Source organism: Muntiacus reevesi, chromosome X, assembly GCF_963930625.1.
Source record: "Muntiacus reevesi chromosome X, mMunRee1.1, whole genome shotgun sequence".
NCBI classification, from domain to species: Eukaryota; Metazoa; Chordata; class Mammalia; order Artiodactyla; family Cervidae; genus Muntiacus; species Muntiacus reevesi.
This window is the reverse complement of record NC_089271.1, coordinates 33,560,541-33,704,719: the sequence shown is the minus strand read 5'-3', so window position 1 is coordinate 33,704,719 and position 144,179 is coordinate 33,560,541. Positions and strand designations below refer to the sequence as shown.

Here is a 144,179-nt window from a genome sequence, read left to right as displayed (position 1 = left end):
GATAGGGACTCTGTAAATATTACCTTTTTGCATTCTCACTGCATCTCTTCAGCTTCTGCCTCCAGTTCTGATTGATAAATTATTTTCTGACTCTCTGTGTTCAAATTATTGACAAAGAAAATCAGGTTGCCATAACTCTCCTATCAAACCACACAGCTACAAGACTGTTCATGGATTAATGACTCTTCAGTCAGATGCCCTCTCCTGACAACTTCACCATGGCCTGGACATGAGTTTAGGTTACAAAATCTGCCTATCTAAGAAGCAGAGACTAAGAGGAAAGCAGTTTCCTGATGGAGAATCAGGGCTGATTGGTATTGATCAGCATCATGGAAAGAAAATATAAATTCAGGGTTTCACAGTATTGAACCAATGTTTCTTTGCATTAGAAATGATCATGGTAAATGCTTGCTATTGGCTTTGATGAGTTTGGTTGGTAGGGTACATCTGTCCACTTAAGCCTATTTACTTTGAGAATTTTTTTGTAATACATCAATATAATAATAACAATTAATTCAAAGGCAATTCTAGAAATACAAAATAGAATTGCTTCCATGAAACTGTCTCATAGCAATCAGCCTCTGACCTGGCAGTAGATAAAATTAATGTGAACTCTATCTGTCATTGCCTGTGTGGTGAACATCTTCCTGAAGGTAAATTGGCTTCACACCACAGATAGGCATGCCAAAAAATATCCACATACACCTCTTAGAAAGGGGCATGGGAGCTCAAATTCAAATGAAACCATCTGTGCAGAGAGGTCTGTGAAGCTGATGGGTACATTATTTACAGGCCAATTCTGTGAGGCTTGCTGGCTGAGTAATTAGGACAATTGCTACTCTGGCCTTTAGCCCCTACTCTGACTTAGCTCACACAATTTATCTACCCAAATAGACAAGGTCTCCACCATTCTTCTGATCGCGTGCAATGCAGTCTATTCTAGGGCATAACTTTATTGCCAAATTGTCTACTTTGATTTATTTCTTTGTAGTTCATTTTAAAACTCTGATATTAGTAGATAACTTTTGAAACTCAATTGTTAAAGGCAGCAAGACACTAGGGTGAATTCATTCATTCACCCATTCATTTAACCAATGTTTCCAAAGATCTACTTATGGTAGATCTTGTTTCAAATGCTTGAGATACATCAATAAACAAAACAAAACAAAACAAAACAAAAATCCTAGAGCTTACCTTCTATGCAGACCAAAAATAAACAAGATACAGACTTTCCTGGTAGTCCAGTGGTTAGGATTCTGTGCTTCCATTATAGGGGGCACAGGTTCAATCCCTGGTCAGGGAATTGAGATCTCACGTGCCTTGTGGCCAAAAATAAAATAAAATAGAATGAAATAGATAAACAAGTAAAATATAAGGTATGATAGATAGTGATTGAGATTGAGGGAGGATGTCTAGGGCAATAACAAAGAGGAGGTCTGGGGGCTTAGGGAAGTGGTTGATAATCAGCTGGTACTCTAACACCTCAATATATTGATATAGTTTGCCCATCTTTTGGGTACTCTAAATCCGAGGTCCTCGAGGAAGAGTTTTGATGACACAAAGTACTTTGTCCAGTCAGAGCAATTTTGGTCCACGTAAAGAGTGCAGCGAAGGACTTCTCTGGTAGTACAGTGGATAAACAATTCGCCTGCCAAGGCAGAAGACATGGGTTTGATTCCAGGTCCAGGAAGATCCCACATGCTGTGGAGCAGTTGCGCCCCTTTGCCGCAACTGCTGAAGCCCACGTGCCTAGAGCCTGTGCTCTGCAACAAGAGAAGCCACCGCCTTGACAAGCCCGCCTACTGCAGCAAAGAGTAACTCCCACTCACTGCAACTAGAAGTCTGTGCACAGAAAGGAAGAGCCACAAAGCCAAAACTAAATAGAAAAATAAAATCTCGCCTTTCGCTAGAAAAAAAAAGAGAGAGAGAGAGAGTGCAGTGTGGTCATTAGAATACACAGTTCTGGCCAAGCCACTTGCAGGCTGTGTCTCTGGCACGTTCCTTATTCTCTGCAAGCCCTTGCCTTCCAGTCATGAAATGGGGTGGTGACAACTACTTCATGGGGTGTTGTGAAGATCAAAGGGATGGGAAAATGCCCAGCCTAGTGACTTCTACATAGAAACTGAGCAGTCATTCCTGGAATAGTGTTGCCATGGAAGGGACCTGGATTAGATCTCCGCCAGCTCCCTGGGACATAGGAGAAAGCTGAGGTTGTGGGACGTTGTCACTTCCTTGTGGTCAGCCAGGAGTTTAATCACAAGCTCCAAAGAGGAACACAGGTTTCCTGGCTCCCAGTGGAATGCTTTGCATTCTATGTAACACTGTCTCTTTTATCCTTTTACAAATAATGTACCGTAGCTTTGCCCCATGGTATGTTAATGTGTTCATATTAGTAACTTTTAGCTGTAGAACAGGTAGTAAGGAAGAGGGAAAAACAGACATAAAATGAGATTTTACGCATAAAGGATAAAACCTATAGAGGAATGCTTAATGAAGGGCTTGGGCGTGTGGTGTGGGGCTTCGATGAAAATAGCACACATATAGGCCATGAACTCATTCTTTCCAGAATGATTAGTCAGCGTGACGCTCGCTGTCTATTGCCCTCACAAAGACTTCCCGGTTATTCTCTAAGCTGACTGTCCAGAAGTTCAGGTAGGAGCTATGTTCTGACAGAACACAGATGGTCCTCCCCTGGGAACCCTTGCCCGGAAGTCTGCCGAGAATCTGCATTTCTGTCTCTCTGGCAACTTCACGCTGATGTTTAGAAGCAGCGATGTGAAGTGAATAGCCACAGAGTGGAGAGTTCTCCCATCAAGTTACCATGACCCCTGACAGCTGGGGACAGCAAACTTGCACTTAAAGAAAACTGTCAAAGGGTCACCCTGCTCCAACTTTTCTTTAGTTACCCAACACCCGCACATGGGTTCGTGTGTGGAGACAGCAAAGGCAATAAGCCCCAGGCCCTGCCTTTAGCCGCCTTCCCTTGCCCTGCCTCCTCCCCAGCCTGCAGATCTGTAAGCAAGCAGCTCCGCCGAGGGAAGTTGAGATGTGGTTCCGTGGTTCACTGGGGTTTGTGTGTGTGTGCGTGATTTTTCCAGAGACACAAACTCTTCGTAGTCACTAAGGCAGCAGAACATGTTCTACCTTCCAAGGTGCAGAAGAAGCAGTCACAATCTGTCAGAAAACAACTGTTTGCCAAAGAACTCTCCCAGAAGCACTAACCTCAGTTTAATATGTTATTGATTTTCTAAACTGTTAAGTATGGTTTATAATGGCAATAACCTACATGATACCACTCATTACATCAGTTAATACCTAGTTTATTAGAACATTAACTTTCAGCACAGGCAATTAACTGGCAAACTGATTGTGTGTGTGTGTGTGTGTGTAAGAGAAAGTCTTACAATGAGAGATTTCCAAGTGTACATTAGTTATTTTTAAATGGCTATGGGAGCTTGGCAATGTAGACCAAATTCTTCTTTTCTTCCTAGAAGCAACAGTCCAGTACTATGAAAGTATGAAACGCCCCTGACATTAGTGAAGTAATTCACAATTAGCCATTGGAAAATCATGTACATTATTGATTAACTATCACTACTAATGGGAACATGTGCTTGTGTATACATACACATGTGGAGAACTTGGGAATAACATAAGGAAGAGTTCTAAACTATGCCAAAACATTAAATGCTGCTAGATCACTGGTGCAAGGTAAGATTCATGTTTATTCCTTTATAGGGAGGTAGTATGACATACGGGAAGTTCTTATATTTTATTGTATTCTCAACTAGCATATTTTTGAATAATGTTTTCTACTTATCTATACTCATATAATAATTTTTTCTAATGCAGTTTATGAAAAATGCTTTTCTCAGTAAACTGTATATATATTTATATATATTTTATATATAATCTATATGAAAACACACATGTGCCTGAAGAAGGTGCCTTGATATCTTTGTATTTTTTAAGTATTTGGAGGAGACAAGACATCCAGAATGGTAGAGTGACAAGATTGGCAGATCCTCTACTTAACATACAATAATACAGTTGGACAGATTGTCAAAATAGTCATTTTAATATTATTTGGAAATTTATCAAAGTGAAAGTTGCTCAGTTGGGTCCAACTCTTTGTGACCCCATGGACTGCAGCCAGCCAGGTTCCTCTGTCCATGGGATTCTCCAGGCAAGAATACTGGAGTGGGTTACCATTCCCTCCTCCAGGGGATCTTCCAGACCCAGAGATCGAACCTGCATCTCTTATGTCTCTCCTGCATTGGCAGGAAGGTTCTTTACCACTAGCACCACCTGGAAAGCCCCAAAGTCAAGGCACACAGGTCTGAAGTGGTAGGCCCAGGATTTGAACCCAAGCCACCTCACTCCACGTCCCCTGCCCTAACCACTACGCCATACAGCCTCTAAATTGACATAAGGCATACAACAACCTGCAAAGCATTTGATTATGCTTAAACAAAACTGCTGAAATTCAGGCCTCGGGTACAAACAATGTCAGCCCATGATTTTTTCACCTGTACCTGCTCCCTGCCTTCTTCTGCCTCTCACTACACTTATCCTGGATGGCAGCCTCTACTAAGGTAGACAAGCCATAAAAATCAGGTACTTCACTGCCAGGTGAGGCTAATCTAACTTGATAACCCACATACAGGGACTTTTTCTGAAATAATAGCTATCTTGGTGATAAACAATCAGGGAAGGGCAACATCACAGCTGTCTAATTTGTGATACTTGATGAAGCAATTTACCATACAACCCAACAATTTCACTCCTAAGAGTCTACCCAAAAGAGATGAACATAGAGGTCCACACACAAACTTGTACACAAATGTTCATAGCAGTATTATATATAACAGTCAAAAAAACTAAAAATAACCCATATGTTCATCAGTTGATGAATAGATAAACAAAATGTGGTATATACATAAAACAGAATATAATTCAAGAATATAAAAGAAGGAACTACTGCTACATGTTACAACACAGAAGAATCTTTTTAAAAATAGTTAAGTGAAAGAAGCCAGTTAAAAGACCACATGTTACATTATTTTACTTATGTGGAATGTCCAGAAAGACAAATCTATAGAAACAGAAAACAGATTAATCATCGCAAAGGGGGAGGACTGTAGAGTGTATTTAAATGAGCAAATGGGATCATTTTAGATTGTGATTATGGTTGTGCAACTCTATAATTACCAAAAAACATTTAATTGTACACTTAAAAAGAGTGAATTGTATATAAGTGTACCTGAATAAAGCTGCTAAAATTGGTATATTATGGTGTGTGAAAATATGAGTAAAAATACTAGCTCTGACACAGAATAATCATTAGTTCTATTGTAATAATCTAACTTTTCTTGAAGTATGAAGTATCTTGAAAAAGCATTGTAAGATTCTAAGTAAGTTTTATAAAGCAAGTCTCTTATTGCTTCATAATATACTAAAATAGAAAATTCTGAGAGCTCCATTATTTCCCTTGGTATATCTTCTTAAGAAATTCTCCCATTCAGAAATGGTCTCATAAATCATGATAATAATAACTTCAAATAGTTATAGGAGAATCTATTCTGAAATTACAAGATGTGTAATTATATAAACTACATACAGGATGTAGGAAAAATACAGGATTTGTTCCACATTTCAGCTATTGAAAGAGAGAAAAATAATTGCTAATAATTTATTTTGGCATTAACTTGGCATTAGACAATGCACTGAACAAAAGAATGAATACTATTTCAGAGAGTATCTACCAAGTTCTCCTGAGATTAATGTAATTGCCAATCTTTAAACAAATTGAGGATCCTGAGACCAGTTTCCTTAAGTTCCTTTTAAAGAGCTTCTTCACTAGAGACTGATCAGACGCTCAGTTTATATGCTGTCAGAACAACAGCAACTAAATGAAACAGTCATTTTGTGTTGAAAAGATTTTTCCTAAAAAGTAGAAGATAAAATTATGGCCAATATGCTTTCTATTTAAATTTAAAATTTTGAAAGAACTATTTCTACCTATGAAAGTTAAAACATAGAGGTATTCACACATATATGTGTATATTTAAGTGAATAGTATTACCTAATGTTAATGGAAATATGGGAAATTTGATCATACCCTATGGCGCTGGTGACATTGTCAAATGGAAAACGATTTGTCAGTGTGAATCTTGAAACATAAAAATCCTCATGTCTGTACCTAGTAACTCTCTTTCAGAGAATCTATCCAAATAAGCTGCTCCTTGGGCACTGCTTCAATAGGTGCAGGCTTTTGGGGGTTTAGGGTACGTGTGGATAGGAGAAAGAACAATCTAACTCAAAGAATCTTAAATATTTGCTAATTTCAAAGTGCCTGACTGCATCGTGATTAAAGAATTGAAAAAGACTAATGTAGGTTAAATCTCTTTCGCCTCTGACATATTTTCCACAAAGCCCTCCCAGTTGAGCTTCATTGCTGTGTCAGTCATACCTCACGTGAATTAAAAAGATATTACCAAAAGATCTGGGCAGAATGAGTCTGGAATTGTGGCCCTTAAAGTTAATGCAGAAACAATTGTCATTTCATTCTCGTTTTTAAGGTTTTAGTCTTTTTAAAGCTTTTGGAACCTTGTGACTTACAATACCTGCCATTGAGCATATGCAGAGTCCTCATTTGTGTCCCCAAGCTTCTGATAGCTTGTATCAGGCATACCATTTTTGTAACAGGATGATAAATGCAATTCTTCCTGTAGGCTCAGAAAGAGACCACAAAAGCTGAGAAGAGAACAATAGTTGCCTGGTAACTGCAGGATCTAAGCCAAGGACCTGGCTCATCTATGTAGGACTTACAAAGGGGGTGGCCCAATGCTAGATCTTCCAGCATTAATAGATCACCCACCTCCAGATCAGATTAGAACATGAGATTAAAAAGTCAAGATATTTAATTTTGCTTTTATTGTTCTGTTTTGCTTTTGTTTTATACTTCTTAATGAATTATTGTAGCCAAAAGAGAAGTGCATATATTATAAATATATAATAAAATCTTATAAACTAAATTTACCCATAATGCTAGAATCAGATTAGGAAACAGAACATTACCAACTTCACAGACTCCTCCTTCAAACTTCTTCCAGCTGATCATGCCACTATTTTTGAACTCTAACATATAACATGGAATAACCTGGCCTATGTTAAGAATTTTATATTAATGGTGTCATACAGTATACTCTTGTACTTGGCATATCTGTTCAATATTGTGTTTTTGATATACTGGTGTGTACAGTTGTAGAATGATCATTCTCAAAGCTAAATTCTATTGTGTGAGTATATATACCACAACTTATTTTTTCCTTCTATTATTGATGATGGGTAATTAAGCAATTTTCAATTTGGAAATATTACAAATAGGACTTCTACAAACATACTTTTGTTGAACATATATGTGCATGTCTGTTAGATATATGCCTAAAGAGTAGAACGGCTAAATCAAAGAGAATAGATATGTTTAGCTATAGTATTAGAGAACTGTGCAGAGTTCTATAGTATATAGAACTGTGGTGTTGGAGAAGGCTCTTGAGAGTCCCTTGGACTGCAACGAGATCAAACCAATCAATCCTAAAGGAAATCAATCCTGAATATTAATCAGAAGGACTGATGCTAAAGCTGAAACTCCAATACGTTGGCCACCTGACTCATTGGAAAAGACCCTGATGCTGGGAAAGATTGAAGGTGAGAGGAGAAGGGGATAACAGAAGATGTTTGAATGGCATCACCGACTTGATGGACATGAATTTGAGCAAGCTCCCGGAGTTGGTGATGGGCAGGGAAGCCTGAAGTGCTGCAGTCCATGGGGTCACAAAGAGTCGGACACGACTGAGTGACTGAACTGAACAGAACTGAGCTGAGCTGTAGTATATGATAGCAAAGCATTTTATAGCTATATCAATGTATACTCTGACCTGTAGTATATGAGAGTTCCAGTTGCTCCACATCCTTAAAACACTTAGTATTTTCTTTTTCATTTTAGCTACTCAGCAGGGCTTCCCTGGTGACTCAGACAGTAAAGAAGCTGCCTGCAATGCAGGAGACCCAGGTTCAATCCCCGGGTTGGGAAGATCCCCTGCATGGTAACCCACTCTGGTATTCTTGCCTGGAGAATTCCATGGTCAGAGGAGCCTGCCGGGCTACAGTCCATGGGGTTGCAGAGTCGGACATGACTGAGTGACTAACACTTTCACTTTGACTAGGTGATGTAGAAGTATAGAGTAGTGAGAATTTATTTCAAGAAAATTTTAATTGTACTGAGACTTACTTCCCCTCAACTCAAGTGAGAGGAGGTTTGGAATCTACTAAAAACTCTTTATAGTTTCCAAAACTTGAGGAACAAAAGAACAAGCATCTGACTTCTCCTTATGAATTTCAAAAGCAAGATCTACGGCTTGTACCACCTCTTGTTCTTGGCAGAATTGAGAGGGCTGCCCAGGGAGCCAGCTTCTCTTTCAAAAAAGTGGGGAAGAGGTGCAGTTTTCCTTGAGACTAAATATGGCCTTGAAAAAGGGATCCAATTTGGGTTTTCTTAATATTTACTCCAACTCAGAGCGACTGAACTCAATTGAACTGAGAGGACTAGTTGGAATACATAGGAAGCCCAATTACAAGCAGATGATAGCCAAGAGGCCAAAGATAAAGTTGTGTATAGTCAGCCAAACAAAAGGCAGCCCCCTAATCAAGGAGTTAAAATGTGAGGTCTTCAACTGGAAAATTACTGAAGATCCTAGAAATGCTCTCTGTGGGAAGGAAAGGGGTATCTTTGGAAAAGTACTATTACCAGAGTTCCCCAACAGAATTCCGAATGAACCAACCACTTAAACTTGGGTCTTTTCCACCATCGCCCTGGGGTGAGCCATACAGTAATTAGCAAACAACTAAGAGAAGAAGCTAGCTCCTATTTTTGTCCTTCTGCAGGCTTCCAGTACTGGAGGAGGTCTACACTTAGGAAGGAGAAAAGGGTGATTCTGAATAAGTTTGGCATTTGAAATAACACTAGATTAGACTGGAGTTAAGTCATTATGTGATGAACTTGTACATGCTTTAAAGAGATTAAAATACTTTTTTATTAGTTAAGAGGGACTGAAAAAACTAGGAGGCACGTGAAGGATTTCAACCGGGGGAAGAGAGAAAACTGACTCACAGTAGAATTAAAAGGAGGGGGATGAGAAGTATAAGGAAGAATTTCACATAATCCAAGTGATTTTTAAATCTAATGTTTAAAAAAACCAAAAAACTCTAATAAGCTCATTGTTGATCCTCCTGATGGTATTCATTTTTTTTTTTTTTTGTAGATACAGTTTATAGGCAAGCGATAAGCAGAAAGACATTTGAAACTCATGTGGAAAGAGATACAGTGCATGTAAAACCAAATCAACCTCAACTACTACCTAATCACGTGCTTCAGAAAAAAAGGCAAAATCATTCAATCGATGGTGTTAAAGTGACATCTTTGAGTGACAACAACTTCTACTTATCAATGAACAGTGATAACTGTCAGCCCGTGTCTTAACTTGAAGACTGGTCCATTGAACTGTTCTGACAACTCTTGGGACAGAAACAGTTCTACTCCAGTTAGAACAGCAGTATGTGTGACCAACATACAGGCTACTGAAGTTTCTGAGTCACAGATAAATTTCAGTGAAAATTCAAAGGGTCGCATAGAGTGTAAGGATTCCTATTCTTATTTCACCACCACCAAAGCCAACAGTCTTTAGAGTCTCTTTTTCAACAAGTCTGGTAAAGCAACCACATAGACCTTCAGGGAAAATAGCCAAAAAAATCTACCTAATCCTGTAATAGGAGTGAAGAGGATATCCTCACTTCATAAAGAAGAGCATCTCAAGGAAACCAAAACAGAAGAGAATAAAACAAGTGAAGACCTAATGGTCTTCTTTTGAGTGGGCATGGGCAAACAGAAATAAAGGAACAACTGTATATTTAAAAAATACAATTTAACTGGAAACTAAGAGACTTCTTTTTTGACTTCTCAGAAAACATCAAGTACAGACTCCTCCAATATCCCTGGTCTCCTAGCAAATTCTATTCTAGTTACTAAGCAGTCAATAAATCTGAAATTTAACTGGTCAAAATACAGCTAACTTCAGGGGTCCATAAACAATGTCTGCCAACTTAATATGTTATCTTTACAAGCTAAAAAAGGAGAATAGAATGTACAAGATTAGAAATGACTAAAACAGGATTTAGGTTTTTTGCTGACCTCCCTGACTAGGCTAATCAGCATTTATTAGGAAGTCCTAATTTGCAAATGCAGAGCCAGGAATGCTATTATTAATTTGTTATCAACAGTATGAAGGATGGCAGAACTTGATAAACCTATTCTTTCTTAATCTTAACAAAGAAAACTAACAGATTTTTCCAAATAACATATGGTATGAATTTTCCATTGTTTACCATTCTAACATATGTGTATTTTTCATGATAAATTGCAGTTATTCAATCTCTCCCTCTGTCTTTCTAATTAACTTTTCAAAGTTGGAGTATAGTCTTTATGCCCTTCTGAAATGCATTAATTGAGGCTTTCTTTTCACCATTACTTTATATTGTCAAATATAGGTACACTATTTCTTCTTCCTACATTTTTGTTCTCTGTAGTTACCTTGCCTTTCCTCCTACTATCTGAGAAAATATGGTATATTAACAAGTGAAATGCATAATGTCTGGTGTTTTGTGTAGCTATGAATTTAGATTGAAATTGCCAGGCACAGATTTAGTCTTATCATTTTGTTTACACAATGGGAAAAATTCAGTTTATTAAATCTTTTATAGAACTGCACCCAAGCTTTGCCAAGTAAGAAAGCTGGACATTTTCTGGGTAGTGACTTTTTAATTCTAATTTTCATAACCTAGAGATCAGGCTGTTGCTTTCACATGATGTTTATTGTATCTCATGACTGGAGTTTGTTCTACCTCATAATTCTAAACTCCTTTTGTTTTTCAAGAGCTATATTGTAAACAGATGATATAGTTCCTCACTGAAAATGCACTTTAAACACCTCCACACAAACTTGCAAATAAATAAATAAATAACCCAGTAACAACCAACACCAAAGTTAAGGAGGAAAATCAGAATCGAAATAAACTAAATGTTTAGCATTAAAGGAGTTGGGATTGTGAATATTTTTAACTGTGCTCAATATTTCTAATTTTCTGTGACACAAGTGTATAACATTTGTAATGTTAAGAATATAAAAATAAAAGCTTGGAGCTGTTAGTTTAAAACTAACATTGGAGAGCTAAGGATTTAGATTTTACTTTGAATGGTTTGATTAATGATAGTTTGGATTGTCTATATATTTAGAAGTTTTGGTGGGAAATAATTTATAACATTTCTATTAAGTGTATTATATATATGTATAGATATTTGTATGTCTCTATATATTGTGTATATCTGCATGTCTGTATGTAAAGTTCAAAAGTATTTTATTGCCTATCTCATTGTATATAGTATATTTTAAGTTAGAGTTGGAAAACTTTTTAATAGATACCTCACCCTGCCTTGTTATAGTCTAGAAAAACCCCAAATTATTTTTAATAGATGTTTTCATGTGGTTTTAATGAGATTATGGGTTATTTTATGGCAGAATGCCACAGTGATAGTTGAACCATCAAATAATTCCTAGACTACTTCTAATATTAATGCCTGGAGATTATTTCTAAGTCATACTTGTAACCCTGGGTCAACTTTATGATGCCCTTAGCTTAACAATCCTAAATTCTTTGAAACTCTTTGTTAAGGACATAGTCTAGAGCCTTTAAAAAAGATCTAGATAATATTGGTCTCAATATCTTGCAGATAGACCAATGTTTCAAAAAAGATGCTTTCAAATTCCTGGTAAAGGCACTAAAGTAGAAAGAGAAACTCCAGCTCTGATTGTCTAGCTTCAATTTAAAAAAATTTTTTTTAATTTGTTTTTCTAATTAAGGAAAATTGCTTTACAATTTTGTGTTAGTTTCTGCCATACAACAACACGAATCAGTCATAATTGCATATATATCCCTTGACTCCCTCCCCTCCCCTCATCTCACCCCTCTAGTTCATCACAGAGCACCAGGCTAAGCTCCCTATACTATCTAGAAACTTCCCAGTATCTATTTCACACATGATAGTGTATATATGTTAATGACACTTTCTCAATTCGTCCCACCCTCACCTTCCCCCATTGTGTCCATAAGTCCATTCTCTATGTCGAGTAAAAAAATATGTGCAACTTGAGAGTTGCGAGTTAAGTTTTAATTGGGGCCAAGTGAGGACTGCAGTTCGGGAGGCAGTATCTCAGATAGCTCTGAGAGACTGCTCCAAAGCGTCAGTGGGGGAAAGTCAATATATAAAGTTTTCATGAAAGGGGAATTCAATACCATGAAGGACACATTTTACAAAAAGTTTTTTGTTAGTCATGAGGATCTGATGTCATCATGAAGGGATTAGTGCTTCTCTATATATGAGGAGATGCAAGGATTGAGATCATAAATCTGTTCCTAAAAACATCCAACTATCTAAAGACCTGGAGTACAGAGTGCCTCATTCCACCCTGAACTCTGTCCAGGGTTGTTGAAGTCAACAGTTATAGCAGCATGGGGTTCAATCTCCATAGAGGCAGATGGCAAATGTCTTTGTTGTTCAGTCATTGGCAATGCTCTTGGTAAGTGCCAATTTGTAGTTGACATCTACTAGGTTCATCAGTACCATTCTTCTAGATTCCATATATATGTTTTATATACAATATTTGGGTTTTCTTTTTTGGTAACATTCTTCACTCTGTATAAGAGGCTCTAGGTTCATCCACCTCACTACAACTGACTCAAATTGGTTCCTTTTATGGCTAAGTAATATTCCATTGTATAAATGTACAACTTCTTTATCCATTCTTCTGTTGATGGACATCTAGGTTGCTTCCATGTCCTGGCTATTGTAAATATTGCTGCACTGAACACTAGGGTTCATGAGTCTTTTAGAATTGTGGTTTTCTCAGGGTATGTGCCCAGTAGTGTGATTGCTGGGTCATAAACATGGAACATCCGCTGGATTATCAAAAAAGGAAGAGAGTTCCAGAGAAACATCTATTTCTGCTTTATTGACTATGCCAAAGCCTTTGACTGTGTGGATAACAATACGCTGTGGAAAATTCTGAAAACTAAGATCATGGCATCTGTTCCCATCACTTCATGGCAAATAGATGGAGAAATAGTGGAAACAGTGGCAGACATTATTTTTCTGGGCTCCAAAATCACTGCAGATGGTGATTGCAGCCATGAAATTAAAAGACACTTACTCTTTGGAAGGAAAGTTATGACCAACCTAGACAGCATATTAAAAAGCAGAGACGTTACTTTGTCAACAAAGGTCCGTCTAGTCAAAGCTATGGTTTTTCCAGTGGTCATGTATGGGTGTGAGAGTTGGACTATAAAGAAAGCTGAGCACTGAAGAATTGATGCTTTTGAACTGTGGTGTTGGAGAAGTCTCTTGAGCATCCCTTGGACTGCAAGGAGATCCAACCAGTCCATCCTAAAGGAGATTAGTCCTGGGTGTTCATTGGTAGGACTGATTTTGAAGCTGAAACTCCAATACTTTGGCCACCTGATGCGAAGAGCTGACTCATTTGAAAAGACCTTGATGCTTGGAGGGATTGAGGGCAGGAGGAGAAGGGGATGACAGAGGATGAGATGGTTGGATGGCATCACCAACTCAATGGACATGGGTTTGGGTAGACTCCAGGAGTTGGTGATGGACAGGGAGGCCTGATGTGCTGTGGTTCGTGGGATTGCAAAGAGTTGGACATGACTGAGCAACTGAACTGAACTGAAACATGGAACAAGATAGAAAGTCCAGAGACAAACCCACATACTTATGGGCACCTTTGACAAAGGAGGCAAGAATATACAATGGAGAAAAGACAGTCTCTTAATAACTGTTGCTGGGAAAACTGGACAGCTATGTGTAAAAGAGTGAAATTAGAACACTTCCTAACACCATACTCAAAAATAAACTCAAAATGGATTAAAGACTTAAATCAAAGGCCAGAAACTATAAAGCTCTTAGAGGAAAACACAGGTAGCACACCCTTTGACATTAATTTCATCAAGATTCTCTATGACCCACCTCTTAGATTAATGAAAATAAAAATAAAAGTAAACAAACGGGACCTAATAAAATTTAAAAGCTTTTGTACAGCAAAGGAAACTATAAACAAAATGAAAAGACAATCCTCAGAATGGGAGAAAATAATTGAAAGCAAAGCAATTGACAAAGGGTTAATCTCCAAAAATATATAAGCAGCACATATAGCTCAATATCAGAACAAACAACCCAATCAAAAAATGGACAGAAGACCTAAACAGACATTTCTCCAAAGAAGACATACCAACAGCCAATAAACACATGAAAAGATGCTCAACGTTGCTCATTATTAGAGAAATACAAGTCAAAACTACAATGAGGTATCACTTCACAGCAGTCAGAATCGCCATCATCAAAAATCTACAAACAACAAATGCTGGAGAGGATGTGGAGAAAAGGAAACACTCCTACACTGTTGATGGGAATGTAAGCTGATACAGCCATTATGGAAAACAGTATGTATATTCCTTTAAAAACTGGGAATAAATATACCATGTGACACAGCAATTCCATTACTGAGCATGTACACTGCCTTCAATACTTATCCTCTACTCTGTGTCTCAGGATTGTTCCTTTCATTCCACCCTAAGGGGATAAGCTGAGACACATACTCTACTCCTTGAGGCCTGAAGCTAAAAGCAAACAGGATATTATCTTTAAAATAATTCTATTGAATAATACATGAACATGATATATCAAAGTAAATTTAAATTGTATGTTAGATATGCTTATCCTTCAAATCCACTGATTATCTAGATACAGGACTTTTCTTCCCAAATCCACTGCCTTAAATAGCACTTTGGCCTCCTGACATTGTCCAAATCCCTCTACTCATCAGTTGAACCATAAAAATTAGAACACTAATTTTTATTCTATTATAGAAAACAATTTAGAGTTTATTAATATTTATTTCTATAGCCACCACTTATAACTGGAACAGGAGGGAAGGGGGCAGGGCACAACTTTTGAAAGAATGACATAGCCCAAGGATACAACATAAACCAATTAGAATCAAATGGGTCCAAGATGGCAAACAAGTCAAATTCAACTAGACCTTGATCTTCAATCAGCAAGCTAAACAACATACCCAAAGTTGCTATCACAGTTCTAAGGCACCACCAAAAGACCAAAAGGTGGGTGGTGGCCAACTCCTGGAAATCTCCACCCCTTCCCCAAAATAGTTGGAATAATCCTGCTACTCATTAGCCTATGAATTTACCCAGCCCATAAAAGCTAACCATGCCTCATTTTGAGGCTGCCAGACTCGCCCTCTGTGATGGCCCACACTCTATCTGTGGAGTGTTTCTAAATAAATAAATTCACTTCTAACCTGTCATTTTGTCTGTCACTGAATTCTTTCTGAAATGAGACATCAAAAACTTGAGCTTCATTTGGTCCTGATACCAGGTACTATGGGTTTTGGCTGGGTTTGAGTCCCAGCCAGGTGGGTTAGAGTCCCAAAGTGGGTTTTGGCTGGATTTGAGTCCCAACCATGTGAGTTAGAGTCCCAGCCAGGGTTTTGGCTAGGTTTGAGTCCCAGCCAGGTGGGTTCAAGTCCCAATCTAAGGTAACCAGCTTCATAACTACTGAACAAGAAAAATATCATAACAAAACCCATATGGAAAGGAGATCCCTTAAGTGGGGGGGGGGGGGAGTTTATATTTATTTTTTTACAGATCCACTGACTGAATTTGTCCAGTCCATTTAAAAGAGAGGTGAGACAGCATTAATTCATCCATGTCAAGAAATATCAGTACTGTGCTAGACTCTAAGAATACTGCATCGAGTGAAATAGATAAAACCCATGCACTTACATATTTACTCGTCTGGGGGAGACAGACAGATTATCCTATAAACAGACACAGTTAGCAGCTGTGATGAGTGTTATATAGAGTGTAAGTTCAGTTTTGTTAAAATGTACAGGGAACCTAATTTCAGTTGAAAACACAAGGAAGGCCTCTCTTAGATGTAATCATGCACACTATGTCTTCAAGGATGAGAAGTCGGGCATGGGAATGGCAGGGGTGGGGGAAGATGGACAAAGGGCCTGAGTTAAGAACTCTGGGTACCTGAGGGAATGAAAGAAGGTCAGGAGTGAGAAGCACAAATAGGATGTTAGCAGGGCAATGCAGGACAAGGAGTTTGTAGAGGAAGACATAGGTCAGCTCCAAAAGGATGTGAGAGATTGTTTTCAGTCTAAAGGGAAATTCTTGAAGAGTTTTGAGGAGGAGGTGACATGATCCAGTTGACATCTTAAGGAGGTCATGCTGTAGTTTAGGGAGAATAGATCAAAGAACAGCAATGTATGAGCATTTATCTTCACAAATCTAGAAAAGGTTATGAAATTGGGGACATATTACACATACTAGATGTAAGAAAATGGGCCACTAATTCACCTAATGGAAAGAATTAGATATCAGGAAATAGATTCAATTTCCCTAATGAGAGAAGTGTTTGTTAGGAGCATGAGAATTCAAGAAAAAAATTCCTAGTAGACAATACATACATCAACTTTCTCATGTTGTTACAGAAACCAGTACTCGAGAAACCAAGCACCACACTCAGAGAGTTGGAGAACTCAGGTTTATTGCACCGGTGGGCCCAGAGGAGTTAACTCTCCAAGCTCTGAGCCCCGAACAAAGGGGTTACAGAGTTTTTATACATGGGCAGGCATGATTAAGAGGGTTTGCAGGGGCTGGGGAATTGCAAAGAGCAGGACAAGGGTGAGTGAAATAAGCTCCAGTTCCTAGTATATCTGAGACTGTGTGACCTATGTGATCCAGACGTTGCAAGGAGCAAGCTGAGTTACAGAGGCAGAAGGAGCAGGAGGTTATGTAAAGTTTTAACTCTTCTCTTCATCACCCTCCCCCTTGATGCTTCTATCACTCACTGTAGAAAGCATTATCTCATGCTTTGGTAGGACATTCAGAGCTTCCCGTCATTTAGGGGGCTATATTGAACTATTACCATTTGTAACTTTATGGACTCAGTTTGAGAGGTTATGAACTGGGTAATAGCATTGAGAATACAAGGGCCAAACAAGAGCGCTGCAAAGAACATGAAGAGAGGACGGATTGAAGGGAGAAGCCATGATGCCCAGCTCCAGATATCGTTCCAATTACCCCAGGAATTTGCTAGTTCCTCTCTCCTTTTCATGATTTGTTCCCTTAGCTGTTCGGCCATGTCCCTGACTATTCCTGATTAGTTTACATAAAAGCAGCATTCTTTGTTCAAGAAGAGGCTGAATCCTCCCTTTTCAGCTGTCAGTAGGTCTGAAAGTGAAAGTGAAAGTGAAGTCGCTCAGTCAGGTCTGACTCTTTGCGACCCCATGGACTGTAGCCCACCAGGCTCCTCTGTCCATGGGATTCTCCAGGCAAGAATACTGGAGTGGGTTGCCATTTCCTTCTCCAGGGAATCTTCCCAACCCAGGGATTGAACCCAGGTCTCCCCCATTGTAGGCAGGCGCTTTAATCTCTGAGCCAGTTGGTCTAGTCCTCTCCTATTCTGTAAAACCACCTCAGCCAGGGAATCTAGTTGGTCTGTGATTTCGTTTGTCTGTATTATTGTCCCTGTCCAGTAGGTTTTCCCATTTATTTGGCAGACAGACACCTGTTCTAGGTTGTAACATCTGCCTGGCATTTGGGAGTAGACGGAGGCACAGGGGCATGATGGCAATGCCATGGTGTCGGGATACTGCCCGGGGTTTGGAAAGGTAGTGGCAGCAGGGGGGCATAACTGGAAAACATTTTTGGCACCCAGACCCCTGGATATACACCGCATGGTTATTAAGGATGTAGGTGATCGGCCTATAGGATTGACTATCTCTACGTTGTTCTAGCTGATGGTTAAGTAAACGATTTTCCAACGGTTGACTGTAATGTTGACAGGTGCATGATGGATAAAGAAGAGCACCATCTGTTACAGCAAGGGACAACAAAAGGCTGCAAAGCGGCCGGCACATAACAGGTAACTGAACACGAGCAAAGGTTTTCTCCCCATCTTTGGGTTGTCACGGCTATAGCAACTGAGCCTATCATGAAGGGGGGTCAGCTATACTGTGAGCGATTTAGTTAGTAGGGAGAATCGATCCTAAGAGACATAAGAATGAGGCTGCCTACTACAGTGAGATAACAGATAGCTAACCACAGCTTTTGACCCAAATCCCAGTCCTGGGGTGCGGCTGAAGCTAGTCCTGTAGCGAGCAGCACAGCAATAATACCAACCAGGGGTAGAGGCCAGGGTTGACAATGAAAACCCATTGACATTTTGATAGCCAGATCCTCAAGATTCTGCCCTGCATTGATTAGTCAGCTTCCGGAGTGACTAGAGCAGGGCTCAGTGGCTTTCATGGGTGAGGGTCATTGTTTTTGGAACCAGAACTTGAGGGGATTTTTGGGGTCCCGAACTGCTTTCCAGTTGTCCTCATTACAGGAAGTCCCTGCCTTTTTGACTCTGGTGTGGTGGATCCAAGGGGTGATGCCTGTAACTAACAGCAGTAGGGGCTGCCAGGACGACTGTGTGAGGGCTTGTCCAAATGGGCTGAAGTGGTTCCTTTTTCCAATCTTTAACCCCTACATCATCTCCTGGCTGATAGGGATGAACCTAATTGCCCAGTGGAATGGGTGTCCTTTCTCAGGTTTCTCGGGTGATATGGCAGAAGACTTTTCCCAGGGCCCGGAGGTGTTGGGACATCTCCAGATCAGCTAGTTGTTGGTGGTCTCCCTTGAGATTTTTATCACTGGGGGTGGTCTCCCATATAAGATCTCAAAGACAGACTAGCCTGAGGACCTCAGGGTGCATTTACAGAGGAAGGTGAGAGTCCACAGAATGATAAGCAGCTTGTTCCTGCACTGTCTGGGTGTTGGCCGGGGGATATTCTTGTTGTACTACTACCTGGAGAAACAAACTTAACAAGAAAATTGTATGGCCCAAAGATTAACAGAAGTAGGAAAGTTGCTGAGGCACTAGTCAGGAGAACCAGGTCCATTAGTGTTTCTCTAGGTATGAGAAGATGCAAAAATTTGGACTGATAAAAAACTTTACCTGAAAACATCTAACTATCTGAAGGCCTGTTTTTCTGGGTTTTTCCCAAAGCACAGAGTACCTTATTTTTTGTCTCCACTCTGAACTCCTTTCAAGGGAATGTTGAAGGTCAGCATCTTGTAGTGGTCATGATTTAACCTTTGCAGAGGCAGCTGGCAAGGGCCAACTTCTAGTGAGCAGTGACCCTTCACAGTCACATATGTGACCATGTTTTGGGGGCATCATGGCCATTGTGTCCCATGGTGCTGGAAAGGCTCATTCCCAAGTCTAACAAAGATTCCATTGATAGGCCACTCAATGTGCTGTCACTAGACCAGACCTTGTAAGTAGTAAAAGTCTCTAAACCATACCTGTATTACTAGCCTCTTGGTTCAGGAAACTATTTCCTCTTATTGTTTCTTCCCATATCTAGAGTTACATCATTACAATTATTGATCTCATATGAAACTGCATATCAGCATTTTATCACAGCCTCAGTCACATATTTGGTAATGTAAGAAACAATCTTCTGAAACAAGTTACATAGAAAATAATATAGCTAGCAGTTATTAGTAAGGTCACAAGCAAGAATTTAAGTTAAGAACTTTTATTGGGTATAGCCCAGTATACCGCAGGTCCTCTGTCTCAGTAAAATGATTATAGCCAATTGTTAATCTCCTGGTTGTACATCATGGAGCATCTGGCCTTTATCCAAAGATTGGTTACTGAGATAAGCTTTAGAAACAATCTTAGAGTGCCTTTTGTAATAACTTAATAAACCTTTTTGGGCTTCCTTTGTAGCTCAGTCTGTAAAGAATCTGCCTGCAGTGCAGGAGACCAGAGTTCGATCCCTGGGTTGGGAAGATGCTCTGGAGAAGGAAATGGCAACCCACCCCAGTATCCTTGCCTGGAAAAACTCACGGACAGAGGAGCCTGGTGGGTTGCAGTCCATGGGGTCATAAAGAGTCGGGCATGACTGAACGACTAACACTGAATGGTGCAGTCAAATAAATAGGGGCTTCCCTGGTGGCTCAGAGGTTAAAGTGTCTGCCTGCGATAAGGGAGACCTGGGTTCGATCTCTGGGTTGGGAAGATACCCTGGAGAAGGAAATGGCAACCCACTCCAGTATTCTTGCCTGGAGAATCCCATGGACAGAGGAGCCTGGTGGGCTACAGTCCATGGTGTCGTAAAGAGTTGGACATGACTAAGCAACTTCACACTTAATAAACCTTTTAGCAATATAACAGAACAAGGACCTATCTCAGAAGTGGGTCTTAGTAAGCACAGACCTTAATTAACAAAACTAGAACTTAATATTTGGTGAAATATAATTTTTTTTCTTTTGGAGAACTCATTGTGAGGGCATTAACACTGTAGCCAGGGAAGACTTTAACCCATCAAATAAAAATGAGGTCTGTCAGGAAGCCAGGAAAAGTCAAGTGGCCATCTTGGATTTCCCATAGCCCTGACTCTTTGATTTTTAGCTGTTGTTTATCCATTTTCAATTTCCTGATTTAGGAGTAGACTATTGCCAGGTTTTAAGGCTATCAGGATAGCAAAAGTCTAATCATGAGGTGTTATTTTTTGTAGAAGCAGAATGAGCTTTGTTTACATGTACCATAATTTTAATAATGTTTACTCTACCAAAGTAACAAAAAGATTTTAAAAACAAATATAAATCACTTAAAGGCAAAAAATTAATAATCTACTGTCAAAAGCTGCATTCTAAGAAAACTTTGTTCTCTAAACAGAAGACCAAATTTTAGTCCAGCTTACTGTTAATAACAAAATTTGTTTATCTGCTTAATCTAAAAAGTTTTTTCCATAAATCTTGAAGAACTAGCAGTATTCTTCTGAAGGCATAAGAGTAAAACCATGGAAGTCATGTTTAAAATCTGATTCTATTGCAACTGGCAAAGAAACCTGGTCATTGTTGTTATATGTAACACTTTAATATGATAACTAGAATTATAATTGACCATACTTTATCAAGGCATATCAGATCTATATGAATTTTGCACAATTTTAGGATATCTATATTAGTTACTTCAACCATACAGTGTAACCTGAAAAGATTTTTTACCCCTTCAACAGTACTTCCCACGTAATTTAACATGTCCAATGAACCCAAGTAGTTTAGCTTTTGGGGATGTCTCAGGGGCCCTTTGAGGCATCCCAAAGTTAGTTAGAAGTCAAGTTATTTAGGAAGCTTTGCCAATAAATATCAAAAGGGTTTATAACAGTCAGGTAGGATCATATAAGTCACTGTAAAATAATTGTTATTCACTTAGCCAAAGTTAAAATATTTCAAAGGTAAATATAGAAGAGATCAACTAAGAGGTAAAGAAACTTAAATCTATAATTAAAGGCAGTCCAACATCTGAAGAAAGTATGTCTTCTTAACCAAGAGAAAGGCTGAATTTAAGTTTTTACACCAGCTTACTTTAAACTCATTTAGGTAAACTTAATTAAATTTATTTTAAACTTAGTTAGACCTAACCGTGCACAGAACTTTTTTTCAGGGTCCACTTTCCACAAACCTTCTAATCACTTTTTGTAACAGTCACCTGTAAGTCAGACCTACTTTCTTTTCCCTTCATAAAATGTAATTTTTATTTTGTATACCTTCTTTATTAAAAACATACATACTACTTTCCTTATTAGATTAGCAAACAAACATTAATACTAGATATTTAATATTGAATATTTCCCAGTTCACATGAATCTGAAATTTATTTAGGTTAATTTTTTTTGTATTTAGAATTGTTTGATGCGTAAGTGCTTACTTTTCTTTAGGCCAATTAAATTAGAACTCATTTACAACTTCAACAATATTATCAGAAAAAAGCAAAAGACATACCCTGAGACATACATAGATTCAGACAAACAGACTGACAGAGATCTTATAGTCTTCTGTTTGAGATTTAAAATATCTCTTTGGCCTCCTTTTTTCCCCTTTGCTTAAAGTTCTAATTTGCCCAAGTCTCAGGTCTCAGGCAAAGCTGGCTGTGTATTTCAAGGACATGGAAAGGGTTAACTTCAAGCTTTTCCCTAGGCAGGCCTTTCAACAAGCTAGCTGTCTTTAATTGCATATGCAAAAAGAATTGGATTTGCAGTTTCCAAAAAGAAAAATTTCTCTTGGTCTGTTCAACCAGAAATCACGCACTCACAATCATTCAGAGGCTATCACAATCCCTCCCTTCTCCTGAGTCCTCAGGTTTCCTTAACTGTTGCTCCCTTCCTGGGAGCTCCAAGGAGGTCAGCAGTCAAGATACCTCCCTTCTCCTGAGTTCCCAGTTCTCCTTATTTGATGCTCCCTTCCTGGGAGCTCCAAGGAGGTGATCAGTCTCCTCTTCTACCCGTTGGGGTAGGACCTGGCTGGGGACTGGCCCCAGGGCCTTACCTGATCCTGTGGCCATTCCTGGTGAGTTGGTCCATCCCTCCAATGAGTCCAGTCAGGGCTTGGCCGTCTGGAGAGTCGGAACACTGGTCCAAAAGAGAACCCGGAATACCATCAGGTGGCGTGCCTTCTCATTGATCTCAGGGTTCCTTCGCTCCAGCCAGGCTGAGCCACCAGTCCGGCGGCTCAAGGGGCCAGCGTGGTTGGAATCTTGCTGGGGCCTCCAGAAATGCTGCTGAAACAAGTACTCGAGAAATCAAGCACCGCACTCGGAAAGGTGGAGAATGCAAGTTTATTATGCCGGCAGGCCCAGAGGAGTTAACACTCCAAGTTCTGAGCCCTGAACAAAGGGGTTACAGATTTTTTATACACGGACAGGCATGATTAAGTGGGTTTGCAAGGAAGGGCTGGGCAATTGCCAAGAGTAGGATGAGGGTAAGTGAGATAAGCTCCAGTTCCTAGTATTGTGAGTCCCCACTTTCTGAGACTACGTGACCTACGTGATCCAGACTTTGCAAGGAGCAAGCTGAGTTACAGAGACAGAAGGAGCAAGAGGTTATGTAAAATTTTAACTTTTCCTCTTCAATGGAAGTATAGGCATCACTACCTATAATACCTTTTCTCATTTGATTGTCAAATGGAACATCTGCTTCTAATATTCCCATGTATCAAAGCCATGTAAGGTCACTCAGATGCAAGTTCATGGGGGCAAAGCCCAAAACTGCAGGTCTAATCTCTACCGCCTTTGCCTTCACACATTGCCACACGGCTGATTGTGCTACTGCCATGGTGAAGAATGGGGCTCCTAAAATAGAAACTGAATCACCCAGAACATTTTATCATTAACAAGTGTCCTAGTCACTCTACGAATCATATAAATCTTTTGTGCAAGGGTCACAGGGATGGTGGACAGACAATATGTGCAACATTACTGGCCATGGACTATAGTCCACGGGGCCGCAAAGAGCCGGACACAACTGAGTGACGTTCACTTTTACTTTCACTACTGGTGTGTAAAACACTATCAGTACCAACCACTTGGTGAATATGATTAACTATATTATAGATTCAATAGATACTTTCTAATCAAATTTACACATTTTAAGAAATAATTGAATTGGTTGCACAGATATTATGATAAGGAGGCAATAATAGAGGATCTTATATGCTAAATTTAATTTTACACATTTCAGCAAAAATATACCACATTAACCTCATGCCATAATAATATTCAGAAAATTTTCTACAGCTCTTGTTTGCCTTTTGGTGCAGATCTGCATTTTCCTAACAGCTGGGAGTGTATAAGTTTAAATCTGGTGTAAATTCCCCAGTATATTTCCTTCCTTGCAGAACTATTGTGGAGCTTTTACAATTTGAATTATCATAGTAATTCAGAGGAAGTTATGTAGCAGTCACTGGCTTATTCACATGTGATGACACATGAAGTAGGCTTTATTTTGTATTTCAGGAAATTGAGTGGTCCGTTGTACCTTTCTTTTCTGGAGGTTGAAAATGTTAGCTAGAATAAAAGAGATGAAGATAAAGCACAATTGGTCAGACTCCCTACAGGTTTTCATAACATTCATTCCTAATCTTTCAGGAAAAAAAATCTTCAACTTAGCTTCCTAGGAAATAAAAAATTCTGAATGGGTGATTGATTATCTTGGGCTCCAAAATCACTGCAGATGGTGACCGCAGCCATGAAATTAAGACGCTGGCTCTTTGAAAGGAAAGCTATAACCAGCCTAGACAGCATATTGGAAAGCAGAGACATCACTTTGCCAACAAAGGTCCATCTAGTCAAAACTATGGTTTTTCCGGTAGTCACATATGGATGTAAGAGTTGGACCATAAAGAAGGCTGAGTGCAAAAGAATTGATGCTTTTTAATTGTGGTGCTGGAGAAGACTCTTGAGAGTCCGTCCCTTGGACAGCAAGGTGATCAAACCAGTCAATCCTAAAGGAAATCAACCCTGGATATTCATTGGAAGTACTAATGCTGAAGCTGAAGCTCCAATACTTTGGCTACCTGATGCGAAGAGCTGACTCATCGGAAAAGACCCATATGCAGGGAAACATTGACGACAAAAGGAGAAGGGGACAGCAGAGGATGAAATGGTTAGATAGCATCATTGACACAAAGTACATGAATTTGAACAAACTCTGGGAGATAGTGGAGGACAGAGGAGCCTGGCACACTGCAGTCCATGGGGTGGCAAAGAGTTGGACAGGACTTAGCAACTGAAAAACAACAACAGTGTACTGAATAACAGAAAATAAAGAAATTGTCCTCTCTGAATTTGATAGCTGGAGGGGATAATGATGGGAGTAGGGGAGGTAGGGAAGCACAGTTAACTAAACAGTATTCATAGCTGCTCCCCTATCCAACTCCTTGCCTGCTTGCTTTGGGGTCTTTAGTTGGGCAGATTTGGAGAAATAGCACAGTAAATGATGATAGGGGATGGATAGATTTGTTCTACATGGTTAACAGCAGAGGAAGTGGTGAAGACAAAGAATGTATTGGATTGTATTTGAGGAAAAAGAAGATAGGGGCTGGAAGAGACTAGGTTTGGAAGTTTGGTAGAGGGAGGGGAAAGAGATTGGTTCTGCCGCCAAGCATGTGATACTGTAATAGAAAGAAATGGAGAAAGGGGGTTTTAACTTGTGTTGATTGTTAAAAGGTATAGCCATGTGTAGCCATTTCTTTAGCAACTCAAGTCTACATATCTACATAAATAAATAGATAGGAAGAGAAATAGATTGAAGGTAGATAGAGATACAGATATAAGTAAGAAAATAGCTATCATTTACTGAGAACCCACTGTGAGTTCAGCTTTTTGATACGATATCTCTAATCTTGACAAAGTAAAATATTGTGGTCATTTTACAGATGAGAGAACAGAGGTTTGGAAATGTTGAAAGGCACACAGCTATTAAATGGACCTACTGAAGATTTTCACCCTTATGGCAGAAAGCGAAGAGGAACTAAAAAGCCTCTTGATGAAAGTGAAAGAGGAGAGTGAAAAAGTTGGCTTAAAGCTCAACATTCAGAAAACTAAGATCATGGGAACTGGTCCCATCACTTCATGGCAAATAGATGGGGAAACAGTGGAAGCAGTGTCAGACTTTATTTTCGGGGCTCCAAAATCACTGCAGATGGTGATTACAGCCATGAAATTAAAAGACACCTACTCCTTGGAAGGAAAGTTATGACCAACCTAGACAGCATATTAAAAAACAGAGACATTACTTTGCCAACAAAGGTCCGTCTGGTCAAGGCTATGGGTTTTCCAGTGGTCATGTATGGATGTGAGAGCTGGACTGTGAAGAAAGCTGAGTGCCGAAAAATTGATGCTTTTGAACCATGGTGTTGGAGAAGACTCTTGAGAGTCCCTTGGACTGCAAGGAGATCCAACCAGTCCATCCTGAAGGAGATAAGTCCTGGGTGTTCATTGGAAAGACTGATGCTGAAGCTGAAACTCCAATACTTTGGCCACCTCATGTGAAGAGTTGACTCATTGGAAAAGACCCTGATGCTGGGAGGGATTGGGGGCAGGAGGGGAAGGGGACGACAGAGGATGAGGTGGCTGGATGGCATCACTGACTCAATGGACACGAGTCTGAGTAAAGTCCGGGAGTTGGTGATGGACAGGGATGCCTGGCGTGCTGTGATTCATGGGGTCGCAGTCGGACACAACTGAGCAACTGAACTGAACTGAACTGAACAGAAGTGAAGATTTTAACCTTCTATGTGTGAACCCAAAATCTACGAACTTTTCCCCTCCATCAGGCTGTTTGCCCAGGCATTCTTCTTTCTAAGCAAAGTATTGCAAGCTTTAGGAGAGAAGAATTATTGCGCTTCTTCTTTCATCTTTCTTCTACCAACATAAATATTTCCTTCCTAAATTTATTTTAAATTGAAGCTGGAGAGCTAATATTTATTACATAATAGGACATAATTTAAAGGAACAAACAGATGATTATCTGGTTCAGTTGAATTTTATTTGACTTATTTCTTCAGATAGACAGTACGTCTAGTGGGGGTGACAGAACACACATAGAAATATAGATTCATTGGTTTGTGATACTGATCTATAATAGGCATTCTCCCTCTCTCCACACACATCGCAAGCAAATTTGCATTCTCCTCAAAAACCCAAAGATTCATACAAAAATGAGAAAAACAAAAACCAATACTGAAGGCCCAGTTCTCCAAATAAAACATGAATATCATAGAAACACAAGGCAGAACGGCTTCATTGATCATTTGCCTACCTGGAATACTGTCAGCAATATTCAGGTTCAGCCCTCTTTTTCTTATCAGAATGTTTGTCTGGCAATGTTCTTACAGATTATCTATTTCTGCTGAATAACTTGCAGCAGGGCTGCTAATCAAGAGAGAAAAGAAGCTGCCTTTGGTGATGAAAATTGCTTTCTAGTGACTGATTGTGCTAATCAATCTTCTACAAGGGAAATCAGGAGTAAAAGATGGCCAATAATTGCAAAATACTGCACACATGAAGAAAAATAACTGATGAACAAAGCACAGAAAAGCAACTCTTGAGAAAATGTTGCAGAGTTGGCTATTTAAATTACATATATACGTTGGAAAGCGGTTTTTCGCACTTTAACACTTAAATGTTATTTTTAATATGTAGGTAAGGACTATGTCTACTTTACTCTTGCATTGTAATATTTGATGATACTTCATTATTTGAGAGCTATCTGGGATTTCTCATTAGAAATCTGAAAACACTGAAAGGTATAACAATTATCAGATTGTTGATGCACAGATTACACTTAGGTTCTGATCATAACTTTCTGTATATGATAATCACAAATGAATTAATAGCAGAAAATATTTCTAATGATCCTCAGCTGTCAATGTGCCTCAAGTAATGATCCATAGTGCTTCAGTCTTTTTGTTTAGAGTTTGCTTACAAGTTCATTGTGATCTTGACAACTGTGAAATTCAATGTAATGTTGACTCTGTAGCAAGTTTTGTGCAGACATTGTAAAGTAGAAAATAAAACTAATACTCTTTCCATTTTAAAAAGTATGAATGCTTTTTCAATCTTTTCTGCATCTAAACCAATTTTTCAGGACTTTATGTAACTTAGAAGCCAGCTACATTAGAGATCTGGAACCATATACGTGAGTAAAATATGTGAGATAATGCATAAAATTTCAGAAATCAATTTTGACTTCTTAGAAGTACATACCATGTTTCTTCAATCCTGAGAGAGCATCAGTATTTGTAAGATTCACTGAAACAATTAAGGAATAAATATGTCACAAATTAAATTATGATATATTGCATTAATGAAAGTCCTACATGACACCTGATCTGGTCACACTAGCTTCTTTTCACTTTGAAATTTTCTTCTATTTCCAAGTGATTTGGAATTTTCTCCTGCTTGAAGTATCAGGCAATTTCAAAACAAAGTAACAAAACCTAAAACAGTAAAATCTCTATAATGGGAATCTCTCTATGGTATCATGAAACCATTTTTGTATTTCTTTGCATGAAATCATGAAACTATAACCACTCCTCTGATGATTTCCCTGATGGGTCATATGGTAAAGAATCTGCCTGAAATACAAGAGACCAGGGTTCAATCCCTAGGTCTGGAAGATTCCCTAGAGAAGGAAGTGGCAACTTACTCCAGTATTTTTGCCTGGAGAATTCCATGGACAGAGAAGCCTGGTGGCCTACAGTCCACGGGGTCACAAAGAGTCAGACATAACTGAGTGACTAACATTTTAACTTTCACTTTGATGATAAATATCTGCTTTAATAGCATCAAATTTGTGCCCTACTGCTGTATTTTTAAGGCCAAATAATTCTATATTTCAAACCAAATGATACTGATAATTTTGTAATGTAATGAAACTCAACATGTTTAGTAACATAACTCAACTGAAATGATGTTAAAAGCTACAAACAAGAGTGGATATGTACAGGCAATGATAAGTAGACATAACTGCTAGCTGGACACTGGCAGTTGTAAGAATCCAGACACATCCTGATTTCAGAGAAGTTAAATGTAAAAAAAAATATGTATCTTAGAATTGATATGATACAGTAATATACTGCAAGGTGAAACTTTAGAGATGAAGATGTTCAATTCCTTCATTTTTCATAGTAGCTCTGTTGCACTGCAGCCTGCAGACCTACAAGGCCTGTATTTGCCCAGCTTCAAGACCAAACAGTCTGGAGTCCCTGACAGAGACATCAATAGTTTAATGCATGGGTGAGCTTACATGTCTGAAGCAAGGTCCTAGAGCAACACCCCACCATATGTGGCAGATGGCAGGCAGGACATGGTTGCTGTCTTTCCTCCTGGGGTTGGGGGTTGGGAGGTGGCCAGTTATAGGGAGAATTGATATCACATTGTCTCATCAGTTACCAGGGAAACCTGTAGAGGGGCATGCTCCTCACTGTCCCTTTGATAAGAACAATCACTAACTGGGGTAGGGAGGTCAGTCCTGTGGGTGGACTATAGATGAAGCAGGCACTGGTTGGGCAGGAGATGTACAGAGAGCAAGACAACAGCCGTCTTGAGTGGCCTGGCCGTATAAGCTCCATGATGCTCAATGAATTAAGAAAAGCTGTCCCAGATGGTGGTAAAATCTAGACAAGAATCCTAATTTTTAGGACAACAACTTATCCAATTTTGGTGATCTATAGCTTTTGAATGATTTATTACTGTATGATTTTCTCATTAACTTGTGTTTAAAGCTGTTATTTGATTGAGGACAGATTTAACTCATCATTCTCTTAACTACTGGTTATTGAACAAGATGCATAGGTTGCTTCTACAGATTACTAAGTCAATCTACTGACAATATAAACTGTTAATCCATTATGTAATTTCAATATCTTATTTAGTTTCTAGTAACTAAAAGATAAAATCATTATAATTGATTAATCTTCCTAAAGTAATACTTTCAATCTGTGAAATTAAACAACTTCCTTTTGTTTGCTGCATCATTTCTAGATTTCTCCATCCAGTTTTTAAGACCTTTCATAATTTAGCCTCATCTCAACTACTCAATTTGATTTCTCTCCTCTTAAAATAACCATTTATCCTGCTTTTCACTTGCCATTTTTACTACTAATAAAATGCCTGGAAAATTATCATTTAATCTCAGTTTTAATTACTGACCATAGAATCATCTGAAAGTTAAGTAATTTATTGTATTAATTGGCTTTGGCTACTAGCACACAGTGTACCCCATATCTGGGCTTGACTGTTAACTCACTTTTCAATACATTTCACAGAACCAGAAAAGTAGGATCTGGAGTCAACATACCATTGGCTATGAGTTGTCAATTTTGACTTCTTTATCTGGCTTTAACAGTCCTTCTTAAAACTGACTTTAGTGGTCTGCGGTAAACCTTGTCACACATCAGGTATATGAGAAGGCATTCGCAAGAAGAATATCACCTTTTCTATTCTTTTCTCATGACAATATATCTCTGTCAGTAATGAAGCTTCTTCCTAAATCAAGAAACCAAATTTAAAAATGATTAAATCAGCCATCACTGAATACATTAAAATTATTACCATATAACAGATGGTTGATACTGACTTCTGGTTTTTATGTCTCTCACATATCTAATCTGTCAAAAAAAAAAGTGCTCAAAATACGGAAGGACTAACTTTATATGAAAATAAGAAACTAAACAAACTTACCAGTACCTAAGTATGTTTGTCATCATTCAGAAAGTATTCTGAATCAGTATAAGTATGTTTAGCTATGGATCAAAGGACTAAGAAAGAATTACATGTTGTTTGAGTTGGTTTATGATAGGTGGTAATTTCGTTTCAACTTTTCTCTTCTTCTCTAACTTAACAGACTGAAGTTCTAAGAACATCTTTAACCTGAAAGCCATGATCATTCTACCATAAAGATTAGTCAACAAACATCAGCGTCAAACTTTTGAAACCCAAATTCAATGAAATATTCTAGAAAACTGTCAGAGAGAAATGATATGTTACTTATAGGGGAAAACAATTTAACTCACAGCATACTTTTCCTCATAAATGGTAGAGGCCAGAAAGAAGTGGCACAACATCTTTCAGGCATAGAAAGAAAAGAATTGCCAACTCAAAATTCATTATCCCATGACAACATCCTTCAGGAAGGAAAGGGAAATAAAGACATTCTCTGATGAAAGAAAATCAAGAGAAAATTTTGCTAGCACACCTATCCTAAAGGAATGGCTAAAGAAAGCTCTCTAAAAATAAAGGGAATTTTAAAAAAAGAATCTGGAACATCAGGAAGGAAGAAGAAGTAACAAACAAAAGAGATAAGGCATGGGTAAATATAATAGATTTTACCTCTTTTCTTGAGTTTCTAAATTATGTGTGGGGGCCATAGCAAAAATTATGACTATCTTTTATGGTACTCAGCATATAATGGAAATGCATACATTATACAAGATGTGAGTAAAAAAATGTTCAGAGAGAGGCAACATTTCTATATCTGACTCTAACTGGTAAACGTCAGCACCAATAGGCTGATGTTATTTCTATATAATGTTATACATAGAGTAACTACAACAGAAAGCTGTAAAAAGAGAAAGACTCAAAACACTATAGACTAGGGAAAATAGAGTTCTAAAAATGTTCAAGCATACAAGAGGAAGGCAAGCAAGCGAAGCTAATGAAAACAGAAAGAAACAAACAGAAAACAAGAAAGAAAATGTCAGTCTTAAGCCTTAACATTTCAGTAATTGTATTAAATATAAATTGTCTAATTATATTACTTAAAAGAGATAGAAAAAAGGATTAGTCAACAACACATATATGAACTGTTGATCACATTTCTATTTCAAATAAAATTATGCCATCCTACTTAATGAAAGATATTGCAATTCAATCATCACATTTTACATAGTAAACATATATACCTTATATATATGTAGTGCCATATAGATATGAGATTTCAGATTTATTGTGAAGATAAGCTTTACAAATTCAGGTTTAATAAATTAAATATCAGAAAATAAATTAGATATTCAAAAACAGATCTCTTAATTAACATGGTGGAATAAAAATGACCACTAGAAATTGTGGTTCAAGCAATTTCTCAGCATACATCAAAAATAAACCATATATTAACTTTTTTAAAGTTTTAGTTACATATTTTTATTAGAGCTATACCAAGTTTTATGATACAACTAATGTGGCCCTAATTAAAATCTGTACATATTACATGTAGCTATTAATATATATTTATTCATCTATATATTAATATTTAGAAGGTATACCTCCAAATATAAAATGAGAACAGTGACTGGTATAAGCCATGGCATTATGAAATACTATTCTGATACATTAAAATGGGATTACTTTGGTGTTTTAGTATGTTCATTGTATATTATTGTTCTTTTTTTCTAACACAGAGCATTCATATTTTCTGGAAGATTTTTTCATAATACAATATGAAAATATTCCATTATGCCTACTGATTTAAAAAAAACTATCTACTAATAGGCCAGGATATTTGCTAATTGCATGACAGTTGTCAAATATGTATTCTTTGATCACTTTGGTTACCATCAAAAAATCTATGGTCATATCTATAGAACCAATAGATCCTTATTCTGACAAAGCTATGTAACTTATGCCTGCAGTAGGTATAATAATTGATAATAGGATTGTTTTTAGAATGAAATGCAATAATGTATTAAAGTACCTAGTGTACTGAGTAGAAATTAGTAAGCATTCAATAATAATAGCTAAATCTGTCATAATAAAAACATATTATTTTGTATGTTTTTACCGACATATCAGCAAATATATGCATCTTAAAACTTATGACAAAATTAGTTAAATAATGTTAAACCAAGAATTGAGGACTATTACATCTAATTGGAAGCATGCAGACCTTATGCTTACAGATACATCAAAATTCCATGCATATTTCACCAATCAATTGGTTCTGTGCCCATCTGAAAGCAGGCAAATTCTTTGCCAACTGAGATATCAGGGAAGCCCATTTCAAATAATAGCTTTTCCAATTCACAGATTTCTATTCAAGGAACTAAATTTACAGTTTTGTTAATCCAGAATTAATGTATTATAAATCCCACTTCACCTCTCCATACTTCCAACTTATTTTTCCAGCCATGTCTGCAATTCTTAGGAAAAAAACAATTAGGTTAGGGAAGAAAACTTTGATCTTCTTGTTAAAATGAAACTTCCAATAATACTAAAGTAAGAATTTCTTAGAGGACAATCATCACTGTATATCAAAGCTCCAAAATACTTCCTGAAATTTATTTTCTCTTTGTGTTTCTTGCTAGTTACTATGCATGTGTGTATGCTAAGTCGCTTCAGTCGGGTCCGACTCTTTGTGACCCTATAGGCTGTAGTAGCCCCCCAGGCTCCTATGTCCATGGAATTCTCCAGGCAAGAATACTGGAGTGGGTTGCCATGCCCTCCTCCAGGGGATCTTCCCAAGTCAGGGATCAAATTCATGTCTCTTACATCTCTTATATCTCCTGCACTGGCAGCCGGGTTCTTTACCACTTGCATCACCTGGGAAGCCCCGCTAGATACTTATAGAGACTACCATATCGGCCAGGGGTGGAAATGGAGATTGGAAGGGAGACAAACAGAAACTCCCTAAGAGCCACACTACTCATCTCTGAATATCTTACAGCATTGTTGTCTTTATTAAAGGTTAATATAATGGCTTCAATTTGTCATAGCTTGTTCATGAAGCAAAATCTCTCATGTCTTTCATGAAAAAGAGTTTATACATGATTCTAGACTTTTGGAGGTCTAAATTCAACAAAGCAAAGTCCAAAATGAGGTTCTTTTCTGGCCCAAATTTGACTTTGCTTCTGGGTTCTACTTTCTTATCTAGAGATTTAACTCTTCCCAAGCATTAACACAAGAAAAGCCCACTTTCTGAAAGAAGACTGCAGGAAAACTTTACCTGACTTTGTCAAACTTGAAACTTTGTCATACTCGAAAATGTACAATAGATTCACACCTACCATATCAGGTATGGTTTCATAACACAGTATTCTCCATCCCCTCAAAAATCAAAGTCCTGATTTTATTTGCCAGCCATTCTGGTGTATTAGGACTAGCAGACTAAAAGAATGGTCAAATTACTGTAATTATGTCAAATTATTTTAAATCCATTTACTAAGGAGAACCACTATTGTGACTCCTTTTCAGTTTTGCAGGACTCCCTTTGGCCACCTGATGCAAAGAGTGGACTCATTGGAAAACACCCTGATTCTGGAAAAGATTGAGGGCAAGAGAAGGGGGCAACAGAGGATGAGATGGTTGGATGGCATCACTGAGTCGGTGGATGTGAGTTTGAGCAAACTCGGGGAGATAGTGAAGGACAGGGAAGCCTGGCATGCTGTAGTTCATGGGTTCGCAAAGAGTCGGATACAACTTAGCAACTGAACAACAACAATACAATCTAAAGAATGTTTGGAAATATCAAATTATTTTGATGCTATCAGGACTTATTAATTTGAATATTTCCAACTTAACTGATCATCACCAGAAGATGGCATAAATATACTAAATAAGAACATGAATATTTAGAGACACTTTCCTTACTGAGGGACACAAATAATGTTCTAAAATTATACTGCACAATCCAATTTTAATTTGTTTCCTTATATTCTCACACAGTTCTTATTTACTGTAGAGACTGGGTGTCTTATAAAAATGCAAACATATTCTTTTCATCTACATTAATATCGATAACCAGAATTTTTAAAAGGCAGAAATCTGTTTCAGTCTAGAGTCATATCTGGAAAAAATAAAATCTTTACTTCAGTTGATATTTTTCAATATGAAATACCTATTTTTCTTGTCACTTTAAAGGAAATAAACATTGATAAATGTTATTAACATTTAATGAATGATTAATAGCATTGCCTTTTCCATAATAATTTATTATAAGAAGTGTTTTATCACGATCAAGAGACATGTAAATAATTCTATGCATTGCCATTTATAAATGCTTTATAACAGTTTGATAGAACATTATTTAGAACCTGTTTCAAATATGAAAATGGTAAAAAAACAAGCCTTCTAATGCCTGAATCTTTAAAGTCTGTGTTCTCATTAATCAAGTTTCTTAAATCATTCCTAAATGTTACCTCAATTCAAAATGCAACTTCCATTTCTTATTCAGATTTACCCTCAAGTAGGAATAGAACAAATCTACAGCACTCAAGCCAGAGTGAGCAGTAGGCCAAGGTGTAGTGGTAACAAAAGCCCTGGAGCATTACCTGCCATTGAAGCTTAGGATGTTCTGGTACTAATTTTAGATAGATTTTTAAGAGATATAGTAGGAAGGAGTTTATAACAGATTTGTACATAAACCTTTCAAGCTAATTTACTGACATTAAACCTAACCTAGAAAGGAATGTCACCTTTCATTGGAAAATGGGACATTTCCAACCATATGTGGCATTTTTCTCCTCTCTGGCCTCTTAATAGAAATTTAGTCTTAATTCTGCCATTGAAGATCCATTGTACATATAAGCCTTTCAGAAACTGGATGAGAAGGAAACTTTTCCCTGGCCTCTCCTGAGGGTAAGAAGTAAAGCAGTCACAGATCACTTTGGGGGGTTGGAGGTGGAGGTTGGTGTGAGGGGATTGCTTAGAGGTTTATTACTCCTTAGCCATGGTCAGAAATGAGTTTTAAGGAATTTAAGAATACTTTGATAGTACCTCTTCTCCTTCATGCCTTTCATCTGCTTCTTTCAGGGACTAAGTCATTGGTTAAATTCTTGAGCATGTGTAATCAGCAATACCACACTCAGGTTAAAAATATATATATATATATATATATATATATATATATATATATATATAATATATATTCAAGTAAAATAAACCAAAGAAAGGAAATTAATAAGGAAACTCCTACAGCATTATGTGTGTCTGTGTCTGTGTATGTATATGTATTAGTCGCTCAGTCGTGTCAGACTCTTTGCAACCCCATGGACTGTAGCTGGCCAGGCTCCTCTGTCCATGGAATTCTGCAGGCGAGAGTACTGGAGTGGGTTACCATCCCCTTCTCCAGGGGATCTTCCCAACCCAGGGATTGAACCCAGGTCTCCTGCATTGCGGGGCTCCAGGGGATCTTCCCAACCCAGGGATCGAACCCACGTCTCCTGCATTGCAGGCAGACTCTTTACCGTCTGAGCCACCAGGGAAGTCCCTACCATACTATACAGAACACTAATCCAAAATTTGACAAAAGGAATTCCACATGTAAAAGGATATATTTAATTCTGTAGTTAATATTTTGTAAATAGGAGAAAGCTGTCTACCGTCTCTACTTCTTGTGCCTTCTCCCTTGGTTTTCCCTTTAGCATTAATCTTTCTCTCTTTACCACCCTCCTCTCTACTCAGATCTACCCTTCCTGCCTCCAGCTCCTCTCCTCACCTTTGTATCTACAGAATCTTTTTCCTAAATATAACTTTGATCATAACACTCCTTCAAGGACCTGTCCTTCCTTTCATTAGCATATCTGACCCAAGACTCACAGAACACATTTGTCTGTGGACATGTCACATGCTGTTTGATGAAAAGAGGAATCTTTGATCAAATACACTTGAGAAATTCAGGGTAAACAGAGTAAAGTCCATTTCTCTACTTATCATAATCTTGGATACCCCCAAAACTTACTGTGAATTTTTAAGTTAGAACTAAGATATGAAAAGGGAAAGTGTTAGTCACTCAGTCATGTCCAATTCTTTGCGGCCCCATGGACTGTAGCCCATCAGGCTCCTCTGTCTATGGAAATCTCCAGGCAGGAATTCTGGAGTGGGTTGCCATTTCCATCTCCAGGCGATCTCCCTGACCCAGGGATTGAATCGCTTCTCTTGCATTGCAGGCAGGTTCTTTACCATCTGAGCCACCAGGAAAGCCCAAGATATGAAATATTTCCTAAACTTATTGGTCCATCAGAATCCATTTTCACAGAACATCATCTTCCAACATCTCAAAGGAGACTTAAGAATCCTTTTGAGATACTGGTCGACAGTATAATGAATCAATTATAAACGTGATGTTCCATGAACTTCACAATAGGGCCTTGTGCTAGTTTACCAGAGCTGCCATAACAAAGTGTGATAAATTGGGTGGCTTAAAACAACAGCTCTTAATGCTTGAAGTTCAAAATCAAGGTGTCAGCAGGGCTGTGCTTTCTCTGAAGTCTCTAGAGGAGGACTCTTTCTATACTTCTTCTTGATTGCTGGCGGTTGCCAGAATTTCTTGACATTTCTCACCTTGTAGCTGCATAACTGCAATCATAGTTGTATTATATGACTCACAGACATAACATACTTAAGAGAAAGCATGACTTCTTATATTTCCTTCCACTTCATAGCATAAAATAACTGAAAATATTTTATCAAGCATGTCCACTGTGTTATTAAATTTGTGATTTGTAGCTATCTGTAAAGGTGCTGTCTAATATTGTCTACTCAAACAGTTCTTTTTCCTGAATCTTCTGCTATATTCATCACACTGTGCTGTTGACATCCTCCTGCATAATGAACCTGGAGGCAAATATTTCCAATATTTTCTAATACAGAAGAATAAGTCTATAAATTGATTTCTTTGAGAGAAGAAATATTTTAAAAATAAAGTGTCTGGTACTCAAAGGGTCAGTTCAGAGTTTGTTGTTTTTTGTCCAAACCATAATTTCTCTCTGCTCTTGGAACTTGACTCTTGGCAGAAAAATAGGTCTAAAAGGGCTGATGCTGATGTTTGCAACAAACTTTGAAGAATTTGGTAAATGTTCCATTTATCCTAAGCTAACCTTTTGACAATCTTGGTGGAGAATCCCTTTATAATAATGGATTCTGAAGGTATATATATTTGTCTAGGCCTGGCCCCACAACATGGACAAAAGCGAAGCCTCTACTTAGTCACTTTGCTACACGCACACACACATTCATAAATATATACACATATCACACACACATTTTAATAAATATGCACATATAGACACACAGACATTCATAAATACATGCACATTCATAAATACACACATACAGACATGCATGCACACACTAAAATGATGCACCAATCCTTATATATCTTGAATATTCCTAATTTTACAGGTAAAGTGGAGAAAGAAATGTCCGGAATGGTTTCAGCATGAAATTTATAATGAGTTTCTACTGTCTCACCAATGAGATAAGGAACAGGATGAAATAATGGCAGCTAATTTGTTTATCAGGAGTAAAGCTAGTAGCTCAGTCAGTAAAGAATCTGCCTGCAAGGCAGGACACCCAGGTTTGATTCCTGGGTCGGAAAGATCCCCTGGAAAAGGAAATGGGAACTTACTCCAATATTCTTGCCTAGAGAGTTGCATGGACATAGGAGCCTGGCAGGCTACAGTCAACGGGGTTGCAAGAGTCCGACCTGATTTAGCGACTGAACCACCAATTTGTTTATAAATAGCCTGAGGGAAGCTCCAGACCTCAGCTCCGGCAACAAGTATTGTTTTAAAAAGAATGCATGCCTTAGCCTCTCCCCACTTAATCTATGTGAACCACACCTGGCATTCATTTAGTTTCTTAAATGCTGCACCTTCTTTCTTTGAGATTCAAAACTTGGTCACAGATGTTTCTTTCGGTCACCTAGTTAACTGGTACTCTTCTTCCAAATTCCAGGGTAAATAGCCCTTTCTTAGGGAAACTTAGACTAGAATGAGTGCTAGGTCAGCTCCTCCTTTTCTAGTCTTTTATAACCTTGAGCATAGTTCTTTTATGGGCTACCCTGATGGCGCAGGGGTAAAGAATCCTCCTGCCAATGAAAGAGATGCAGGTTTGATTCCTGGTTTGGGATGATTCCCTGGAGTAGGAAATGGCAACCCACTCCAATATTCTTGCCTGAGAAATTCCATGGACAGAGGAGCCTAGTGACCTACAGTCCATGGGGTCAGACACGACTTAGCAACAACAGCAAATATTTCTTTTATTATGCTATTCAAAGTTACAATTATACATTTATTTGTGTGATTATTTAATGAAAGTTTGTGTCTCAAGAAAGCAAAGGTTATCTAATTTGTATAACATTTTCTCCCCTATACCTAACAGAGTGACTGGCACACATACAGCAGATGAACAATAAATACTTGTTGATTTGACAGGAGGTCATCTCTGTAAGGGAGAAGGAAATGGCAACCCACTCCAGTGTTCTTGCCTGGAGAATCCCAGGGACAGGGGAGCCTGCCTGGTGGACTGCCATCTATGGGGTCGCACAGAGTTGGACACAACTGAAGTGACTTAGTATCTCTGTAAGATCAGAAAGCACAAAGCATCACTGCCTTGTATCAAAAAAGATGAGCTAAATATGGCTCAAACTGTAAAGGAAACGTATTGGTTTACAAGCTGGAAGGTCCTGATGCGGAATGAATTTCAAGGATGGTTTGACTCAGTAGATCAATGTGTTCTTCAAGAGCCCTGATCGTTTTCATCTGTCTCCTTCTGCAGCATCATCTTAGACCTGGTTTCCATCTGCACCAGTGGCTGTGGCCAAATAGGATGGAGTATGTTGACTGAACTAAGTTGATGCAGGCTTACCTCTTGGTACCAATGATTTCATAAACAGGTTGATATGTGAAGGAATATCTCAGTAGTCTGAAGAAAAGTAAGAGATGAATGGATATTGAATAGGCATTGCGTAGGATAAAATGTGCCATACTGTTGCTATGTAACTATGCAGTACATACTGGATACAGCTTATTAAGAGTATTATAGAAAAGTGATAATGAATCTCACGGAGAGTTATGGATTCAATTGTGTCTCCCTCCTCCAAAATTATATGTTGAAGCCTTAACCCTCCAGTAACTCAGAATGTGATTGTGTTTGGAGATAAGGTCTTTAAAAAGGTGATTAAGTGAGGCCATTAGGGCAGGTTCTGATCCAATATGACCAATGTCCTTATAAGAAGAGATTAGGACACAAACAACACAGATGGAGGGATAACGATGTGAATTCACAGGAAGAAGGTGTCCATCTGCAAACCAAGGAGTGAGGGCTCAGAATAAACAAATCCACTGACACCATGAGCTAGCCTCCAGAATTGTGAGAAAATATATTTCTGTCATTTCAGCCACTCAGTTTGTGGATTTTGTTACAGCAGCCCTAGAAAACTAAAGCATGAAGATAACATAATTTCCAAATTAATTAGACAACTATGTAGAACTTAACAGAAGTACAGTGATGGCATAGGTAACACAGAGCTCATTTAAGGCTCATTTACATGGCTTTTCACTGAATTCAACTTTCTTCCATCACATACAGCTTTCTATGATACTCTCATGCAAGTAAATTCCTGTCAGGGTTTAAAAACCCTCAAATTCTGGCTTTTTTATACTCAGGCTTTTATATTACTGCTCTTTTATAATCACACTTACATCATCTTCCTAGAAGACTTAATGTAAGAGTCTATGTATTTCTATTTAAAAAGTGGTTATAAATACTAGATATTTTGTCCCTTGAACATAACTGAACAAGAGCATGTTCACATTACTTATTCAGCAAGAGAAACTAAGGTCTGCCTAAAGAGGTCGCCCTAAAGAATACCCATGACTCAGCATCCCAGAGTTCTGGAAAGCCATTAGTCCCACTGTCTAACTCCAAAGATTGTTGTCATAAATCCTTCTCCTCAGCAGATGTTCACACTTCAACAATGTGACTGTTAGTAAATGTGAAGTGAGTATTGACATTTTGCAACAGTTGGAGAATGACAGACAAATTCAGGGCCCAGCAAAATTCAAGGCCCTGCATCTACATAGACACCATAAGGGTTAATACAGAGACCTTTAGATCAGAAGAGAAAACAATTACAACATAAACCTACTAGCCCTTGAAAAAGTTGAAACTCAAATCCTCTGCTTTCCTTCTCTTAATTTAGGATTGCTATACCAGACATGAACATTGGGTCATAAACTCAGCTGTGCTAGAACTACAGATTTATGTATCTCTTTAGAGTTCATTTTAATTCCTGTAATGATCTTCCATTCCAGGGCCATGCTGGTTATACTCCATCTGCCCCATATCCAATCTCACCTCTTCCTCTGCTTGGTTCTGTGCCCCAGGATGCTGACCTCTACAAGGTGCATATCACATACTCCCTTGTTCTTGGGGCTTCCAGGTAGGTTTGACCAATGGAATGAGAAAGCAGGTGATAGCCAATTCCCCACCCTCACTTCTTTGCTGTTGGGCAAAGCCCTCAGCAGGATACAGGAACCTTTTGCGATATAGGGCAGAAATCTATGCTTTCTGCCTTACTGGTTTGTGGAGAAATCTGTGAATTCCTAGGTAAAATGATGTCAGGCAGGCTGGAGCAAGGCATGTAGGAGAGAAATCTTTCCAAATGTTAACAGTCATTTGAGGGGACTTCCCCAGTGGACTTCAACAAAAACTGAAGATGATACATATCCCATTGGGCAACTCTAAAGGTAAATGAACTCAGCCTGTCATGGTTCAGTGGCTGACTCTGCCTTCCAATGCAAGGGGTGCAAATTCAACCCCTGCTTGGGGAAGTAAGATCTCATATCCCACAAGCTTTGGGGTGTAGCCAAAAAATTAAACAAAAAACTCAGTCATTTTAGCTCAATTAGTTCTTACTGGCTGAACATCAACCTTCATTCTTCTCTGATCCACGACCCTCCCTGTGGGAGTGAGTGAGTGTGAGGCTTCTGCTAGACGATCCTGTGGCCTAAATGAGGCACACTGACCTCACAGAATTACAACCCAATATTTTCAAAAAGAGAATGAAACTTTGATTCCATAGTATCAATAAACATCTTAACTACTATGAGCCTCAACTTCTTCAACCAAAAGTGAAGATGATACATATCCCATTGGATAACTCTAAAGGTAAATTAGCTTAGCATGTGTAATATTCTCAGTAAAGTGAATGACACCTAGTTTAAAGATGGTACTGGAACAACCAGTACCAGTCTATGATTTAAATAAGGCAAAGTGAAATACACACATACACGTATGCTTTGAATTTGTAATCAATATAAGCAAGTATATATACTTGATAAAGCAATACAAAAATCATTACTTTTCAAAATAATATGAAATACTTTCTTTTATTTTATTGTTTGGATTTACTTTTTCAACGGAAAAATCAGGATGGATCAACCCTCTGTTTGTTACAAGATAAAATTCTGTGACATTGTAATATCAATCTTATCCCAGCACAGTCCTGCCCACTCTCAACAGTTGCACTTTTGCTGTGGTTTTCCCTCCTAAATCAGAAGAAAGTACTTTCTTTTCGATTCTGAAAAGTCTTAAAATAAGCAAGTATAGTATTTTTACATTGAAATGAAACATCTGGTCATTTTATCCCATGCTAAAACTAACACTCAGAGTTACTGTAATGTTTATTTAACGGATTCTTTATTCATGAAAATAATATTACAACTAATAAATTGCCATGAGTAGTCAGGGACTGCTTTCAACAATTTCTTTTCCTTTTTTATGCAATAAAAACTATCTTTATGAATTAAAAAATGTCTATGAAAATTTGAACATTAGGAAATCTAGATACAAACTTTAATTCTGCCACCAGTAATTTCATAATCGCCAACAATTTACTCAATTCCCTCACCAGCTAAATAAGGGATTGTGATAGGTGATCCTTAAGGTACACTTCAAATAGAATATTATATCTTGGTATTCCTAAAGTACTTTTAGCATAAAATAGCACCTAACATACTTTCAGCATATGCATATACTTGCTAGGGCTTCCCTGGTAGCTCAGCTGGTAAAGAATCTGCCTGCCATGCAGGATTTGATTGATTTGGTTTGATTCCTGGGTTGGGAAGATCCTTTGGAGAAGGGATAGGCTACCTACTCGGGTATTCTTGGGCTTTCCTGGTGGGCTTTCCTAGGCATCCCTAGTAGTCCAGTGCATAGAAATAGAAAGTTGGTAAAGAATCTGCCTGCAATGCAGAAAACCTGGGTTCGATCGCTGGGTTGGAAAGATCCCCTGGAGAAGGGAATGGCTACCTACTCCAGGGTTTGGAAGATCCCCTGGAGAAGGGGACGGCTACCTACTCCAGTAGAATTGCCTGGAGAATTCCATGGACAGAGGAATCTGGCAGCCTATTGTCCATGGGGTTACAAAGAGTCGGACACCACTGAGCCACTTTCACTTTCATACATTCAGCAATTATATCTTGAGCCATATGTGTTTAATAATCACAGCAACCCTACTTTGCAGATAAGAAATATTTTGAATTCAAATCCTATTGTCCTGTAAATATTGCCTTCTTTTTATTTTGATTTTCCAAGATAAACTGAAAGCTTAAATGACTGAAAATAAAGTTTCACAAGTAATCAGTCAGCCAGTAAGTAGATAAGCAGCAATTTTAGTAAATTTGAAAGACTGATAGGTATTCAAAATGTGTCAGTTAAGAAATGTAGAGATATTCTTAATCCATTTATAAATAAACTGTAGATATAATTCTGCATTTCTAGAGAACAGAAAAATAACACCTTCAAGAAAAAACACCCTCTTTCTGCCTCAATGGAGCCAGATTGTTTTACTCTAAGCAAATACCAGGGGTGTGGCACCTGCTGCCTATTTTCCTGCTGTGCTTCTCAGGCAGGTGTTTCTTTGTTGACTGCTTGTGGAATTCAATGGATGGTTGGCTCATAATCTGCAAATCGTTGCTTACATATTTATTTTTGTAGTCAGTAGATTGTTTTCTGGATAGATTATACCAGTTTCCTAAAATTTACATGAAAACAGTGACTCCGTTTTCTACTGGTGGAACTTTCAAAAAGACTCACAAGCTAGGAATGTTTGTAACTATTCTATAAGTAGAAAAGTCTAGGAAATATAAAATAAGCTCAAATGAATACTTAAAAATTTAACATACTTTAATTTAGTAAAGGGGAGTGACAATGGCCATTTATATGACTGTGTTGTGAGGATTAAAAGAATGCTATCGACAAAACATTTTTTTCTTAAATGTGAGATGATACTGCTCTTGGCTAAACATTAGTCTCATTTATAAAGTCTTAAAAAATATCTTTCTGAAGCAGTGATGACATTTTCTTTCATACTATGCAATGTTTTTCTACACAGAGTGCTGTAAAAAATAATCCTTGGGGATACAGAACTTGAACTTCACTTCTATTTATTGATGCAAAAACATCAGTAAATAGAAATGTCAGTAATTAGAATCAGTAAATAGAAATGACACATCATTTCTATTTGGATACAATCTGATGTCAGTTCTTCTGAGTCACTGAAATTAAATCTCAAAGTACTTATTTCCCTGGATAGAGCAATAGAAAAAAAACAACTATCAATTGATCGATAAATTTTTACAGCCAATGCTATGGTATCAGGACCCCAGACAATTAGACATTTCAGACTCAGTATATCTACTATTTGCTGATGACATGGTCTTTTATGTATAAAGCCCTTGAGATTCCACAAAAAAACTTAGAATAAATGAATTCAGCAAAGTAGCAAGATACAAAATCAACACAAACAACTGAGTTTCACTTCTATATACTATAAATAATAATTTGAAAAGGAAATAAAGAAAACAATTTCATTTACAATACCATCAAAAGGAATAAAATATTTAAAAATAAACCTAAACAGGGATATGAAAGATTTGTACATTGAAAATTATAAAACACTGCTGAAAGGAATTAAAGAAGACACAAATAAATGAAAGACACTCTGTGTTCATGGACTGGAAGATTTAATATTGTTAAGATGTCCATAAAATCTGAAGTGATTTTCCTATTCAATGCAATTTCTATACAAATCTCAACAGTATTTATTTCACAGAAATAGAAAAATATCCTAAAATTCTTATGGAATCTCAATGGACCCTAAATAACCAAACAACTTTAAGAAAGAACAAATTTGTAGGCATTAATCTTCCTAATTTCCAGACATATTACAAATCTATAGTAATAAAATCAGCAGCATGATACTGTCATAAAGACAGACAAATAAACCAATAGGCTAGAACAAAGATCCCAGTATCAACCTTCACATATATTATCAAATGATCTTCAGCCAGGGTGCTAAGACCCCATTGAGGGGAAAAGACAGTCTCTTCAACAAACGGTGCTGGGTAAACTGGATATCCACATTCAAGAATGGAAAATGGACCTTTTTCTTACACTATATATAAAAGTTGAATCAAAATAGATTACAGAACTAAACATAAGACTTATAACTATAAAACTAGAAGAAAACATTGGGAAGCTTTATGACATTAGACTTGGCAATGTGTTCTTGAATATGACACAAAAGGCATAAACGAGCAAAAATAGATATTAAACTAAAACTATTTTGCATCAAAGGAAACAATCAACAGAGTAAATAAGAAACATCTAATGGGAGAAAATATTTACAAATCATATATCTGATAAAGGATTGATATCCAGAATATATATAGAACTACAACTCGACAACAAAACATAACCCAATTAAAAATGGAACAGGACATTAATAGATATTTCTCAAAAGAGGATATTTTGTTGTTGTTGTTCAGTAGCTAAGTTGTGTCTGACCATTTGCAACCCCATGGAATGCACCAGGCCAGGCTTCCTTGTTCTTCACTATCTCCTAGAGTTTGCTCAGATTCATGTCCATTGAATCAGTGATGCTATCTAACTATGTCATCCTCTGCCACTCTATTCTCCTGCCCTCAATCTTTCCCAGCATCAGGGTCTTTTCCAATGAGTTGGCTCTTCACATGAGGTGGTGAAAGTATTGGAGCTTCAACTTCAGCATCAGTCCTTCAAATGAGTATTCAGGATTGACTTATTTTAGAATTGACTGGTTTGATCTCCTGGTGGTTCAAAGGACTCTCAAGAGTCTTCTCCAGCACCATAATTCAAAAGCATCAGTTCTTCAGTGCTCAACCTTCTTTATGGTCCAGCTCTCATATCTGTACATGACTACTGGAAAAGTCCATACCTTTGACTATACGGACTTTTGTCAGCAGAGTGGTGTATTTTGTCAGCAGAGTGTATTCTGCTTTTGAATACACTACCTAGGTTTGTCATAGTTTTCCTTCCAAGGAGCAAATGTCTTTTAATTTCATGCCTGCAGTCACTGTCAGCAGCGATTTTGGAGCCCAAGAAAATAAAATATGTCTCTGCTTCCACTTTTTCCCCTTCAATTAATATTTACCATGAAATGATGGGACTGGATGCCATGATATTTGTTTCTTGAATGTTGAGTTTCAAGCCAGTTTTTTCACTCTCCTCTTTCACCTCCATCAAGAAACTCTTTAGTTCCTCCTCACTTTCTTCCATTAGAATGGTATCATCTTCATGCCTGAGGTTGTTGATATTTCTCCCGGCAATTTTGATTCCAGCTTGTAATTCACCCAGCCTGGCATTTCACATGATGTACTCTGCATAAAAGTTAAATAAACAGCATGACAACATATAGCCTTGTTGTACTCCTTTCCCAATTTTGAATCAGTCTGTTGTTCCATTTCTGGTTCTAACTGTTGCATCTTGACCTACATACAGGCTTCTCAGGAGACAGGAAGGTGGTCTGGTATTCCCATCTCTTTCAGAATTTTCCACAGTTTGTTGTGATCCATACAGTCAAAGGCTTTCGTGAAGTCAATGAAGAAGTAGATGTTTTTCTGGAATTTCTTTGCTTTCTCTATGATTCAACAAATGATGGCAATTTGATCTCTGGTTCCTCTGCCTTTTCTAAACCCAGCTTGTACATCCAGAAGTTCTCAGTTCACGTACTGCTGAAGCCTAGTTTGAAAGATTTTGAGCATAACCTTGATAACACTGAAATGAGTACAACCGGAAAGTAGTTTTAACATTTTTTGGCACTGCCCTTCTGTGGGACTGGAATGAAAAGTGACCTTTTTCAGTCCTGTGGTCACTGTTGAGTTTTCCAAATTTGCTGATATATTGAGTGCAGCACTTTAATAGTGTCATCTTCTAGGATTTGAAATAGCTCAGCAGGAATTTCATCACCTCCACTAGCTTTGTTTGTAGTAATGTTTCCTAAGGCCCACTTGACTTCACACTATAGGATGTCTTGCTCTAGGTGAGTGATCACATCACTGTGGTTATCCTGTTTATTAGGACCTTATTGTATAGTTTTTCTGTGTGTTCTTAATCTCTTCTACTTCTATTAGGTCCTGACTGTTTCTGTCCTTTATCATGCCCATTCTTGCATGAAATGGTCCCTTGATAACTCCAATTTTCTTAAAAAGATCTCTGGTCCTTCTCATTCTATTGTTTTCTTCTATTTCTTTGCACTGTTCATTTAAGACGGCCTTTTTATCTCCCCTTGCTATTCTCTGAAACTCTGCATTCAGTTGGGTATATCTTTCCATTTCTCCCTTGCCTTTCACTTCTCTTCTTTCCTCAGCTACTTGTAAAGCCTCCTCAGACAACCACTTTGCCTGCTTGCATTTATTTTTCTCTGGGATGATTTACTGCCTCCTTTATGTTACAAACCTCTGTCTGCAGTTCTTCAGGCACTCTTTCTATCAGATCTAATCCCTTGAATCTATTTGTCACCTTCACTGTATAATCATATGGGATTTGATTTAGGTCATGCCTAAATCGCCTAGTGGTTTTCCCTTCTTTCTTCAGTTTAGCCCTGAATTTTGCAATAAGGAGCTCATAATCAGCTTCAGGTCTTGTTTTGTCTGACTGTATAGAATAGAGCTTGTCCATCTTTGGATGCAAAGGTGCCTATATAAATGACCAAGTATGAAAAGATGATAAACATCACTAATCATTCAGGAAATAGAAATTAAAACCACAAAGAGATTACTCCATACTTCTTTACTATCAAAAAGGTAGAAATAACATGTGTTGGAGAGGATGTGGAGAAAATGGAACCCTTGTGGATTGTTGTGGGATTGCAAAATGGTGGAATTACCATAAAAAACAGAATGGGGGTTTCTCAAAATATTAAAAATATAACTACCATATGATCCAGAAATCTCACTTCTGGGTATATAGCCAAAAGACTTGATAGCAGGGTATTCAAAAGATATTTGCACCCAAATATTCATTGCAACATGATTTACAGGAGCCCAGAGATGGAAGAAACCTAATGTTTGTTGAAAAATACATAGATAAATAAAATGTAGTATATACACACACTGGAATATTATTGAGTCTTAGAAAGAAGGAAATTCTGTCACATGCTACAACATGGATGAACTTTGAGGATACAATGCTAAGTGAATTAATCCAGTCACAAAAACATGTGTACTATATATTTAACTTAAATGAAACATCTAAGTAGTCAAATTAATAGAAACAGAAAATAACAGTGGTTGCCAGGGGCCGGGGGAAAGCAGGAAAGGGGAGCTGCTGTTTAATGGGCATAGAGTTTGAGATTTGCAAGATGAAAAAGTTCTGGAGATCTGTTTCACAATAAAGTGAATATACTTCATGCTAGTGAGCTGTGTCTTAAAAATGGCTAGGATGGTAAATTTATGTTATGTGTTTTTTTATCACAGTTAAAATAATTATAGCTAGATTAGTTCAACAAGAATATTGTCAATTTTATATGTCCTCTTGAAAGAGAATATACAGTTGACTCAAACAACATGGGAGTTAGGGGTTCTGAGCCTTGCAGTCCAAAGTCCATGTAAACCTTTACACTTGGCCCTCTATATTCATGGTTCCGTATCCTTGGCTTCAACCAACCATGGATTATGTAGCGCTTTAGTGTGCACTTAGTAAAAAAATTCCATGTATAAGTGGACCCTGACTGTTCAAATTTGTGTAGTTCAAGGGTTAACTATAGTTCCTAGTAACATTTAACAAGTTTCTCCTACAGCACTCACCTAGCCTGTGAAATATATATTTTAGAGCACTGATCTGAGGAAGTGTACTATCAAATGAAGACTGAATGGCTATTACCTTCAGTCTACACAGCAGAACCACAACAATACTCACAGCCATTATTTGGCTGTCAGTACCACCAAAAGTAATATTTAAGATCAAATTCCATATAATTTCAGCCATCTTAGAGAAAGAATATTGAAGTGTGGCACATCTTTGTCTTTATGAAATATACTGAAAATTTTAAAGCTGTGGGGAATGATCATTACAAATAAGGTTACTAATCTTAATCGTGTTAGGTGTGTTTTTCACATCATGACAAAAAATAAACCCCTCCTGCATACAGGACCATTTTCCTAGGTCAGCAGACTCTACCTGCCAAACTGCCAGTAAACAAAATACTATTCTCTCTGTTATTGAACTATTTCATACTTTAGCTCTTTGGCTCCAAATTAGTGTACCAGTTTCTTGGAAGAAATTAGTGTAGTTCAGGGATTCATGTCTTTTATTACAACCAGAGGGATAAAATAAACTCCAGAAGCGTTTTGTTTCTGTTGTTAAATGTCTCTTAGCAACATTTTATGCAATGGAGAGTTTTCTCTTTTAAAAATACTGCTTATAAATGTGCATCTAACCTTTTACCTATGGTAGAAATGTTACAGTCATCCTTCACATTTTCCTTTTCCTTAGAAAAAAATCACCATGATTTGCTTATTTTATCAAATAATGTAAACAAATCTATTCTTTTTTTTTTATCAACAGCCAGTGTGGAGCTTATTAAGAATGTAAACTCTGGAACAACATAATCCTGGGTTTATGTCCAAGCTCTTCTAACTCTTACCTCTGATCTTCAACAAAGTACTTAAGTTTTCTCCATTGTACTTTCCTAAAAATGCACATAATAATAATTTCCATTCATATGATTTTTGTATTAAATGACTTATTACACTAAAAATTATATATTTGGCACATTTGTTGTTGTTGTTTAGTTGCTAAAGTGTGTCCGACTCTTTTGCCACCCTATGGACCTGTCAGGCAAGAATAATGGAGTTGGTTGCTATTTCCTCCTCCAGGGGATCTTCCCGACACAGGAATCAAACTTACATCTCCTGCTCGGCAGGCAGATTCTTTACCACTGCACCACCAGGCTGACAGCTAAATAATGTTAACTTTTATCAGTATTATCTCTGTTACCACTGTCATAGTTTCAACTCCTGTGGTCTCATCACTGGAGAGCTATAACAATCACTGAATTGGTCCACTCCAATTCCATTCTCCAAATACCATCTAGAGTGACCAGTCGATAGCACAAATCTGACCACATCACTTCTACACTTATAATCCATCCACAGTTTTCTACCACTGACAAGACTGAAAGACAAAAGGTCCTCATATGGCAAAGAAGAGCCTCCATGATTGGATGCCGTGTTATCTCTTCAGCTTTATATGATGCCTTACAGCCTCTCACATTACACTTCCTAGGATATGTCATGTTATACTGTGCCTTCATACAAGTGAAACCATGCCGTGCCCACCTGCCTTTCCTTGACTGAGAGCTTTCTCTGACCATCAAAGCCCATTTTCTCACCTGTATGTCAGGCAGAAAGTGTTGGGAAATCAACATCTCCCAGGAGAAAACTTTAATCAATGACTAGTAGAAGCTGGTGCATAAAAACTCACACTCCCATCATCTCCTAGTAATCACTTAGGAATAACTCTGAAATGCATAGTCCATACTGTCCTTCAGAGTTCTCCAGCAGGGTGAAACTCAGGTTACCCATAGCAACTGCTGCTGCTGCTGCTGCTAAGTCGCTTCAGTCGTGTCCGACTCTGTGCGACCCCAGAGACGGCAGCCCACCAGGCAGGTTCTCCTGTCCCTGGGATTCTCCAGGCAAGAACACTGGAGTGGGTTGCCGTTTCCTTCTCCAATGCATGAAAGTGAAAAGTGAAAGTGAAGCCGCTCAGTCATGTCTGACTCTTCGCAACCCCATGGACTCCAGTCTACCAGGCTCCTCCGTCCATGGGATTTTCCAGGCAAGAGTACTGCAGTGGGGTGCCATTGCCTTCTCCACCCATAGCAACTACTTGAGAGCAAACTTTTTATTAAGATCATGTCCTCACCATCTTGGGGTTTCCCTTGTAGCTCAGTCAGTAAAGAATCTGCCTGCAATGCAGAAGACCCAGGTTCGATCCCTGGGTTGGGAAGATCCCCTGGAGAAGGAAATGGCAACTGTTCCGGCATTCTTGCCTGGAGAATCCCATGGACAGAGAATCTTGGTGGGCTTCAGTCCATGGGGTTGCAAGAGTTGGACACGACTGAGTGACTAAACCACCACCACTACCACCACCTCACCATCTTACTTCCTCACTGGTGTGTCCTGGTGTCACCTGCCAAATAAACCACTCATTCTCAAATCCCACTGTTGGGATCTGATTTGGTGGATCCCAAACTATGACCTTGGTAATTAACATTACCTGCAGCTAGAGCCAGATAGCTTATAACTAAACACATTTTTCTTTTCACTTTTGTGAAGTCTAATAAAGACTGGTCAGCTCTTCTCCATATTGTTGCCACACCATCTGGACCATACAGGCTAGGTCAGCAGGGAAAGCAGGATGAAAGAGGCACCCCCACTCTTGACTGCCTTAGCTAAGTAGAGACTTACACTACTTTCACACATAGTCCATTTACCAGAACCTGTCATATAGCCTAACTTAATTACAAAGCAGATTATAAATTATAGATGGGATAATTGGTGAGCTCTCACCATTTCTCCCCTACTCAATTTCCCATTGTTCTACAAAGTACATCATGGTTCAACACTTCAGTCCTCTGATATTAGATCAGAGATGTTTCCCATGTGATATCTTAATGCTTTTTATAAAAGTCTATTCATTATACCAATATAATTTATGTTTATGTTGGTTAGGCTGAACTACCATCCAGTGAGATCCTTGAATACAGAGATAATACTTTGCTTTTCTTTTATTCCAACCTCTTAATAGAAAATAAGCTTCTCTTTGTCAAGGAGCTTATCGTCAGTATTTTAAAAGCTTCCAATTTTTGATAATCAAATTCCATAAACTTTTAAGTATAAAAAGTTCCATAAGCTTTTAAGTATTCCATAGTTGTTGAAATGGAAATGAATGACTAGGGAGAAATCAGAAAGTTCAGGATAGTGTATTCTCCATGTCTCTGTCACATTACTTGTCAATTTCCTGGTATATTCAGAGAAAGTGAGAAGAAATGTAACATTAAAACAGAATAAACTGAGTGGTTTTAACCTCTAGTTTTCAGACTACCAATTTGAAAAATGGTTGTCCACATTTTATACTAATAACTATGTTAATATTTTGCTGATTTCTAGTAGACACAGGTGAAAGTATAATTGGATATTTTCCTGTGACATACTAAAATATTGTTTATCTCTAATTTTTACTAAGAACTATCAGGTTAAACTTATTACTACAGTTACATCTTTCTTTGTAGGATATGATCTTTTGGCAGGGGATCAAAATGAAACTATATATTTCATATTTTCAAATGAAATACATAAAAGAGAAAAACAATATACATATAAGGAAGGAGAGCATGTGTGAAGTGACTTTTATTTGAAGCAGTATGGCAGACTCGAGACCTTGAACATTCCTTCTAAGTAAAATAAGAAAAAATAACATAGGATATAAACATCTTTTTTAAATGTTACCACTGATCTAGCAAGAAATAAAGAATAGACAAAAGACAAAAAAATAAAATGAAAACAGAAATCCCAAGATGTAAGAGAAATAAAGGTAAGCTTTATCCTCAGGGCATCTGTAAACCTTGGTGACCTTGAACAGAGCATTCTCTGCTGCTATGAAAGTCACAGGGACAGAAGCAGAGCCTAAGGCTTGCCCAAGGCGGGAGTCTAATACAACTCTCAGGTTAAAGCTAGGATCCAGGAAGGACAGTTGTTCCACATAATGGTAATGAGAAACAAGCCTGGCACACCGAAAGGACAACAAGTAAAGTTGCCTGTCTTGACATTCACCTTGTATGGAGGGGGAATACAATCTGCCCCGAGAATATTTAACAAAAGCAGTCCTCACATATGTCTGTAGCCCAAATTCACATAACCAGAAACTTCAAGAGAAGCCTTTAAGATAAGCTCTGGACCTCTAGATGACCGGCAGAATCAAAAAAATCCTTCTTGGGAGAAACAACTATAACCCAGTCTTCAAATAATTACCAAAAATAACAATCTAAGGGACATGAGATCACAGAAAAAAAATACAAAAGCCATAGAAACTAGTTACCATAATTAAGAGGCAGAACCCAATGTGTGAAGAATTCCAATACTGGAATTCTTACAACCAGAATGTAAAATAACTATGGTTATATATTTCAAAATTGGGCTTCCCTGTGGCTCAGATGGTAAAGAATCTGCCTCCAATGCAAGAGACCTGAGTTAGATCCCTGGGTCAGGAAGATCCCCTAGAGAAGGGAATAGCAACCCACTCCAATATTCTTGCCTGGAGAATTCCATGGACAGAGGAGCCTGGGAGGCTACAGTTCATGGGATAGCAAAGAACTGGATACGACTGAGTGATTAACACTTTCATACATTTCAAAACATGAAATAGAGGTTTAAAAATTTAAATAAGAAATAAAGAAAAATTAAAAAATAAGAATGCAGGCCTAAAATAGAATCAAGAAATTTGTAGAAATGAAAACTAAAATAATTAAAATCAAAATTTTGATGGTGAGTTAAACAACAAATTAAACAGCTTAAGAGAAAAGAAGAAATGCAAGATGGATCCATAAGAACTCTCCTGAAAGCAGCTCAGAGAGACAAAGAGTTGGAAAATGTGAAAGAGACTAAATAAAGTATGCATGTATAAATAGCTAGAATAAATACCAAAAGAAACAGGGTATTATTACTAAAATAGTGAGTGAAATTTGCTCAGTCATGTCCGACTCTTTGCGACTCCATGGATTATACAGTTCACAGAATTCTCCAGTCCAATAATGGAGTGGGTAGCCTTTCTGTTCTCCAGGGGATCTTCCCAACTCAGGGATCAAACTCAGGTCTCCCGCATTGCAAGCAGATTCTTTACCAGCTGAGCCACAGGGGAAGCCCAAGAATACTGGAGTAGGTAGCCTATCCCTTCTCCAGGGGATGTTCCTGACCCAGGAATTGAATCGGGGTCTCCTGCATTGCAGGTGGATTCTTTATCAACTGAGCTATCACGGAAGCCCCTGATATTTTAGATATTAGATATTTGTTATATCAAAATAACTTAATGGAAAATTATAATAAAAACAAGAAAAATTAACAATGGCAGTGAAACGGATAAACAGTACAAAATGAGTATCTGAAGATACCAGAAATTAATTCTAATATATCATTAATCCTATAACAATGTATAACTGACTCCAAATTGGGAAAGGAGTATGTCAAGGCTGTGTATTGTCACCCTGCTTATTTAACTTCTATGCAGAGCACATCATGAGAAATGCCGGGCTGGATGAAGCACAGGCTGGAATCAAGATTGCCGGGAGAAATACCAATAACCTCAGATATGCAGATGACACCACCCTTATGGCAGAAAGTGAAGAGGAACTGAAGAGCCTCTTGATGAATGTAAAAGAGGAGAGTGAAAAAGCTGGCTTAAAACTCAACATTCAAGAAACAAAGATCACTGCATCCAATCCATCACTTCATGGTAAATAGATGGGGAAACAATGGAAACAGTGACAGAATTTATTTTCTTGGGCTCCAAAATCACTGAAGATAGTGACTGCAGCCATGAAATTAAAAGATGCTTGGTCCTTGGAAGAAAAGCTATGACCAACGTAGACAGCATATTAAAAAGCAGAGACATTACTTTGCCAAAAAAAGTCCATGTAATCAAAGGTATGGTTTTTCCAGTAGTCATGTATGAATGTGAGAGTTGGACTTATAAAGAAAGCTGAGCACCAAAGAACTGATATTTTTGAACTTTGGTGTTGGAGAAGACTCTTGAGAGTCCCTTGGAGTGCAAGGAGATCCAACCAGTCCATCCTAAAGGAAATCAGTCCTGAATATTCATTGGAAGGACTGATGTTGAAGCTGAATCTCCAATCCTTTGGCCACCTGATGTGAAATACTGAGTCGTTAGAAAAGACCCTGGTGCTGGGAAAGATTGAAGGCAGGAGGAGCAGGGGACAAAAGAGGATGAGATGGTTGGATGGCATCACAGACCTGAAGGACATGACTTTGAGCAAACTCTGATGGGCAGGGAAGCCTGGCATGCTGCAGTCCATGGGGTACGACCAAAGGGTCGGACACAACTGAGCGACTGAACTGAACTGATAACAATATAAATAGAGTAAACTCTATATTTGAAAGACAAATTTGAGTTTCCAGACTGTATACAAAATAAAGTAAAATCTAGTCTTACATTGTTTGCATGAAGCCTACCTAAATTACCAAAATTCAGAAAGATTGAATGTCAAATGATAGAAAAGACACACCAGGCAAACACTAATCAAAACAAAGGTTGTCTCAATATATTTGAAAGCAAACCAAGTAGATTTTAAGATCAATGCATTATTGAAGATAAAGAGAGCACTACATACTGATCAAAAGTTTCAATTTGCCAGAAGATAATGATTCTTAACTCATGGGCTTAATACTATATAAACTGTAAGTTTATATATTTAACTATATATTTAAGCCTTAAACTATAAAAAGTACAAATTGACAGAATTAAATGCAAAACTACAGAAATTCTATCACATTGGAATACTAACACATCTGTAGTAACTAATGGGTTAAGCAGATAAAAATTTAGTGAGGATACAGAAGAGTTGAACATCACGATAAACAAGTTTGATCTAAAGAATGTATAATGCAGCATTGTATATATAGTGACTGAAAAATGCATGTTTTCTACAAGAACTTGAGGAACATTATGAAAATTGACCATATTCTAATCTATAAAGTGAATGGCAATCCATTTTTTTGGTCTTCTTGCTTCCCTTTGGTTTCTATTCAGTCTATTCTCAACTCTACCCCAAAGATCCTGGGAGAACCTAACCTGGATGAGTCATACTTTTGTTCAAATTTCTCCAATGAATTCACATCATGCTATAAATGAAATCTGAAATCCATGGTCAGTACAGTAGATCACAAGGCCAACATACCTACCCTTCCAAGCTGGCTTTATTTCTCCAATGTCATCTCCTCCCCTCTTCCTCACTCACTGTGTTCCAGGTACACAGGCTGTTCCATTAATATAGTAAGTCTAATTCAATCTCTGAACTGTACACTGGTTTCTTCTGTAAGGTTCCTTCCTGCAGATATTTTAACACTTGCTCCATCTCCCTAAAGTCACCTTACAAATGTTACTTTTTTCACTGAGGCCTTCAACACCCTATCCATAACTCATTCTTTAACCCTTTTCCCTACTTTATTTTTTTCTAAATCATTTCATGCTATCTAAAGCATTATTTATTTTATAATCTCTCTTACTTCACTAGAATGTAAACTCCTAGAGCATGTAACTTTTACTCTGCTTTATTTATTGTCATATGGTTAGTGACTAGAGCAGTTCCTGGTGTTTTGTGACAAATAATGGTTGAATGAGTAAAGAATGAAGGAATCTGGAGATTTAAAAGTACTTTTTAAAATAATCTTTAAGTCAGAAAAAAATCATAATAAAATTATAAAGTATTTCAACCTATATGACAAAATCACACATATCTAATTTGTAGAATATAGCTGAAGTGGTACTTAGAGGAACTTTATAGCCTTCGGTATGTTTATTCAAAAAGATGAATCATTTAAAAATAATTAACCAGGCATCCAACCTAAGAATAAAAAAAGAATGACATAATAAACCTCTCCAAAACAGTGAGGAATACATAATAAAGATTATAAATAAATAAAATAGGAAAAGAGAGGCCAACAAATCCCCACAAAACAATTATTTGAAAAGACTAATTACTTTTACAGATCTCTGATCATATTAATAAATAAAACACAATAGAGGAAACAATATTAGGAGTGAAAGAGATGACACAATTAGAGATATGACAGTAATTAAAAAGATAAAACCATGTTCTGAATAATTCTGTTAACAAATTTAAAATATTAGGTGAAATGGGAAAAAAAATTTTTAGAAAAACATAACCTATCTAAACTTGTTCAATTAGACAAACAGAAACCCATGAAATACAAAATCAATAGTTTAAGTTATCCTATCAGAAAACACACTAGAACCAGATGGCTTTGCAGGGAAGTTGCAGAAAATGTGAAATAACAAAGAATTCCAATAATAAAATTTTCCAGTAGAGGAAAAGAAGGAATCCAGATCATTTGGTGATGACATAATAACCTTAATATCAACTTTTAAATAGTGTATTAAAAAGTTATGAAACTGGGCTTCTTGGAGAAATAGCTGATTCTAGGACTGGGGTTGAAAATGTACACAATAAACCATTTAATGCCAGAAAGAAAGTGTTTGAAAAAAGAATGAAACAAAGCAAAATAGTTCAATGGTTTGGGTATGCCAAAGCAACACAGAAGCCAGAATTTGAGTAGCAAAATAAATAACATAGTATTGAATTATAACTCAAAATATAAAATAAGTATACACGAGTCCACAGTCACATTAATAAATAAACAATTAGTGAATTCCTTGATGGTCCAGTAGTTAGGACTTGGCACTTAAAATGTTGTGGGCCCACGTTCAATCCCTTGTTGGGGAACTAAAATCCTGCAAGCTGCAGGGCGTGGCCAAAAAAAAAAGTTAAGGGAGAAGAAAAAATCTCTTGTACAGAAGAATTCCAAATAATTTATGTAAGTCCTCCTCCTTTAAGGAGGGAGAGTATAAGTCTCCACTCCTTAATTGTGGGCTGTGCATAACTTCCTTCCAAAGAGAACTCTATAAACAGTTATAGGAACAATTTTTGAATGAACATGGATGCACTACTCATCAACAAACTAACAACAATCTAAATATAGTCTTGTTAAAAAATAGTCATCATTACCAAATTGGTATTAACCCAAGAGTTATTTTAATATTACTAAAACTGCTAATAAAGTTTACTACATTAAGAGACTATAGGAGAGAAAAATGATCATATAAATAGGTCAATAAAACACATTTGATAGAATTCAACATCCTTTCCTAATAAGAATTTTTAGAGAACTAGAAATAAAAGGAAATCTTTAACCTCTTCCCTGGTAGCTCAGTCGGTAAAGAATCTGCCTGCAGTGCAAAAGACACAGGTTCAATCCCTGGGTCAGGAAGATCCCTTGGAGAGGGAAACAGCAACGCAACCCAGCATTCTTGCTTGGAGAATTTCATGGACAGAGGAGCCTGGTGCGCTACAGTCCATGGGATCCCAAGAGTCAGACATGACTTATTAACTATGGAAGGCAGATCAGCAATTGCTAAGGCCTAGGTGACAGGGGTAGGGGTGGGGTTGGGGTGAGGAGGGATTGGCTGCAAAAGGAACACGAAGGAACATATTGGAGTGATGGAAGTGTTTTATATCATGATAATGGTAGAGGTTACACAAATATATCCATTAGTCAAAAATCAGATCAGTGTTTTCATGTTCTTTGGATAAATACAAGTGGGATAGTTGGAGATAGGTGCATGTCTATGTTCATTGCAGCATTGTTTACAAGAGCCAAGATATGGAAACAACTTAAGTGTCCATCAACAGATGAATGCATAAAGAAGATGTGTATACACAATGGAATACTTCTCAGCAATAAAAAAGATAAAACATTGCCATTTGCAACAATGTGAATGGACCGTGAAGGCATTATGCTATATGAAATGTCAGATGGAGAAAGACAAATAGTGTGATTTTACTCATATGTGAAATATAAAACAACAACAACAACAACAAAATGAACAAAGCAAATATATAGCTACAGAGAACACAGGAGTAACCAGAGGGGAAGAGGGAGAGTATAAAATGGGTAAAGTGGGTCAACTTTGGTGAAGAAGGGAAACTAAATTTTTGGTGGTGAGCACATCATAGTTTATATAGAAGTAGAAATATAATGTGGTACACATGAAATATATAATGTTATAAACCAATGTTACTTCAATAAAAACAAATTTTAAAAATCATTAAATTGCACATTTAAAATTGGTGAATTTTACTTTGTGCATATTTTACTTCAATAAAGCTGACAAAACTAGAAAAGGAACTATCAACTTGATAAATGGCATCTACAAGAACAACTTACAAAAATTAGAAATTTCTTGTGTGTTAACTCTTATTTTATCTCCTGCTGCAGCAACCACTTCCATGCTGCTTCTAATAAGTTTGTCCACAGTTACTTTCAGGAGTTACCTCTCCTGGGGCTGCATCCACTACCTGTCCCTTTCTGCAAGGGGCTGGCCAGGGTTACCTGCATGAGCCCACTTGCACTTATGCATGTGAAACGTAAAAATACAGAGTAACTAACACTAAAGGGTAGAGTTCATCTTGGCCAATAGTGCAAAAAAAGAAAAAAAAAGTATCAATCAGTGCTTTCTTCCTTCTTCCCACAGCTGAACAGTTTTGATGTGTTTTTCCAAGGTTGCCTCAGAAATTTTAAGTATTCATGAAGAGATGGAGCAGGAGAAAATATATTTCATTTTTAGTTTGCAAATGGGACCCTGTTCACAAAGGGCAAGGAGAGACTGAAGGAGCTGACCAATCCATACTGGTAGGCGGCTGCAAGATGAGCAGATCTCTGCATTCAATCACCAGAATCTTAAAAGTCTATACAGAAGCTTTAACAGGGTTTAGTCACATATACCATCCAAATGATCTCAACAACACATTACACTCTCAAGGCTGTGTCCTTGAGACAGCTCCTAGCATGGGAACAGTGGGTGTAAGTCCAAGGACACCAGGGGTGGGTGAGGAGTGTTTCATTGAACCGGGTCCAGCTTGCAGGTCAACCAGTGATCATGTCTGGGTTTTAAGGCAGATATTAATGCACTGCTGGTAGAAGTATAAATCCAATAAAAGTAAACAAGCGCATACTCAACCCACAATTTCACTCCTTAGCACATTACACTTGCACACAAGACTTAAGCAGTGCTTCCAGAATGTTCTTAGCAGCACTATTCTTAAAGGCAAAATATGAATCAGTCCAAATGGTATTCCACAGGAAGAACAAATATTCATTCATTGTATAAATATGCAATGGAATATTATGCCAGAAAAAAAAAATGAAAGAATAGCAGCTGCATGTACTGGCATTCACGAAGTTCAAAAAAAAGTCACAGAAATAGACATGTTCTAGAATTTCATTCATATAGCACTAAATGTGATAAAGCTAAATACTAGATTATTTATGTGGTAAAAATATAAAGTAAAAGAAAGAGGATAATATAAATTTTTGGACCAAGGTACTTAGGCTGAAGAAAGGAAGGGGAGATCAGTGAGGAGCATACATGGGGCTCTGAGTTGCTACTATTCAATTCTAAATATTTGTTGTTGTTGTTCATTCTCTAAGTCGTGTCCAGCTCTTTGCGACTTCATGGATGGCAGCAAGCCAGGGTTCCCTGTCCTTCACTATCTCCTGGAGTTTGCTCAGACTGATGTCCATTGAGTTGGTGATGCTATCTAACCAAGAAGAAGTCATCTTCTTCTCCTCTTTCCTTCAATCTTTCCCAGCATCAGGATCTTTTCCAGTGAGTCGGTTCTTCACATCAGGTGGCCAAAGTACTGGAGCTTCAGCATCAGTCCTTTCAATGAGTATTCAGGGCTGATTTCCTTTAGGATTGACTGGTTTATTTATTTACTCTAAATATGGTGTCAGGTAATTTGCTACTGGTTAAATTGATATACCTCCCTTTTGCAAATATGCTATATTTCATAATAAAAAATGTGACTATGAAGAAAAATAGTTTTACAGTTGGTACTTTGCTCAGAGGTAGACTGTAAGATGTAGACCTGCTTCTCTAGAGTAGAGGAAATAGTTTACAATATTTATGGTCATTTGGACAAAACCACTCCTAGGGACGTAGTTAAACTGAGCTCCAATATCTATCCTCACCTCACCCATGCTCAGTAGTGTCTCCACAAAGTTAGAATAATGTACACAAACTCAATGGAAACTGAAAAATATGTTTTTAGTTGAGAAATAATCCATGATCTTTAGGCCACGGGAGAGCCTGTGAAAGCTCCCTCCTAAACAATGAGTGGCCTTAGTTGGTTATCCATTTTACATATAGCAGTGTGTACATGTCAACCCCACACTCCCTAATTATCCCTTCCCCTTAACCTTCCTCCTCTGGCAACCATAAGTTCATGTTCTCAAAGTCCGTGAGTCTGTTAATGTTTTATAACTAAGTTCATGTGTATCATTGCTTTTTAGATTCTGCATATAAGTATATAAGCGGTATCATAATATATTTGTTGCTCTCTAACTTACTTCACTCAGTATGACAATCTCTAGGTCCATCCATGTTGCTGAAAATGGCGTTCTTTCTTTCTTTTTAAAGGGAACCCTTCTACGCTGTGTGTGGGAATGTAAATTGGTGCAGCCACTAAGGAGAGCAGTATAGGGGCTTCTTTTAAAAAAATTAAAACAGGGCTACCATATGATTCTGCAATCTCACTCCTGGGCATATATCTGAAGAAATACATGGTCTGAAAGGATTCATAGACCCAATATTCATTGCAGCACTGTTTACAACAGTCAACACATGGAAGCAACCCAAGTGTCCATCAGTAGAGGAATGGATAAAGAAGATGTGGCACATAAGTACAACGGAATGTTCCTTAGCTTAGCTTTTTAACTGCATATCCTCATTATTTTTGTGATGCAAAAAACAAGTAACCTGGATGGAACTGAGCGTAAATGTTGGTCCAACTGCAATATCAGAACAATAAAGTTAATATTACAACTATAAAGAATTTTTCAGGAGGAGCCAAGATGGCGGAGGAGTAGGACGGGGAGACCACTTTCTCTCCTACAAATTCATCAAAAGAATAACTGAACGCAGAGCAAATGTCACAAAACAACTTCTGATCGCTAGCTGAGGTCATCAGGCTCCCAGAAAAGCAGCCCATTGTTTTCAAAAGGAGGTAGGACAAAATATAAAAGATAAAAAGTGAGACAAAAGAGCTAAGGACAGAGATCCGTCCCGGGAAGGGTCTTTATAAATAGAGGACGTCTCCAGACACCGGGAAACCCTGGCCCTGGCGGGCCTGGGAGAAGTGTCTGAATCTCGGAGGGCAACCTGACTGGGAGGGAAACAATAAATAAAACCCACAGATTACGAGCCTAAAAGCAACTCCCAGCAGAAAAGTACCCCAGACGCCCGCATCCGCAACCAGCAAGTGGGGGCAGAACGGAGAGGAGCGGGAGGCATTGCTTGGGGCAGGGTCCGGGCCTGAGCGCCCTGAGGACAATCAGAGGGAGCTTTTGTGAGTTCCCAGCTTGAACTGTGGGAGAGCAAGAGAGAGAAAATTAACCGGCCCGAACACACTGCCGGCCGCTCGCAGAACAAAGGGACCGAGAAAGTCCTGAGAAGAGCTCGCAGGCTGTGGATCGGCCCAGCCTCGACGGAGGCAGGAGGCAGGGGGGAGGGGAAGGGGCAGGCTCGGCCCCAAGGACCGCATCCCCTACCGCACTGCAAACGGGCCAACACCTTCTAATAAAAGACTTCCCGAGATTCTGGATGGTCGACATCTGCCGGGAGGGTCGCGGCTAGGCACGGTACACGCGCCCGGCCGGAGCGGGCGGGGACTGGGGCTGGGGACGTGGAGGGCAGAGGGCGCACGCACCCGACTGGCGCGGGCGGAAACTGAGGCTGGGATCGCGCAGGGCAGAAGACGCGCTGCACCCGGGGAGAGAGCGCCCGACAAGCGCCTGGCTGCCTGAGCCACTCGGGCGGCGTAGGGACAAAATGCAGGCGCAGCTTTGTGTTCCGCACTTTTGTGGATCACCAGAGGGCTGGAACCGCGCACAGCGTGGGGCGCGCTCCATACAGAGCAGCCGGGAGTCTGAGCAGCGCAGACGGAGAAAATAGCGCCGGCCCCTCCCCGGAGCGCGACGGAACTAGCTACCTGAATAAGAATCCACCTCAGCCCGCCTGTGTCAGGGCGGAAATTAGGCGCGGAAGAAACCGGCAACAGAAGTCAAATAAACAAAGAGAACCGCTTCAGAAGGGACCAGTGCAACAGATTAAAATCCCCATAGAAAACACTGACTACACCGGAAGGGCCTGTAGATATCGAGAAGTGTAAGCTGGAACCAGGAGCTATCTGAAACTGAGCCGAACCCACACTGACCGCAACAGTTCCAGAGAAACTCCTAGATATATTTTTACTTTTTTTTTTTCTACGTGAGAAAAAAAAATTTTTTTTCTTTTTTCTCTTTTATTTTCCTTTAAAATTCCCTATTACTCCCCCATTACTCCTTAACTTTCATTTTCATAGATTTTTACGATTTTTTTAATTAGGAAAAACAATTTTTCTTCTTTTTTTTTTCTTTTTCTTCATTTGCTTCTTCTCTTCTATTTTCTATTTTTCTTTTTCTCTTATTTCTTTTAAAGTCCTCTAGTACTCCTCTACTACTCCTTAATTTTCATTTTTAATACACTATAACCTTATAGAAAAAAAAAAAGAAGAGAAGCCCTATTTTTAAACTGAACTTCATATATATATCTAAACTTTTTTGTGTGTGTTTTGGTTTTTGTTTTTAATAAAGTATTTTTAAGAGTCTAACCTCTACTCTAGATTTTTAATTTTTGTTTTTCAGTATATGATATATATAGTGAACATTTAAGAATCCAATATTCAGCTCCCATTTTTATTCAGGAGTGTGTTGATTATCTCTCCCAATCTTGACTCTCTGTTTTCTACCTCAGAACACCTCTATTTCCTCCTTTCCCCTTCTCTTCCCAATCCAATTCTGTGAATCTTTGTGGGTGTCTGGGCTACGGAGAACACTCTGGGATCAGACAACTTCGTAGATCTGTCTCTCTCCTCTTGAGTCCCCCTTTTTCTCCTCCTGCTCATCTCTATCTCCCTCCTCCCTCTCCTCTTCCTCATGTAACTCTGTGAACCTCTCTGGGTGTCCCTAACGGGGGAGAATCTTCTCACCATTAACCTAGAAGTTTTATTATCAGCGCTGTATAGTTGGAGAAGTCCTGAGACTACAGGAAGAATAAAATTGAAATCCAGAGGCAGGAGACTTAAGCCCAAAACCTGAGAACACCAGAAAACTCCTGACTACATGGATCTTTAAGTAATAAGAGACCATCCAAAAGCCTCCATACCTACACTGAAACCAACCACCACCCAAGAGCCAGTAAGTTTTAGAGCAAGACATACCACGCAAATTCTCCAGCAACGCAGGAACATAGCCCTGAACGTCAACATACAGGCTGCCCAAGGTCACACCTAACACATAGACCCATCTCAAAACTCATTACATACTCCATTGCTCTGCAAAGAGAAGAAATCAAGTTCCACGCACCAGAACACCGACGCAAGCTTCCCTAACCAGGAAACCTTGACAAGTCAATGGTCCAACCCCACCCACTGGGTAAAACCTCCACAATAAAAAGGAACCACAGACCTCCAGAATACAGAAAGCCCACTCCAGACACAGCAATCTAAAGAAGATGAAAAGGCAGAGAAATACCCAACAGGTAAAGGAACATGAAAAATGCCCACCAAGTCAAACAAAAGAGGAGGAGATAGGGAATCTACCTGAAAAAGAATTTAGAATAATGATAATAAAAATGATCCAAAATCTTGAAAACAAAATGGAGTTACAGATAAATAGCCTGGAGACAAAGATTGAAAAGATGCAAGAAATGTTTAATAAAGACCTAGAAGAAATAAAAAAGAGTCAATTAAAAATGAATAATGCAATGAATGAGATCAAAAACACTCTGGAGTGAACCAAGAGTAGAATAACGGAGACAGAAGATAGGATAAGTGAGGTAGAAGATAAAATGGTGGAAATAAATGAAGCAGAGAGGAAAACAGAAAAAAGGATCAAAAGAAATGAGGACAACCTCAGGGACCTCTGGGACAATGTGAAACGCCCCAACATTCAAATCATAGGAGTCCCAGAAGAAGAAGACAAAAAGAAAGGCCATGAGAAAATACTCGAGGAGATAATAGCTGAAAACTTCCCTAAAATGGGGAAGGAAATAGCCACCCAAGTCCAAGAAACCCAGAGAGTCCCAAACAGGATAAACCCAAGGCGAAACACCCCAAGACACATATTAATCAAATTAACAAAGATCAAACACAAAGAACAAATATTAAAAGCAGCAAGGGAGAAACAACAAATAACACACAAAGGGATTCCTATAAGGATAACAGCTGATCTATCAATAGAAACCCTCCAGGCCAAAAGGGAATGGCAGGACATACTTAAAGTAATGAAAGAGAATAACCTACAACCTAGATTACTGTACCCAGCAAGGATCTCATTCAGATATGAAGGAGAATTCAAAAGCTTTATAGACAAGCAAAAGCTGAGAGAATTCAGCACCACCAAACCAGCTCTTCAACAAATGCTAAAGGATCTTCTCTAGACAGGAAATGCAGAAAGGTTGGACGAACTCAAACCCAAAACAACAAAGTAAATGGCAACGGGACCACGCCTATCAATAATTACCTTAAATGTAAATGGGTTGAATGCCCCAACCAAAAGACAAAGATTGGCTGAATGGATACAAAAACAAGACCCCTATATATGCTGTCTACAAGAGACCCACCTCAAAACAAGAGATACATACAGACTAAAAGTGAAGGGCTGGAAAAAAATATTTCACGCAAACGGAGAACAAAAGAAAGCAGGAGTCGCAATACTCATATCAGATAAAATTGACTTTCAAATAAAGGATGTGAAAAGAGACAAAGAAGGACACTACATAATGATCAAAGGATCAATCCAAGAAGAAGATATAACAATTATAAATATATATGCACCCAACATAGGAGCACCACAATATGTAAGGCAAACACTAACGAGTATGAAAGAGGAAATTAATAGTAACACAATAACAGTGGGAGACTTTAATACCCCACTCACAACTATGGATAGATCAACTAAACAGAAAATTAACAAGGAAACACAAACCTTAAATGACACAATGGACCAGCTAGAGCTAATTGGTATCTATAGGACATTTCACCCCAAAACAATCAACTTCACCTTTTTCTCAAGTGCACACGGAACCTTCTCCAGAATAGATCACATCCTGGGCCATAAATCTGGTCTTGGAAAATTTAAAAAAAATGAAATCATTCCAGTCATCTTTTCTGACCACAGTGCAGTAAGATTAGATCTCAATTACAGGAAAAAAATTGTTAAAAATTCAAACATATGGGGGCTAAATAACACGCTTCTGAATAACCAACAAATGATAGAAGAAATCAAAAAAGAAATCAAAATATGTATAGAAATGAATGAAAATGAAAACACAACAACCCAAAACCTATGGGACACTGTAAAAGCAGTGCTAAGGGGAAGGTTCATAGCATTACAGGCTTACATCAAGAAACAAGAGAAAAGCCAAATAAATAACCTAACTCTACACCTAAAGCAATTAGAGAAGGAAGAAATGAAGAACCCCAGGGTTAGCAGAAGGAAAGAAATCTTAAAAATTAGGGCAGAAATAAATGCAAAAGAAACTGAAGAGACCATAGCAAAAATCAACAAAGCTAAAAGCTGGTTTTTTGAAAAAATAAACAAAAGTGACAAACCATTAGCAAGACTCATTAAGAAACAAAGAGAGAAGGACCAAATTAACAAAATTAGAAATGAAAATGGATAGATCACAACAGACAACACTGAAATACAAAGGATCATAAGAGACTACTACAAGCAGCTCTATGCCAATAAAAAGGACAACTTGGATGAAATGGACAAATTCTTAGAAAAGTATAACTTTCCAAAACTGAACCAGGAAGAAATAGAAGATCTTAACAGAACCATCACAAGCAAGGAAATCGAAACTGTAATCAAAAATCTTCCAGCAAACAAAAGCCCAGGACCAGATGGCTTCACAGCTGAATTCTACCAAAAATTTAGAGAGGAACTAACACCTATCTTACTCAAACTCTTCCAGAAAATTGCAGATGAAGGTAAACTTCCAAACTCATTCTATGAGGCCACCATCACCCTAATTCCAAAACCAGACAAAGATGCCACAAAAAAAGAAAACTACAGGCCAATATCACTGATGAACATAGATGCAAAAATCCTTAACAAAATTCTAGCAAATAGAATCCAACAACATATTAAAAAAATCATACACCATGACCAAGTGGGCTTTATCCCAGGAATGCAAGGATTCTTTAATATCTGCAAATCAATCAACGTAATACACAACATTAACAAATTGGAAGATAAAAACCATATGATTATCTCAATAGATGCAGAGAAGGCCTTTGACAAAATTCAACACTCATTTATGATTAAAACTCTCCAGAAAGCAGGAATAGAAGGAACATACCTCAACATAATAAAAGCTATATATGACAAACCCACAGGAAGCATCACCCTCAATGGTGAAAAATTGAAAGCATTTCCTCTGAAATCAGGAACAAGACAAGGATGCCCACTCTCACCACTGCTATTCAACATAGTGTTGGAAGTTTTGGCCACAGCAATCAGAGCAGAAAAAGAAGTAAAAGGAATCCAGATAGGAAAAGAAGAAGTGAAACTCTCGCTGTTTGCAGCTGACATGATCCTCTACATAGAAAACCCTAAAGACTCTTCCAGAAAATTACTAGAGCTAATCAATGAATATAGTAAAGCTGCAGGATATAAAATTAACACACAGAAATCTCTTGCATTCCTGTATACTAACAATGAAAAAACAGAAAGAGAAATTAAAGAAACAATACCATTCACCATTGCAACAAAAAAGAATAAAATACTTAGGAGTATATCTACCTAAAGAAACAAAAGACCTATACATAGAAAACTATAAAACGCTGATGAAAGAAATCAAAGAGAGCACAAACAGATGGAGAAACATACCGTGTTCGTGGATTGGAAGAACCAATATTGTCAAAATGGCTATTCTACCCAAAGCAATCTATAGATTCAATGCAATCCCTATCAAGCTACCAATGGTATTTTTCACAGAACTAGAACAAATAATTTCACAATTTGTATGGAAATACAAAAAACCTCGAATAGCCAAAGTAATCTTGAGAAAGAAGAATGGAACTGGAGGAATCAACTTGCCTGACTTCAGACTCTACTGCAAAGCCACAGTCATCAAGACAGTATGGTATTGGCACAAAGACAGAAATATAGATCAATGGAACAGAATAGAAAGCCCAGAGATAAATCCACGAACATATGGACACCTTATCTTTGACAAAGGAGGCAAGGATATACAATGGAAAAAAGACAATCTCTTTAACAAGTGGTGCTGGGAAAACTGGTCAACCACTTGTAAAAGAATGAAACTAGAACACTTTCTAACACCATACACAAAAATAAACTCAAAATGGATTAAAGATCTAAATGTAAGACCAGAAACTATAAAACTCCTAGAGGAGAACATAGGCAAAACACTCTCCGACATAAATCACAGCAAGATCTTCTATGACCCACCTCCCAGAATATTGGAAGTAAAAGCAAAAATAAACAAATGGGACCTAATGAAACTTAAAAGCTTTTGCACAACAAAGGAAACTAGAAGTAAGGTGAAAAGACAGCCCTCAGATTGGGAGAAAATAATAGCAAATGAGGAAACAGACAAAGGATTAATCTCAAAAATATACAAGCAACTCCTGAAGCTCAATTTCAGAAAAATAAATGACCCAATCAAAAAATGGGCCAAAGAACTAAACAGACATTTCTCCAAAGAAGACATACAGATGGCTAACAAACACATGAAAAGATGCTCAACATCACTCATTATCAGAGAAATGCAAATCAAAACCACAATGAGGTACCATTACACGCCAGTCAGGATGGCTGCTATCCAAAAGTCTACAAGCAATAAATGCTGGAGAGGGTGTGGAGAAAAGGGAACCCTCTTATTCTGTTGGTGGGAATGCAAACTAGTACAGCCACTATGGAAAACAGTGTGGAGATTTCTTTAAAAACTGGAAATAGAACTGCCATATGACCCAGAAATCCCCTCTGGGCATACACACTGAGGAAACCAGATCTGAAAGAGACACGTGCACCCCAATGTGCATCGCAGTACTGTTTATAATAGCCAGGACATGGAAACAACCTAGATGCCCATCAGCAGACGAATGGATAAGGAAGCTGTGGTACATATACACCATGGAATATTACTCAGATGTTAAAAAGAATTCATTTGAATCAGTTCTAATGAGATGGATGAAACTGGAGCCCATTATACAGGGTGAAGTAAGCCAGAAAGATAAAGAACATTACAGTATACTAACACATATATATGGAATTTAGAAAGATTGTAACGATAACCCTACATGCAAAACAGAAAAAGAGACACAGAAGTACAAAACAGGCTTTTGAACTCTGTGGGAGAAGGTGAGGGTGGGATGTTTCGAAAGAACAGCATGTATTTTATCTATGGTGAAACAGATCACCAGCCCAGGTGGGATGCCTGAGTCAAGTGCTCGGGCCTGGTGCACTGGGAAGACCCAGAGGAGTCGGGTGGAGAGGGAGGTGGGAGGGGGGATCGGGATGGGGAATACGTGTAACTCTATGGCTGATTCATATCAATGTATGAGAAAACCCACTGGAAAAAAAATAAATAAAAAAAATGAACTAAAAAATAAATAAATTAATAAATAATTAATTAAAAAAAAAGAATTTTTCTAGGATATGTACCTCTTAAGCAAAATTAGAGTGAGCTGAGGTTAGTCTTCACTGTGGCATGCAGGTTTCTCATTGTGTTGGCTTTCCTTGTGGCAGAGCATGGGCACTAGGGTGGGCAGCCTTCAGTAATTGCAGTGCATGGGCTCAGTAGTTGCATTGTGGGGTCTAGAGCATGGGCTCAGTTGCTCCATGGCAAGTGCGATCTTCCCCAACCAAATCTGTGTCTCCCACATTGGCAGGTGGATTCCTAACCACTGGACCACCAAGAAGTCTGGAATCTTAATTTTTTACATTTGCAAAAAACCAAATATTAAATAAATGCATTTCTTGTCTTGAAAAGATAGCTAAATCATTTAATACTCAATTTAACAATATCTCCTAAAATGAGGTTTAAAGTTTATGACCTTTTTCAGTGCATTGGGATATAAACAAGGTTATATCTCTTATTTTTCAAAATGATTGCTTAAAACCTCTCATCTTTTTTACTGGCATTGTGTCCAATTTTTCCCTTTTTAGGGCTTTAGCTTGCATTAATCAAGAAAAGGAGAATTTACATGGTCAATTCTTCTCCCAGAATCGACCCACACAAAGAGCTAGAGTCTGGTTATAATACTTTGGTGTTGTCGAATGGAGTCACAGTTGGATTTGGGTTTTCTGAGGTCTGATGTTTCTTCGTCCTTTACTGAGGTGACACCTTTGGTGATTTGGACCCTTTGTGGGACAAAGAAGTATCCTGGTCTAGGGTTCCAACTTTACCGTTTTGTGTGTATGTATGTGTGTACACATGTGTATATATTTTCAATGTCACACTCACATTCTCAGTCCTTGTTCTGTCAAGTAAAATGGGATCTTCTCATAAGGGAGCACCTATTTACCAATCTTGTGGTATAGATCCAAGAAATTTCCTTTGAATAAGACTCCTTATTAAGAAGTCTAATAACACCTTTCAAAAATATGTGATTATCTGGGTTATATTTTTGGTTTTATTTTAAGGACAAAGAGAGCTTAGACACTTAGGAGCTATTCTGGAGTTAAATTGCAGCTAGAATGTTGTTTAATCATTTTCAATTTTTTACCATTGCTTCTCCCATAGTTAATTTGACAGTTACCAAAATGTGGGCAGGCACCATAAATAAGTATCATAACAAACAAATAAGTATTGGTAAACACTCATCTCTACAGCAAGTGGGGCTATAATAGAGTAAGCTAGTGGCTCTGAGTCTTGAGTACGCCCTGGGCATCAGTTGGCCTGCTTTATGGAGACAGTGGAATGTGTGCCTGTGTGCTCGGTCACAGGCTGAGTAGTCTCAGATTATTTTGCAACCCCATGGACTGTATCCTGGCAGGCTTCTCTGTCCATGGGAGTCTCCAGGCAAGAATACTGGAGTGGGCTGCCATGCCCTCCTCCAGAGGATCTTCCCGACCCAGGGATCAAACCCATGTCTTTTATGTCTCCCGCATTGGCACACATTCTTTACCACTAGCGCCACCTGGGAAGCCCCAGACAGTAGAGAATGCTAGTTAATTTGATTAGTTGGTTGAATAGAAATAGGTTTCTTACATGAGATCATGATACATTAAAATGACATATAGGTAATTCCCTGGTAGTTCAGTGGTTAGGACTTGGCACTTTCACTGCCAAAGGCTCAGGTTCCATCCCTGATCAGGGAACTAAGATCCCACAGCTGCATGTGGTGTGGCCCCCCAAAAATGACATATAAAGTACAAAAGATATATGAACTAGGAGTCACTGTGACCCTATATATTATCTTTCACTTAAGATGACATCATTCATCCCTGGTAAACGCAGTAATCTTACAAATTTTTGACTTGTATTGGTATTCAGATCATGCTTCGCACAAAGTGAGCTTGGTGTGTGTTTTCTATGAATATTACTTAGTCTGAAAAACTAAATCTCAAATTGTAGAAAAAGGCGACTAGGAATGCCAGAGGAAGAAAAACGGTGAATGATTGGTGGTGTGTAGGGGAGCGGGGGTGTCAGTCCTGAGCTGAAACCTACTAGCAGGAATAGAACCAAAGGCAATTAGCAGTGTTTGTCAACTTTTGTTCCTTCAGTATAATGTAGCTTTAGGCCTCTTTCTATAAAAAAAAAAAAAAAATTAGTTGGGGATAATGAAGTGATTTTGATGTTCTATCAATTTCAGATGATATAAGAGAAAAATTTCAGCTTTACTACTTAACTACAAGGCCTTAGGTAAGTAACTCAAACTTCATGCAACTCAGTTATTTCAGCTAAAAAGCAGTGCTGTCACCTTCCACTTTGTGTGATTGTATTCATTTCATAAATTTAAAAAGCATGGGTAAAACACCTAGAAATTGCTAGCAGTTGATAGGTGCTCAAAAATTATAACAATAATATTAATAAAATGATGTGTAATGAAATCTGATTTGGAGCTACCTGTATTTCTCACTTACTAGGTATTAATACTCGTGTGTCACAACTTTTAAGTCTTTGACGGTCCTTGATGAGTCATCTGAGTGATGTCCACAGTATTTTCTCTCTTTCCCAACCTACTAGCCAAACTTGACACCACAGGTCTTGCACTGGAATTCTCCTTCCCTCAAACTTAAATGAGATACCAAATAGTAAAGATATCAGCATGCCAGAATGAGGGTGACAGAGACCCCTTCTTCCAATTACCTATTTACAAAGAATAAAGTAGAACCAGGTCCATCTCTTGAACCCCTCATCCTAATCAGCAACATAAAAATAGACATAGATGAGAAGCAGCACCTCTTTATAAGAGTAGCTTTATGCATCCAACCTGTGTGTGTGTGTGTGCTAAGTTGCTTTAGTCGTGTCTGACTCTTTACAACTCTATGGACTGTAGCCCGCCAGGTTCCTCTGGCCATGAGACATCCGACCCACAAAGAATTAATGCTAAATGAAGTTTGGAGTTTGATTAATACAGTGCAGCTGGGCCTTCTAATCTGAATCAAGACTCTATTTGCCACCTAAACTGACCCTGTGCCGTGCTGTACTGGGTTTACTCACTCAGTCGTGTCTGACTCTCTGTGACCCCATGGACCACAGCCCACCGGGCTCCTCTGTCCACGGGGATTCTCCAGGCAAGAATACTGGAGTGGATTGTCATGCCCTCCTCCTGCGGATCTTCCTAACCCAGGGATCGAACCCAGGTCTCCCACATTGCGGGTGGATTCTTTACCAGCTGAGATACCAGAGAAGCCCCAAATTGACCACAGGACTCTCTATTACATGAAAGTGAACAGACATCCATGAATTCTGTAAGAGTTTTCAATGAAGAGTGGAAGATTACCCCACACCAAAAATGTATAAAGAGACATTTGAAGAAAAGAAAAGAAGTTGTCTTTTATTTCTTTCAATTTTTCATAGTGGTAAAATACACATAACATAAAGTTTACCATTTCAGCCATTTATATGTGTGTGGTTCAGTGGAATTAAATTCATTCATAATCATGTGCTACCATCAACACTATCAATCTCCAAAACTCTTGTAAAACTGACACTCTAAACCCAGTAAACAGTAACTCCTCATTCCTCCCTTCCTCCCAGCCCCTGCCAACCACTATCCTACTTTTGTTAGTTGTCTTTTGAATATTCTTTTTCCAAACAGACTTGAATGGTGGAATCTTTCAAATATTCACTCTTTAATATCACATATCTAGGTTGTTTCCAAACAAGTTTTGTATTTTTCTTTCTATGTAATACTTTTCCAGACTTTTTTTTTCTTATGGAATTGTTGTCAAATTATTCAAAGTATAGTCAACTCTGGGCTTCCCAGGTGGTGCTAGTGGTAAAGAACCCACCTGTCAAGGTAGGAGACATAGGAGACACAGGTTCGATCCATGGGTCAGGAAGATCCCTTGGAGGAGGGCATGGCAATGCACTCCAGTATTCTTTTTTTTTTTGCACTCAGGTATTCTTGCCTGGAGAATTCCATGGACAGAGAAGCCAGGCGGGCTATAGTCCACGGGGTCACAAAGAGTCAGACAGGACTGAAGCAACTTAACACACATGCACACATGCATAGTCATCTCTAACTTAATCTAGACAAACTTCTCTATTTCTGATCTCTTTCTATTTAAAGTACCATTAATGATTACCACCCCCTTCATGAATCAAAGCTTTTTTGTGGTGAAGGGGCTTGTGTAACTCAATGAAGCTATGAGCCATGCCATGCAGGACTATGCAAGATGGAAGGGTCATAGTGAAGAGTTCTGACAAAACATGGTCCGCTGGAGGAGGGAATGGCAAAACATTCCAGGATTCTTGCTGCAAGAACCTCATGAATAGTATGAAAAGATATGACACCAGAAGATGAGCCGCCACCACCCGCCCCCCGCCAGGTGCTCAATATGCTACTGGGGTAGAATGGAGGGTAATTACTAATAGCTCCAGAAAGAATGAAGCAGCTGGGCCAAAGCAGAAATGACACTCAGTTGTGGATGTGTTTGGTGGTGAAAGTAAAGAACAATACTGCATGGGAACCTAGAATATTAGGTCCATGAATCAAGGAAAATTGGATGTGGTCAAGCAGGAGGTGGCAAGAGTGAACACTGCCATCTTAGGAATCAGTGAACTAAAATGGACAGGAATGGGTGAATTTAATTCAGATGACCATTATATCTACTACTGTGGGCAAGAATCCCTTAAAAGAAATGGAGTAGCCCTCAGAGTCAACAAGAGAGTCCAAAATGCAGCACTTGGGTGCAACTTCAGAAACGACAGAATGATCTCGGTTTGTTTCCAACAACATCAACATCACAGTAATCCAAGTCTATGCCTCAACCACTAATACCGAAGAAGCTGAAGTCAAATGGCTCTATGAAGATGTACAAGATCTTCTAGAACTAACACCAAAAAAAGATGTCCTATTCATCATAGGGGATTGGAGTACAAAAGAAAGAAATCAAGAGATACCTGGAGTAACAGGCAAGTTTGGTCTTGGAGTACAAAATGAAGTAGGGCAAATGCTAACAGAGTTTTGCCAAGACAACACACTGGTCATAGTAAATACCCTCTTCTAACAACCCAAGAGACAACTCCACACATGGACATCACCAGATGGTCAATGCCAAAATCAGACTGATTACATTCTTTGAAGATGGAGAAGCTCTATACAGTCAGCAAAAACAAGACCTGGAGCTGTGGTTCAGATCATGAGCTCCATATTGCAAAATTCAGACTTAAATTGAAGAAAGTAGGGAAAACCACTAGGCCACTCAGGTATGACCTAAATAAAACCCCTTATGATTATACTGTGGAGGTGATGAATAAATATAAGGCATTATATCTGTAAGACAGACTGTCTGAAGAACTATGGACAGAGGTTCATAACAGTGTACAACAGGTGGTGACCAAAACCATCTCAAAGAAAAAGAAATGCAAAAAGGCACAATGGTTGTCTGAGGAGGCCTTACAAATAGCTGACAAAAGAAGAGATGCAAAAGACAAGGGAGAAAAGGAAAGATAAACCCAACTGAATGCAAAGTTCCAGAGAATAGCAAGGAGAGATAAGAAAGCCTTCTTAAGTGATCAATGCAAAGAAGTAGAGGAAAACAATAGGATGAGAAAGATTAGAGATCTCTTCAAGAAAACTGTAGCTATCAAGGGACCATTTCATGCAAGGAAGGGCACAATAAAGGTCAGAAACAGTAAGGACCTAATAGAAGTAGAAGAGATTAAGAATAGGTGGCAAGACTACACAGAATAACTGCACAAAAAAGGTCTCAATGACCCAGATAACCACAATGGTGTGGTCACGTACCTAGATCCAGGCAAAAATACTGGGGTGGGTTGCTGTGCCCTCTTCCAGGAGATGTTCCCAACCCAGGGATCAAACTTGTGTCTCTTATGTCTCCTGGACTGGCAGGTGAGTTTTTTTTACCACTAGCGCCACCTGGGAAGCCAGTTTGATTCACTGCTTGCTTATTTAAAAAAAAAAAAAAAAAGCAGAATGTGGATCATGTGAGAGACTATCACAACAGCAGAAAAAGAAATAAAAAGAGGTAAAGATTTTTAAAATGGGAAAAGGTAACTCATGTATACATACTTTAGAAATGCCTTTTGATTGCTTTAACCTCTCTCTGGGTCTGTTTTTCTCACTGGATTTAGGGAAAGGGAGTAAATACCACAAACTATGGAAAAACACCATGAATTTAAAAGAATATGAGAGTAGAATCAAATGAGAGTAGAATTAAAATGCATGGAGTAACAGAAGGGATTTTGCTCAAGTCTATCACAAATTAAAACCACACCCTTTAAAATAATTTTTATCTTAGTTTTGCCGACTCCAAAGAACAACTTTAATGTATTTATTTTTTCTTATATTATTCGATCCTACATTCAGAAACTTGAGCAAGGAATGAAAAGTAGATCTGGGTTTTCTCTTAAAAGAAAACCTGTTTCTAAGAAAGAAATGGACTCCAGGAAAGGCATGAGAAACAGCAGCACACACTAATTTAGTCAATGAAAAAATACATTTAAAAAGACTTAAAGACCCAAAGAACACAGAACACACAAAAAATATGTGCTCTCCCTCCTGGACACACACAAAGTATTGAAATGTATGGACACAAAGAAGTGTCCAGAGACTGAAGTGAAAGTGACAGTGAATTGGTAAAATGATTCAAAACATGTTGAGAAAAACTGCAAAAGATATTGACTAGAATATATTATAAAAAATGTACTTCTCCGAATGTGTTTAGGAATCTGCTTTATCTGCCTTGTTTTATCAAAATTGGTGATATCTTGTCAAGAAATAGTGAAGGGTTATCAGAAATCACAGCTTAGTTCACAGTAGGGTGATGATGTCAAAACAGAATGGTGGCGTTAATCACATTAATTTTAGGCCAACTATGAAAAGTTGGTTCCTACAAGCATCACTAGCCTGACCTTTAGTTTTGTCAACTCTAATAATCAATATTTTTTATCTTCTATTTTTTCTCCTGACCTGCTAACTATTCATATATAATTGAGCTTTATATAATTTTTAAAGGAAATTTTGTCTTTCACTTTCATTTTCTCTTCATCATACTGAAAAATCCTGTGTCCATTCACTCTGTACATCTCTACATGTCCCCTGGATAAACTTTCCCAAATGCTATCTCTAGCTTACTTTCGACTGCACAGCCAGCTTATGGTCTCAACACTGTTAACTGGTGTGCCACTTTTTGTCTGTCATTTCTTCAATTAAGACCAGTATATGTGAGTTTCCCAGATCTAATAACTGGGTTGGCTAAAGATAAGGAATTTAAAAAGAGTTTGGAGAGCAAATGTCAAAGTGGGCTGAGTTTGAAACTACAACAATCAGCTTCATCCTCTTCCTTTCCCTACAGATACCATTTCCAGGTCTATGACTCTCTGTATTTAATGGTCTTTATCATTGGGGATTAGCTATTCTTTTCTACTTTGTTCCATGAAGCTCTTTCAGATGACTTGGACAACTGAACTTTTGCCTTTTACTTCTTGATCCCTAGTAGCTTATTTATGTGAAGAAGGAAATGGCAACCCACTCCAGTATTCTTGCCTGGAGAATCCTGTGGACAGAGGAGCCTGGTGGGTTGCTGTCCATGGGGTCGCACAAAATCGGACACGACTGAAGCGACTTAGCATGCATGCATGCATTGGAGAAGGAAATGGCAACCCACTCCAGTGTTCTTGCTGGAGAATCCCAGGGATGGGGAAGCCTGTGGGCTGCCCTCTATGGGGTCACACAGAGTTGGACACGACTGAAGCGACTTAGCAGCAGCAGCAGCAGCTTATTTATGTAATGTGAAGTTGCAATAAATATCTCAGTGAATTCACAAGAAGCCAGGGGTCATTCTTAGTGTACTTCAGTCTTACAAGTTGGTTTTTAATGTGCAATTGAAGAAGCATCATCATTTGTATTCATCAGTTAATTAACATGTCCAACTCCTGGAATTGCACTGAGAACGACTGCTCTCAGAGGGGGGTGGAAAACAACCACCAAAAAGGTGACGAAGATCTACTGAATCAGAAATGCACTGATGACCCTTAAGGTACACAACGCTGACTAATCATAGCCAATGGGATCAAAATCAGTGACAGTTAGAGCCTGCCGTGAAGTGCACATGAATGAAACTCCATTCTCCTGGTCACCGCACAAGGCCTTGAAGAGTAAGGAAGAAAAGGTGCATTTAAAAATAATTCTGTTAGTAGTTGCTTTTACGCAGCTACTTGCAGTAGAGGTTGAGCCCTGAAAGGCCTGGAGTAGATGGAGATCAGGTGCTTCTCAAACTATAATTTGTACACTAATCACTATGGATCTCACTAAACTACAAATTGGGACTCAGTTGCTTTGTGGGGGGAGGGTGAGATCAGGACCTGCATTTCCGGCAGACTCCAATACTGCTGGTACCCATGGACCACACTTTGAAGAGTAAGGATTTAGAGCTCTAGGAATGGAACCCACAGAATGAGCAGATGGAGAGAGGAGAAAGGGACGGGACTGAACAGAGACGAGAGGATAGATGCAGGTTCTGATGAGGTAACCAAAACATGCAGGCTTTCCTTTTTACAGTGTAGCACCCTTTCCTCATGATGTCTCAAGCAGTCAGAAAACTTTCATAAATTCAAAACTATATAGTGCAATTGGATATGTTTTTCCTGGAAATTTGGTGAGGGCTGATATTTGTATCTAGATTGGTTAGGGGTAGAACTGAGCATTTGACTAGATGCAGAACCAGATACAGAGAAGAACAGCAGCAGTAAGGATTTAGAAAAGGATTTTGGATTTTGAAGGAGCATGAAATTATAGAGTCAAACAAAGTTTACCTAAATCTCCTAGGGATCAGAAGGCTTGAAGCTGACATCTGGATTATGCTAATATAATAATTATGATTAGTGCTTACTGTATGCTAGACATTACACATTATATAAATTTCCTCATTAATCCTCACAACAACTCAGTGATGTAGGTATAACCCTATGTTATAAAGGAAAGATCTGAGGTTAATGGCATGCCCAAATCCATATAGTCAGTAGGTTCCAGAGTGATCATCTTAACCTTGGTCTGGCTGAATCAAACCAACACCTATTCTTGTTTACTGAAGACCAGAAAGCTTGAAAGGAAAGATGGGAAAGTGTGAAACAGACAGGTTAAGGAAAAGTTTAAAAAAATGATTCAGGGAATGACAAAAAGTTCTGATCTTCATATTGTTCTGATATTTCTACCAATATCTATTTGGCCCTGAATGAACTGACATTTTGAATTTTGACAGACTCCTGATGAATCATGCATGCAGTACTACTCACTAACTTTACAGGCAAAATTTAAAAGGTGAAATCTAGAGGTGAGAGTTACACTGAAATACAATTCCTAAGAGGATCTTTTTTTTTTCCACTAGCCTCAATCCCCTAGCATTGCTGACATTTAAGACCACCTTTTGGAAATTCCAGAGAGAAATAGCTTAGCTGCATTCTTCTGCTTGGAAGTGTGAATATAAATTGCTCCAGGTACCCTTTCGACTTAATCCTTTTTTAATTTCAGCCTTTCCTTCAATTAACTTTGAGCCATCACTATACTTAAAATGTATGAATTGGGGTTCATTTTTTTCCCATCGTGAGTGTGAGTGCTTAAGGACACAAAGGAGAGAAGGGATCCACACTTTCTAATGAAAGAGAACTTTCTTATATAGTACCTATCACTAGAGCATTTGGAAGAGCTTCCAGTTACAACAATTTTGAGACCATCTATGTTATACAAAATAAACACATAGGAGAGAATACAACAGTGCTAACCATCATGCATTATGAAACTATTTTTGAGATGAGAAACTGACATAGTTGCAGTCTAATTTGGGAGGAGAGGTTCTAAGCAGGCAGTTCTTAAAAATTTTTTCATCAAGTCATGGGTATCTTCATTTAAATGTCCAAGAGTAAAAGATCTCTATGAAAACTCAGCAAGAAGTGCACAAAAATGGCTTTTTTTTCCTTAATTTTTTGGCCATGCTTTGTAGCATGTGGGATCTTAGTTCCCTGACCAGGGATCAAACCCACTGGACCACCAGGGAAGACCCACACGAAGATGACTTTAGACTAAAATCTAAAGTCACAGAGAATGCTTAGCTTATGAGCTCCAAAGAGAGCAATGGAAAATGTGAACAATTTCTCAGGGTGATTCCTAATGATGATGATTCCATCTCCACTCTAATTTCCTTGATTTGTGTTTAAGCCAACACCCAAGTCATGATTCAACACTAATCTCCTTCAAGCTTCATAGAGCATAATCTAAACCTGCTCATTCTACCCCAATATTTCTGAGGCTTCCACAGTTCCAATTTCAATTTAGTCCTCAAGTGTGGGGCACACCAGGAGAGATGTAGAAATGATGTATCCTGATGACGATGGCCAAGGGTAACTGAAATGCCACCAGGATGAGAATACGTGGGTAGGCATCCATTTGCTTCAGGGTAACCAAAAGGTTCAATTTATAGTTGTAGAAACAAAGAAACCAGAAGTTTAAAAATGCAGTCATATACACCAATAAAAACATTTTTTTTAATGCAGTCCCCAAGTGGTGCTAGTGGTAAAGAACCTGCCTGCCAGTACAGGAGACGTAAGAGATGCAGGTTCGATTTCTGGGTGGGGAAGATCCCCTGGAGTAGGAAATGGCAACCTACTCCAGTATTCTCACTTAGGAAATCCTCATGGACAAAGGAGTCTGGTGGACTACAGTCCATAGGATCACAAAGAGTCGGATACAATCAAAGCAACTTCGCACAGTATGCATGAAGTACTCGAAGAGCTTATACCTGGTCATTTTTCCACAAAGCTCTGAGCAAATAGAACTAAAATATAAACATGCAGTAGGATTTGTACCATAAGTGATTTTAAGAGAACAGAAGTTTGAAAAAGTTTGAAAAAGAAGTTTGAAGAGACATTTAATATTAATCCCACTAGGAATATTCTAATTTTCCCTGTATTTTTACTTTCCGGGTATCTGACACACTTCTTTCATTACAATAAACGAATCAATATCTGCTTTAAAACTTATCATCCTTCATTTCCAGTGGCCTCTTGTGTTTTCCTTTTCATGACTTATTTCCTTTCTTTGTGGGCAAGTAAATTATTATGGTCATAGGTACTATTATGAAATAAGAAGTAGTTTGAAGTTAAAATATTCACATATTGCTGCCTGTTTTTCTGACTTGACTGTTTCAAGCCTGAGTCTGATCTCTTCCTTTACTTCAGAGTCTGGGAATGACTCCTTCCTGCCTTTCCCTGGCTACATAACTCAGGCAAAGTTACGTGTCAGTTCTGACTCCAATTTTCATGGAACTCCTAGATTGTGGAATAGAATTTGGGCCCTTAGCTTTTGCTCCCCTGAGGTCCAGGAATAGGGGTGACCGTGGTGACAGGATGCCCAAGCTAGATTCAGGTGAAAGAGGGGGTCTCTGGCGTCTGTGTAGCATCATAATGAAGGTCCAACAAAGTCATCACTTCTAACAGTTCTCTTGAAAATTTGCCTAAGCAAGGGACTCCTTCACAGTTCAATGTAGTCCTATTTCATTTCTCACTATGGGTCTTTTCAACTTTTGTTTATACTCCACACACACACACACACACACACACACACACACATCTTTGGTTGTCACCTCCCACCTCACTTCCAGCCAGATATCTTTTTTTTTGGTAGGTTTTCATTCAGTGTTTACTAATTGATAGAATCCCTGCTTCACTATTTCCATTTTTAGAGTAAATGCAGGTCCACCAAATACTCTAAAACCTTTGGGGCCAGCTGTGTTGAGGAACTCAGCCTTTTTCATATCACTGAATGATACTGTGGCTCATATGCTGTAAATTAGACAATACCCAACAGGGTTTATGGCTCCATATTTATTCACACTAAGTGGAATAAACCAAAACCATAAATAGCCTCACATCAGTTTGTATTTTTGTTTTTAACCAAATGAATTTGCTACAAACTTATGGAAAAAAAACCAAAAACCCAACCTTCTGTTTTGAGAGCTTTTTGTATTATGAAAATGAAGATTTAGGATTGTTGAGCTGTATTATGCTCTGTAAACTTGACATAATTAAAAGAGAACGGGGTATTCTAGGAGAATTTGGTTATTTGTTGTTTAAAATGCCTTCTTTTTTTTAACTTTTGAGAGTACAAAGACAAATTCATAGGTGGTATAATGAAGGATGGAGTCACTCAAGTAAGCAGTTGAGACCAAACCAGAAAGAAAACGAAGCAGAAGGAGCATGGGGTTTAGGGGGCTGAGGGGGGGTAGAGAAAGAAGAAAGCCCAAATTAGATGGAACAAAGACAAAGAAAAATATTGGCTTACTGGGATAATGAGAAAGTGATAGAACTTGGAGGAAAAAAGGTAACTTTGATGGTTTAGTCAAGAAATATTCTTAAATATTATTCTCTTTTTTAAAAAATATTATTTTCAAATGTACACTTTAAACCTGCGAACATATATCCAGGTAATAGAAAAATATCCCAGGTCTGGTCATCCCTATTAATCGTCATTGTTTTTAATTTTTCAGTGTTCCATTAGGAACTATTTTCAAGGATAACCATGTAAGATTATTTCTCCTTGGAAAGCTAGGAGGCCAAAAAACCTGTTGGAAGTTAGAAGTTAAGGGGTTCAGAGTGCTCTAGCACTCTTCGTTAAGGGCAGTAAATATCATGATGGAAAGGTAGGGGGAAGTTGCCAGTTCTCTAATTTCCCAATGTAAGAAAACCATGGGTTTTTATTTCACATTGGATTGGTTCTTATTCTCAAGCCATCTGATATTAACTCAACTGTTTCTTACATTCAAATTGTTGCTTCAGTCAAAATGTAGTCAGCTCTATAGAAAAATGTGATTAAAAGAAAAGAAACTGTCAGGGCTTGCCTGGTTTCCCTGGTGATCCAGCGGTTAAGACTCTCAAGTTTCCATTACAGGGTACATGGGTTCAACCCCTGGTCAGGGAACTAAGAGACCATATGCCTCCCAGTGTGGCCAATAAATAAATCAATAAAACAAAAACAACAAACAACAAAAACCCAGTTACCTATAAAAAGTAACTCCTGCAGTGGGAAAGGATGATGTTTCATTAAAAGAGAGAAAGCATTTTTTCCATTTTTCCTTTCTTCCTAATTAAAACAAAAATTTATTGATTTTAATTGGAGGCTAATTACTTTACAGTATTGTGGTGGTTTTGGCCATACACTGACATGAATCAGCCACGGGTGTCCATGTGTCCCTCCATCCTGAAACCACCCTCACCTCCCTATCCCCCTGGGTTGTCCCAGAGCACTGGCTTTGAGTGCCTTGCTTGAAGCAGGAAGCTTACACTAGTCATCTATTTCACATACAGTAATATGCATCTTTCAATGCCATTCTCTCAAATCATCCCACCCTTGCCTTCTCCCACATAGTTCAAAAGTCTGTTCTTTACATCTGTGTCTCTTTTGCTGTCTTTGTCTTTCTAAATTCCATCTATATGCGTTAACATACTGTATTGGCGTTTCTCTGACTTACCTCATTCCGTATATCCAGTCTTCCTTTCTAAACCAGTATTTTTGGGTTTCTCCCCAACTTTCCCAGATAGTTAAAGATCTGGGAACATCCCTACCCCAACGAACTATTCAATAAATTGTTTCTTTTATAGGAAAAAGGAAAAGTAAAGAGATAAAAAGAGACAGATAACCTACCATTACAAGCTGAACCAATCACAGAATTGCAAATTCAGTTTCAAGGTGAGTCTATTCCTCGGGGGGGGGGGGGGGGCGTCTCCTTAAAAACAGAAAGCGTCTCCTTAAAAATCCAGTCGAATCGGATTGAATCCTTAGCCCCAAGCACACAGTAAGCGCGGATAGATTGATTACTTAAAAATATCCCACTTTTCCTATGCCAGGCCCTGGGCCAGGTCTTCCGGGCACAGGAAAATGTTAATGCCATTTACAGATTCAGATCCAACTTGGCATAATGTAAAGCCCAATGAATAAAGGTTTTAGACAACGCGCGAAGAACACAACAGCCGGTGAGCAAGTAAGGTTTACATCACATTTTATGGAAGCTCTCCTTCCCATTTTAGCTCCTGCGTTCGTTCCCCGAGCAAGCGCCCTTCCTAGGGGGCGCGAAAATAGGCGAGCTCAGAGAATAGAAGCGCCGGTAAGCTGGCGGGGAAAGTTCGGAAATAGGGACAACTGGGGGGTGGGGGGAGATGACTTACTCCAAGACCAGGTCCATCCTGAGTTTGAAAAGAGAGTACTTTTGTTACTTTTCTCTGTGTTCCAGATCCCCGGGATGAGAAATTGGCGGGGCGGGAGGGGGCGTGTTACATCACTGAGAGACCCTCCCTAGCATCCAGTGGCCACATCCCAGGAAACCCAGGAATCTACAGCTGACGCCTTCTAGAAAAGGACCCACCCCAGCTCCCTAAGAAAAGGAAGCCCACGTGACGGGCGGGGGCGGGGGCGGGAAGCCGGCGACCCCGGAGCCAGCGCGGCCAGGGGCGGGGCCGGGGGCCCCACTGCCTCGAGGAGTCGCCCGGCGCGGCGGTTCGGGGGCGGAGGGATCGCACTGGGCTCTGGGCGCGCAGCGGTCGAGGACGGAGGACTCGCTGAGCGCGCGCCGCGCACGCAGGGCCGAGAGAGAGGGGATCCGCTCCGCGCTCACCGGGCACGGGCGGGGCGGACGCGAGCCTCGCGCGGGGACCCGGGAGCCGGAGCCGCAGCCGGAGCCTGACGCCGCCTGGCTGCTGACCGCTGCCCCTCCCCGCTCGGCGCCGCCTCCCGCAGCCGGGGAGGGGCCGGGGCGGAGCGAGCGAACCGGGCAGCGCCGGGGCGGAGCGGGCGCGGGCAGAACGCGGCGCGGGGCCGGCTGCGAGGGTCCGCGGCGGGATCGGCGTCGCTGCGGCTGCCTACGACCCGCTCCTCGGCCGCCCGCCCCGCAGACCCACCTTCGCGGCGCGGCGGGAAGCGCGCGGAGCTCCGAGGGAGCGAGTCCCCGCGCGCGCGCGCGGCGGCGGCTCGGCTGCTTCCCTCCGTGGGAGGTCAGGCTCCCGGCTCTCCGGACCCGCCTGGCGTCCTCGTCTCCCGCGGGGCGGGCCGGCTGCGGCGCCCGGGGCATGGCTTCGGCGGGCAGCGGCATGGAGGAGGTGCGCGTGTCGGTGTTGACCCCGCTGAAGCTGGTCGGGCTGGTGTGCATCTTCCTGGCGCTGTGTCTGGATCTGGGGGCCGTGCTGAGCCCGGCCTGGGTCACGGCCGACCACCAGTACTACCTGTCCCTGTGGGAGTCCTGCCGGAAGCCCGCCAGCTTGGACATCTGGCACTGCGAGTCCACACTCAGCAGCGGTGAGGACCCCTGTCTCCCGCCTCGGACCGCCCCGCGCCCCGCTGCCTGGACGGCTACCTCCCCTCCCTCCCACCCCCCGTTCTGTGCCCCCGACCCTCGTCCGCCCCCTTCATGCTGGCCCTTCGCGGATCCTCGGGTTCCAGCCACCTCCCCGATCCCCACCCCTCCCCTCTCCCGAGTCCGGGTCGCCGAACCCAGTGCGATGCCCCACGCCCTCTTCCCGTGGCCATTCCTCGGGCTCTGGAGTAACACGTATGCCATTCTGGGTAATTGTTAGCATTTAAGGTGAGAACCGTGTGGTTGTGTTGAAAATGCAACGCCTTCCACACCCCCGTTTTTAAAAAAAAAAAAAAAGCGAAAGCGCCCCAACTCCACCGGGATGCTGTGGGCTCTCTGCCTTCCCCACTTTCCTCTCTCTAGGAGAAATTTGCCTGAGTTTACCTCTTGGTGCCCGCGTTTCTGTCTGTTGTCCTCCGCTTTATCTGGCTTATCCCCGATGAGTTTCGGTTTGGATTTTAGTTGCTTAAATTTTTGAGGGATGTGGAAAGTTGGGAGACGGACAGGCTTTAATTTCCTTTCCTTTTTTGGTGACACGGTCCTTGGTGAAGAGTTGCTCTTCCCTCTTTTCCACTCCAAATGCCTTCTGTGTCCTCCAGATCTTTCTCTTCTGCATGAGGGGCTCACACGATGCCTGGAAAGTTGTGGATTATTCAGGCATTATTCACTTGTGGAAGCTGCAGAGGGATGGGGTGGAGAAAGGAGAAGGTTGTCCCCCGGGGAGGGGGCGGCTTTGCTGCTTTACTGCCTTTGAGCCCCGGTTGCCTTCCCCTGCACTCCAGTTACGCCCTTAGCAGAAATCTGCCAAACTTCGGATGTCTTCCTGCACACCGCTGTTCCTTGCTAATCTTGCTTCTTCAGCTGCTGGTGTCAGTGCAGAGAAAGGGGAATGAAAGAGGACCTGGCTGTGATTTCACACACCTACACGTGCACCCCTGAGAAACTCACTAAATTCCTTCGTGACAGTTTCATGTCTTCTCTGGGACTGCTTATAAAGCTTTACTGAAAACGTGTCAAGTTCTAGACAAGTTAAAATAGGGGAAAAAGCCACAAAAATCAGATTTACTTTTGTCTTTCTTTTCTTGTTCTAAGGGAAATTAGTTCACTTGCTTTAGTTTCTTCCATAAATTCGTGTTTACAAAAGGCTTTTTTCTTTGATATTACCTCAAAATTTCCATTGAAGGATTTTGTCTTTGTTGCTTAATTCACTGTGGAGGGGACTGGTTGGCAGCGGGAGGTCAACATTTAGGTCTTTTAATTCTTTCAGGGTTGGTTGTTTACAACTAAAGATAAAATAAATCGGTAAAATGCCTTTCTTCGGTAACCAGGAGATCCAAATAAACTTTGGAGAGAATATCTTTTCTTTTTCTACTCCAGTAGAAATGGAAATTTATGTAGGAATGCCAGCTTCAGCACGTCTCCTTAGCAACGTGAATCTTTTGCCCCTTTCTCACTGTCTTCTGAAATAATAGCCCCCTGATTGCATAAAGACTTTTCAGATAGGTTAGAGAAACGAGCTTCAACTCTCATTTTCTTTTCAGGCCCATATCCTTTTATCTCGACCAGGAATGTGGGGAATGGGGAGAAGACAGCTCGAGTTTGTTGAGCGTCTGCAGTGTTTGCTAATTTCCTTAATTGCTCCATACCCATTTATCTCTCTTTTTTCCTCTCTAAGCTAGGAAATAGGGAGACACAAGCTTAATGCAAATATAGTGATAATAGGACTCTGCAAGGTAAAAATCAGAGACTGGTACAGTTTTTGATTTTTTTTCCCTCTGAGCCCGTTATTCTATCCTCTTACAGAAACTCATACTCCAGCATTTATTTCTTTTTTCGTTCCTGAAAATAGTTTTCATCCTAGAGAAAAAAGGAGAGGGTTTGGTTGGAGGCTATCTGAAACAAGTTCTTGACTTGCTTTATGTAGTAGCAGTTCGTTTTTCCTCCCCATGGTGGTGGGTGGGGAGGGTGCAGGAGGAAAGGAAACACAATATGGAAAATTGCTCCATCTCCCCACTTTACAAAGTCTGTTTTCTTAGAGTGTTTGGTGGACTTGAAGCTTCTGGTCACCAGTATTCTGAAACAAGGGGGGAAGCTTGAAGTGAAACGAGCAGTTCTTTTCTTGCCCGTTCCAAAGGGCAGGCAGCTTTTCTCAGTCTGTTTGCTGTGTTGAATAGCAGAAAGCAGGGAGGGCAGTGTCTTCTCTGAAGATTTTAAGAGATCCACTTCATTGTGTCTCCAAATGAATTACCTCAGGAGGAACCACCAAGGACAGTTTTACTGAAGGCCCTTTTACCAGCATCTTCAGGGCTTAATTAAAAACCTTTGTCTTAATTAGAATTAAAACTGCCGTGACGAGGCAAGCTTGTAAATACAGAAGAGAAATTTCAGGAATGTTTCTACTGATGACAGTATGTCCTACTTAGGCCCAGTTTTTACACAAACTTTCCTCTCAGCCCTTATTTTTACAGGTGCGTTTTTAATTTTGGTACCAAATATGCGTCGTTTACTGCTGATAACCTGTTTTATGGTTTTAAGCAAAAGCAGAACCATGCCTTTTTTGTCCTGGTGTATTGAAGGTTGCGTCAGCACTAGTATGAACCAGTGGGTGTCGGTCAACCGTAATGCTTTTCTCTGGTGTCCCAATTCTGTTTATGGGGGACTGCCCAGGCATTCATCTTTAAGCTATAAATTTCCCAAAAAGACCAATGAGAAAATGGCTAATAGATTGGCATTCACAGTGAAAACATGAAAAGAAAAAAGAAAAAAGATAAAGTATGCTTGTTAGGAAGTTTAGAATAGGTAGTCCTCACATGGCTGTCGGCCACAGAATTTCTAAGGATGGTTTTCCCCACTTCTGATTTTGGCAATCTTTTAATACATCTTAAATATTTATTTTAAATGATAGTAACGTTTTAGACATTTGCTTAGTCACTTTTAGTTTCGATAACTTTTTTTCTAGAATATAATTTTTAGACTTTCACAGCCATAGCAATTACAAGAGAAATCCTTAGTGCAAGTAGAATTACTCAGTGTATACAGAATGCTGATACTCTAAACTTAACTTCAAACATACTGTATAATCTCTTTGGGTGATTTTATGTTTCTTCTATAAAATTTATAAATACATAGCTATTTCATATAAATTAGATTGCTTTTTTGATGTCTGTGTTACTTATTGACTAAGCAAAATGCAAGTATGTGCAGATGGCCAAATGAACACAATTTACTGAGAGTAATTTTGGAATATAACAAGTGGCAATTATCTATCTTTCTATCCACAAAATACTTGATCAGATAGTTAGTGCCTTTTTCATACAATATTGTTAACATCATCCGTGCACTGTCCTAAAAATAGCTGTATTTGTAACATGAGTCACTGGCAGTTTTGAAATGGCAGTGCACTGTATGCTAATAACAGGTGAATATTATTATTTTCAGTTGACAGGGGTTCTTTTGAGAGTGCTTTGTATGTAGCTCATTTTTTAAAAACTGATATAAAAATCCACTTTAAAAGGCGTTATAAGAAAACCTGTCTAAACACCTGCAAATCTTAGGAAACTTGAGGTACAGTGATTCTGAGTTCACATGTGTATCATGTATGCATATTTTAAATCCATACCTTAATTGGGAAACTGAATTTCCTTGGAAAATTTCACAATATGATTTACTCCAGGGAAGGTTCAGCTTGTTGCTTGAAATGAGTTGATATTGATGCATGTTTACAAATAGCTCAGCAAGCCGGGAAGGTCACGATAGTTATACTCTATTCTGGCTTCCTAAAAAGAACTAGAACAAAAGAATTTTATTTAACCTATACAGCATAGACTGATGGAAAATTATTCAAAGAGCAGCACTTAGCACTGAAACTTTCTTGTTTAATAATCCAGAGAAAACAAAGTATAACATTTCAAGATCCTCCTGGTGATTTTCTTTTAAGGTCTCCTAAGATTCTGAAGTTCCCCAGACTGACTTTTACAAAGGACATTTTAATTTGTGGGCAGATATAATTCCTCTTTTGCTCACAATCATAGAATGATTGTAATCTCCAGGGGGCCATTTAGATCAATCTTTGTCAGCTAAGGGATTTGATGAGTATGTGAGAAGCCTGGCCTTTCATAAAACATTTCAAAACCAAACCAAAACAAACAAAAGCATATTTCAAGCAATAGATTTTGCCTGCTGTCAGGAATAAATTTGAAGAATCACTTTCAAGTTTAATAGTGAGTAAGCCAGGGAACCCTGGCGGACTGTAGTCCATGGGGTCACAAAAAGTCGGACACAATTTAGTGATTAAACATCAGCCACAAAAGCAGTCCTTTTCACAATATGTCTAGTAGCACACCGCCATTTCACCACGTGGCCTTGGTGGTGGTGTTCAGTTGCTAGGTCATGTCCGACTCTCTGAGACCCTATGGACTACTGTTCCCAAATAAGTCCCTGGATTACATAACCTGAATATCACAGCAACATTTGTATGAACTATCCTAAATTATAACATAATCCTGAAAGAGGGCAGAGTAGTGTTGTGAAGAATACATGAGGGAGGTTTTGGATTCAAACTGCCCTGAACTTGGCCATTTCCCAATCATATGACCTCATAAAACTTAACATCTTCACATGGTTTGCCATGAAGATTAAACATAATACATACCTGCTCATTAGGGTTGCATTTCTTCCTTATCGTATATTCAGAGAAGCAAACCCAAAATGATATATCCTTTTTCATTAATTGAGGACTTTTTCTTCCTTGGGTGGTAAACTTTTTTCTTCTCACCGGATGATTAAGTATGTTGTTCATCTCAAATTTGAATTTTGAAAGGTACTACCCAGCATTTAGTCTTCTCTGGCGGCTCAGAGGTTAAAGCGTCTGCCTGCAATGCAGGAGACCCAGGTTCAATCCCTGAGTCGGGAAGATCCCCTGGAGAAGGAAATGGCAACCCACTCCAGTATTCTTGCCTGGAGAATCCCATGGAGGGAGGAGCCTGGTAGGCTACAGTCCATGGGGTCAAAAAGTCAGACACAACTGAGCACTTTCACTTCACCCAGCATTTAACAGTGCTCTTGGTTGATCCTAATCACAAAATGATTACCTGCTATCTACCTTTTATTCAGTACTATTCCAGTCCAGATATCTCACTTATTCCCAGTGTTGAATAAATTTGATATGTAGATAATGCTACCCCATATATTATTGTGAAAGTGAAGAGGCTCAGTTGTGTCCAAGTCTTTGTGACCCCACGGACTGTAGCCTACCAGGCTCCTCGGTCCATAGGAGTTTCCAGGCATTTTTGTACATTTACCAAGTCCTCAATCAGTGGTAGAGACAGGTTTTTTCCAAGAGTGTTCCAGTTATTAAAGCTGGAAAACAAACCACCTCCAAAGTTAGTGGTGTCAAATAACATTTATTTTATAATGTCCATGACTTTGGTGGGTCAGGAATTAAGATAGGGTGTGATGAGGATGGCTTGTCTCTGCTCTTGGATGTCTGGAGCTGGGGGCCAGGGTGATTTGAGTGGCTGGAAACTAGAACATGCAAAACTGCAAGATCCTCTTCCAAATAGTTTCACGAGGTTTGACACACTGGTGGCAATGGCTGGGAGGCTGGACTCAGTCGGGACTGGCCTGTCTAGCATGATGGTCTTGGGATAGTTGACTTCTTACAGGATGAGTCGTTTTCCTGAGAACAAGGGTTGGAAAAGAACCAGTCTCCTGTCAGAACCAGCCTGGGAAATCAGAGGAGCCATATGTACAGCCCAGATTCCAGGGAAGAGAACTGGATTCTATTTCTTGATGGAGCAGTGGCAAGGTCACATTGTAGAAAAGCATGTAGGAGAGGAAATGCTGTTGGGCCACGTTAGCTAGTCTGACACTAGAGTCTAACTACAAATCTGCCTTCTTTCTTTATTGCCTCTGAAGAACAAAGACAACTGCATAGCTCCTTTCCTGAGAACTTTGGATCAATTATATAAATAATGTTTGGCTGGGGTGAAAGCTGCCCTCGAGCAACACATGGCTTTAATGAGGAGCCACCAGGCTCCTCTGTCCACAGAATTCTCCAGGCAAGAAAACTGGAATGGGTTGCCATTCCCTTCTCCAGTGGATCGTTCCCACCCAGGGATCAAACTCCTGTCTCCTGCATTGCCAGGTTGATTCTTTACCACTGAGCCACCTAGGAAGCCCCCATCTGGCTTCTTCATTTGATACTTTATGTTGCATGATAAAATGTTTGCCATTTTAGAAAGTTTTGTATGAGTCTGATGAAATAGTTTGTTCATGAACACTACAATGCTGAAAAGTTAAAAATTCTAGACAGTAGTTAAAATTTGATAGTGCGAAAGGTATGAGAGTTGCAGAGGCTTTTTGTTTGCTTGATTTTTTTACTATTTTAGTAACATGATTCTTCTGATAATTGCCCATATGTTGAATCACAGAATCATAGCACATTTGGATTAGAAAAGATCCTTTAAAATAATCTTGCCCAATTGAATTTATTGCATAGATTACAAAAATGAGGTGAGACAAAATATTAAAGACTCAATAGAGAGATTGTACTTAGCCGGAGTATTGCAGGATGGGTTTTCAGAATTGCCAGTGATGTTGAGGATAGCTATCTCTAGGTGTGTGAAGGATTGTTGACCACTGTCATGTATGGAAAGGCTTCCCAGGTGGTGGCAGGGTAAAGAACCCTTCTGCCAACGCAGGAGACGTAAGAGATGCGGGTTTGATCCCTGGGTCAGGAAGATCCGCTGGAGGTGGAAATGACAACCCAGTCCAGTATTCTTGCCTGGAGAATCCCATGGACAAAGGAGCCTGGGGGGCTACAGACCATGGGGTCACAAAGGGTCAGACACAACTGAAGCGACTTAGCACACACAGCACATCATGTATAGAGCTTTGGATGAAGAAGTTAAGGACTACTGTGAAATAGGTATCTGCTTTTTAGAAGATTATTTATTTATCATCCAAGATTTCATTTTCCTATAGAATTTAAAGAGTTTTCAAATAAACTCATATATGTTAAGTCCATTAGGTTTTAGATGTTTAGTATCATCAAATTTTACAGTTGCTGTGGCTAGTCCTTAAAAATCAACCAAAAAATTCTTTTTCTTTAAATTTCTCCACGATCGTCTACTTTAAAACAACTGCTTAATTTTAAGTTGAAAACCACTTCCAAAAGCCTTTGGAAGCCAGCCATGCAAGTTTCTTAAATTGACTATATTCAAATAAATTTTACTAGATCAACTTATTACTGCATTCTAGTTTTATTTTTTAAAAGATACACTTATTTATCAAGTGACAGATTTTTCCTTAAGCAGAATTTCATCCTCACATGTCAAAGGTCATGGACAGTTAAATCTTACCAGTCTTTTCAAAGTATTGGATCATCTCCCTTGAAAATTAGACAAGGACACCTTCTTTACCCTTTTTTGCTGCTATATTTGTTTGGGATTTTTGAGACATTAGTAGACCATCAATTTTCTGTTCTATTGTAGTGTTGCTTTTGGCACCAAAGACTCTCATTAATAAAACAATAACCCCAACAAAAATGAAGCATCCATGGTTCCCAGAAAACAGGAAAAAAAAATATAGATTATTTTGTCTCTAACAGATTATTAACCGTTGTGAGATTTAAAATGATAGTTTAATGAGCCATATTTTCCAGATAATGTCACATATCTTGATTCTATCTTTATAAAATATATGTGTTAGGCAAAACGATGATACAAAATAGAAGTTAGGACCCCAAGTCAAATAGTCTCTATACATGAAAAAGCACACCCACGAAAGAACTCATATTTCCATCAAAGGATTTTTCTGTTAGGTTTTATGGTCCTTAAACCAAATGTTCATTGTCATGCATAGCACTTTGTGAATGCAACCTGGAGTCTGTTCCTAGCACTAAGAGGTGACTTAAAGAGAGAAATGTCCAGGGAGGGTCTCTCCTATCTCCTCTTATGTATCCAAGGAGTTAACTTCGTTGAAACAGATTCACTGATTTCCTAGCAGGGAGTGGGCTTTGTCCTGGTACAAAGTCAGCCAGTCTTTCTGGTGGTGAGAGCAAGGTGATTAATGAAACAAACAGCTTCTTTTAAACAAGTTAATGAAATAATATAAATGTACAAAGTAGTATAAAGGAGAAAATGTAAATTCACCTTTTGCACGGGGACAAAGAAGGGCCCTCATCTAAAGAAGCTTGTTGACAGGAAGCTGGTGGGAGCACTAGCTTGCCAAACTTGTTCCTCCATATTTACTAGGGGTGTCTTAATACTGATCGTGGGTGACTGGCTGGCTGACTTCCATCTGCTCTTTGATTATTATTAGCTACGCTAAACCCATCACAAAAGCTTTTTAGTTGCTTAGAGGCATGTCACCAACTCCTAGTCTTGGCATGGATTTTCTTCTTCTTGTTTTTCCAAATAACCAAGTTATTCAAATTGTAACTTTCTTAGCTTTTTTCCAAAGAATGGAGAAGAAATGATCTTTGATATAACAGACACATCACAAGTTTATATACTATGATTAGTAATTACTGTTGAGAAATACCAGAACCCACTAGTTAATATTAGTTACCATCAAATGCAGATGTAAGCTTTTTGATATAATACTTGGTAAGAAACAGCACTCATTAGCAGTAACGGTGTCTTTCTTTTTTGTCTGAATACTGAAACATACTCTAATAGTAGGGCTTTTGCTAAGCACTGTATACAGTGGTTTTATTTGGGGGAAGAAACAGCATATGTTCTGGTATTTAGATGATAAATCATATTTCCGCCAAATTCTGTGACGCAGCTGAAGTGCCCCTTTATGAAGAAAAAAGAATGTGTGTTCATCAAGCATCAACACAAAACAACTCAAAAGTCTTGAATGTAACTGTCACAGATTGAAAATTGATAGCCTGTTTGACACTCTTAGACCACCAGAATTACCACCAAAATGTTAGTAAAATTGACCTGTACTTTGGTCATTAGAATTGTTGTATTATATATTTTGGTGGTTACTTGGGGTCATTTATGTGTTTAAAATCAGGTTGGTACTGTACTTTTGACCCATTTTTTTTTAATCCATAAATGGACCTAAAGAGTAAGACTTAAATCGTATTGTTGGCAACTTGATTAACATGAGTTTTAAAGTCGGTGCTTCTTTCTGACATTCCACTTAACTTTCTGCAACCCGCTGCACAGTGTCTAAACTCTGTCATTTTATGAAAGACACATAGTTATTGGCCGTAAATATTTGTTTCCACGTGAAGAATGTTAGTTTTGATATTAGTTGCTTAAGAAAAGAGATGGTCATTTTAATTTTTGAAGTAAGAATCCAGACTTTTCTTTTGCTGCCTTTGTTTGTGTCTGTATCTCATGGAACAGTGGAAAATTAATGCAATGCTGACGGATTTAGGTCAGGATACAACTTAGCCAAGAAAACAAAGTTTAAAGTCCCTCAGTAGTGGTTCTGGTTTTCCACGTCATCTGCCAAATGCAAACTAAACTTCAGGGAGAACTTCTGGATGACTTGTGAAGCAGTGTCAAGATCATAGAAGAGAATACTCTTCTAGGTTGAAGACAATGGTTTTTATTGCAGTTATAGATACCATTTTGGTTAATATTCTTTTGCAGAATTCAAAGGTAAATATATAAGTGCCTGTCTGGCAAATTTGAATGTAATTATAAAAGTTATTAAAATCAGTATTTTACTTTGTGATGAGAATTATAGAAATAGTGAGAATCGTGCATTAAAACATCAGAATACACTCGAGTACTACCCAGTCCAGCTGTGGGAGTTGAATTTATAAGGGTAAAAATCTGTTTCTTCATTACTTTTTAATTATATCTAATTTGCTAAAGAAGTGACAATTGTATACTTAGGGATTTACATATGTAGAACTCATCTTAGCGTATAAACAATACCTACAGAATTAAATAAATTAGCCAGTGTGTGATGAGGTAAAGGTTTTGAAATGAGACAGGTGGAGGGAAGTTTTAGGCACTGGTGTGGTACACTGACCTTGGCTCAAAAAAGTGTGGAAAACGTTATCATCATTTAGATTTTGCCTTTCCCGAAAATCGGAAGTAAATTTTGACCATGAATTCCCCAAGGGAATGTGAAGTCTCCAATTTGGCAGCTGTAATGTGGCCCATAGAATTTTCATAATGCAGTAGCAATTTCAGGCCAGTCTCATGTATTAGACTGTTAAGTAAGTCAGCACAATTCTGCAGAATGCTAAAGCATTTATAGACATTGGAGGCTCTGGCACCAGCTAATAAAAATACCTTGAAAGAGGATTTGAATTTAATTCCTGAGTTGCATATTAATGTTGGACTTGATGTTATGATATAAGGACTGCCCAGTTTTTATTCTCTTACTACAAGGGAAATTATAGCATTGTGTGTGTGTCTTTTATATGTATATTTATTTATTACTATTTTTTCCTTTTCCTTTTTTTTTTTTCCTGTTAGAGAAAGCTCTCCCAGGCAAGTGCATACTTATCTTAAGCCTTGACTTTTGTAGGTGCACTGCCAATGCCTCCAGAGTGTCAGTTTTGCCAAAATACTCTTAGGTGGAAGTTCAACCTGAAATGGCAGCCTCATTTCAGGTTGTATTTCCATTTCCAAAGCATCCCTTCCAGCCGGTTTGAGATCTTCCGGTTTAAGGACCAAGGCTGTACATTATTTCCTCAAAACCGATTATCACTTGTTCTCTCAGGTCTTAGAAACCAGACTCAGATTTCATATCAGCTGGCCTGACATTGAACAATGACCAGTTTTAATTGTACAGAGCACTGCAGTTTGTGAAATAGTACTATGGCCACTGATGTTCTGCAGAGCTGGTTTATAGTCACTGCTCCACTACAGTATCAGTTTATCATTTATAGAAATGTATAAAACTAATGCAGAGTAATAAATCTCTAAGGACTCTTAACACTTCATCTGATTAAGTACTGTGGGGGCTATGAAATTGGGGAACTAAGATTGATACAGAAATTAACCAATTATGAGAACTTAAAATAGATGATTTTTTTTTGAAGAAATGGAGCTGAAAATTGAGAATTTTATGATATTTTAATTTTTTTTTGCAGATACTGAATGTGGGATAGCAAGTATTTGTGGTGTGCAAACCTTCTAATGGAAAAAGCAATTCGCATAGAGATTTTTGGTCATTTATTATGCTATTAATGTAAAATGGCCCAAGTCCTATAGTATATAACAAAACATTTTATATGTATATGTTCTTATTAAATCTACATTTGCTAGGTAAGTAAATATATATCTTTGTAAACAGGAATCCCAACCTATTAATTAATAGCCATTAGTAGTTATCTGTAAAAGTATTTTTGATTTGTTTTATTCCCCATTTCCTAGTTATTGTTCAGTAAGAAAGAGGAAAATGGTATCAGACCAATCTACATAGTCCCTGACTTTATCTATGAGGCAGGTCCTAATTATTTGGACAATGGATTCTGTTGCTATTTACTGAAAGCGACACTAGTGCTAGACCTTGAAAACTGCCCTGAGCCTTCTTAACTATGGTAGCCATATCAAACCACTTTTCCAACCTATTGATTGATACTCAACTGGTCAGTGAGTTAAAGCTTTGGTCCTGGGCAACCTGCCTGAGTGATTCATTCCGAATGGTTATAATGACAACAATCCCCAAACTTGGCACTGTCCACCAGGGATACAGCCTCAATGCTTCAGTTTCAGCCTCAGCTTCTGGCCAGGACAGTGGCAGACATATGTGGCCCAATTCTAGTCTCTCTCGGAAAATAAAAATGACTTTTCTGCCTGAACAGGCATAACTATGGTTGTGGCCCAAAGGGAAGGGTAGCAATATCACAACAGTTGGAGATGCTGGTGAATGGTGCTCTTTTTTCACTATGTCTGAAGTGACTTTCTCATTAGCTACAACCTCAATACTTGAAGTGAATATAGGACATATAGAAGAAAATCAGAACTGGTTGTATTCATCTGCTTTTAAAAACTGTTTCCTGTGCTGTAAGAGATTCTCTTCCTAATTAGGTTCTCGTCCCTTTTAATACTTCTTATTCTCCTTATAGCTTCTATTGCATTTTATTGGCTTTCCATATGAAATAAAGTATTACTGTGTTACGGAAATTGAACATTATATGAGATTAGGATTTTTTTGCAGTTCTCTGTTGCTGTGCTGGATAAGCACCACTTTGTACTCCTGTACTAGTCTATTTATCAGATTGACTTCATTTTGAAATTATGATGTTTGAGAGCCCTAGAAGAAAGTTCAGCATTTTAAAGTGATACACAGGCATAGACCAGAGGTCAGTAAACTCTAGTCTGAGGGTCAGAACCAGCCTCCCACTTGTTTTTGTAGATAGAGTTTTCTTGGCACAGCCATGCTCATTTATTTACATACGGTCTTGAGCTGCTTCCACACAGCATGGTAGAGTTGAGTAGTTAGAACAGAGGCCATGACCTGCAAAGCCGAAAATATTTAATATCTGGCCCTTTATAGGGGAAAGTTTGCCAGTTTTTTTCCTTAGTCTTGTTTTTTTACAAAATGCAAATAAATAACATATTTTAACTATTTGAGGATATTTAAAGTAGAGAAAAGTGATCAAAATTCCTGTTTTATTTTGGATTGAAAATTAGAAATAGTCAAATGTATGGCAGTTTATGCCTTTGGGGCTATTTGAAAGAGCTTATCAGAAAAAGGCAGTCTGTTGTACTAATATTTTTAAAGTGAGTGAATATTTAGTTGTATCTTGATTTAAACAAAATTGATGCTTTCAAAATTCTTATTTATTTAAAATAAACTGGAGAAAGTTACTAAAAGCAATAATCATTTTATGAAAATAATATTCCAGCAAGAAAATGTTCAGCATTGGCTCTTAAAGTCTCCAGGGATTTGATTGATGTCTGGGTAGATTGATGTTATTATTTTCTTTGTACCTCAAACCCTTGGATAATCATGAAAATTTGATTTATTATTCAGAAATTTCAACTTTCAACTTTTCAGAAGGAATTCTGTTATGTTAAAGTACAATAAAATAATGCTATGAATCAACTTTTTGAAAGAAATTTAGAGATTTCCAAATGTAAGAACTATTATTATTATTATTCTTTTTATTCAAAGCTACATGATGCTTTTATGGAACAGCAGCAACAAAAAAACCCCATAGTATGGCTATCCTTTTAACTTGAATTGAAAGCCAGATAAACTTTTGTTTGAAGTTATATTGCTTTGTTACAAATAGATGGCATAAAAAATGCTCTCCACTTTCTGGTGATTCATCTTTATATTTTAAGGAGTGTGGATTTGTTCTGTTTTCCCCTTGTTTGTTTGTTTCTTGAATGCTGTGCAAGTTCTAGTTCAGTGCCAGCTATATATCCAGAATTTATTAGGAGGAGAGGATATGGAAGAGGATTCTTGAGGCAGGGTTATGTAAGTGTAAATAAAAGAAGTAAATCTTAGGGCATTGTAGGTTTCTCTACTTGCCCCTTATCCTGCAACGGCAAAGGGTGCACTTTGTAAGCTTTCTGGAGGGATAATCTCAAAGTGCAGCATCAAAATATCGTGAATTCTTGACTTTACATTGACTATATTGCAATTTAACCATGGATTAAAGTCTATTTTTCTTTCTTGCACATACATTAAGGTGAGAGTCAGAAGAGGAACTTCCAAACAAATCCCACAGAAGAGTGTTCACTGTATCATTTGCTATGATGCTTCCTAAGCTGAGTGGTGCTTTTGTATATTCACTCTACTTCTTAGAGAACATTCTGCCCTTATAAAATGGAAAATGGGCCAGTTTTCTGTCATACTCGTTCTAAATCTCTAAGAAGTGACAAATACATTTCAGCGAGGTTTATGTTTCATTCAGGGCATGGTAGACTCTTTAAGTATCTGTGTACAGAGGCGTGCATGTAGTAAGTGGTCAGTATATGCTTACTGTTAATATGTGTGAATGAAGAAAGGAGCCATTTAGAGTCCATTCTGCCACCTTGGGAATACTTATTTTCAGAAACCATCCCTATGGTGGTAAATATAACAGTAAGATTAGAATGAAAGGAAAGAGAGGAGGAAAAAACAAACAACAAATCTTCCTGATGCTAATTTGCTGGGGGAGTTGTTTTCATGAGGGAGGAGAGAAAGGCAAATAAAAATTTGGGAGTTGGGGGTTTAGTGCAAAAGAAGGATTTCTAAAAGAACAGCAAAAAAAAAAAGTACTACAACCACTGCAACACGTGGATGAGAATCAGAGACATAAAAGCCAGACCCAAAATAAATATCACAGAGTTAAAAGCTAGACATAAAAGAGTTGATAGTATTTACATAAAGTTTAAGAACAATCAAATTGAATACACAGATAATGTTGGTTTGCCGCCCAGATGGGAGGGTGATTATTGACTGTGGAGGGGCACAAAAGAACCTTCTGGATGATAGAAATGTTTTATATCTTAATCTGGATGGTGTTTACATGATTATGTATACATAAAATTCATCAAGTTCCCTACTTTCTGTACTTAATGATTTGTGCACGTTATAGCTCAATAGAAAATTTAATAATAATGAAAATAGGTTGTAGAAGGGGCATCAAATTTAGTCTGAATGCTTAATAGAATCCTTGGAAGAAAATCATGGCAAACCCATGGTCTAAAAACTGCTTTGCTTAACATAGGAGACTTCTGAATAAGGACATTTATAGTAATATTTGTTGCAAAACATTTCAAACCCCAGAGGATGTTTAGTATGCAGTAAAATCACATCTATTTAGCTGTAGCAAGGTGACTGCTGCTGAGCATAGTTTACTGCTTTAAAAAAGCAATGCTTTTCTTTTTTTCTTTGCAGACTGGCAGATTGCCACTCTGGCTTTACTCTTGGGTGGTGCTGCCATCATTCTCATTGCATTCCTGGTGGGTTTGATTTCCATCTGCGTGGGATCTCGAAGACGCTTCTATAGACCTGTTGCTGTCATGCTTTTTGCAGCAGGTAAATATATTCATTACTTTCAAACCAGTATTAAAGTTTCATGAACCTTTCTACCATCCTCCCCTCTCATGAAGAAGCAATATGTGGTTGCTATATTTACCTACAGGTTGAGAGGCATTTGTTATATTTTAGGGTAAATTGGCTAAAGCTTATCATAGTATCACTTTTCAGTGTACTAAAGCATTTCACATAACACAGTGGCAATTTCTAAAATTCTAACTAAAACGTGAATAAATAGTGTCTCTTGCTAGGGCTCTTGCCTTAGGAATTGCAGCAGGTATATTTACCAATAGTCTTTCTTCACATCTAATATTTTTTTCTTCCTTTTACTGCCCCCATTGATGATCTTAAGGCAGTGTTATTTTTTTTCCTGACATAAAGCTGCAAAAGAGAAATCCAATATGTGTCCCCTTAAAGGTATACATCTGTTCTGAAATAAACAACAGTTATACTGAAAAATCATGATATATAACATGAACCGTCAGGCAATTCAGTTGTGTGAGGTCAATGGCATATTTATTAAGCAACCATCTTTCTATGAAGCACAGCTTGGATCAACCCAGGTGAAACGAAAGTTTTACTAAAAGTCAGGGGGCTGTTTAGAAAAGGGGCTTATAAGACTAAAAGCCCAGCACATTATTTGATATGGGTTTAATTTTCATTTATAAGAATCTCCTTAAATATTCTTAAAAATGACTCCAGCTGAAATATTCTTGTGGTACCTTCAATTTACCCTGTCAGTCATATCTGATTTGAAGACTGCAAAATAAGCCTCTGTGACTCTCAATAATGAAGACACTGACAGAACCATCTAGCCTGTTAGATGGATTTTTTTAAGCTGTTTAAAGATGGGGATAGCTGAAATTTCTCAGGATTTGAAGGGTCATTGGATCTAAAAGTATAAAATCAGAAGTGTTCTGCTGCCCCCTGCTGTTTGTGTTCATCTTCTTACACCCATGAGGACTTGTCAAAATGCCAAGGTCATAAAAACAAACCTCCACAGGACTGAAAGAATATAGAAATAGATCTAGTTAAAGTCTCTTAAGTGGCTTGCTCAAAATCATGTAGTAGTTACTGGTAGACCTGGGGCTACGAGACTACTGAATCTTAAACTGGTGGTTCATTCACTGCTGAATCCCTCATTCATTCATTCACTGTTTATTTGGTGCCTGTTATGGACCATTGTTTTGTTGACACCCATAAAACTGGCTAAACAGCTCGGCAGATACTGTCTAATAGAGTAGAAAACACTATTACAAAAAATATTTTGAATTCTTAGGCAGATACCACAGTATCATTATTTTGTTGATCTCATGCGTAATAAAGTGCTCTATTCTGAACACCATGAAGATTCTCCCTAAGATTCTACCACTGTTCTCCACTTTATTTCGCAGTTCATGGGTTTACCAAGACTCTTTTCTTATTATTAGAATGAAATAAAGTAGATATTTTAATTGTAGTATAAGTTTATCTTTGCAGCTAGGATTTATTAACATAGTGATTAGAGAGTCGATCATAATAGAATTATTTGATAAATTGTTCTGAAATGATGATTCTTTAAAATGAATTATGTTTTGAACGATTTTTAGAATACTCGTATATTTCTAATTTATGAAGATTTTAGAGGCATGGTAGGCATTCTCTTGTAAATATCCAGTATTATTGTGCTACTTAGTTACTATCCCCTTTAGCCTTTAACTTACCCCATAATGGCAAATGCAGAAACTAGAAAGAAGTCTGTTGTTTAACATACCTATTATAAACATCCTTACAGAAATAACTAGAAGTTCCAGTTTTTTTCTCAGAAGTTCTATATTTTTTCCCCACATATAGCAAAATTTATGAAAATGTGAAAGTACTGGTTGTAGCAGAAAACATTGTAAATGAATATAAGTTAAAGGTAATGGATTTGGTCAAAAAGGTTTTGCTTTAGCTCTCACTGCCACAAATATTAGTAAATTATAAAATAGTAAGACAAAGTCCTACAGCAGTATTCATGTTATTCTACCTGGTGAGACCTAAAATGATCATTATACTGCTACATTTTGAAAATCTACATGTGCTGAAATTTAATTTTACTCATTCTCTTTTGAGACTGTGCTTATAGAAGCTTTCTTTGAAATACCCATTAGTTTAGTGTTCACTTTGCATATAAGCAAGGTAAAACTTACTGGTTATTTGAAACATGTCATGGAAAGGTTTCTCTCTGCCATCTGCAAAAGCTGTGAGAGTTGCCTGTCTTTTCTGGAAAAGATATTTATTACACATAATAATGCATTTATGATTTGGGTGTTAAGATTAACAAAGTAGGAAAATCTGCCTATTTGAAACAATGCTAGCTAAAATCACAGTTGTTTATCTTGTTTGCTTCTTATGAAACATACTTAACTCTAGTGGTTGGCTTGTCTCACCAGTTTAGTGATTCTTTGTAAATGTATATTTGGGGTTATTTTCCCTTTTTATTCATTATGGTCTGCTTGAAAATGGTTTGTGTTTCTCTGCTTTTCTCACAATGTTTTCTTCTGCAAATAATATTAGGCCTTATCTTGGTATTCACACACATAGGGAATGATATTTACCTCAACAAAGAAGTAATTTTTTTTTTTTTTTGCTTCTGCTAAGACATGCAGTACATAAAGTCAAAACAGACATAGCACTACCACTTGGAAACATCTCTACACAGAACTGTATCATTAATTCAGTACCACATGCAGTGCCTGGTACTCTGGGGCACTCGGTAAATAGTTGAATAAATGATGGAAAGACAATTGAGGTGTGTGACTTATAATCTGATAGGAAAAGACAGGCATGAAAACAACTAGCTAACTGTAAATCAGTTTTTCTTAATCCATTGCTCTCTTGGGAATTTATGAAATAGCAAGTTTCCTGTGACCACAAATTTAAGACCAAGACAGCTCAGAAAAGTAATAGTTTGGAAATTATTTTTCATATATTCATTTTTCATTCATTTATTTGACAAATATATGGTGGGTGCCTATAGTATGCAACTACACTATCCTCTCTTTTTCTCTGAGGTCCTTGGTTTAGGGTGGGCTTGTACCTGCTTGAATAATGACTAGAAGAACTAAGAGCTAGCCATTGCTGCAGCCCATCTAAAACATCTGTGTTCTACAACTCTTCCACTTTTTGATCCTACAAATTTAGAGTTCAGAAAAATATATTATTTATAATAATAATGTTGATAATGATAATAATTAACTGGGCACCTGCCATGTGTCATACTGCTAGACCCATGGCACATTCCTATCTGTGTTATAACAGTCTTAAGATTAGGTGTTTATTTTCTCCATATTATCAGTGAAGAAGTAGGATCAGAAGGGTTAAGTAATTCTCCGGAGTTGTCCAACTAGTAAGTCACAGAGCCAGGGTTTCAATTCAGGGTGTCACTCTGACTTGAGAGCCCAAGTGAAGTTTCACAAGTCATCTGTTTTGGGATATGTGTAACACATAGAAAAGCAAGAGCTGAATCAGCCTTGAATTTTTCAATTCAGCTGTCAACTGTGTACTGTAGTTGGAGTCCATCTTATAACTCGAGTTACTCCATCTTCTTGGGAGCAACACCTGAAGGACCGCAGCAACTCAAAGTGTGCTAAAGATCACAGACTAATCAGTCCAGCATGACTCAACGCTGGTACATCATGAGACTGTGCACGTGTCCTGTACAGTTGACTTGCAGCATGTTTATTTTTTGTGTAATTGACAGTGACAGATAATGCATGATGAGATTCTGATCCCTGACATCTAGTTCTCACTAAAAACCTAGTGAAATTAGAAGGGTTGCCTTTTTCTGGCCCCTTTTCTATTGCCTGGATTTGTGAATCTTTTTAGGCCCTGCCCCACTGGGAGTTAGGATGAGTGTTTCCTCCCCCCCCCCCGCCCCCACCATGGCCTTAAAGAAAACTTGTCTTAAAAATAAGTTGCAGAAAATTGTGAGTCGTTCATAATCCAGATTTTAAATAACAGAATCCCCACTCATTGTATTGTTAAGGATGTTTCCTTTCTGTTTTTGCTGCAGAAAGCCTCCTGTAAATGATCGTTTATGCAGGATGGGGATATTTTTTTTGGGGGGGGGGGTGGATCCTGCACCTGCTTTCCATCTCTGACTAAAGGCTTGTGTTTTGCAGCCCTGCACGCTATCCTATCAGGAGCAGTGAGATGGCCGGTGGTACCTCAAGTCTAGATTTTGACAGACAAATCGGTGTCCAGCTTATATTTCAAACTAAAAAGGAGTTCTTCCATTCACAGATCTTTATCCATATCAAACTACCCTTTGGTTAGAACAATTTACAGTATCACCACCAATAATTCATTTCATATATACTGCTTACCCTGAAGTAGTAACAGATTAAATTAAAAGGGAAGGAAATTGATAGCTTCATGTTAACCTTTCCTGTGTAAATGCTTTTTCTTTTCCAAATGATTGTTTCCCTTATGTAAATTTGATAGAAGGCTTGGCTGGATAGTCCAATCAATTCTGCATTTAAATTATCTTCTAAATCTGTAGCTTTTCTTTATACACCACCATTACTGCCATAGTTGAGAGGATATCTCTTCCTCAAGTGGAACATCTCAGTTCCCAAATTTGAATCTCCCCGTAATTTGTTTTATTTTTCTGTTTACTTAAAACTGTGTATGTGAGTCCTTCCTTTCCCTTTCCTAGAATCCAGTTACTCAGTTTTTCTTTTCTAGTCTTTCTTTCCCTGACCTTTTCCACTGACATTACTTAATCATCACTTTGCACAGGAATCCATACCCAGACTCACCTCCTAGGGACCTATTCTTCTCCAGTTTCCTCCCATTTAGTCTGGCTTGCACACAAACACATGAGGTATAGTTCTGAAATACAAATCTGGTCTTATCATTTGCTCTTTTGGTTTCCCCAGAGGCAGAATCTAAGGCACGAATCAAGTGCAAGTACTTAATCTGGGAGGTAAAGGAGCAGATATGAAGAATGAGACAGGGAAGAGGAGGCAGCCGATAAACAGTACATTATCAAACCAGTTGTCACTGTAAGCACCTGGAGCTTCATCTTCCTGGAAAAATTTTGGAAACCCGTGTAGAACATGCCCTTCAGAGTTATCTCACTGGAAGGACTAGGGAATTGGAGTATTTATAAACCAAATTTTGATAGTCATTGGTAAGGGGTGTTGATGATGATGATGGGGCCCAGTAGTGTTAATTTCCCAGAACACTGTGTCTGCCCCACAGTCAGACAAAGTAGCTTTAGTGGCCAGGGGACAAGTCGGGCAAAGAAGTGTAGGTGCTGACAGTTGGAAGTCAGGCTGACATGTACCGGAATGATGAGAATGAGAGTGTATGGATAGGGTACAACAGCATCTGTAGTTCAAATAACCCCTGAGATGTCTCCCTATAGAAACCAGTCTTATTATTTTTAAGAGACAGTAAACCTTTTATAGTCTAAACCAAACATCTCCGTGTGACTGTACCCTTCATTCTATCCATGTGACTTTTCTATAGGCACACCGTCTTATATCTAAGCTTTATGCAAGCTGCCTTTTCTTCCTAGAGGTCTTTTCATCTTTCTCTTCAAGAACAAGTTCAAATAGTGCTTCGTCTCTGAAGTCCTCCCTTCTTTCTCCAGGCAGAAGTGGTACTTGGAGTATCATTAGAGCTCAGTAAATGTGATGAATGGATTATAGAATGGATTATAAGTGAGCATGCCTCTACTACTACTGTTGAACGCATTTGTTTGTATCTGTGTGTCTGTGTCCACGATAGGGTGTGAAATATCAAAGGACAAGGGCCGTGTCTTATCTATCTTATCCCGTTCACCTAGAATACAGTGGGCGTCCAATAAATATTTGTTGAAATATTGAAATATCCCCATGTTAGAGAATATTGACTATTTCAATATTGAGTGTTTTGAATATTTCAGTATTGAAAACACTGAAAAATATCCCATTAAAGAAAACTAGAAATAACATAAGAACCTCTGAGTTCTTGTCTTGTTTCTGTCTGCACAATTTCATGGCTGGTAGTTTTGTTACTTCTTTTCCAAAAAGTAGGGTGAGGGGATAAAATGAACCTCAAATTCCCTTCAAATTCTAAAATGCTACACAACTTTACTTTATGCCTCTGAGATAGAGCATAGAAAATACCACACAACCAGCATCTGTTATGTTTCATTGGTTGGTGGTAGAGTATGGTGGTATTTTCTTGAGTTCTGGACTCTAGATTTGTTTGCAGTTCACCAAAAGGCAAGGAGACATTTTAACCTGCATCTGTATATTGTATTAAATGAAGAAAATCATTTACAAATGCAGGCTTATATTTTTTTCTCAATTTTGCATTACACACATTTTTCTCAGTGATTCCAAAGAGAGTAAAAATAATTAAGAAGCATAAAGCATTTTAGGGTCATTTTCATGTGGCAAACAACACAATAAAATTCTGTCTCTAAGAAAGCTGCTCAGAAGAGTGGAGGAGGCCAGTGAAGCCTAATGGAGTTGTATTTCTATTTTTCCCACTAGAGGAAACCATATCTTTGTATTATACCATGGAGGCCAAATATTTGCTAAATAAAACACATTGAAATGAATATTAAAAGCAGGCTAGGTAAACACTGCACTCCAGGGACTGACCGATTGACAAAGAAGCAGTATAATCCTTTTAAAACATAATTCAGATCAGTTATTACTTCTCTGCCCACACTCCTCTTGGAGCTGCTCATCACGTTTAGAACAAAATCCAGACCCCTGCCCATGGTTCACAAGACCACTCCTGAATGGTCTCCTGGCTGTCTTTTCCATCTCACCTCATACTGTTCCCTTCCTTGCCCTCTGTACCGCTGTACTATACCTGAGCATCCTTACTGATAGTCCACTATCCATAATGTGCGCCTTCATTTGTTACCTGCCTGTGCCGTCTCCCCGGGATCACTCGCCTCCTACCGTATTGACCCGCACCCCTCACTTGGTTCAGGTCTGTGTTCTAATGACTCCTCCCCAGAGGGGCCTTCTTCAGGTCTCACCTAAAAGAGCAGCCTGCAGCTCTCTGTGTTGGGTTCTTGCTTTCTTGTATCATCACGTCGCTTAGCAACACCTGCCATATTTGTATTTCTTTACTAATAATGGACTGCCTAACCATGAGGGTAGCAACTTGTGTTACCAGTGCCTTAAACTGCATCACTTTAGAAACATTTAAATATTTGTTGAATGAGTAAATGAATTTTACTATTCCTAATGCACATTCATATTTCAATCATATCCTGGCAGGATCAGTCATGATTTGATTAGTGACCAGAGTATAGAAACCAAAGGAGAAAAGTGCTGTTTTTTTCTTTTCAACTTAGTAATTTTGAAATATTTTTTTCTGTATTTCACAGTTGATACTAATTGACTTCTTGTTAATTTTAAGACATTTAAAACATGAAAGCACCCTTTCCCTCACAAAGGCACAGACCTAGCTGAATGTTTTTAAATTAATACACATTTAGCACTTAGTGACTGGAAATAGAAGTGCAGATTATATAATATGCTGTTAGCTGTTCTAACAATGACTTAAAAACTTTTTCTGAGATTTTTAAACTATAAACAGAGCGCGATTTCTATTTTGAATGTTGAGAGATTCTCCTTTTATATGGACCTATTTATCTATCCGCTCTCAGTAGTAAGGACTTCCCAGGTGGCTCAGGAGTAAAGAATCTGCCTGCCAAGCAGGAGACACAGGTTCAATCCCTAGGTCAGGATCAAATTAAATATTAAATATGTAGTAAATTTAGTATATTTACTCATTCAACAAATACATGTTTCTAAAGTGATGCAGTTTAAGGCATTGGTAACACAAATTGCTATGCTCATGGTTAGGCAGTCCATTATTAGTAAAGAAATACAAAATATGGCACGTGTTGCTAAGAGATGTGATAATACAAGAAAGAAGAACACAAGAAGGAAGGAAATGGCAACCCAGCTCCAATATTCTTGCCTGGAAGATCACATGGACAGAAGAGCCTGGCGGGCTCCAGTCCATGGGGTTGCAAAAGAGTCGGACACAACTTACTGACTAAATAGCAGACAGCAGTTCAGTAGTAATGTGGAAGTATGGTAGGCCAGTGCTGGCCCAGAGGAGTGTTGAGCTACATAGCAAAAATGTTTGGAATTCTTCTATCTGGTTTCAGAAAGGTCACACCACTCCAAGTCTGAGCCTTATCGAAAGTAATGATTTTGAGGAATCATGCCCTCATGAGTTTTCTGTATTTCATCAGTTTTATGCCAGAGACAGATGACTGTTATGTAGACTTTCTAGGAACATTAATCATATTGGTAATAATGATATTTTACAGGTACTGAGAATAGATGAGAGTAGATTTTAAAGCATGAAATTCCAATTTAATTAAACACACTATCCATCCTGCTGCTCTTTTTTAAAAAATGTAATAAACTGTATCATTTTTTACTTTTTCAAAGTTTATTCTTGCCTTGTACACATTATTCACATTTTTGTTGTTGTTGTTGCATTTTTTGAATTTATGGTATTTTTAAGATGAATTAAATAAGAATCATTTTAACCCAGAATTTATGTTATATATTAGGGGTGGGCAAACTTTTTTTATATAGGGCCAGACAATAAATACTTCTAGCTTTGTGGGCCACATGGTTTCTGTTGCATCCACTCTACTCTGCCATGGTAGTATGGACAGTACACAAATGAATGAGCCTGTATTCCAGTACAACTTTTTTAAAAAATAAATAGCAGACCAGATTTGGTAGTTTGCCAACCCATTTCACATACTACCGTATCTCAGAGTTTTCAGGGAGAGGATTGTCTCTTTCTTGAGAGTGGGAGTCATCATATAGTAGAGATGGATCTATAAGGCAGATGCATCCCATAAATTCTCGTTAAATTGATTGCAACTGCTACATAATTTCTCTTTTATTTCAATGTTACATATAATACTGGAAGATATTATCTCTTGTGTAATCTAGTGTCTCATAAATATTTTACTAAGTATGACTCATCACATTTCCCTGTTAGCCCTGACTCAGAACTAAGATTTAACTAAGAAGTAAGAGCTAAGTTTTATGTCCTATTGTGATAGACATCATTAACTTAGGTTTTCTAGTCTGATTATGTTCTGTGCATTCAGAGACTTTATTCTTTTGAAAATGAGTGAGGTATAAATATATAAATGGCATCTGTTATGTCTAATAGGGTATGAGTCGGTGTGGCTTCTTGACAAAGATGACTTTTGAACCCATTTTAAAAGATGAGAGTTATAAACTAGATGAGAAGAAAATAATAAAAATAGTGATATAAGTAAAGACATCAAGGTAGGATTTTCTCGAGTATTGGGCTGAGTTAGATGATACTGTGGAGTGACAACAACAGAAGTACACCTTGAACCACAAGTACACCAGTTTAATCAGTACAGATGAATTCAGATTCCCTAGTTTCTCAAGAGTATAAATAAATAACAAAGGTTTTTAGCTGGTATTTAGGGTCACTATTCTTGGGAAGCTATTTACAAGTTTTATATGGTAAAACAGTTTACTAAACTAGTACTACTTGCTGTAATAGTGATAATTATATGTGTTTGTAAACTGAGAATCACTACTTTGTATGTTCATATAAATTAGTATATTACACTAATTTCATCAAATACTATTATAGTAATTTGCTAATTATTACTAGAGTAATGCTTACTGTACTGTGAAGTAGTGTTAAACAGAAAGTCAGTATTTTAAAGTATACCATCTAGAATAAGCAATGCTTCAAATTTTTTGACTTTTTTAAGTGTAATTCTCATACATATGTATATTTGTATATCATTTTATTTCCTGTAAATAACATTTTCCTAATTTTGATTTGTTTTTCTTCTTTCAGTTGTTTTACAGGTTTGCAGCCTGGTTCTTTACCCAATCAAGTTCATTGAAACTGTGAGCTTGAAAATTTACCATGAGTTCAACTGGGGTTATGGCCTGGCCTGGGGTGCAACTATATTTTCATTTGGGGGTGCCATCCTTTATTGCCTGAACCCTAAGAACTACGAAGACTATTACTAGAACCAGTAGTCTCAAATTTAAAAAAAAGTCAACCATCCAACAAAAGGATTACGTCTGCATTTTTTCTAATTCATCATTTTCTAAAACACTTGTGGAGCATCAAACAATTTGCTCAGTTGATTTAATATCTTTTGCCTTTTGGCTGTCAACATCATAACCAGCTTTTACATCCATTTTAGGGACCTGCACAAATTAAGAGAGCTGATTAGACATAGGCAAATGCTGCAAACTTCCAATATATTCATGTCACTCTTCTTGACAAGCAAAGGGTCTATATGACAGAAACCATTGTGAGAAACTAGTTGGAATGAGAAATGCCTGAATTTTGTATTGCCTGCAGGGGAACAGCTGGCATAAGCAACATTTAGAAGTTCCTTTGTGCTGACAAGGATTCCACTGTTAGAGTCCTTATCACCTGCTTATCCCATCCAGTGACTACATTGGTTATTTGCTTGAGTGAACTCTTGAAAAGTAAACTTCCCTTCAGCATCTAATGGGGGTTCTGAATGTAACTGGGTTAATGATACATATTCCACCTACGTTTTAATGGGAGGTTATGCTTTGGCAATCAGCATCTCGCTGGGAAGGTAGTCAAGATTTGGAAACATGTGCATTTCATTATGTGGTTAGAAATTGTGCCTCAGCCATGTCTAGAATGAGGAAAAATTGAGAATCTCTATTTTCCCTGGGGCAACTAGAAAGAAATATGCATGATTGCTTTTGTCCTAAGTACCCTTTAAATCACTTACCAAACATTACAGCAAACAATTGTGCATATGTAACAAGCTTAAGTATCTTTATAGAAGGCGAGCCATTAGTATAAATGGTAATAAGTTGTTCCCTAACCCTACACCTGCATTTGCCTATTGCACATAAAATTAATATTTGCTCTAGTGAAGTGATTTGAACACTAACCTTGTACACGTTGTTAAGAGGCTTAGATCGGTATTCACACTTACTTACTGTACAAAAGTGCATATACCTTAAAGCTTTTGCTCTATGTTCTCATTGGAAAGTGTTAAATAGAATTGTATAAGAAGAAAAATCGAAATGGTGTTAATCTGAAAATTAATGATTCTTTTGTAAGCACTGTAGTTCAAAAGAGTGTAGCAATTAGGATGGTCGTTTTGTTTAAAAGTCATTAAAATAGAAGGCTTCTTTTTTTCCAAGTATTTTAAATGTCTTCATTAAAAAAGGAATAGTGATAGATTTATATAATTGTCAGTAGAGGAGTAGAATTCATCTGGTTTTCATCTGGTTATCACCTGGTCCTCTGCAGTTAACTAATGGGCTAACTGATTTGTGCACACAATTATGATGGATTTATGGTAAGGGAATCATTTATTGATTGTTCAAATGGAAGGAATAATAATAGGGAGTAAGTTTGCAGCGAATCTTACACTGCAAACTTGTGTTAATCCTGTTTAATATACAAATTTGGATAGTTTAATTATAAACATATTTTTATAGCAAATATACAGTTCTAATATAAAAGTTATAAATAATTATTTTTGTTAACATGGACACTATTTGGCCCTCTTGCAGAAAGAAGAATTGAAGAAACCATTTAAAAAATACCTATGTTCTGTTGTATTGCAAAATCCATTAAGAACAGGACTACATCAATAGTATTTAATAATTTGCTTTACCTCCCAAAGCAGAGTTCTGCTTTCAGCTTGTCTTAAGAACTGTTGCCAAAAACAACAGGTAAAAACCCACTATTTTATTATTCAAATACTTAAAATAAAACCTCTTATCTTGTGACTTTTCTATGGAATCATGAAGTAAATTTGAAGAACCAGGCTTATTTTAGCAATGACAGACAAACTAATTAAATGCATTCTAGAGAGAAACCTTTATAAACGTATATAATCCTGTATAAAATCATAAGAAACTATGAGTGGACATTTTCCAGAAAGATATTACTATTATAGAATCTTTTGAAGCAATTTTCTTGAGAAATAGTAAAATCTGGGCCAGACTGTCTTGTAGTTAATTGCATATTATCAGAGCAGCATGGGAAATACGGTATTTGTTGGACAGGGATTTCAGCTACTAAACACTCTCTGTTGTGAGAGAATCTTTTTATTCCCGAATAATGGAAGAACAGTACTTTGATGCTGATGTCAATGGGGCACTTTTCTTAGTCCTAGGAGAGGATGCAGTGTGCTGTTAGACCAATATCACATCTCGAGTCTTGATCAAATTTTCATTCTCTGTCAATTTGAAAAACCTGGAAGTGACAGAATATGGTATAGGCTAAGGCACACATATTTGCAGTTTAATGAAAAGTAGATTTCTTATATTACTTTTTTCCCCTTTCCAGTGAAGAGCCCTTTGCTATATTTCTACCATCACTAATAGTTGAAAGTGTTTCATTACTAACAAGTTCAGAACAACATGAAAGTTATCATGGCTCATTCAAAATACTGTTTTGTCTATCAGAATAAACACAAGTGAATTTTTCACCTACAATAATATTATGTCTTTGCAGCTTTAGGTTTGTTTATTGTTTTCTTACTAGCCAAACTATTAACTAATCCCATTGTTTGTCAGGGAGGGAGAGATACACATACCTACATACAGCATAAAGTACTCAGCAGGGCTAGTTATTTGGATTTCTTGCACAGCAATTTAGCTTTTTGTAAGTTCAACATGTAAATTTTAAAGACATAAATATAGAGAGACCTATGTGTTTGAAATATAAATGATATATATGGATTAGCATGTAACTGTATATTATTAAACATGCAATGAGCTGACTGGTAAGTGACGTCTAATTGTATGGCTAGCAATGTAATTTATTCAGACTGTATTTTTGTACAGAGCAGCACACACTAACCTATGCCTCTGTGTCCTCTTTAATGCCTAAAACTGTGCCTAGAAATTTCATCTGTCTTAAAAATAAAATATACTCCATGCTGTTTATGCTATTAGTTTCTCTACTGCTGTTCTATATTTATTATTTTAAAATATATGACATGTTTACTACTTAAATATGAATTCATGGTATTCTGGTTATTTTTTTAACAGTCCTTTGGGGAGATCCTGTTTATCACTCCAGTGGTTTTTGAGTTTGCAGTTTCACAATCAGTTCTTCATTTCATGATTTTTGTAGCTGACATGAAATTATCTATGTGGAAAAAAATAAAAATAAAAGTGGCTTCCCTGATGTGGTTTGACTTTGTGTCTTTTCTGCTGTGTGGACTCTTTTAACAGGTTTCTAAATTACATATCTTCACTTCATTTTCTCTTTTGTAAAATATATCTTATTTAGAAAACATAGCTTGATATGACATGTTCATTTTGTGTAAAACTTTTTTAAACTTTTTTTGGTTTCAATTATCTCCCCAAATCCTTTCTGTCCTCTGCAGCTGAGTTATGTGACCAATAAAATAAAGGATATTAAATGTCTTTTTTAAAACTTTCATTTTAAAAGGCACAGAGAGGAGATAGAGTGTAGGTTATCCTTTTTCCTACTCTCTTATCGCACAATTAGGAGTAGTGAAGGACTTGATCCTCTATTTGGGTTTTTGTTCAGTTTTCAATAGTTGCAGTGTACATGAAAGCAGACTTTCCTGCATTATTTCTGTTTTTTAATTAGACGCTTAAAATTTTCAATGCATGTATGTGAAGAAGTTCATAAATTTTAAGTCCAAATTTCCTGTCACCCTTTGTGCTAAGTAAATTGTGAGTATACTTGGAAGGGAATTTATATTAGAGCAAAAAATTTACTTGTATGATTGTCAGAAAATTTTCTGGAAGATAGAAATAGAAGCATATATAATTGAGAAAACTTTCTGTGTTGATAAAATCAGTTAAAAATACATATTTTTGTCATGAAGACATCCTTTTATGTCTCATATGAACCCTCAAATCTTGACAGGTTCACAGTATCCTTTTCTGCTGAAAAATTATAAATCATTAGTAAATCTGAGATATTTAATATCAGATACTCAAAAGTATGCATGTTTAAGTTATATTGGGTTGGCCAAAAAGTTTGTTCAAGTTTTTCTGTAAGATGTTAACAAAAAACCTGAATGAACTATTTGGCCAATCCAAATAAATTCTAACACGTTCACAAATTTTCTACCATTGTAGAAATTTTCCTTTTCAATGACCTTATTCTACTTTGATGGAGTAGCATCATTTATTTGATGTATTATATTTTCAGTATAAAGTACTTTCATTTTCATACAGAATTCTCATGTCCAAAACACCTTTACAAACATGTCTAGCCTGGTAATTATCCATGACCCAGTTTCTATGAATTTGGAAGACATGGAGACATAACTTCACTAGGATTTGACAAGGGAAAATTCACTGCCTTCAGAGATTTTATTGTGAACATGAAATAGGAAAACAGTTTTAATTTGCTTTGCCATAATGGCCATATAGTCAATTTGTGGTTTGTTTTTTTGTCAGGCCCGTGGTTTGTCAACAAAATGTTCCATTTTGGTAGTCTTTTAGGTCATTTTGGTTAGAAAATGAACTGATAATGAAATTATTTTGTATTCTGTAGAATAATCCACTGAATACCTGGATTTTTAATTTACTGATCAAATTTTCATGTTATGACCTGTTAATAGCTTTTTAGAAATGCAGTCTTAAATGAGATAAGATTAAAGGAGCAAATAAAAATGAAAATTAAACTCTTAGTATTTTCACAGGAAGCACTAATTTATTTGAATAATTTAACTTGAATGACTTCTGTGTCAAGTATTGGGGACACAATGTCATAGGTACTTAAAGTTAAAATTAGACTAAGTAACAACTCCATGTAATAAATGCCAGCAATTTTTCTGATTAAATGCAGGTTTGCAGACTGTTCAGGAAGTCCTCACATTTTTAACAACTACTAGATGTTGCTATGAGCAGAGGATCCATATATCCATACTTGGAAAATCTGTTTTCAAAGAGTCACCAGCTAGGTGACTCACATTGATATTCCAGCCGTAAGTCTAATGGTTCCAAAGTGTAACCAAGAGAACAGGAGCTGAACTGTTCAAGTGGGAAGGATAATATGTGGTGTTTCAAAGCCAAGATTAACAGCACACAAAGAATGGTGTTCTTTGTAAAACTAAAACTGTGTTGAGTGGTTCACCAGAGAAACTCAGTTTTGGCAAGCAATTATTTTCAAGTTGAATGACTTCATAGAAATAGTGATTATAAAAGAAGCTTGGAACAAGTACTGGAAAATGTCATCAAACCAGCAAAAACCTTGAACAGTTCAGTTTCTGCATGTGACATGGATCAATGAAGAAAATAGTATCTACACTGTATATGTATAGTATATATATACTATGTATATAGTGTGTGTATATATATATATAGCTTATATGCATATACTTTATATAAGTATATAAAGTTTATATACCAATTTTGGCTTGAGTGAGGCTGTTCTGTGGGTGACCTGAGGCATTTCTTCTACTACAAAAGAGAGATGGGCATAGAGTTAAAACATTTTACATATATGTGATGATGGTACTAAGACTGCCCCTTGGTTGCTTTGAATTTGTCATCATAAAGGTGAAACAATATCATACAACCTATTTCATTTTTTGGTAAAACTATAGTTCACGATGAAGAGTTCAAAGAAATTATTTTAAACCAGAAGAGAAGACATTTCTCTTAAAATTATTATGAATGGAGAATTATATTATCAAAGGTTAAATGGAGGAGAAACACTGCTTCACTCGACTTTGATAATGTGTTTTAACAGAAGATACAAATAATGCTATCATGCTCTCTCTCCCTGAAAAACTTGTAGATCAAACCGTTTTTGAAGAGTAACTTCCCCTTTGTGGTCATATCACTACTCTTGTAATAATGACAATTCTTGACATCAAGAACAAGTTTTCCAATTTTTAACTTTAAAGTGATTGTTCTTACACATTATCCAGCCATTATGTCTATGTTAATTATTTGAGTCATGACGTGTGTGAAAGAAGCAGAATGAGATGTTGTGGCCCTATGTTGGACTAGCCCGCTAAGCTCCTCTGCCCATGAAATTTTCCATGCAAGAATACTGGAGTGGATTGTCATTTCTTACTACAGTGTCTCTTCCCCACCCAGGAATCGAACCTGCATCTTTTGTGTCTCCTGCATTGACAGGTGGGTTCTTTACCACGGCACCACCGGGGAAGCCCATGTAGTAGATTTGCAATGTGTTAATTTCTACTGTACAGTGACTCAGATATATATTTTTTCATATTCTTTTCCATTATCATTTATCACAGGATTTTGAATATAGTTCTGTGTGCTATACAGTAGGAATGAAAAGTATGCTTCTCATTCAACTCCAAGTTGTGGATGCTGTTCACCATGGGAACAAATTTTGCATAAATTTGATATAGAAATCCTTATAGAGGCATAATGTTTTATATAAAATTTCCAGTTATATTTTTCATATAAAATTTTCAGTTACATTTTAAAATGCTTCTTAATGAAGCAGAATTTTGGAAAAATCCATTCTCAGAATATTTCTTTGCAAACTTCAATATTTAGCACATCTTTCTAGCCAACTTGAAAGACATGGAATATTCTGAGTTTCTTTTCCACATCTTTTCAGGCATGGATATAATTATTTTGTTCCTTTTTGTATCAGAAAGTCAATAAATATTAGTGTGTATTGGGGCAGGTATTTAAACTTTAGGAAGTTCAAGTATGATCCTAAACAGGGCAACCTCCTCCTGCTGCTTCTGATTGCGTGACATCCTTGAACCAGAAATGCTCTAAAAGTTCAGTCAACAATTAATACTTCTTACGTCCATTCAAGTCAAAAGCACTATTTGATTTCAGTTAGGCTTGTTTGGCTACTGCGCTGTTTGGATGGCGAAAATACATGCACACATGCAACATGCTGCTTTCCTAAAGTTAGGCTTGTTTTGATTTACGAGCATAAATACAAATTTGTGTGTTTTTATATTTAGAATGTTTTGCACATATATTTTTTGAAATCAGAGCATTCTTAGAATTATTTACAATCTATGAAAACATACAAAGTGAGCATAAGAATTGGAAAAAATTACACACAGGAATAGGAAATCTAATGGATCTTCTGGTTTTTACTATTTAGTCAAAACTGTGTGGTATAATACTGTGCAGTTTGATGAGGGTAGAAATCTGAAAGGCTGATATAGCTGATTAGCTTTGGAGTCTAGACTCCACCCATGATGATTTTTCTGAGAACAGAGGGCTTGGCAGGCAGCCATATTTGCACCACATGACCCTGTACCCCTGGTCAGAGGTGATTACATACATCAGAGATGGTTCCTGCCTTAAGCTAGCCCCCTCTGTTTCTCTTGCCCATTAATTTGGAATTGTTCTCTGCATGTAGCTAGTAATAAAATGCATAAACTACGGAGTTTGGGGGTATGTGCAGGGATGCAAACACAAACTGCAGAGAATAAAGGAATGCAATAGATATGAACAGAGAAGCAGTCAAGAGGGACCCTATATGATGCAGAGAGAAGAATGAGTGGCCCTAGTTCTTAGTAAGGTCAAGCTGCCTTGTGTTCCGTGTTCTTTCAATAATTTTCTGCTTTGATTAAACTAGTTTTAGTTGGACTAATAGAACCTTTTGTTAGACAAAGCATCCTTTGTTACAGGATTCAATGTTCAGGTTGTGCTAAATCTCAAAAAGAAGACTTGGAAAGTACATGAAGATTTCTTGACACACTTCCCATCCCACCCCAGGGTGCCTTAACACTCTTACTTCCCCGTTGAAATTGCTCCCAGTTGTCTCATCACAGTAAAATGCAATGAAGTGAAAATATTTTAGTGTAAACACTCCCTTCTGTGTGCATATTTTCCCAGGATCAAAGTCATATGCTAAGGGGGAAAGATCAATAATTATTAGATGACATGAAAACTGTCCTGGAATCTCTAAAGCCACTCATGGTAGTTTTTCCCTCTTATATCTCAAACGCAGTGGCAATCCACCTCAGTCCATAAGAACTGTCATGCTGCACAACTCTGCAGAACACCATTCACATGTATTTTCCAAAAATGCTAGTCCTGCTGACTTTGCCTGTTTCTTTACACTTAACTGATTCCTTTGAGGATTTCAGTGTAATACCTCACACTCACAGTACAATCAACCAAGGTTTCAATTGCCTCCACTCTGGTTCTGCTTTGCGTGCGTGCGTGCTAAGTCGTTTCAGTCTTGTCCGACTCTCTGTGATCCTGTGGACTGTAGTCTGCCAGGCTCCTCTGTCCTTGGAATTCTCCAGGCAAGAATACTGGAGTGGGTTGCCATGACCTCCTTCAGGGGATCTTCCTACTTTGGCTTAGGCGAATCAAGACCAATTAGGATCAAGCATGCTGGAGTGAACGTGTTAACTGTATTTGGTAAGAGTTTACTCGTCCAACTCTTCTGGAGACTTGATCTATATGGCTGCTTAAGTTAACCTAACAGTTTCAATTATTCTTGGATCATCCTTTGGCTAAAATAGTGGTTTCACATATGAAAAAAGCAGTTATACACAAACAACAACTGAGCCTAAGGTCAAGGACTTAATCTCCCCCACATTTGTGTTCCCAACTCAACTTGGGGTTAAATGAGATGGGAAGTAACCCTCCCTCCTGCTTCTTGCTATTGTATCCTCCCAAAGGCACATGTGTGTGTGTTTTAAGAAAAGACCATTACTTGTTCTTGAAAATTCACTGATATATTATGTGTTTCAATATCAGGTGCACTATGACATAGAAAAATACCTTCAAAAAGAGAGTTTTTCTTTCTTGCAATGAGTCCAAAAATATTTATGTGTTTAAATAATATGCTAGCGTGATTTCTTTTTTTAGTTCTTAGAGCAAAGTATTGAAGGCAGTCAAATTACCTGTCATCTACACAGCTTTCATCTTGGGGCTAAGTCATCTAAGTCATTCACTTTCAGAAGGTTTTTTTTTTCCTTTTTAATTTCAAAACAAAGTTTTATTGATTGATGTGGATTTTAGCTTTCACATTTTTCTGTGACTCTGTATGACAGCAGATGGCCTCGAGCCCTTAAGAAAAACTGATTCATCACCAGAAGCATCTAGTGGTATAACACAGGATCCTCTCACTCTTTGTGAACAATACCTTCATATTGTCCAAAGAAGTCACATGCACAGAGAACATAAAACAAAAAACTAGTTCTGACAACTGGTACTACTGAAAGAAAGGTCACTTAAGACTTAATGAGTAGAACACTCCAGAGATATGGTGTGATTTCTGGGTCATTTGAGTTGTTTCAGTATTTGACATCACTAAATATTCTGCATCATCATTTTCTCACTTGTTAAAATTTTCAGCCTTTAAAGACCCTTAGACACATTTAACACCAAGTCCAATCCTTTAACACATTCTTTTTTCCTGTGGCCTGAGCAACAAAAGCAATTTGTTTTTGAAATACCAGGCAACTGTCACATATCCTGGGTTAAGGTAAAACGCATGCCTTGTTTTCTATTCTTATTTGGATCTAACAATTTAAGGCAAAATAATTTGGCATTCCTGATTCCTTCATCAGGAAAATGACATAAGAATCCTCAGGACAAACATAGCATGAGGCATTTAGGAGTGCTGTATTTTACACACTATATTTAAATGCTACAGAAATAAGAATAGAGTCTTAAAAATACATCCGGTCAGGACTCACTTCCTTCTTTCTCCATTCTTTAAATGCAAACACATGCATATTGACAGCCCTCAGAAAAATAACCCTAATGAGAATTTCTCCCTTTCCCAAGGGGTGCCCTCTGCCAAGATCTATTTATGGAATAGTAGCGGGCTCCCTACTTCATTCTCACATTGTACACTTAAAAGAGCAATTTCCACTTTTGAAGTATTGCTAAAAGGAACGAAGTCATCTTTTATCACAGTCAGGAAAGGTCAGCAAGTCAGTAATCCTCCATTCACTTACTGACAGAAATATCCTCTTTCCTTCCACAGCAGACCAGAAAAGTGATTTATTTGAGATTGGCATTAATACAAAAAGTGACCAATACACCTAGCTATGCCTGGGCAATCCCTTACATGGTCCAGAGGCTTCTTTTATTACCTGCTAAGGCTGTGAATTGAATCTGTTGGAGCAAGTATTGTAGATAGGATTCCCAATCCCCTCCCAAGCACTTTTCCATAATATCTCATCTTGGCAAAGTCGAAATATTTTCATAATGAAGACCAACAAGCAAGCTTTCTTTGATTCTGTGCCCAAATGTTGACTTTTACTTTGCTTTCAGGTGTACACAGACACACACAGAGACACATACACACATGGGCACAGACACACAGACAAACACACAGCCTATTTATGAAAGTTGTGTTGGTTTCTTGCAAACCTCGTGTTGTTTTTCAGCCCTCCAAACTAAGTTTTATTGTCTTTAATATGGTCTCAATAACGTGCAAGGCAATGAGACGTTAATAAAGGTATAATCTGAGACTTCCTTGGTTGGGTCTTATAATTCAAGTAGGAAACACAAAATGTGCACATAGAAACAATAATTCTGCCTCACATGGCGATATGATTTGCAGTTCTCAAAGTAAGTTCACTAATTTTAATTGCAACCTAATATTTTATTAACAATACAGAGTTATGTAGCAAGAGTTTGACCAAAATTAAAATGGTTAAACAGATACACAGAAGAATCAGTCTGGGTTTTTCTGTGCACTCGTAGGCTAAATATTTTCTTTTGGAAAAAAGAAAAAAGCAAATCTCTACCTGTATAATCTAAGATACCAAGGATTGCAAGAATTCATGTACCAATAAGAAAGGAAAAAACACACCAAGATTGGGTGGAGACATGGTGTAACAGGAGTTGTTTGGATAAAACTGGGTCACCAAAAGCTGTATTAGTTTCAGTTTAAAACTAAGCAACTCAGTAGAGTGGCCACAGAGAAAAGAAGAGCAAGGGAACCTTAATATCTCAAACTTGGCATTGGGTAGAGAATTTGAACGACTAGTTGGTACTCAAGCAAGTTTGAGGTCTGAATTCACAATTCCAGTGTGGTCCAAAAAGCTTCAAGCAGAGAATTTAATTTAAAATGGTCTCAGATGGGTAGTGCCTGAAGTTGGCTGGCAAAAGTAAGTGAAAATTCTCTCTGGAAGACCTTAACTTTGATTTAGGCTGACAAAGATTGAGGATGCAGTTGATTATAAGATGGATCCTGATTTCATAGATGTGAGAAAATAAGTTTTAGGATTAATGAAATTTGGCTATTACTTATTTGTAAGTGAAGGAAATGGCAACCCGCTCCAGTATTCTTGCCTGGAGAATTCTATGGACCGAGAAGCCTGGCAGGCTTGGGGTCCACGGGGTCGCAAGAGTCCGACACGACTTAGCGACTAAACCACCACCACCACCAGAAGATTTTCACTTCAGAATTAGCTCTTAGTTATGATTTAAATATTTGAGTTTTATGAAGACTTAATTGTCATATATCAGTCACTATTTTTTCATTTCTTTAATTTGGGGAGATTCATCTGTATATATTCTGAAATATGTTTCCAGCCTAGCAATTCCAGGCTAATACATCATTTATTTGCAAAATAATAATGGTGACAAATATTAGAGAAGACCTTAAGTAATTTATGTGAAAGATTTGCTCCATAAAAAAGCACTCATTAAAAAAGTATGATGCTTAATAGAAACTTAGGCTAAAATGGAGATGAACCAGATGATCTTATAGAGATGCTTCCAAACATGACATTCCAATTATAATTACTTGTTTGTTTGTTTAATCTTTTTCTATTATGAAATAAAATGCACACAAAAATGTACAAATATGTAGACCGCAGTCATTTATCACGGAGCAAACAACCATATAATTATAGTCAAGAAAAAAAAACAGAAATTGCCAGCATTTCAGAGATCTTTCACTCTCCACTCATCACTGTTCCTTGAGTTCCTCCACCCTAGAGATAATCATTTCCTTGTGCCCTTTTTAAAAGTAGCTTGAGCATCTAGCTACTCATTGCTATCCATTAGTTTCATTTAGTCTGATTTTTAAACTCAGGAAAGTGAACTCATGGAGTATTTGTTTTGTTTCTGTATTATTTTGCTCAACATTATGTTCTTGATATTTGTTCAAATTGTTACATGTAAGTCATTCTTTGTTCATCTCATAACTGTATAACATTCCATTATATGAAGATACCACTATTTATCCATTATACTAAAGCTGGACATATAGTTTTCTTTCAGTTTGGACTATTACAAATATTTTAGTATGATTATTCTTGTACAGGCCTCTTGATAAAACTGTGCACATAATTCTGTTGTATACTTAGAACATAATTGATGGGTTGTAGGGAATTCACATGTTCACTTATTCACTTAATAAGTATCTCCGAGCAGTTTTCCAGGGCAGTGGTATCAATTTGCATGCCCAGGTGCCATGTAATAAATACAGTGCCAATTTTTTTTTCAGATTGTTTTTAGTCATCTGGTCTGTAGAAAACTTTTTCAATGATTTTTAAGAATACATAAAAATTTGCAAATAGCATTATAGGATTATGCTGTCAGGGTTAAGAACTATTGACAGGCTAGGACAATGAAGCAATGACAATAATGTAAAACTCAGCAGGGGACTATACAAAACTACATCTTCTGAGCAAGTACAGTATGAGAAGTCTAAGTATCACAGAACTGCACATGGAAAAGATAGTGGGATTTTATGAAGGTGTGATTTGGTGGTTTAGTCGCTCAGTAGTGTCCGACTGTTTGTGACCCTATGGACTACAGCCCGCCAGGCTCCTCTGCCCATGGGATTCTCCAGGCAAGAATACTGGAGTGGGTTGCCATTTCCTTCTCCATATGAAGGTGTAGTTGTCAGGAAAAAATAAGTGTTATCCAATTGTACATCACGTGCTGCAATCGGCTTTCTCTCAGCAGGACTTGTGTTTGCCCTAACAAGGAGTTATCATTTTTTCCCTAGATGTTTGTTGGTGAATGAATAAGTGAATGAATGAAAGAATGAATAGTTTGTTTTCAAAGCAGAATACTAGAGAAAGTGACAGTTAAGAATAAAACTCGAGTATTCTCTCTCTTTTCCCTCTAAATTTCCTTTTTATCCAAAGAAAGACCAAGAAAATTAGATGACAATCATCAAAGGAGAAGCAAATGATTAAAATAAGAGCCAGTTAAATCAAACCTAGGATTTGCGGGAGATCTTTAGGAAACAACAGGTTTTGTATAAATCATGTAAATCTTGGTTATGCTTTCCAAAACAGAACTGTTTTCCTATTCTGTTTAATGCATTTCTTTGGAGCTTCTTTTTCTTTTTTCTTTTCTCTTTTCTTCTGTTAAGTTCATTTTTTAAAATTTCTACTTATTTAAAAGTCATCTCTCTGTTTTATAAAAAGAGGACTCCTGCAGACAAAAACCTTCCAAATCAAGAAGTCCCTCTTCTGGCTATGCCTGGCTCCACTTTAGTGCACACTTCCACACAGAGTCCTGTTTGCCTTCAGTTCTCCCCATTATTCATTCCACCCAGTGCAGCATTCTAGTTCTATTTTATTTTTCAAGAAAATAATAATTTGGGGAGTTCAGTATATGTAAAAATGAAAAATTCAATGGAATTTTAAAAATTCATGCCTGTAGAAAATAGTCCATGTAAATAAAGTCACACCTCATGAACTTAATGCCTATTAGCATCACCAGACTTTTCTTTTTTATGTTTATTCCAATTTCCAGGCATAATCAGCTTCTTGTTTTGCACCATTTGTACTTGCATGCCTCCTCGAAGCTGAGGAATAAATGCCCTGTTTCATTGCTATTTCCTTAGGTTATTTTGGTTCAGTGGTCTGATGTGTATAACGCTTCATAAAATTAAGAACTATCTTATTAATGCTTTCATTTCCCTGTCAGGTTTTTTTGTCTGTATGATCTATTCTACAGATTACATTTACTGTAAACTTAATCTATTATTAATGACACTTGCCAAGAAAACGGTGGCTTTATTTTTTCTGTTTACTTGGTAGTTGCCTAGCAAATAGCAGCAGTCTATCACTGATTCAGAAGGAAGGTGGCACGTTAAATTTCTCCATTTATCAGTTTTCCCTGTGTAACTGGCATATCAAAGAACAGTGCATTTTTAAATCATCTAGTGCTTGCCTGGGGTTTTTTTTTTTATGAGTTGAAGGAAAACTTAGCTGGAATTTTACAGCATCTTTGAAAAGGAGTTGCAGCTTCATAATAATGGCATATTTTTTGGTGTGCTTTAACATTGACAAAGCACTTTCAAAAAATAATCTCACAAAAAATAATCTCATTTCCTCTTATAAGAACAAAGTCATTCTGTGTACTGGTTAGAATATGGCCTCTGGACTGAGGTTCCCTAATTTCAGACCCTTCTTTTGTCATTTACATCTGTTAATATGACCCAGGACAGTTTGCTGGACTCTTTTCTGGGTTACAGTGTCTTCTTTTGTTCAGTGAGATGATAATAGTGCCTATGGATTTGTTGTGTGAATGAGATGAGATCATTCTCTGTATCTGTTAGTTATGTGCACTGATACACATCCTTAGTGGTATACAAGTGTAAGTTGATAGCTGGAGTTTGGCTAGAGTTTGATTATACTAATCACACCTGGTCTCCTGAGCAAGTCTGGGAATTGACTCTGTGTCAGATAGTCTAGGCTGGAATGGATTGGGTGTCCTTGACTCTGTTCTAGATGTGTCTCATTCTCCAGCAGTCTGTCCTGGACATGTTCTCTCGGCACAAGAAGGAGGCCTTGTTGCTAAGGTTAATCGCAAGCTTTTGTCTGCTTACCCATGCTAATACTCCACCAACAAAATAAGTAGTCATTGGGTCCAGACTCCAGAGATAGGGAAGGTCAGCCCACTCTTGATGAGAAGACCCTAAAGATGTATATTGCAAAGCGCATAAATACAGGGATAGGTAAAAAAGCGAAGCCATCATTATAATCTACTATAACATGTAAAGCATAGCAAAGTGCATATGAGAGAGAGGATTCAATAAATGTGAAGCTATTACTAGTAGGCTTATCTAAATGCAACTGTCATTTTTGTAGATAAAAATGATCAAATATCAGCAATTTTATATGATTCAACCCCAAATTACTATTACAACATCCTGTAAAAGGGAATTATCATCTATAATTTTCAGTGGAAGAAACTGAAGCCTAATTAATTTTCAAAGTTAATCAGCTAGTAAATTTTAGCTTTTTATTTCAATGTAGTCTTCTGACTCTAAATTCAGTTGTCTTCTTTTATATTATAGCTGCATTTTGAGATGCTTGGTGAAAGATAAATAATTCTAACTATAACACAGCTTTATATATAACACAGAAGCATAATTTCCCAACTCTTTATCCTCATAAAACTCATGCACTGCCAATGAGTACTGATATCTGAAAAGCCTGGTCTTCTGCCAACAATAACCCCCATAGCATTCCATCTCCTGGTTACTAGCTTCTAGAAATAGAAATGAAGCTGGTAGTAGCTAAATGCTATATCAGTACTCAGAAAAGCCATCTCAAAAGCACTTGAGAATTTGTGAGTTATAACAAAATACATTATTTCATGCTCATCTTGCTTGTATTTCCCTAACCATAGTGGCTATGGTGTTTTTTCCAAATATATTTTATACCTGTATATCATTATATTTGAGCCAATTAAACAGATCTATTATGTGTAAATATACATTTGGATTAATCTTACATATGTGCCTATTACATATTTAACACTAAACTGTGCATCACGATGTTTATAGAGATGTTCCATGTATTAAATTTGGGATGGCCTCTACTCAGTCTATTGACTACATTAGTAAGTAGCCAGTTACAATACAATTGATTTCCCTATGTATGGATGCAGATGAGTCAATTAAATGAACATTGAAATTAAATTATTCTTCCAATTACAAATAATATTTCATACAACTCAGAAGGAGAGAATATTTATAAAGAGCAATAAGCTATTGAAATGGCTTATTATCAGTCATATCTTGCTGCTAAATCGTTTCCTTATCTGTTAGTATCTTAGTTACAGCACACCCAGTTGCATCCTCCCTACCTGTTGACACTAAGGTCAGGAGTACCAAAGGATTCTTCACTCTCCAAAAAACTAATAATTTTCAAACTGCAGAACTCTGTTACTTAATACTTTTGAAATTAAATGATTGCACTGATTTATTTTGTTGGTGCTGTCAAATCAGGAAGGACATATGTTTATTAGTAGTATAAAAAGCCATAGCATCTTACCAATACCAGTGGCATCCTAAGGACTCATACTTCTTAAGCACCCTGATTCTGCTCTGAACCTGAAAACTGTGTGTATAATTAACACCTTCCATATGCCATCTAAAGAGAAGTGTGAGAGGAAGGGGACATGGCACCACAGAATCCAAAATTGATTCCTATTTCTGTCATGTACTGGTTGGATGACTTTGGGAAAGGTATCTATTAAAAAGTTCAGGGTCCTTGTATCTAATATTTGTATAAACCCTAGCTGACACTGTTAACCTATGACCTGGTGGCTCAAATGGTAAAAAATCTGCCCGCAGTGTGGGAGACCTAGGTTTGATCCCTGGATGGGAAGATCCCCTGGAAGAGGGCATGGCAACCCACTCCAGTATTCTTACCTGGAGAATCCCATGGACAGAGGAGCCTGGCGGGCACAGTCCATGGGGTCACAAAGTCAGACACAGCTGAGTACTTTCACTGTAACTTTAACCCACAGTTACTTGTCGTCAGATGAGATAGTGTGTACACTGAAATGCCACACAATTGTTGGTCAAGCTCTGATTTGCATTAAGAATCCAGAGAACTATCTGAAGGATATCTGCTTATATATCTAGTGAAGGAAAAAATGAAAAATAGCCCACACAGACTCTAAAGCTGAGAAAGTTACCAATCACATCTTCCAATTATAGCACTGTATTTTAGGGTTTTTCCTTTTTTGCATATTATAATTGCCACAGATTATTTTGATTCAAGACTATAGACTTCATTATTTTTCAGACTAGTTTTACTGTGATAAAGTAAATTTATTTTAATTTTAGCTCATATTAATACACATGCTGCACACATACACACACACCTGAAATAAAAGTTTCATGAACTATTGCTACCTCTGTTGCTGTCTAGTATTTTCTACTCTGCCTCCTTCTATTGTAATTATTTTACTTTTAAAAAGTTTAATCAGTATTTCAGCAACAATGTGTCACAACATAGGCTTTAAAATACTTTGAAGTAAAACAGAACCAAATTTAAACTCCAAATCACGCACTTAACTTGCATAGAGACTGTGAACAAATTAAAATCCCAGTTTCCTCATATGTAAAATGGGAATTATAATAGAAATAAGCATTATTTCATAGAGATATAGTGAAGACTATATCAGATAATTAATATAAAGCACAAAGTACACTAGATGCTCTTTATTTAGGGGTTTCAAATCATTATCTTTAATTGCATTAGAGATAAAAGTTTGAAAAACATATTTGACTGCATTATATCAAATTCGGAAAAGTTAGATAATGATCTGGACAATTCAGATCCTTAAATTTATTTCTCCCTTTACTATTTCATGTAGAGAGAAATAAAAGATTATTTCAGGATGTTTAATATATATGAAAAAACAAACTTAATGTCCAAACACCATTGATTTAGTTTGGTGAGAAAGGCCATGAATGCCTTGCAAACATCACTCTCGAACTTGACAAGTGCCTGACTGCACAAAACCTTTCAGGGCCCTGGCCTAGTATAATTTAACTCTGTTCCCGAAAGCTCTAAAAATCCAGGCCAACATTTGTAGACACCAGTGCACAACTCATTGCAATGTTACTTTGTTCATTCTCTTTTTTCCCTACTCACCCTACTTCATTTCCCTAATAGGCATCAAAGTTTAAATTTTTCTGAACCTTCCAAGTGTGTCTAAGGAAATTGTATCATTCTTAGACCTTTACCTCCCTGTGGCCTTAGGATACTTGACCAATATCAAAACTCATATCTCAAACCATACCCCCATCTGTTTATTACTAGTGTGAGAAGCAGAAATTTAGCTTAATTTAATTTGTATTTTCTCCTAATTTAGCAATGCAAATTATTATCTTCTGCACTGTAGACGCTATAAAGCACAATGCAACTGGGACCCTGTTGGCTAGCAACCCAGAGAAGTGGATCAGTGGAGATGTTTACAGGGAGGAAAATAACATACTTACTTAAAATTTCTTCTTGATTCTAAGAAAATTCCTTTTCAAATTGCAATCTACAGGTGTTTGCCTAAAGACCTTTTTAGTCATTACTGCTTTTCTTCTCTGTCTTCTTAAGTCATGCCTAGTAAATATTGTTGCCAGTGGGTTTCAAAACATTCTGCTGGTAGTCCTGGGGACTATGTCCTGGGGATTGTTTATCATGTTCTCTTGATATTATCTGAAACACAGTGTGTTTTACGGGGAAACTTGATGATTATTTAATTGTAGTGTTTCTGTTTTCACTGGGTATGCTACTAAATAGAAATGAGAGGAATACGGTCTCTTAAATAAAATTCCCCAGCAAAGGTAGAAATCTGCCTTTTATATCTCATTCATCAGGTCAACCTAAGCCCCTCCCAAATCCTCCTTCGGAATGAAAATATTTCATGCCTAGTCTCTGATGGAAGGTGAAGTTTATCTTGATCTAACCTATTTTAGTCATTTTTCCATTAAGGAATCTTTGAAAAAAATTTTTTGTGACCTATAAAAGTTCAGGCAGTCTTAAAAATGGAATAACTTGAAATTAGCAGAAAATCTCATTAATAAAATCACTTACATGCTCTGTGTTTAATTGAAAGCCCTTTGGAGAATAGTGTCACTGTGGAATGAGATATACTCAGAGATTTTAATGACATAGACTTTAGGTTTCGATATCCTTATAAATTTAAACTCAGAAATGATCAGGAAATGTTAATCATTCATAAAGTAGTGTCTTCATTATGCACAGGCCATGTGTATTTTTTATTATTTTATTTAATCTTTGTACCTTTATTAAAAGCATCTAGTTCCAGTGTCTCTGGGTCAATGGTGAGGATGTGACTTTGCTTAGGTTCATGGCATATTTTGTCAGGTAAACTTTGTAATCTTAGGATACTGTCAGTTTGTCTGAATACAAGGACAATAGTCACATTGGGAGTAAGGACTAGAATTTAGATCAAAGGACCTAACAACAACAAAAAAACCGTAAATGAATGAAAGGGATTAAGACCAGAGTCGTGGAGTCTAGGCTTATGTGTGAAGGTGGGTACAATGTTTCTAGGTTTTCCCATTTTCAATAAAAAGTCAGAATCACAGATTTCTAAATTGAAAATGTGGGCTGCTATTTTAAAAAATCACTTAAACATTAATTTATAATAATTTTTGTTAGCTTTTGAGTCCTCATTCCTTCAAATTTATAAGATGCAATTTACATATATTATATATATTTAAAATATGTAACTTAATAAATTTTGAAAAGTATATACACTCATATAACTTTTTCCCTAACAAGTTATAGAATGTTTTCATTACCCCCTAAAAAGTTGTTTTATTCTCAGTTTCAGTCAATTCCCCTCCCTTGGAGGGAACAGTGGCTTTGATTCTAATCACCATAACTTAAACTGGCCTTTTCAAGAACTTAATATAAATGGAATGACACAGCCAATTTGGATTTGGCTCTTTTTGCTCAACATACTGTTGGTGAGATTCATCCATTTTGTTACATTTGTCACTAGTTTGCTACTTTGAATTGCTTAGTAGTATTATATTCAATTCCTTTTGAAGCACGATGAGGACTAAGTCTTCGGCTTCCCTGAAAGCTGTTGGTAAAGAATCCACCTACAATGCAAGAGATCCCAGTTTGAAGATCTGCTGGAGAAGGGATAGGCTACCCACTCTGGTATTCCTGGGCTTCCCTGGTAGCTCACCTGGTAAAGAATCCACCTGCAAAGTGGGAGACCTGGGTTCGATTCCTGGGTTAGGAAGATCCCCTGGAGAAGGGAAAGGCTACCCACTCCAGTATTCTGGCCTGGAGAATTCCATGAACTGTATAGTCCACGGGGTCGCAAATAGAATTGCTCAATAGCATTATATTCATTTTGAAGCACGATGAGGACTAAGTCTTAAGATAGACTTGGACTGCAGGAAAATAGTTTATTTCTGGATTGAAGAGAAGATAATGGGTGAAGGCAAAGAATGCAGAAAAGATGGGAGAATGATCATTGTGCTACGGAGAGTTTTAAAATAGAACTGAAAGGCAGAAGAAAGCAAAGGAATTCTTCAATAGGACTTTTAAAGATTTTAAGAATTTGGGTGTAAGAGGGACATAAATGTGATCAAAGACGTGAAGAAAATAGCTAATGAATGAATGAATCCATGATTTCAAGATTGAACTAAAAAAAAAAAAAAGGTATCCTGGCTTTTGATACCTAAAGTTACTTAAATGCAAATGTTTGAAATGTTTTTAAAAGGGCACAACTTACTTTTTGTAGTACTTAAACGACATTCTTGTGGGGGTGTCAGTACACAGTCTTTCTCTCCTGTCCTATTTTCTTTTCATTTATTTCTTATGTCTTATTTTCTTCTTCTTTTTTCTACTACTCTCACCGATTTTGAATAAACTTATTTTAGAATAGGTTTAGATTTATAAAAATCTGTAAAGATAGCAGAGTTTCCATATACCACAAGATGTTTCCCTTATTAAAATCTTACATTAATATAAAACATTCATTATAATTAATGATCTAATATTGATACATTATTATTAACTAATATACATAATTTATTCAGATCCCCTAAGACTTTTGTTAATGTCCTTTTTCTGTTTCAGGACCACATTCAGGGTACCACATTACATTTAGTCATCATGTCTCCTTAGGCTCCTTGTGTCTGTTAGAATTTCTCTTATTTTCCTAGTTTTCAACGATCCTGGCAGTGTGAGGAGAAATCAGGTATTTCAGCGAATTTTTCTCAGTTGGGGTTTATGTTGTGTTTTTCTCATGACAGGGCTAGGGTTATTTTGTTTTGAAAGGATGACCACAGAGATAAAGTTCCAACGTTCATCACCTCATAGCCAGAGTACATACTGTTAACAAGACTTATCACTGTTGAGGTTAATTTTGCACACCTGCCTGAACCAGTGTTTGTCAGATTTCTCCATCATGAAGTCCAAGGAGAAACTGGGAAATAGCCTTTTTTGCCTACTCCCTCTGTGCCAGGCCCAGGTGTACAGCTGTGGGAGGGGGTACTCTTGCACCCATTCATTTTTTGTCTGCTACAGTTCTGTGGGAGACGTGAATGCAAGTCCCAATGGGTATCAGTGATAGGTGACCCAGGGGCCCGAGTCTTCAGGAACAGCCACAAAAACTGGTACACCAGATCTGTATACAAGCTCCTTCCAGGGGGATATCAGCTCAAGTGAGAAGGCAAAGGTGATGTCTCTGGCCTTCCTGATCAACAGGGAGGACTGTAGTCAGCCTCTAGATATGTGTTAAATTATAAGCCTGATCCTCAGGGGGCAGTTATTAAAGTATACAAATAGGTTTCTCTCAGGGAAAGATTGGGAAATGGATTTTTTTTTAATTCCCTGCTCCCTCTGTGCTGAGCCCTGGGGAAAAGCAATGGCAAGTTCACAAAAGCCTGTCAAGAAATGTTTCTTTTTGGCTATAGTCTCTTGGGTCTTGTGGATGCAAGCCCTACAGGTTCAGGGTTAGGTGTTTTGGGGGCCTGTCCACAGTTAGGAGTCTCAGAAGTTGGGGCACTAGATGTGGGAGCCACACTCTTCACTCCCCAGGAAGATGCTGGGAGCTGAAAGTTCCTTTCAGATTATATGACTTTGTGCTAAGGGGTGGGGTTTATTGTGCAAGAGTGTCCCAGTCTTTCCTATACATTTCAGTGTGGGTGATATGGGTATTTTATCATTTACCAGTGTGTAGGCATTGCTCAGCTAGTTTCAAAATCTCTTGCAGAGAGAATTCCTTGGTGTGTAGCTATAGATGAGTATGTCCAATATCCATGGGAGGAGGGGAGTTCAGGAGACTCCTATGTCTCCATCTTGTACTGGAACCCTTTGAATGGCTTTAAAAAGCTTGAGATTTTGCTACATGGATCATAAAGATTCTGCTTTTTTTTTCCTCAGGATTTTCTTTCCAATTTTCTTTTCTTATGTTCATCTTATAGTAGTCTAAATCCTTTCCCATATAGAAATGACTGATTTTCATCTTCCTAACTTGGAGGGTTAAGTTTGCATTGTAAAATTATCTCTGCATTGATGATAATTTAAGCACAGGTTATATTTTTCCTACTTCTCACATTTGAGAGAATTAATATCCATTCTGTTTCTCATCAGTATCTCATGCTCCACAATGGAATTTAATCACAATTTCCTAACAGCACAGAAAACTTCAATAAAGCCATTGCTTTCTATGACCATTCAAAAATTACAAGGTAGATATAATAGGAATTACTTCTCCTTGAATCTCAGCATTCTAAAATTGTTATCCTTCAGTCCAGTCCTCTTAGATTCAATCCATAGTTGCTTGCTTCTGTGGATCTTGTGAGAGATTTTAATATTTGAGGCTTTTTTTAAGTCCTGAAGTTTTCCATAATTTAGAGGATTTTGGAGTCTTTCAGCTACCAAAAATGCTATCTTCTGATATTCTTGGAGATGGTTTGATAAACTGCTTCAGAGTTGGACTACAGCATATAAAACAAAACATAGTCACTTATTTTCTGTTGCTTGTATGTAGACAAGAAGCACAAAATATGCATATCTTATTTTAGCCTGAAACTCAGTGGAATGACAAAGTATTTTACTATGAGTCAAGGCCTAAGTACAGATAATGAGATGCTTCCAAGTTGCTTAGAAGAAAAAAAATTGGGGGGGGGGGAGGTAAGAAAAACTAAACTTTCCTAAACAATAAGGAAATGCATTTCCTTGCATACCAGGAAGACTAGAGGTAGTACAGAGTCAAGTACTGAAACATCAGTGATTTAATGATTCAGTAAAACATCTCACTAGTTTGCCCTCCTTAACAACAACCTCTTTTCAAGAGAATGCCAATGGCAACTAAGGAAGATTATTTTCTTGTTCACTAAAATAAAAGAAAGTAACTTTTCCGCGAAACATGGAATAAAATTTATTCTGATGAGTCCAACTTAGGTCACATGGCTATATGTGTATGTATGTGTGCTCAATCTCTCAGTCGTGTCTGACTCATTGCGACTCCATGGACTGTAGCCCACCAGACTCCTTTGTCCATGACATTTTCCAGGCAAGAATACTGGAGTGCGTTCCAGTATTTCCTTCACCAGGGGATCTTCCTGACCCAGGGATTGAACCTGCATCTCTTATGTCTCCTGCATTGGCAGGTGGATTTTTTTTTACCATTGCGCCACTATATGGAGCAAGAGAAAATCCTTGCTCTTATTCCATTGGCAAATAGGAACTCCTTCTGGAGTTAGAAATAAAGTAGATACCTAAACAAAACTGAAGTTCTGTTAGGAAAGAGCAAGTGTGGCTTCAACTGGTTTCCGTTCTATTTTCTAATATTTTCAAGGGAGTTCCCTGGTGGTCCTGAGTGGTTAGGTGGTTATGCCTCAGCACTCTCTCTGCCATGGCCTGAGTTCAATCCCTGGTCGGCAAGATCCTGAAAGCTACATGGTGCAGCCAAAATTTAAAATAATGATAATATCTTGGAGATTTTTATCCACACCACATGGGCATTTAATAGTAGTTCATGTCATTTAGCATGTGAAGAGATGAGTACTGAAAATGCATTGGAGTCTAAGTACAAAGTGGTTCATAAAATGAAGACACTAAATTTTTATACTGAAGAAATTATTTTTAACTTTCAGAAATAAAAATCTTTCCAAACTGTTTATTTTAATTGGATTTGTTTCCTGGCTGCAGAAATAAATAAAATCTACTTTTAAATTTGTGCAATATGCCTTCAAACACCAGTGATGTGCTGAGTCACTGATAAATAATTCACTTAGCTTAGAAACAGATCAACCAATGCCTGAAAGCTGCAGACATCTGAATTTCCCCGTACCTTTCCTTGTTGAGATTAGCATTCTAGTCAGGACAAAAAAAGTATCTCCTCTACGTTTTCAGCAGCTTGCCATGCTGAATTACTGATGTCATGCCTAGTCATATAATTTGTGTCAGAATCCTCTGATCTGCTGTCTCTAAGTACTGCAAATAGTTGCTAATAGTTGGTGTTTCCTCCAGAAATAGCACATTTGCAAATGATCATATCTTCTTCAAGAGATGTTAAATGTAGAGGTGTGGGCTAATGCTACAAGTAATTTTATTATTATTATTATTTTGGCCATGCCACGTGGCTTGTGAGATCTTAGTTCTCTGTCCAGAAATTGAATCCAGGTGATAGCAGTGAAAGCACCAAGTCCTAACCACTGGCCCGCCAGAAAATTCCCTCTCCAAGTAACTTAAAGGTTTGAATTCATTTTACCCAAACCACTAACATAGTTCAAGGGTTTTTCTCTGATTTTTATTCAACACTGCAGATTACAAGGTATCTTAGGGAGCATTATTCAATAATCTGAATGGTTTATTCTCCTTGATTAAAATAAATTTAAAAATCTTCCCCTGCCCCCAAAAAGCAGTAACTTCATTTCGCAGGAATAATAGTAGTTATATGGTTTATGTACAATTATTTAAAAGCTAACATTGACTGTGGAATCAAAAGATGTGCTTTGGTGAACTTGAATAACTTTTAACATTAAAGTAACAGAACATACAGTATACTAACACATATATACGGAATTTAGATAGATGGTGGCGATAACCCTATATGCAAAACAGAAAAAGAGACACAGAAATACAGAACAGACTTTTGAACTCTGGGGGAGAACGTGAGGGTGGGATGTTTTGAAAGAACAGCATGTATATTATCTATGGTGAAACGGACCACCAGCCCAGGTGGGATACATGAGTCAGGTGCTCGGGCCTGGTGCACTGGGAGGACCCTGAGGAGTCGGGTGGGGAGGGAGGTGGGAGGGGGGATCGGGATGGGGAATACATGTAACTATATGGCTGATTCATGTCAATGTATGACAAAACCCACTGAAATGTTGTAAAGTGATTGGCCTCCAACTAATAAAATAATATTAAAAAAAAAAAAAAAAAAAAAATAAAGTAACAGAACAGAAGTTTGTTTTCATTGAGGTTTCACAAGTATATATCATAAAATATGTGTAGGTCAAACAAACTAGATCAGAAAAGGAAAAACAATATTGCATGCTGGGCAAATTTCCCCTTCTATTATTCAACTTATATATCTTTTCTCCAATAATTAACTTGGAACTTTTTTTAATTACTGAAGTTAAATTTACATACAGTGAAATAAGCATTATTCTAAGTGTACAATTCAATGATATTTGATTGTATACACACACATACACATATAATATAAGCAAGTGCAATCTATAGCCACTCAGGAAGAAATCGAAAGATGCTGGTGTTGGCTTAGTCCAGTCATATCTCACCCCTAGATAAGCAATCACTGTTCTGATTTCTGTCACCATGGATTAAATTTGTATATTCTAGAACTTCCTGTAAATGGAATCATATAATAGGTAGTGTTTTGTGTTGGTCATCTTTTAGTCAACATTATGTCTATGAGATTCATACATGTTGGTGTGTGTTTTAACATTACTGGTAGACATTATTCCATTACATGAATATACCACAATATACTATCTTGTTGATAGATTTTGAGTTATTTCCAGGTTTTTTCCATTATGACTAAAACTACTACAAACATTCTCATACAAGTATTTGGACAAAAATTCTTATAAATACCAAAGTGAACTTACTGGATCATAAGGGTGATGTATACTTAAGTATTTAGGAAATTGCCAACTAGTTTTCCAAACTGTGTGGTTTTAATTTTCATTTCCCTGATGCCTAATGATATTGACAATCCTTACATATACTTATTGAGAATTTAAATATCTTCTTTCGTGTAGTATGTGTTCAAGTACTCTGTCCATTTTTATTAGTCATGCTTTTTTATTTTAATTTTTATTTTATAGTGGAGTAGAGTTGTTTTACACTATTGTGTTAGATTCAGGTGTACAGTAAAGTGATTCACACACACCTGTTCTTTCTCAAATTCCTTTCTCATTTAGGTCATTATAGAATATTGAGCAGAGTCCCCCGTGCACGAGAGTAGGTCTTTGTTGGTTTTCTATTTTAAATATAGCAGTATATATGTCATTATTGAGAGATCTTTACATATTATGGACATAGGTCCTCTGTCAAGAATGTGTGTTGTTAATATTTTCAACTTCTTTGTGAACTTCATTTTTATTTTCATAAAGACAATTATTAAAACACAGAATTTAAAAAATTTTGAAGTCCAATTTATCATTTTACTTTAAGTTCAATATTTTTTCTGTGATGCGCTAAGAAATATTTGCTGAGTTCATATTTACAAGGATTCTGCAATGTTTTCTTTTAAAAATTTTATAGTTTTAATTTTCATATTTAGATCTTAATCCATTTCCAATTAATTTTTGTGTACCATTAATCAAGAACAGGTTAATTTTTTCCATGTTTATTAAGTTTATCCAGCCTACTTTGTTGAAGATACTTTCCTTTCTCTTTTGAACTGCATTCAATTCTTTCCTGAAAATCAATTGCTTTTATGTGTGAATCTTTTTCTGGATGATGTATTTTGTTCATTTGAGGTATATGCCTATATATAATATCATAATATCTTAATTACTGTAACATAGAAAACCTTGGAATTAGGAAACCTAAGGCCTTTAAGATGGAAAATTAGTCACTGATTTTAAACCTTACTTATTTCTTTTTTTTTTTCCCATTTGTTTTTATTAGTTGGAGGCTAATTACTTTACAATATTATAGTGGTTTTTGCCATACATTGACATGAATCAGCCATAGATTTACATGTGTTCCCCATCCCGATTTCCCCTCCCGCCTCCCTCCCCATCCCATCCCTCTGGGTCTTCCCGGTGCACCAGCCCCGAGCACTTGTCTCATGCATCCAACCTGGGCTGGTGATCTGTTTCACCCTTGATAGTATACTTTTCTCAATGCTGTTCTCTCAGAACATCCCACCCTCGCCTTCTCCCACAGAGTCTAAAAGTCTGTTCTATACATCTGTGTCTCTTTTTCTGTTTTGCATATAGGGTTATCGTTACCCTCTTTTTAAATTCCATATATATGTGTTAGTATGCTGTAATGGTGTTTATCTTTCTGACTTACTTCGCTGTCTATAATGGGCTCCAGTTTCATCCATCTCATTAGAACCGGTTCAAATGAATTCTTTTTAATGGCTGAGTAATATTCTATGGTGTATATGTACCACAGCTTCCTTATCCATTCGTCTGCTGATGGGCATCTAGGTTGCTTCCATGTCCTGGCTATTATAAACAGTGCTGCGATGAACATTGGGGTGCACGTGTCTCTTTCAGATCTGGTTTCCTCGGTGGGTATGCCCAGGAGTGGGATTGCTGGGTCATATGGTAGTTCTATTTCCAGTTTTTTAAGGAATCTCCATACTGTTCTCCATAGTGGCTGTAATAGTTTGCATTCCCACCAACAGTGTAAGAGGGTTCCCTTTTCTCCACACCCTCTCCAGCATTTATTGCTTATAGATTTTTGGATAGCAGCCATTCTGACTGGTGTGTAATCTTACTTATTTCTAAAATAACCATACAAAGTATAAATCTTCCCCTAAGTATTGCTTTAGTAGCATCCCACCAACTTTGACATGCTAAGTTTTCATTTCAATTCAGTTTGGTGTATTTTCTAGTTTCTTTTGTGATGTGTTCTTTGACCCATGGGTTATTTCAAAGACTGTTGATTAATTTCTAAAGTTTGGGGCATCTTCTAAATATCTTACTATTACTAGCTTCTAATTTAATTCTGTTATGTTCAGAGAATGTATTCTGTGAGTGCTTACTCTTTTCAGATTAATTTGTACATATTTATTGCCCAGCATATGGTCTATCCTGATGGAAATTTCATGTGCCTGTGAATAATGTGTTCAGTGATTATTGAGGTAATGTAGAAATATAAATAAAGTTGAATTGGTTGCTAATGTTGATTAAATGTTCTGCAGTCTTTTGAATTTTTGGTCTACTTGCTTTATCAATTACTAAGAGAGGGGTAAGGAAATCACCAACTATAACTGTGGCTGATTTTAGTTCTATTTTAAGTTCTATTAGTTTTTACTTCATCTATTTTGTAGCTCTGTTATTTGGTACATTCACTTTTAAAATTGTGATGTCTTCCTAAAGAAATGACAGTTTTTGGTATGGTTTAACTTAAATCTGCCTTCTAACCTATTTGTTTTCTATATTATTTCTTTTTGTATAAGTGATTTTTTTAATTTATAATTTTTTTACTTTATATTGGAGTATAGTTGATTTATAAGTTGTTTTCTATTTGTACCACACATTGTTTCTTTTGTCCTCATGTACTTCTTTTCTGTGTGTTACTTGAATACTGTTAGTATTTTAAAGATCTAGATAGACATCTCTCCAAAGAAGACATACAAATGGCCAAAAAGCACATGAAAAGATGCTCAACATCGCTAATTACTGGAGAAATGCAAATCAAAACTACAAAGATGTGTCACCTCACACTGGTCAGAATGGCCATCATCAAAAAGTCTACAAACAATAAAGGCTGAAGAGGGTGTTCAGAAAAGGGAAACTTCCTACAGTGTTGGTGGGAATGGAAATTGGTACAGCCACTATGGAGAACAGCATGGATTTTCCTTAAAAACTAAAAACAGAATTACCATATGATCCGACAATCTCACTCGGAGGCATATATCCAGAGAAAAACATGATCGGAAAGGCTACATGAACTCCAGTGTTCACTGCAGCACCATTTACAATAGCTAAGACTTGGAAGCAACCTAAATGTTCATTGATAGAGGAATGTATAAAGAAGATGTGGTACATGTATACAATAGAAAATTATTCATGCATTACAAATAATGGAGTAATGCCATTTATAACAACATGGATGGACCTAGAGATTGTCATACTGAGGGAAATGTCAGACAGAGAAAGGGAAATAAGAGAAATATCATATGATATCCCTTAATATGGAATCTAAAAAGAAATAATACAAATGAACTTATTTACAAAACAGAAACAGATTCACAGACATCAAAAACAAACTTTTAGTTACTGAAGAGGGAAGGTGGGGGGAGGGATAAATTATGAGATTGGGATTATCATGTACACACTACTGAATATATAAAATAAATAATCAACAAGGACCTACTGCATAGCACAGGGAACTCTACTCAACATTCTGTAATAACTTATATGGGAAAAGAATCTGAAAAAGAATAGATATATGTATATGTATAACTGAATCATTATGGTGCACACCTGAAACTAACACAGCATTGTAAATCAACTATACTCCAATATAAAATAAAAATTAAATTAAAAAATAATTCATTCTTCCTTATGCTATATAGTATTTACTAATGCTGTGAATATACCAAAATTTGTTTACCCCCTTCACATTTGAGAAACATTTGTCTTGTTTCAAATTTTGTTGATCATGCATAAAAGCCACTATAGACAAATAGGAACAGATTTTTGCGTGAACATACATTTTCATTTCATTGTGTAAATCTGTACATTTAACTTTATAAGAAACCATTGCAATATTTTACAAAATGGCTGTAACATTTAACATTTATACTAGCAATGTATTTCCAGTTGGTTCACATCACTGCTAGAACTTAGAGTATTTTTGTCATTGCATTGATAATAGGTCAGTAGTGATATCTCACTGTGATTTTAATTTGGATTAGTCCCTAATGATTAATGATATTGAGCATCATTTCATCTACTAATTTGCTACCTGTATATCTTCTTTGGTGAAGTGCTTGTTCAAAGCTTTTTTTTCATGTTATTTATTTTGATTAATATATTCTATATATGTGTTTCTCAGGTATGTGACTTGCATATATTTTTCCTAGTCTTTGGTTTGTCACTTCATTCCCTTAACAGTATTATTTTTTTAAAGAGCAAACATTCCTAATTTTAATGAAGTTCAATTTATCAGTCATCTCTTTTTTATATCATGCTTTTGGTGTTGTATCTGAGAAATCTTTGTGTAATTCATGGTCACAAGTATTTTTCTTGTGTTTTCTTTAATCATCCTTTTTTTTGAAGGATATTTTCTTTTTTTGTGTGGCTTTTCTCATGCGTTTTATTTCCTGCTTTTTGAAGGATATTTTCAATGGATGTAGAATTCTGAACTGAAATTTTTTTTCCTTCTCTTTTTCTTACAGCATTTTACAGATATTCTATAATGTTATAGCAGCCATTGTTTCTGATAAGAGATCAATCACTTTGTATTTTTTCTCCCCGTTAGTTCACTTGGGCCCCACCTCCCTGTTCAGCATCTTGAAAGTGCAGCACTTTCACAGCCTCATCTTTCAGGATTTGAAATAGCTCAACTGGAATTCCATCACTTCCACTAGCTTTGTTCATAGTTATGCTTCCTAAGGCTCACTTGACTTCACAATCCACGATGTCTGGCTCTAGGTGAGTGATCACACCATTGTGATTATCTGGGTCGTGAAGATCTTTTTTGTACAGTTCTTCTGTGTATTCTTGCCACCTCTTCTTAATATCTTCTGCTTCTGTTAGGTCCATACCAGTTCTGTCCTTTATCAAACCCATCTTTGCATGAAATGTTCCCTTGGTATCTCTAATTTTCTTGAAGAGATCTCTAGCCTTTCCCATTCTATTGTCTTCCTCTATTTCTTTGCATTGATCTCTGAGGACAGTTTTTTTATCTCTCCTTGCTATTCTTTGGAGCTTTGCATTCAGATGGGAATATCTTTCCTTTTCTCCTTTGCTTTTCATTTCTGTTCTTTTCACAGCTACTTGTAAGGCCTCCTCAGACAGCCATTTTACTTTTTTGCATTTCTTTTCCATGGGGATGGTCTTGATCCCTATCTCCTGTACAATGGCATGAACCTCCATCCATAGGTCATCAGGCACTCTGTCTATCAGATCTAATCCCTTAAATCTATTTCTCACTTCCACTGTATAATCGTTAGGGATTTGATTTAGGTCATGCCTGAATGGTCTAGTGGTTTTCCCTGCTTTCTTCAATTTAAGTCTGAATTTGGCAATAAGGAGTTCATGATCTGAGCCACAGTCAGCTCCCGGTCTTGTTTTTGCTGACTGTATAGAGCTTCTCCATCTTTGGCTGCAAAGAATATAACCAATCTGATTTTGGTGTTGACCATTTGGTGATGTCCATGAGTAGAGTCTTCTCTTGTATTGTTGGAAGAGGGTGTTTGCTATGACCAGTGCGTTTTCTTGGCAAAACTCTACTAGCCTATAAATTTGTGGGCTTATATTGAAGGAGAAAATGGAAGGACAAAAAGTATTTAAGAGATTTATAAATTGTTGTTGCAATTCAAATATATCAAGATTTCCATAGTCATGGTTTAGTGAACTCCAGAATTAATGCAGGATTTCAAACCTCCTTCTTACTCAGCATTACCTTCTGTCATCCCCAATGAAACTCATCCATTTCTCACAGTCATAATTCCAATGTTTATCTCTAATTCTAGAACAATTAAGTGCATGAATTATTAAGATCAACTAATAAACATGGTTGACAATGCAGCTCTCTTCTTTTAAGCAAATTCAATCAAAATGTATATATTCAGACCTGCATGAAACTTAGCAATTGGGACCATTTTCTAGTTCATAAACATCACCAGAAGGGATGTGATTATTTGCTATTAGTTTGAAGTCCTGCTGAAAGGAGCTTCAGAATTTGGTGATATTTGTATTCCTCCTGCTTTACTCTTTGAAAAACTCTTTTACCTTGGAAATAATTATTGAACACCTGTTTGACCTTGGTGACAAAAGTTTCAAAGGAATTAACACAAATGTGACTTTAATCATTTATAGAGAGTAATTAGAAAACTACTTTATTCCAGGTCGTGTGCTAGACCAAGGGGGCAGGGCACAAATATGCATAAGATTCATTTTTCATTTATGAGGAGTTCACAGTTTAGTCTGAGAAAAGGACATATTAACAAATTTTGCTCAAACTCTCAGTCATGTGTGACTCTTTGCAACCCCATGGACTATAGCTCACCAGATTCCTCTATCCATGGAATTTTTCAGGCAAGAATACAGGAGTGGGTTGTCATTTCCTCCTCCAGAAGATCTTCCCGACCAAGGGATTGAACCCACGTCTCTTACATCTCCTTCATTGGCAGGTGGATTATTTACCACTAGTACCAGCTGGGAAGTCCCCATTAGCAATATGTGCGTGTAATTAAATTACAGCACAGCTTAAAGTGTCTGTGTGTCTGTGACTGAGGCAGGTGGTTGGGGATCTGGGGAGATAGGAACTTGTTCTCTGTCTTGGTGGTAAAGGCACACTAACTGGCCCTTTGGCTTAAAAATATGTGGTTTGGGCACCAAACCTTGAGAAAACCTCTTCAAGTAAACATTTGAGCCTATGAATTGATTGGGACAGCTGCTCTGAGGTTCTAGAGCCAGAAGTTATGAATCTCTTTGCCAACTGGATGAAATCTGCAGTTTGACATGTGAGCTCCTCTATCTCATGGAAGTGAGCAATTGATGTATATTGCTGACCTGGCCCAGACGTGGCCAAATGTAAATAGTTCAATGATGTGATGTGGATAGTGCCATATACCAAGGAATATGCAATTTGGACTGAAATTGGTGAAGCAGCTTGAACTAAAGTTGGCAGGGGCTTTGTCAAACAAACCTGGGCTGAAGACCAGAAAGATCCCAGGCAAAGGTGGTAGCTGGGCAGCAGTGCAAGTTTTGAGGCAGAAAACACCAGCAGTTTTTAAATTAGGGCTGCCTTATTGAGCGTGACACTAAGGCAAGCTAGAGGCCTGATGAGTCAGCAGCAGAGATGGACAGTCATGTTGTTGAACAGGACTGACACAATATTTTTAGCGTAAATGCCAGTATTTTGTAGCTTATAAGATGATTGTGTCCACAGGGAAAACCTCCAATGGCCACAGATATGTTGCAGTTTTCATGGAAGCAGGCATTCCACGCTCAAAGCCTGCTGTTTCTAGAGAAAAGGCAAATTCTATTAAAATAAAATTCAGCTTACTTCTCAGAAGAGTGACCTATGCTTAGGTAGGAAGGCAATACAAGGCCAGAAATTTTCAATGCAGATTGCATCATAGCTTTGGGGGCTTAAACGAAGGCACCAAGTTTCTCAAATTACTGCACAAAGTAATCTGTGAAATGAAAATCCTTGCAAACAGCAAGTGCACTCAGAGAGTACTTGAAGTACTTGGCAATCATTCTGAAGCTCTTTATTAAAATCTTAATGCTCACTAAACCCAGCACTTTTGGATGAAAGAAAAAAAAAGACATTTTGAATTATTTGTGGAGACCACAGGGATTGCTTCAGTTGATTCTTTAGAAGTTTTCCACTCTTCTATACTGCACTGATGACTATATTTGACAAAGACTTGACTGCCCATAGATTTGCATAAATGGTTTAGCTTTACCACAATATTTCTGCTAAAGTTGTCTCGTAGAATGCATAAACTTCTCAAACATGTGAGCAAAGCATTTTGCTCTCTGTCCAAGCTTCAATGTCCTTCATGTTGCAAGATGAGGATATTGAGTGAAAAATTAGAAATCTCTTCTAGTAATATTATCTTATACACACAAATAGTTATACACTAAAATCTTCATTGTCAGTTAATGTAAAATGTTAATATTTAGAAACAATCTAAATGTACCATAGTGAATAAATTATGGTATAGTTGATTGTTTGACTATTATGCAACTGTATACAATCATACTTACAAAGAGCTTTCATGACATGTGAAAGTGCCTTTGATACAGTATGATTTTTGGAAACTGGAAAATAATATTTTCAAAAACATCATCATCTTAACTTTCAAAAACAGCATCATCTTAATTTTCTTATAAATTTCATGTGGACACTGGGGGAAATAGGTATCCTCATACAAGGCTGGTGACAATCCAAAATGATCGAACATCAAATGGTGGAGAATTTGGTGATGTTTAAAAACACTACATAGGCATTTTTACCTTTTGATTTAGTAGTCCCACCTCTCAGAATTTATTCTCATAGTGTGGCTCCAGCAATGTGAAAATATATATGATCAAAGTTATTTATTAGAGCATTATGTGTAATAGTAAAATATTAGAAGCTACCCTCAGTGATCAAGCTGAGAGAGAGCTTGAATTAACTATGTTACATATGCCCGAGTGAGTACTATGCAAATGTAAAACAGAATGAGGAAGATCTCTGTAAACTGATATAGAGTGATTATCAGTGGGATGACATTAAGTAAAAAAGGTAAAGTGTAAAATAGTATAAATGTATGCTATCATTTGTACGTGTGAATGATGGAGAAATTTAAAAAAATAATATATTTGCTTATCTTTCCAAAATGAAATACAGTAAACAATGAGTTAATTACACATAGTGGAGGAAAGGATGGAAAGGATATAGTAGGGAATGACACTTTTTTGAGTGTATCTTTCTGAAAGTTTTTACTTTTGAATGT

General features: G+C 37.7%; 1 protein-coding gene, 1 long non-coding RNA gene, 1 other non-coding gene and 1 pseudogene across 3 annotated transcripts; 3 read left to right on the top strand and 1 right to left on the bottom strand.

Moving 5' to 3' along the window:
- Positions 1-9,316: 9,316 nt before the first annotated feature.
- LOC136154409 (poly(A) polymerase alpha pseudogene) lies at positions 9,317-10,130 on the top strand (annotated as a pseudogene).
- Positions 10,131-29,914: 19,784 nt separating this feature from the next.
- On the bottom strand, positions 29,915-85,262 carry LOC136153634 (uncharacterized). The gene is made up of 3 exons (XR_010660418.1): positions 85,006-85,262; positions 82,920-82,998; positions 29,915-30,094 (listed from the first exon to the last, which is right to left on the bottom strand). It is a non-coding gene; the product is annotated as an uncharacterized lncRNA (long non-coding RNA).
- On the top strand, positions 70,839-70,911 carry TRNAE-UUC (transfer RNA glutamic acid (anticodon UUC)). The gene has a single exon. It is a non-coding gene; the product is annotated as a tRNA-Glu (tRNA).
- On the top strand, positions 84,190-112,797 carry TMEM47 (transmembrane protein 47). Its single transcript, XM_065915636.1, has 3 exons — positions 84,190-84,563; positions 99,442-99,582; positions 109,447-112,797. The coding sequence occupies exons 1-3, from the start codon at positions 84,338-84,340 to the stop codon at positions 109,623-109,625; spliced, it is 546 nt and encodes a 181-aa protein (XP_065771708.1). The 5' UTR covers positions 84,190-84,337; the 3' UTR covers positions 109,626-112,797.
- Positions 112,798-144,179: the final 31,382 nt, after the last annotated feature.

Coding starts and splice junctions, on each gene's coding strand:
- TMEM47 (XM_065915636.1), top strand. CDS start 84,338: ATGGCTTCGGCGGGCAGCGGCATGGAGGAGGTGCGCGTGTCGGTGTTG. Junction 84,564..99,441: donor CGAGTCCACACTCAGCAGCG/GTGAGGACCCCT, acceptor TTTTCTTTGCAG/ACTGGCAGATTGCCACTCTG. Junction 99,583..109,446: donor TGTCATGCTTTTTGCAGCAG/GTAAATATATTC, acceptor TTCTTCTTTCAG/TTGTTTTACAGGTTTGCAGC.